This window comes from Tachyglossus aculeatus, chromosome 3 (assembly GCF_015852505.1).
Source record: "Tachyglossus aculeatus isolate mTacAcu1 chromosome 3, mTacAcu1.pri, whole genome shotgun sequence".
Lineage (NCBI taxonomy): Eukaryota > Metazoa > Chordata > Mammalia > Monotremata > Tachyglossidae > Tachyglossus > Tachyglossus aculeatus.
Genome location: NC_052068.1, coordinates 578144 through 721646, shown reverse-complemented (window position 1 = coordinate 721646; position 143503 = coordinate 578144). Strand labels below are relative to the sequence as shown.

The following is a 143503-nucleotide window of genomic DNA, read 5'->3' as shown; positions in this document are numbered from 1 at the left end:
GCCCGGGCTCTTTCCAGATCATTGAGGCCCTTCAGGCCAGGGGAGGGGCTGCCGGACAGGGCCGGCTGGCCGACAGTATTCATTTCCCTTCTGCTCCCGAACACCAAAGGAAACCAATGGAAACGTTTTACAAAGAACCAACTACTGGTTTTTTGCTCTCACAGGATCCACGGCCCGAGGAGCATCGAGCTTAAAGGACGTCTGCGACGGTCGGGACAAGGAAAGCAAAGCCGCGGCAAGCAGGGTGTCGAGCACTTGGGCGATCCAAAAGGGCCGGGGCAAGACTGTCATCCTTCCAAGCATTGCCAAGGACCCGCTTTCTAACCCCGGCTGGCCGCTTGTCTGCTGCGTGACCTTGGGCAAGTCATTTCAATTCTCTCTGCCTCAGTTCCTTCATCTGTAAAACGGAGATTAAATTCTACTCCCTCCCACTTAGACAGTGAACCCTTTGTGAGACCGGGACTGTGTCCAACCTAGTTAACTTGTATCTACCCCTGAGTCTGGACTAGTGCCTGGCAGATAGTAAATACTTAATAAATTCCATAATTATTATTTTTAAGCAGCTTTATGGCCTTTCCACGTTTAAAACAGAATCCATTACATCTGCTATCAAATTGGCCCGAATCACAGAAATTAGTCCAAGCTTTATGAAATGTCGCAAGCTGAGTGCTGTAATTTTGAAGTGAGTGAAATTCTGCGGTCAGCAGATGTTTGGGAGGAAAAAGCGAAGATGGATTTTGGAATGAAGGACTTTTTGGAAGGTGAAATAGCATATTTCCCACACATAACCTGTCAGTTTCCTTTGGTCAGAATGGATTCCTCGGGGTCTGGCCTGCTGCCTCCGGGCAGCTCTAAAATTGCTCTGACTCCCAAGCTAGTGCTCTTTCCACTATGATGTTTCTCATAGCTTAGGGTCAACCTGGGGCCGAGCACCGTACTAAGCCTTTGGGAGAGTTCAGCAGAGTTAGTAGATACGCTCCCTGCCCTCAAGGAGCTGAAAGTCTACTATATGCTGAGCACAGTATCTGGTGTTGAGGAGAGTACAACAGTTGACCTCCCTGCGTCCTGTTTTTCCCCACTCCAGTCCACGCTTCACCCTGCTGCCCGGATCATTTTTCTACAAAAACGTTCAAGAAACATCAAGGAACTCCACCGGTTCCCCATCCACCTCCATGTCAAATAAAAACTCCACTATTGGCTATAAAGCAGTCCATCCCCCTGCCCACTCCATCTCATCTAATTATTCTCCTACTACAGCTCAGCCCAGCCTCGACTTCGCTCCTCTAATACCAATCTACTCACTGTTCCTCGATCTCGTCTATCTCACCGCCGACCTCTCGCCCACATCCCACCTCTGGCCTGGAATGCCCTCCATCCCCAAATCCGACAGACAGTTACTCTCTCCCTCTTAATTATGACATACGTTAAGCGCTTACTATGCGCCAAGCACTGTTCTAAGCGCTGGGGTAGATACAAGGCAATCAGGTTGTCCCACATGGGGCTCGCGGTCTTAATCTTTTAGACTGTGAGCCCACTGTTGGGTAGGGACTGTCTTTATATGTTGCCAATTTGTACTTCCCAGGCGCTTAGTACAGTGCTCTGCACATAGTAAGCGCTCAATAAATACGATTGATTGATTGATTGATTAATCCCCATTTTACAGATGAGGGAAGCGAGGCACAGAGACTACTAATAATAATAATAATGGCATTTATTAAGCGCTTACTATGTGCAAAGCACTGTTCTAAGCGCTGGGGGGATACAAGGTGATCAGGTTGTCCCACGGGGGGCTCACAGTCAACCCCCATTTTACAGATGGGGTAACTGAGGCCCAGAGAAGTGAAGTGACTTGCCCAAGGTCACACAGCTGACAACTGGTGGAGCTGGGATTTGAACCCACAACCACTGACTCCAAAGCCCGGGCTCTTTCCACTGAGCCACGTTGCTTCTCTAGTGAAGTGACTTGCCCACGGTCACAGAGCAGACAGGTGGTGGGGCCGGGATTGGAACCCATGACCTTGACTCTCCGGCCCGTGTTCTATCCACTCGGCAACTAGGCCAGGCTGCGTCTCCTGCTGCCTCTAGACCGTAAGCTCATTGTGGGCAGGGAATGTTTCTGTTTTTTGGTCTGTTATATTCTCCCAAGCGTTTAGTACAGTGCTCTGCACACAGTAAGCGCTCAATAAATAGGACTGAATGAACGAATGAAAGTTAGTAGACTTGATCCCTGGCTTTGAGGAGCTGGCAGTCTTGGTGGGGGGAGACCCTCCTTCCTCTCCCCCTCCTCCTCCTCTCCATCCCCCCCGCCTTACCTCCTTCCCTTCCCCACAGCACCTGTATATATGTATATATGTTTGTACGGATTTATTACTCTATTTATTTATTTTACTTGTACCTATCTATTCTATTTATTTTACTTTGTTAATATGTTTTGTTTTGTTCTCTGTCTCCCCCTTCTAGACTGTGAGCCCACTGTTGGGTAGGGACCGTCTCTATATGTTGCCAACTTGGACTTCCCAAGCACTTAGTACAGTGCTCTGCACACAGTAAGTGCTCAATAAATACGATTGATTGATTGACTGATTGATTGATTGATTGAGACAGACATGGGGGGAGGGGCAGGGGGAAAAAATCAATCTGCATTGAGTAATCAGGGAATTGGGGAAGCAGTGTCGCTCAGTGGAAAGAGCATGGGCTTTGGAGTCACAGGTCATGGGTTCAAATCCCAGCTCCGCCACTTGTCAGCTGTGTGACTTTGGGCCAGCCACTCCACTACTCTGGGCCTCAGTTACCTCATCTGGAAAATGGGGATTAAGACTGTGAGCCCTCCGTGGGACAACCCGATCACCTTGTAACCTCCCCAGCGCTTAGAGCAGTGCTTTGCACAGAGTAAGTGCTTAATAAATACCATTATTATTATTATTATTAATCAGGTGGGTGGACGGGAGGTGCCCAGGTGCGGGTGGCACCCAAGGGCCAAAGGAGCTGCTGTGGGGACACGGGCTGGGGAACTCCAACAGGGCTTTTCGGAGGCCACTTGACTGCCTTCAGTCTCCTTAATGATAATAATAATAAAAATAATAATGATAATAATCATAATAATAATAATAAATGATTTTCAGTTCAAGAGATCCGGGGTAAGACAGCCTGACTTCCTTCCCTCCATGGCTCCTCCCCAACTTTCAAGTAGCTGTCTATGCAACTGCTGTGACCTTCAGCCCAACTTCCCACTGAGAAGCGCGCCTGTTTCCAGCTAAATGGGACAGGACCCGAAAGCCACCGAACATTAAAAAGTCCTCCGGAAAGTGTGGGAGTGGAATGCGGCACAAGCGGCCTCTTGTCACGGCGCCCGAGACACTAGGGGGCTCGGATAATAATCATAGCGATGGCATTTGTTAAGCGCTTACTACGTGCAAGGCACTGTTCTAAGCGCTGGGGAGGTTGCAAGGTGATCAGGTGGTCCCACGTGGGGCTCACGGTCTTAATCCCCCTTTTACAGATGAGGGAACTGAGGCACAGAGAAGTTAAGTGACTCAGAGAAGCGGCGTGGCTCAGTGGAATGAGCCCGGGCTTTGGAGTCAGAGGTCAAGGGTTCGAATCCCTGCTCCACTAATTGTCAGCTGTGCGACCTTGGGCAAGTCACTTAACTTCTCTGTGCCTCAGTTACCTCATCTGTAAAATGGGGATTGACTGTGAGCCCCACGGGGGACAACCTGATCACCTTGTAACCTCACCAGCGCTTAGAACAGTGCTTTGTATATAGTAAGCGCTTAATAAATGCCATCATTATTATTATTATTATTGCCCAAAGTCACACAGCTGAGGCGGAATTAGAACCCGTGACCACTGACTCCCAAGCCCTGGCTCTTTCCCCTGAGCCACGCTGCTTCCCCTTATCTCTACCCTTTATTCACCCCACCCTCAGCCCCACGGCACTTAAGTCCAGAGCCACAATTTCTTTTCATGCCCCTCTCCCCCTCTCGACTGTAAGCTCCTTGCAGGCAGGGAACGCGTCTCCCATCTCTGTGATTTTGGACCCTCCCAAGCACTCGGTACAGTACTCAGAGAAGCAGGGCGGCTCAGTGGGAAGAGCCCGGGCTTTGGAGTCCGAGGTCATGGGTTCACATCCCAACTCCGCCACTTGTCAGCTGTGTGACTCTGGGCAAGTCACTTCACTTCTCTGCGCCTCAGTTACCTCATCTGCAAAATGGGGATGAAGACGGTGAGCCCCACGTGGGACAACCTGATCACCTTGTAACCTCCCCGGCGCTTAGAACAGTGCTTTGCACATAGTAAGCGCTTAATAAATGCCATCATTATTATTATTATACACACAAGTGATCACAGCCCACAGTATTGCTTGAGCACTTACCGTGTGCAGACAATACAACACAACAGGGTTGGGAGTCGTATTCCCCGCCCACGATACAATCGATGATTAATCGTTTGAGCCAGGAGAGAAGCGAGCAGGGCTCCCAGCTCCCTCCCACGCCAAGGCCCCCAGGCTCCAGTCGGAGCCCATCGAAACAGTCCCACGCCCTCAATCAATCGTATTTATTGAGCGCTTACTGTGTGCAGAGCACTGTACTAAGCGCTTGGGAAGTACAAGTTGGCAACGTATAGAGACAGTCCCTACCCAACGGTGGGCTCACAGTCTAGAAGGGCCTCTACAGTGCCCTGCCACTAGAACAGCAGCAGAGGAAGCGAAGGCGACAGCAGGGGCCGAAGGGATCCGGCCAGTTCGAGGCCCGTGGTAATTCATCATCATCAATCGTATTTATTGAGCGCTTACTATGTGCAGAGCACTGTACTAAGCGCTTGGGAAGTACAAATTGGCAACATATAGAGACAGTCCCTACCCAACAGTGGGCTCACAGTCTAAAAGGGGGAGACAGAGAACAAAACCAAACACACTAACAAAATAAAATAAATAGAATAGATACGTACAAATAAAATAAATAAATAAATAGAGTAATGAATATGTACAAACAGATATACATATATACAGGTTATATACAAGGATAACGCCAAGTCTATGGGCTTTTGAGACAGGGCAGGTGGTGGTGCTGTTGACAATAATGGGAAAGTCACTGGGAGGACAGGATTTGGGTGGAAAGATAAGGAGTTCTGTTTTGGACATTTTCAGTTTGAGGTGTTAGAGGGAGGGAGAGAGATAAGGGTTAGAGAAGTAGATTAGGACATTGTCCACACAGAGATGGTAATTCAGGGGTGGCAGAAACCCTCTGCCCCACGCCGAGGTGCCGGGGCCTGTGCTGCCGGCCAACCAAAGTGGCACTGAGGAGCTATTAGCCAAAGCCCGCATCTTTGCTCTGGCGGCGCAGATAGTAATAATAATAATAATAATGGCATTTATTAAGCGCTTACTATGTGCAAAGCACTGTTCTAAGCGCTGGGGAGGTTACAAGGTGATCAGGTTGTCCCACCGGGGCTTCACAGTCTTAACCCCCATTTTACAGCTGAGGGAACTGAGGCCCAGAGAAGTGCCTTGCCCAAAGTCACACAGCTGACAATTGGCGAACCCGGGATTCGAACCCGAGCGACCACGTCCCGGGAGCGGGCAGCAGCCGCCCTCCGACACCAGGGCCACCGGCCGGGGGTCCCAGAGGAGCGGCTCTGAGGTGCCACCGTACCGATGAGCTTCCAGCCGTCACCGAGGGAACTCCACACAAAGCCGCAGACATGGGGAGCGCGGGGCGGGGGAGGGCAAGGCGGGGGGCGGGGGGCCCGAGTGGAAAGAGCATGGGCCCAAGAGTCAGAGGACATGGGCTTTAATAATAATAATAATAATCGTGCTACTTGTTAAGTGCTTACCAGGTGCCAAGCGGTGCACTAAGTTCTGGGGTAGATATATGATAATCAGGTCCAGAAGGGGCTCCCACGGGCCCGGAGGAGTAAAGCGAGCTGTCCAAGTTCACACAGCAGCTAAGTGACAAAGCTGAGATTCGAACCCAGGTCCCGTGGCTTCCGGGCCCGTGCTCTTTCCAGCAGGCCGTGCCACTTCTCTGCGGCGCTGCCGCCTTGCCCTGCCTCGCCCCGGGCTCCCCGGGCGGGGTCCCGTCCGTCAGGCAAGTGATCCCCGTTCCGCCTGCTGAGTGACCTCGGTCAAGTCACTTGACTTCCCTAGGCCTCAGTTTCCTCATCGTGAAATGGGGATTCAATACCTGTTCTCCTTCCGTCAGTGAGCCGAGCCGAATATGACACAAGCACTGATTCCAGCCTGACACCCCAGCACTTAGCACAGTGTTGGACACACGGCTAACTGCTGAACAAATCCCACCATCACTGTTTTAATATTAGCAGCACCTTCACCTCCAGGGGGATTTTTTTCCATTCCCCACACTTTTGGGTTTTCCAGTCTGCCCTAGCCAGAAAATTTCCGTCAAAAGTATTTTCAATGTTCATCTAATAAAACCTCCTCCAAAATCAACATCAGAGCTTATTTTTAGAGATTCCTCCATATCTTCGGGCTACCGATAACTACTCATCAGCAGCTGTTTGGAGAGAGAATATACGCACATTTATATTTCTGCACAGCCACGGACAGACACAGACGCGGAGTCACTTCTGCCCCAGGGGGTGCCTCCACTAGGGATTTTGGCTAGACTGTGACGGCAGAATTGGGGAGCCTCCTTCCAACAACACGTGCCAATGCAGAATCAACCGACTCAACGACGGTCCCCCAGAGCGGGGCCTCCCGCGGAAGGCAGTCACCCCCACAGCCCCTACCCTGAGTGGGCCCCCCAACTCCTTCTCTTCGTTTCCCATTCCTGCATCCTGCATCCAACGCACTGTACTAAGCCCCAGGGAGGGCCTAACCGCAGGAAACCCCGCGGTCGCTCACTGCCCTTTGGGAGTGGACAATCCCCCGTCCCCATCGCTTTCAACAACACCACCACTCTTCCGAGCCCAGAAGCCTGCTGCCATCTTTGACTCCTCTGGCATTCAACCCACTTCTAAGCCAGCTGCTTCTTTCTCAATAATATTTTGTCAATGCCATCAAACAATCACGTTTTCTGGGCATCTAAGCCCTTAGTATAACGCTCTGCACATAGTACATGCTCACTGAATACCATCAACTGACCAAGTGACCTGAAGAGCACAGAGCCCCTTTTGGGCTACCCCAGCAGCCACCATGGCACTCAGGGGCAGATCTGTTTCTTTGTTCATTGCTTTCTTGTGCTTTTACCATTCAGGTCGATTCTCCTTTTGTTGGTAGCTGTACCCGCTCGCCCGCCCTGTTATCCCAGGGGCCGGCCTTCCTCTGCTTCTCTGCCTCTTCTGCCCTCCCTTCCTCTAATGACCCGCACCAAGCTAGGAAGGAACACCTCATGTCATCCAGCTTGAAAATCCAACACACTCACCATTTTGGTAAGTGCCAAAAGTCGGCTACCCGAAATTCGGGTTTTCTAATTCTTAAGATTTGACATTTTCTTCTTGAGGGCACTTGGGGAAGAAAAGCGGCAATTTCCATCCACAGACAGACAGACACACACAAACGTGAACACACGAGCGTGACTGCAGCACCCCAAGTCTAATGAGTGGGTGGCACGGAGGGAACAGACATGGTGGCGGGGTATCCGAACAGTTGCCCCAACAGAAGGCACTGGGGGCTGGCAAGAACTCAATGAAATGAAAAGTCAGGAGATGGGAACAGGGGTCAGGGGCCACGGCAGAGACGACAGGCCGACCCAAAGCCTCGGCGACCACAGCGGCACGGGTGTAGTCCCTGTCCCCCCGGGACCTGGCGCACGCCATCACACAACAGCTCTGTGCCTCAGTTCCTTCGTCTGTAAGGTGGGGATTCAATGATTGCTTCCCCTCCACCTTAGTCTGTGAAGCCACGGCAGGACCGGGTACTGTGCCCATCCCGAAGATGGCAATTCTCCTCCTGGCACGTGGTAAGCACTGAACGAATCCCACCGTGACTATCGGTGCTCTTCCCGACCACATCCCAGGGGATGCGCAATATCTGCTTCTCCTACCACCACTTGGTGATTCCCGGGGGAGAATTACACCAATTCCCCTAGACTGTAAGCTTGCTGTGGGCAGGGAACACGTCTGCCAACTCCGTTGTATTGTCCGCGTGAGAAGCAGCGTTGCTCAGTGGAAAGAGCCCAGGCTTGGGAGTCAGAGGTCATGGGTTTGAATCCTGGCTCCGCCACTTGTCAGCTGTGTGACCTTGGGCAAGCCACTTAGCTTCTCTGGGCCTCAGTTACCTCATCTGTAAACTGCGGATTAAGACTGTAAACCCCACGTGGGACAACCTGATCACCTTGTATCCCCCAAGCGTTTAGAACAGTGCTTTGCACATAGTAAGCGCTTAACAAATACCATCATCATTATTATTATTACACTCCCAAGTGCGTAGTACACTCCTCTGCACAATGTAAGCACTCAATAAATACCACTGATAAGGCCTGACAGCCTCAAAAATGACCAAAAATCCAGGGTTAGAGTCGACAAATTTGATTTCTGTTCAACAGGGGAGTTCCCCGATTTGCCGCCGAGAGGCTATCTAGGACGGGCGGTGGCAGCTTCCATCCATTTCTCTGTTCGCCAAGTGCCAATTAGAAGCTGAGCGGGGCATCCGGCCTGGAAGTGCGGCCCACCAGCGAGCTCCAGACTTGGCACCATGTAAGGAAGGGAGAGCGCCCAGGAGTCAGCCAGCCGCTCGGTCCTGGGAGGCACCCGCCCGCTCCCCAACGCGGGACCGGTGGGCGTTGAGACCCGGGCAGCCGACGGTTCCCCGGCCCCCAAAGACGGGCGCTGACCGCAGGCGGCTGCCCGGTTCTTCCCGGGCCCCGGAGGAATGACCGGACTGGGAGCCGGGGTTCCTCGTGGCTACAGAACCAACAGAAACAAAGCCAGACTTTGGGAGCCGAACCTCGCCGAGGCCGGCGACGGGCTTGGTCACGCTGCCCGAGGCCTTTTCTTTCCTGCCCTATTTCTCCGTCGGCAAACAGAGACCATCCATTTCACTGCCCCAAGGTTGCTACCGGGCAAAAAATTTTCGTTCGCAAAAGAAACATGGGACTGGAACAAGAAAACCAAGATCATCGAGTCTTTAGGAAGATAAGGCAAGGTCATTCTAACAAAAAATGTTGGCCGACTGTCCCAGTATCATTTTCTGCTGAAGGGTCACTAATAAATGCTACCACTGCCAACCAGAAAGACGAATTTTATCAATGGATAAAATTATGGGGCTTCTGAAAGAAAAAGAACTACCTTCACCAATGAGAATCACTATATGTGCTTTAAAACAGAATCCATTTAAGATCAACGATTTTAGAAGACGCCCTTTCCCCGAGCACAAAGCCCTTCAGTTTATTTTTCCCCACTCGAGACCCAACCTCTGCGTCGGACGGAAACTCCTCACCATCAGCTTTAAAGCACGAAAGCATCCAGTCCACTCCTCTCTTATTTCCCTGCTCTCCTACAACCCAGCCCGCACACTTGGCTCCTCTATGCCAACCTACTCACTGTACCTCAGTCTTGTTTATCTCACCACCCAACCCCTCGCCCTTGTCCTGCCTCTGCCCTGGAATTCCCTCCCCCTTCATATCCAACAGATGATCACTCCTCCCACCTTCGAAGTCTTATTAAAAGCACGTCTCCTCCCAGAGGACTTCCCTGACTTAAGCCCTCATTTCCTCTTCCCCCCTCCCTTCTGCATCGCCCTTACAATTGGATTTGCACCCTTTATTCACCACCTCAGCCCCACAGCACTTATATCCATACCCATCTTTTTTTTATATTAATGTCTGGCTCCGCCTCTAGACTGTGAGCTCGCTATGGACAGGGAACATCCCGACTCCGCCAACTGTCAGCTGTGTGACTCTGGGCAAGTCACTTCTCTGTGCCTCAGTGACCTCATCTGTAAAATGGGGATTAAGACTGTGAGCCCCCCGTGGGACAACCTGATCACCCTGTAATCTCCTCAGTGCTTAGAACAGTGCTTTGCACATAGTAAGCGCTTAATAAATGCCATTAAAAAAAACAAAAAAAAATGGAGATCAACTCTGCTATAGTGTACTCCCCCAAGCTCTTTAGTATAACGTAAGCACTCAGTAAGTACAACTGATTGATTGACCGTCAAATGCTGAAGACAGGACCGAGCTGTGTGGCTATCAGATGTTTATAGTTGCTCGCCTCTCACCCTTTTTGGATGCAGAGCCCCCTTTTTCCTCTCCTCCTCCCCAGCCCCCCTGCCCTACCTCCTTCCCCTCCCCATAGCACCTGTATATATGTTTGTACAGACTTATTACTCTATTTTACTTGTATATATTTACTATTTATTTTGTTAATGATGTGCATATAGCTTTAATTCTATTTCTTCTGACGACTTTGACACCACCTGTCTCCATGTTTTGTTTTGTTGTCTGTCTCCCCCTTCTAGACTGTTAGCCCGTTGTTGGGGAGGGACCATCTCTATATGTTGCCAACTTGCACTTCCCAAGCGCTTAGTACAGTGCTCTGCACACAGTAAGCACTCAATAAATACAAATGAATGAATGAATGAATAAAATTTCCTGAGTGCCTGTGTGCAGAACACTGTACTAAGCAGTTGGGAGAGTACCACAGCAGCAGGAGAAGACAGAGGAGTTTACGATCTAGCAAATGCAAGGCTGCTGAGGGCCCCGATCTGGCCGCAGGTGGTTTCCAGAAGCATGCCCCTCCCTCGGTGAAAACGGTTCGGGAAGGATGAGGCCCAGAGTGGCAACTGTCAGCTGTATGACTTTGGGCAAGTCACTTAACTTCTCTGGGCCTCAGTTACCTCATCTGTAAAATGGGGATTAAGGCTGTGAGCACCCCGTGGGACAACCTGATCACCTTGTAACCTCCCCAGCGCTTAGAACAGTGCTTTAAAATTTTTAAGCGCTTAGTACAGTGCTCTGCACACAGTAAGCACTCAATAAATACGACTGAATGAATGAATGAATAAATGATGGCATTTGCTAAGAGTTAAGTGCCAGGCATTGAACTAAGCACTGGGGTAGATACAAGAGAATCAGGTTGGACCCAATCCACGTCCCACGAGGGGCACACAAATCTTAATCCCCGTTTTACACATGAGGTAACTAAGGCACAGAGCAGTTAAGTGACTTACCCAAGGTCATACAACAGACAAGTGGCAGAGCTGGGATTAGAACCCAAGTCCTCTGACTCTCAAGGCCCAAACTCTTTCCCCCAAGACCAGGCTGCTTCTCATAAATTCACGTACACCCACTTATTGATTGCACTATTTCATCCTAACCCATTCTCTTCTCAACTGGTCCTTTCTCCTGCTCCTGCTGTTTGTACCTCATTTTTGTCTGTCTGTCTCCCCTTCACCCCCATTCGACTGGAAGCTCCTTGAGGGCCCGGACGGGGTCTTGGAGCGGTGTGGGCTTCTCCGGGGCCCTGCTGCTGGTTCAGTGGAAAGAGATGGGCACTGGGAATCGGGAAACCTGGGTTCTCGTCCCGATTCTGTCAGGAGCTGGCCACCGTGGCTGAAGTCCCCGCGGGCCATTCACAGTGCGCGTCCCCTCCTACACCCGCCACCGGCACTACAAGCAACTCCTCTGGGCAGGTTCACCGGACTGAGGCTCCTCCTTCATTCCAAACAACCAACCAGTCAGTCAGGAGTACTTACTGAGCACCCACTATGGGCAGCGCAATGTACTAAATAAAACATTTGGCAGAATATTACAGAGTTACTAGGCAGGGTTCTCGCTTCAAAGGTCCCACAGCCTAGAGGGGGAAACAAACACCAGAAGCCGAAGCAGCGTGACTCAGTGGAAAGAGCCGGGTTTTGGAGTCAGAGGTCATGGGTTCAAATTCCGGCTCCACTAACTGTCAGCTGTGTGACTTTGGGCAAGTCACTTCACTTCTCTGGGCCTCATCTGGAGAACGGGGATTATGACTGTGAGCCCCACGTGGGACAACCTGATCACCCTGTAGCCTCCCCAGCGCTTAGAACGGTGCTTTGCACATAGTAAGCGCTTAATAAATGCCATCATTATTTATTATTATTACCAGAAGAAATCACAGACAGGAGGGAAGAGGGAAAAAGAGGGGACGGGGGACGGTGGGTACGAGACTTTCTGCTTAAGTCATGGGAGCGGACGGAGGGAGGTAGGGAGGGAGGGGTGTGTGTACCAAAGTGCTGCCAGAGGCTGAGCGCTTAGGTGGCAAGGAAGTGGGATCTAGGTAGGGAAGACGGGAATGAACTCAGGAAGGCCTCTGGAAGATGTGATTTCAGAAGGGCTTTGAAGGTGGGAAGAGCTGTGAGTCTGCAAATATGAAGAAGGAATTTGGGGAGCTGCCTTCTCTTTCACTGATCCCTTCCCCTGCAAATCTGTCCCTTCTCCCCATCAGAGGCCTCTGATATCTTGACCCCATCCAGTTTTCTGGTCATCATGCCCCGTTAAGTCTCCACACTCAAACCGCCGTCCCTTGCCGACCAAACTGACGGCCTCTACACCACCCTCTACTGAACTCCAGGCCTTCCCCGACTAAGCCCTCATTTCCCCTTCTCCCACTCCCTTCTGCACTGACCTGATTTGCTCCTTTTACTCTCCCCTCCCGCAGGTTCACGACACCTATGTCTATATCCGTCATTTATTTATTTCTATTAATGCCAGACTCCCCCTCTAGACCGTAGGTTCATCGTGGGCAGGGAACATGTCTACCGACTCTGTTCTATGTACTCTCCCAAGCGCTTAGTACAATGGTAAGAGCACAATAAATACAATCAATTGATTGAACTCTCTTGCTCCCCTATCCCTTCACCGATCCCATAAACGAACCCGCAAGCTGGGATCACCTCCACACCCCGCTTCCTTCACTCCCGTGCAGGAGCCGCAGAGCGTTGCTGGGGGAAATCCAGATTTTGGGCCGACCTCTTCCACCTCTCAATTTCAATTTCCTCTCCAGGTTCTTCTCCTATCTCTCTGGCCGCTCATTCTGTCTCTCTCACGCGGGCTCCTCTTCTGCCTCCCACCCTCTAACTGTGGGAGTCCCTCAAGGCTCAGATCTGGGTCCCCTTCTATTCTCCATCTACACCCACTCCCTTGGAGAACTCATTTGCTCCCATGGCTTCAACTACCATCCCTACGTGGATGATTTCCAAATCCACCTCTCCAGCCCTGCCTGATCTCTCTCCTTCTTTGCAGTTTTGCAGTTTCTCAAGATTTAAAGTAATCTCCACTCGGATGCCCCGACGACACCTCACATGTCCAAACCTGAACTCTTCATCTTCCCACCCAAACCCAGTCCTAAAGATGACTTTCCCATCCCTGCAGGAAGCACCACAATCCTCCCTTTCTCACAAACCTGTAACTATTTACTATCGTATTCATTAAGCGCTTACTATGTGTCAAGCACTGGGATAGACACAAGTTAATCAGGTTGGACACAGTCCTGGTCCCACTCAGGGCTCACAGTCTACGTAGGAGGGAGTAGTGGGGAATAATCCCCATTGTACAGTTGAGGAAACTGAGAGACAGAGAAGTGACTTGCCCAAGATCACAGAGCAAGGAGTTGGCAGAGCCAGGATTAGAACCCAGGCCCCCTGACTTTTTACATTACATGGTCTAATGGAGAGAGCACTGGCTTGGGAGTCAGAAGGACCTGGGTTCTAATCTCAGCTCCGTCACTTGCCTGCTGTGTGACCTTGGACAAGTCACTTCACTTCTCTGTCCCTCAGTTACCTCATCTGAAAACCAGGGATTGAGACTGTGAGCCCCACGTGGGACAGGGACTGTGTCCAACCTGATCTGCTCGCAGCCACCCCAGCGCTTAGTACGCTGCCTGGCACACAGTGAGCGCTTAACAAATACCACAACTATGCTTATTATTAGGCTACGCTGCTTCTCATTATCATAATGCTTGGCGTTATCCGACTCATCTCTCCCATTCAACCCACATACTCAGTGTCACCAAGTCCCGTGGATGCTACCTTCGCAAAAACACTTCCCTCTCCATCCAAATGCTACCGCAGGGATCCAAGCATTTATCCAATCCCGTCCTGACTACTGCATCAGCCTCCTCGCTGATCTCCCGGACTCCCGTCTCTTCCCACTCCGGTCCACGCTTCACTCTGCTGCCGGGATCATTTTACTACAACCCTGCTCGGGCCATGTTTCCCCGCTCTTCAAAAATCTCCAATGGTTGCCCATCCACTTCCACATCAGACCGTTGGTTTTTAAAGCACTCAGTCACCTTGCCCCCTCCTACCTCACCCGGCTGCTCTCCCTTAGCCCGCACACTTTGCTTCCCAGTGCCACCTCGCTTACTGTACGTCCAGCTCCCTCACCGTCGACCTCCCTCTAACCTGGAACTCCCTCCCTTTCAATATCTGACAGACGATCACTCTCCTGCCCTTCAAAGCCTTCTTAAAATCACATCCCCTCCAGAACACCTTCCCCAACTAAACCTTCTTTCCCCCTATTCCCTCTCCCTTCCGCGCTACCTATGCCCTTGGCTCTGTACCCTTTAAGCACTTGATACTCACCCCACCCTCAGGACTTGGGTTCTAATCTCAGCTCTGCCAATTTGCTTGCTGGGTAAGCTTGAGCAAGTCACAACTTCTTTCATCATCATCATCATCAATCGTATTTATTGAGTGCTTACTGTGTGCAGAGTACTGTACTAACCACTTGGGAAGTACAAGTTGGCAATATATAGAGACAGTCCTACCCAATAGTGGGCGCACAGTCTAAAAGGGGGAGACAGAGAACAAAACCAAACATACCAACAAAATAAAATAAATAGAATAGATATGTACAAGTAAAATAAATAGAGTAATAAATATGTACAAACATATGTGCTCTGTGCTTCAGTTCCCTCAATTGTAAAATGGGGGTTAAATACCCTTTCTCCCTCTAGACCGAGTGCCCCACGAGGGACAGGGACTGTATTTGACCTAATTAACACGTAACCTGCCTCATCGCTTAGAACAGTATCTGATGCACCCTAAGGACTTAAATACCATAAAAAATAAATGCCACTGATCGACTGATCTCTAGATTCTTCCTCTCCATCCAAACTGCTACCACATTGATCCAAGCACTTTATCCTAGTCCACCTTAACTACTGCATCGGCCTCCTCACTGACTTCCCTGCCTCCTGCCTCTCCTCTCTCCGGTCCTTACTTTTTTTAATGTTGTTTGCGAAGCGCTATGTGGCAAGTACTGTACTAAGCGCTGGGGTAGACACGAGATAATCAGGTTGGACCCAATCCATGTCCCACGTGGGGCTTGGAGTCTTAAGCTCCATTTTCCAGGTGACATAACTGAGGCACGGAAAAGTTGTAACTTGCCCAAGGGTAACAAAACATGTGAGTTTGGGGAAGCAGCGTGGTTCAGTGGAAAGAGCACGGGCTTTGGAGTCGGAGGTCGTGGGTTCAAATCCCGGCTCCGCCACTTGTCAGCTGTGTGACGTTGGGCAAGTCACTTCACCTCTCTGGGCCTCAGTTCCCTCATCTGTAAAATGCGGATGAAGACTGTGAGCCCCTCGTGGGACAACCTGATTACCTTGTATCTACCCCAGCGCTTAGAACAGTGCTTTGCACATAGTAAGCGCTTAACAAATACCAATAGTATTATTATTATTATGTGAGTGGCAGAGCTAAGATGAGAAACCGGGTCCGTCCGTCTCCCAGGCACAGGCTCTTTCCGGTAGGCCACGTTGCTGCCCGGATCATTTAAAAAAAAAGCGCTCTGCACATCTTCCAGCTCCTCAAGAGGTTTCCCATCTGCCTCTGCATCAAACAGAAGTTCCTTATCATAGGATTTAAAACACAAATCATCTCTCCCCCCTCCTACTTAACCTCACTCATCTCCCACCACCGCCACCACCACCACCACCCAGCCCGCGCACTTCGCTCCTCCAAAGCCAACCTGCTCACTGTGCCCTGAGCTCATCTCTCTCGCCATCGATCCCTTGTTCAAGTCCTCCCCTTTGGTCTGAGGTCTCCTCCCTTTTCGGACCCAAGAGACCACCGCTCTCCCCATCTTTAAAGCCCTATTACAATTATACCTTCTTCAGAAAGCCTCCCCTAACTAAACTCAATTCCCGACCCCATTCAACCTCCCTTCTGTGTCACCCAGGCGCTTGGGTGTGCGCTCCCAAAGTATTTTGTTAGCCCATTCCCAGCCCCCCGGCACTTATGTCCATATCCTTCTACGCTGCCATTTCCCCTATCAATCAATCGATCGTATTTATTGAGCACTTACTGTGTGCAGAGCACTGTACTAAGCGCTTGGGAAGTACAAGCTAGCAACATATAGAGACAGTCCCTACCCAACAGTGGGCATACAGTCTAGAAGGGGGAGACAGAGAACAAAACCAAACATACTAACTAAATAAAATAAATAGAATAGATAGGTACAAGTATTTATTTTAATGCCTGTCTCTCCCAATAAATTGAAAGCTCTCTCTCCCCCCAAGAGACTGAAAGCTCCTTGAGGGCAGGGATCCTCTTCTCCGACAGGTGCAACAGTGTGGCCTAGAGGAAAGAGCCTGGGCCTGAGAGTCGGAAGACATGGGTTCTAATCCTGGCTCTGCCACCTGTCTGCTGTGTGACCTCGGGCAAGTGACTTCACGTCTCTAAGCCTCAGTTCCCTCATCTGCTAAATGGCCATTCAATACCTGGTCTCCCTCCTACTTAGACTGTGAGCTCCATGTGGGACCTGATTACCTTGTAACTACCCCAGCATTCAGTAATAATAATAATGGCATTTATTAAGCACGTACTATGTGCAAAGCACTGTTCTAATAATAATCATCATCATCAATCATATTTATTGAGCGCTTACTGTGTGCAGAGCACTGTACTAAGCGCTTGGGAAATACAAGTTGGCAACATATAGAGACAGTCCCTACCCAATAGTGGGCTCACAGTCTAAAAGGGGGAGACAGAGAACAAAACCAAACATACTAACAAAATAAAATAAATAGGATAGATATGTACAAGTAAAATAAATAGAGTAATAAATATGTACAAACATATATACATATATACAGGTGCTGTGGGGAAGGGAAGGAGGTAAGATGGGGGGGATGGAGAGGGGGACGAGGGGGATGATAATAATAATAATGTTAGCATTTATTAAGCCCTTACTATGTGCAAAGCACCGTTCTAAGCGCTGGGGGAGACACAAGGTGATCAGGTTGTCCCACGTGGGGCTCACAGTCTTCATCCCCATTTTCCAGATGAGGGAACTGAGGCCCAGAGAAGTGAAGTGACTTGCCCAAAGCTGACAATTGGCGGAGCTGGGATTTAAATCCACGACCTCTAACTCCAAAGCCCGTGCTCTTTTCACTGAGCCACGCCGCTCTTTCCCCTGCGAGCACAGTGTCCGACACACGGTAAGCACTTCACAAATAACATTAATATTACCAACGCTACTGTAGTCGCCCAAGCTCTTAGTACAAGGCACCGCGCATAGTAAGCGCTCAATAAGTACGACTGATTTATTGAAGATGGAGGAGAGGGGAAGACAAGGATTTCCTCTGAAAGTCCCGATAGGCTGGATTGTGGTCAGAGCAGAGGTGGCTGGTCTAATTCCCAAGCCGGCCCGGCGACTAAAAGTGGGAGCGCAGTCTGCAGGCTGGCAGAATACACTCCAGCACCTTGGAACATCGGCCAGCTCTCGAGGATTCTCCTGAGAAATTCAACCCACCAGTACTTGAGTGCATACTGTGTGCACAGCACTGTACGAAGGGCTTGGGAGAGTACAATATCCCAAAAAACAGACACATTCCCTGCCCCCAAGCAAATAATAATGATAATAATAATAACAGCGATGATAATGACATTTGTTAAGCACTTACTCTATGCCAAGCTAAGCGCTGAGGTAGATGCAAGATAATTAGGTTGTCTCATGTGAGGCTCACAGTCTTCCTCCCTATTTTGCAGATGAGGTGACTAATAATAATGGCATTTATTAAGTGCTTACTATGTGCAAAGCACTGTTCTAAGCGCTGGAGGCCCAGCGAAGTGAGGTGACTTGCCCAAAGTCCCAAAGCGGACAAGTGGCGGAGCCGGGATTAGAACCCACGTCCTCCGACTCCCAAGCCCGGGCTCTTTCCGCTAAGCCACGCTGTTTCCCTGAGTTGGCTCTTTCCGCTCTACATTAAACCACTAACTTTCTCACCGAAACACACATCCAAAAATGGAATAGGGTGATCGCTGTTGACGTTGCAGATACTGGATTTGGGGTACATACGGTGGGCTCCAGATGTTGGGGTGGCCCACCAGTCTAACCAACCAAGCGAACTCGGCCGCTTCCCGGCGTACCCTCTTCGGCTTTAAGTACTTGTTTGGGTTTGTTTGATGCCACCTCACTCCTCTGGCCTCCCCAGCTGTGTCTGCTAATTACACAGCATTACCCACTCTTCAACCACAACCCTGATTTTTCACTCATCACTGGGAGGCTGCATGCCTCTGTCAGTCCTGCACGCACGGAACGACTTTACAAAACTCTGTTTTTCATCTCCCAAAGTGCTACTTAAAGAATGTGGACTATTTAATAATGTTTATACCTGAGCCAGGCTACAAAGCAGTTTTCGGAAAACGGGATCACCACCGGAGAACTGCCTCCAAATACACCCTGGGCGAGTGGGCCCCCGAAATCAATCAATCAATCATATTTATTGAGCGCTTACTATGTGCAGAGCACTGTACTAAGCGCTTGGGAAGTACAAATTGGCAACATATAGAGACAGTCCCTACCCAACATTGGGCTCACAGTCTAAAAGGCCCCTTTCTGATGGTTCAGCCCGGGCAGGGCAGCGGAGAGAGCAGAGGGCGGTGGGGTCTCACCGGGCCGGAGAAAGCTGCCGGAATCGTGTCCCCCTCATCGGGGCAGCGGCCCCCACAAAAATCCCATCCCTGTCCCACCCCGTCCCGTCCCTGCCGGTGCGGCCTTGGCCGTGAGGCTTCAGTGACCCCGCATGGCAGCAGCAGAGGAATAGGTTTGGGTGCCAGGGGCACGGTGCCACTCGCACCCTCTTGCTCCTGCCCGGCGTTTTCCCGCCGAGGAGACAAGAGTGTCCGGAGCGAGTCGGCAGGCGGCACCCGGGCGAGCCAGGTCCAGACGGAGCCGGCACAACCACCGGGCCTGTTCTAACCACTACTGGTCACCCAACGCCCTGTCCTCCAGCAGCAGGCCGGGCACATAAAGAGCCAGAAGAGCGTGCCAGGCCGCTAAAGAACCGCATGGACACACAAGTAAGCGCTCAATAAATACGATTGATGATGATGATGAAGATCCACAAAGCAAGAATCCCTGGCTAAGGACCCCATTGAGGCACAGCAAAAACACCATAGCTCCTTGGGAGTGGCGGCGGGGGCCAGCCCTGGCTCCTCAATTCTTCACTCTGTCAACAGCCCTGGTCTTTTAAATACACGGTAACCCCTTGACCGAGCTACCACATCACACATTTTGGCAGCTTCCCCAGCAAAGCAACGCTTACACCCTCAGTGTAGGGGAGGGGGAAAAGGGGGCCGGAGGATCTGGGTCAGGAGAGAGAACCACCCTTAAGGATGGTTACGATTCTGCCCCTCGCCCACTTCCAGAGACGAAGGTGGAGGCAAAGAAGCGGGGATAGGAGGGACTCGCACGACGCTCCGCGGAGACCCCTCCGCGAGGCCACGGCGAGCGGGCCGCCAGCAGGACCCAAAGCCTCAACGGACAAGAGGCTGCTCCGGGGAGAGGTCATCATCAATCGTATTTATTGAGCACTTACTATGTGCAGAGCACTGTACTAAGCGCTTGACTGTACTAGGTCGTAGCGACTGTACTAAGGTCGTCCAACTCCCCCTCTTTGAAAGCTCTCCGGCCTGGCCCAAAGCGGGAAAGGGCATTCTGCCTTTCCAAAGGGAAGGCGGCGACTTCTCCACCCCTCCTCAGACTTGGCAGCGGCCAGAGTGGTTTGATGACCGGACCGAGAGCAGGGAGGGCCGGGGACTTGAACTTCAGAGCTGTCCATTTCCAGTTTGAGGCTCTGCTTGCTTGAGCCCCCCCCCCCTGTTTTGATGGGGAGGAGGCCAAGGGAAGTGGGAAAGAAGGGTGTGCTCTCAGGGAGGTGAAGGGTCATCGCATTCCGCTGTGATCAAAATGAGTGACGGCCTGCACTGAGATGGGCAGCTTTCGAACTACCAGGTGGAGGCGAGGGGCTCGGCCGGGTTTCGGAAACGCAAACATCGGTCCTGTTGGGTCGGGGGGGGGGGGGGGGGGGGGGGTCCTGCGCGGCCAGGTGGCCCGCGGGGTCAGGAGGGGACACTGAGGCGGCACGGGGCGGGTGAGGGGCGGGTGGGCTGTCGGGGGGCTCCCTCACCGCCGAGGGAGGAAGGAAGGAAGCCCCCGGTCGGGCTGAGCCCCCGGCGGCTCTCTAGACCCCCGGGCCCCGCCGGCCGGCCGGCCGCCCGCCCGGCCGCAAGGTGAGGGAAGGGTTCCCTGGAAGGTGGGGCGCGGGGTCCGGGGAACCGGGGGGGTCGACCCCGGAAGCCGGGCGGAAGGACCCCCCGGCAGAGGGGGGGGCGAGGAGGAGGGGGATGGGGGGGAGGAGGGGTGTCGGGGAAAGGGAGGGCACTGGGGGGGAAAGGGGGGGACGCTGAGGGGGAAAGAGGGGGGCGCTGGGGGGAAAGAGGGGAGCGCTGGGGGGAAGAGGGGGGCGCTGGGGGGAAAGGGATGCCAGGGGAAAGGAGGTGTTGGGGGGACAGAGGAGTCGTGGAGGACAAAGAGGGGAGTGTTGGGGAAAACAGGGGAGCGCTGGGGGAAAGAGGGGAGCGCTGGGGGGAAAGGGGGGAGCGCTGGGGGGAAAGGGGGGAGCGCTGGGGGGAAAGGGGGGAGCGCTGGGGGGAAGAGGGGAGCGCTGGGGGGAAAGGGGGGAGGGCTGGGGGGAAAGGGGGGAGGGCTGGGGGAAAGGGGGGAGGGCTGGGGGGAAAGGGGGGAGGGCTGGGGGGAAAGGGGGGAGCGCTGGGGGAGAAGAGGGTAGCGCTGGGGGGCAAGGGGGGAGCGCTGGGGGGAAGGGGGGAGCGCTGGGGGAAAGGGGGGAGCGCTGGGGGAAAGGGGGGAGTGTTGGGGGAAAGAGGAGAGTGTTGGGGTGAAAGAGGGGAGTGTTGGGGGGAAAGACAGGGGCGTTGGGGGGGAAGAGGGGAGCGTTGGGGGGGAGGGGAGCGTTGGGGGGAAAGAGGGGAGCGTTGAGGGGAAAGAGGGGAGCGTTGAGGGGAAAGAGGGGAGCGCTGGGGGGAAAGGGGGGAGGGCTGGGGGGAAAGAGGGGAGCGCTGGGGGAGAAGAGGGGAGCGCTGGGGGGGAAGGGGGGAGCGCTGGGGGGAAAGAGGGGAGCGCTAGAAAGAGGGAAGTGTTGAGGAGGAAAGAGGCGGCGTTGGGGGGAAAGGGGGGCGTTGGGGGGAAATGGGGGGCGTCGAGGGGAAAGAGGAGGGTGTCGAAACAGGTGGTCCCGGAGGCTGCCGGGAGCCTCACCACGGGGGTCCGGGGGGAGGGGGGGGTCCGCTTACCTGCGGGCCGGTGGGGGGGGCGCGGGCGGCGGCGGGGGGGGTCCCTCCCTCCGGGGGCCGGGCGACGGGGGCCGCGCGGCCGCCTCAGACCCCTCAGTCAGGACATGGTCCCCGGGGCGGGGGCGACGAGGGCGGGCAGAGGCGGCGGCGGCGGGCGGAGGCGGCGATGATGGCGGCGGCGGCGGCGGCGGCGGCGGCGGCGGCGGCGGCGTCGCCCGAGGGCCCCGGCGTCCGACGGGCCCCACAGAGCGGGCGGCCAACGTCAGGGCCCCACCCGCCCGCACGGGCCCTCCCCATTGGCCGAGGCGCGCACGGACGCCCCGCCAATCGGCGCGCGCCTCTTTGGGCGCCCGAGCCGGGCGGGGGGGGGGGGGAGGGAGCGCGCGCGCGCGCACGCGCCGCCCGGGCGGGGGGGGACGCGGTCGCAGTGCGCGGGGTGACGTCATCGGCTGGCTGGTGATGCCACAGTGCGCATGCTCGCTCCCCGACGCCGGCAATCGGAGCCGGTCCGACCGCTCCGCGCCGCCCCGCCCTAAACCTTCATTCATTCATTCATTCATTCATTCATTCATTCAATCGTATTTATTGAGCGCTGACTGTGTGCAGAGCACTGCGCTAAGCGCTCGGGAAGTACAAGTTGGCAACATAGAGAGACGGTCCTTACCCGACAGAGGACTCACAGTCTAGAAGGGTCTTCTTCATTCATTCATTCATTCGTATTTATTCATTCATTCAATCGAATTTATTCATTCATTCATTTAATCGAATTTATTCATTCATTCATTCAATCGTATTTATTGAGCGCTTACTGTGTGCAGAGCACTGGACTAAGCGCTTGGGAAGTCCGAAATTGGCAACCTATAGAGACGGTCCCTACCCAACAGAGGGTTCACAGTCTAGAAGGGTCTTGTCCATTCATTCATTCATTCATTCATTCATTCAATCGTATTTATTTATTCATTCATTCAATCATATTTATTGAGCGCTTACTGTGTGCAGAGCACTGGACTAAGCGCTTGGGAAGTACAAGTTGGCAACATATAGAGACGGTCCCTACATACTTATTGAGCACTTACTGTGCATAGAGCACTGTACTATTCATTCATTCATTCAATCGTATTTATTGAGCGCTTACTGTGTGCAGAGCACTGGACTAAGCGCTTCGGAAGTACAAGTTGGCAACATATAGAGACGGTCCCTACGTATTTATTGAGCGCTCACAGTGCGCAGAGCACTGTACTACTCATTCATTCATTCATTCCATCGTATTTCTTGAGCGCTTACTGTGTGCAGAGCACTGTACTAAGCACTTGGGAAGTCCGAAATTGGCAACCTATAGAGACGGTCCCTACCGAACAGAGGGTTCACAGTCTAGAAGGGTCTTGTCCATTCATTCATTCATTCATTCATTCATTCATTCAATCGTATTTATTTATTCATTCATTCAATCATATTTATTGAGCGCTTACTGTGTGCAGAGCACTGGACTAAGCGCTTGGGAAGTACAAGTTGGCAACACATAGAGATGGTCCCTATGTATTGAGCGCTTACTGTGCGCAGAGCACTGTACCATTCATTCATTCATTCAATCGTATTTATTGAGCGCTTACTGTGTGCAGAGCACTGTACTAGGCGCTTGGGAAGTACGAGTTGGCAACATATAGAGACAGTCCCTACCCAACGTTCCTGGGGCCCAGTCCCGCGCTCGAGGACCTTACAGTCTAGCAGAAGGCACATTCTAGTCATTAATTCATTCATTCATTCATTCATTCATTAATTCATTGTATTCATTCATTCATTCATTCATTCAATCGTATTTTTTGAGCGCTTACTGTGTGCAGAGCACTGTACTAAGCGCTTGGGAAGTCCAAAATTGGCAACATCTAGAGACGGTCCCTACCCAACAGCGGGCTCACAGTCGAGAAGGGTCTTGTTCATTCATTCATTCATTCAATCATATTTATTGAGCGCTTACCGCGTGCAGAGCACTGGACTAAGCGCTTGGGAAGTCCAAGTCGGCAACGGTTGCCTTACCTCCTTCCCCTCCCCACAGCACCTTTATATATGTATATATGTTTGTATGTATTTATTACTCTATTTTATTTGTACATATTTATTCTATTTATTTTATTTTGTTAATATGTTTTGTTTTGTTCTCTGTCTCCCCCTTCTAGACTGTGAGCCCACTGTTGGGTAGGGACCGTCTCTAGATGTTGCCGACTTGCGCTTCCCAAGCGCTTAGTCCAGTGCTCTGCACACAGTAAGCGCTCAATAAATACGATTGAATGAATGAATGAACATATAGAGACGGTCCCTACCCAACAGTGGGCTCGTGTTGCCAACTTGTGCTTCCCAAGCGCTAAGTACAGTGCTCCGCACACAGTAAGCGCTCAATAAATACGATTGAATGAATGAATGAACATATGGAGACGGTCCCTACCCAACAATGGGCTCACAGTCTAGAAGGGTCTTGTTCATTCATTCATTTATTCAATCGTATTTATTGAGCGCTTACTGTGTGCAGAGCACTGGACTAAGCGCTTGGGAAGTCCAAGTTGGCAACATCTAGAGATGGTCCCTACCTAACAGCGGGCTCACAGTCTAGAAGGGGGAGACGGACAACAAAACCAAACATACTCACAAAATAAAATAAATAGAATAGATATGTACAAGTAAAATAAATAAATAAATAGAGTAATAAATCTGTACAAACATCTATAAATATATACAGGTGCGGTGGGGAGGGGAAGGAGGTAAGGTGGAGGGGATGAAGAGGGGGAGGAGGGGGAGAGGAAGGAGGGGAGCCCGGGAACCCCGTTGTTGGGTAGGGACAGTGTCTATAGGTTGCCGACTTGAACTTCCCAAGCGCTCAGTACAGTGCTCTGCATTCATTCATTCAATCGTATTTATTGAGCACTTACTGTGTGCAGGGCGGTACACAGTACTTCAGCACACAGTAAGCGCTCAATCGTATTTATTGAGCGCTTACTGTGTGCAGGGCGGCACACAGTACTTCAGCACACAGTAAGCGCTCAATAAATGCGATTGAATGAATCAATGAATCAATGAATTAAACTTCACGACAGGTAGGGAGAGCAACCGAGTTTAAAGGGGCGGACTGAATCAGTGAATGGTACAGTTATAATAATAATAATAACGGCATTTATTAAGCGCTTACTCTGTGCAAAGCACTGTTCTAAGCGCTGGGGAGGGTACAAGGTGATCAGGTTGTCCCACAGGGGGGATCACAGTCAATCCCCATTTTACAGATGAGGGAACTGAGGCCCAGAGAAGTGAAGTGACTTGCCCAGAGTCACGCAGCTGGTAATTGGTGGAGTCGGGATTTGAACCCGTGACCTCTGACTCCAAAGCTCGGGCTCTTTCCACTGAGCCACGCTGCTTCTCTAATAATAATAATAATAATGATGATAGCATTTGTTAAGCACTTACTACGTGCAAAGCCCCGTTCTAAGCGCTGGGGCGGTGGGGGGATACAAGGTGATCAGGTTGTCCCACGTGGGGCTCACGGTCTTCATCCCCATCTGACAGATGAGGTCACTGAGGCACAGAGAATAATAATAATAATGATGGCATTTCTTAAGCACTTACTATGTGCAAAGCACTGTTCTAAGTTCTGGGGAGGTAACGAGGTGATCAGGTTGTCCCATGAGGGGGTTCACAGTTTTAATCCCGACTTTAATAATAATAATAATAATAATAATAATAATGATGATGATGATGATGGTATTTGTTAAGCGCTTACTATGTGCAGAGCACTGTTCTAAGCGCTGGGGAGGTTACAAGGTGATCAGGTTGCCCCACGGGGGACTCACAGTCTTCATCCCCATTTTACAGATGAAGTAACTAAGGCCCAGAGAAGTGAAGTGACTTGCCCAAAGTCACACAGCTGACAATTGGCGGAGCAGGGATTTGAACCCACGACCACTGACTCCAAAGCCCAGGCTCTTTCCACCGAGCCACGCTGCTTGTACTTCCCGAGCGCTTAGTACAGTGCTTGACACATTCATTCACTCGTTCATTCAATCGTATTTATTGAGCGCTTACTGTGTGCAGAAGTACTGTGTACCGCTCTGCACATAGTAAGCGCTCAATAAATACGATTGAATGAATTAATTAATTAATTAAACTTCACGACAGGTAGGGAGAGCAACCGAGTTTAAAGGGGCAGACTGAATCAGTGAATGGTACAGTTATAATAACAATAACAATAATAATAATAATAATAATGGCATTTATTAAGCACTTACTACATGCAAAGCCCTGTTCTAAGCGCTGGGCGGGAATACAAGGTGATCAGGTTGTCCCACGTGGGGCTCACGGTCTTCATCCCCATCTGACAGATGAGGTCACTGAGGCGCAGAGAATAATAATAATTATGATGGCATTTGTCAAGCGCTTACTATGTGCAAAGCACTGTTCTAAGCGCTGGGGAGGTTACAGAGTGATCAGGTTGTCCCACGGGGGGCTCACAGTCTTCATCCCCATTTTACAGATGAAGTAACTGAGGCCCAGAGAAGTGAAGTGGCTTGCCCAAAGTCACATAGCTGACAACTGGCGGAGCAGGGATTTGAACCCACGACCTCTGACTCCGAAGCCAGTGCTCTTTCCACTGAGCCACGCTGCTTGTACTTCCCAAGCGCTTAGTACAGAGCTTGGCACATTCATTCATTCATTCAATTGTATTTATTGAGCGCTTACTGTGTGCAGAGCACTGGACTAAGCGCTTGGGAAGTACTCTCAAGCCCGTGCCTTTCCCACTGAGCCACGCTGCTTCCCAAGGTCACAGAGCAGATACGTGGCAGGGCTGGGATTTGAACCCATGGCCTCTGACTCCCAAGCCCGGGCTCTTTCCACTGAGCCACGAGGCTTCTCAATATTATTGCTCTACTTATTGAGCACTTACTATGTGATGATGATGATGATGGTATTTGTTAAGCGCTTACTATGTGCAAAGCACTGTTCTAAGCGCTGGGGAGGTTACAAGGTGATGAGGTGGCAGACCATTCAATCCTTCAGTTGCGTTTATTGAGCGCTTATTGTGTGCAAAGCACTGTACTAAGCACTTGGGAGAGTCAGAAGCAAGGGCTTGGGAGTCGGAGGTTGAGAGTTCAAATCCCGGCTCCGCCACTTAGCTGTGTGACTTTGGGTAAGTCACTTCACTTCTCTGGGCCTCAGTTCCCTCATCTGGTAAACGGGTATTAAAACTGTGAGCCCCACCCGGGATAACCTGATTTCCTTGAATCTCCCCCAGCGCTTAGAACAGTGCTTGGCACATAGTAAGTGCTTAGCAAATACCATCATCATCCTGTGTTGCCGACTTGTACTTTCCAAGCGCTTAGTACAGTGCTCTGCACACAGTAAGCGCTCAATAAATATGATTGATTGATTGATCATCCTCATCATCACTCGTACATATTCATTCATTCATTCGATCGTATTTATTGAGCGCTTACTGGGTGCAGAGCACTGGACTAAGCGCTTGGGAAGTCCAAGTTGGCAACATATAGAGACAGTCCCTACCCAACAGCGGGCTCGCACTTACTGTGTGCTGAGCACTGTACTAAGCGCTTGGGAAGTCCAAGTTGGCAACATAGAGAGACGGTCCCTACCCAACAGCGGGCTCGCACTTACTGGGTGCTGAGCACTGTACTAAGCACTTGGGAGAGTACGCTATAACAAATGACAGACACAACCCCTGCCCACAGTGAGCTTACAATCTAGAGGGGTCGATACAATTCAGTCAGACCAGAGAGGGTCTCTGTCCCACCAGGGGTTCACAGCCTAAAGAGAAGAGCACAATACAACAATAAACAGACCCATTCCCTGCCCACAACGAGCTTGCAGTCTAGAGGGGGAGAGGGACAGAAATATGAATAATTTATAATATATAATATAATATAATATAATATAATTAATATAATATAATATCATTAATATAATATAATATAACATAATATAATATGCTATATATTATATAATATATAATTATAATATATAAGATATGTATATCTTTTAGACTGTGAGCCCACTGTTGGGTAGGGACCGTCACTATATGTTGCCAATTTGTACTTCCCAAGCGCTTAGTACAGTGCTCCGCACACAGTAAGCGCTCAATAAATATGATTGATGATGATGATGATGATATGTATGTAAGATATATATATGTATAGATATATATATATGTAGATATATATGTAAGATATATATGTATCGAGAAGCAGCATGGCTCAGTGGAAAGAGCACGGGCTTTGGAGTCAGAAGTCATGGGTTCGAATCCCGGCTCTGTCATGTGTCTGCTGGGTGACCTTGGGCAAGTCACTTAACTTCTCGGAGCCTCAGTTCCCTCATCTGTAAAATGGGGATGATGACTGTGAGCCCCATGCGGGACAGCCTGATCACCTTGTATCCCCCCCAGCGCTTAGAACAGTGCTTTGCACATAGTAAGCACTTAACAAATGCTAGTAGTAGTAGTAGTAGTAGTAGTAGTAGTAGTAGTAGTAGTACATAAGCACAGAGAGGGTTGGGAGGAGACCTAAGCACCCAAGCGTTCCTTCTTCCTCCCTCTCCCAAAGTGGGAGTGAAACCGCTGGACATAGCTGTGTGACTTTGGGCAAGTCACTTCACTTCTCTGTGCCTCAGTTGCCTCCTCTGTAAAATGGGGATTCACTCATTCATTCGATCGTATTTATTGAGCGCTTACCGTGTGCGGAGCACTGTACTAAGCTCTTGGGAAGTCCAAGTCGGCAACATCTAGAGACGGTCCCTACCCAACAGCGGGCTCACAGCCTAGAAGGGATGAAGACTGTGAGCCCCCCGTGGGACAACCTGATCACCCTGTAACCTCCCCAGCACTTAGAACAGTGCTTTGCACATAGTAAGCGCTTAATAATAATAATAATAATAATAATGATGGCATTTATTAAGCGCTTACTATGTGCAAAGCACTGTTCTAAGCCCTGGGGAGATTACAAGGTGATCAGGTTGTCCCACGGTGGGCTCACATTCTTAATCCTCATTTTTTTTCCAGATGAGGTAACTGAGGCCCAGAGAAGTGAAGTGACTCGCCCAAAGTCACACAGCTGGCAATTGGCAGAGCCGGGATTTGAACCCGTGACCTCTGACTCCAAAGCCCGGGCTCTTCCCCCTGAGCCACGCTGCTTCCCACTTAACAAATACCATCATTATTATTATTATTATTATTATTATTATTATTATTATTATTATTATTATTATTATTATTATTACTAAGCAGCGTGAGAAGCAGCGTGGCTCAGGGGAAAGAGCCCGGGCTTTGGAGTCAGAGGCCGTGGGTTCAAATCCCGGCTCCACCACTTGTCAGCTGGGTGACTTTGGGCAAGTCACTTCGCTTCTCTGGGCCTCAGTTCCCTCATCTGGAAAATGGGGATGAAGACTGTGAGCCCCACGTGGGACAATCTGATCACCTTGTATCATCATCATCATCATCAATCGTATTTATTGAGCGCTTACTGTGTGCAGAGCACTGTACTGAGCGCTTGGGAAGTACAAGTTGGCAACATATAGAGACAGTCCCTACCCAATAGTAGGTTCACAGCCTCATTCTCCAGTGCTTAGAACAGTGATTTGCACATAGTAAGCGCTTAACAAATACCAACATTATTATTATTATTATTATCATTATTATTATCATTATTATAAGCGAGGGTAGGACAGGGAACAAGAGCACACCGTCCACCACCAGATCCTGCTGATTTTTCTTTCACAACATCTCCCAAATCCGCCCGTTCCTCTCCCTCAAATTGCTACCGCTCTGCTCCAAGCTCTGTTGTTGCCCAATCAATCAATCAATCAATCGTATTTATTGAGCGCTTACTGTGTGCAGAGCACTGTACTGCCCAAGCTAGACTGTCGATCAAATCAGTCCCATCGATGATATTTATTGAGCGTTTTCTGGGTCCAGAAGAAATGCCATTTGCCAGAGTTGGAGCGTCCAGTTGCAGCAGTCTCCTCGCCAGCTTTCCAGGCTCCAGCCTCTCACCCCCTTTTTCCAATCTCCTGATTCATCCCTTCAATCGGATTTATTGAGCGCTTGCTGTGTCGTATTTATTGAGCGCTTACTGTGCGCAGTGCTGTTGCTGCTGCCGAGTGAATCACCTTCTTGGAGAAGCGGCGTGGCTCTGTGGAAAGAGCCCGGGCTTTGGAGTCAGAGGTCGTGGGTTCAAATCCCAGCTCCGCCACTTTCATTCCTTCATTCGGTCGTATTTATTGAGCGCTTACTGTGCGCAGAGCACTGGACGAAGCGCTTGGGAAGTACAAGTTGGCAACATATACAGATGGTCCCTACCCAACAGTGGGCTCACAGTCTAGAAAGGGGAGACAGAGAACAAAACAAAACATATTAACAAAATAAAATCAATAGAATAAATATGTGCAAATAAAAGAGTAATAAAATCAATAAATAGAGTAATAAAATCAATAAATAGAGTAATGCCATTGAATATTGAATGCCACAGAGCCATGACCTCTGACTCCAAAACCCGGGCTCTTTCCATTGAGCCATGCTGCTCACCCCTTCCAAGTCCTCACCCAGACTGAGCTCCTTCCTTCCTCTCCCCCTCGTCCCCCTCTCCATCCACCCCCCATCTTATCTCCTTCCCTTCCCCACAGCACCTGTATATATGTATATATGTTTGTACAGATTTATTACTCTATTTATTTATTTTACTTGTACATACCTATTCCATTTATTTTATTTTGTTAGTATGTTTGGTTTTGTTCTCTGTCTCCCCCTTTTAGACTGGGAGCCCACTGTTGGGTAGGGACTGTCTCTATATGTTGCCAACTTGGACTTCCCAAGCACTTAGTACAGTGCTCTGCACACAGTAAGCGCTCAATAAATACGATTGATTGATTACTAAACACTTGGAAAGTACAGTTTGGCAACATATAGAGACAGTCCCTACCCAACAGCGGGCTCACAGTCTAGAAGGGAGAAACAGAAAGCAAAACAAGTAGACAGGCGTCAATACCATCGCAATAAATAGAATTCTAGACATAGTAAGCACTTAACAAATAACATCATCATTATTATCTACCCTCCCAAATGTTCCCCTCTACCTCAGTTTCCCATCTCAGTTAAAAGACTTTCTCAGTCTCTTCGGCCATCTCTTCCTAGCCGTGGAGCTCACTAACTACCTGTGAGAGTCCTGAAAGGCTCAGTTTTGGGTCCCCTTCTTTTATCCCTCCAGGAGCTCATCTTCTCCCTTCATCAATCATCGTCATCAATCGTATTTATTGAGCACTTACTGTGTGCAGAGCACTGGACTAAGCGCTTGGGAAGTACAAATTGGCAACATATAGAGACAGTCCCTACCCAACAGTGGGCTCACATGCGAGAAGCAGCGTGGCTCAGTGGAAAAAAGCCTGGACTTTGGAGTCAGAGGTCATGGGTTCAAATCCCAGCTCCGCCAATCAAATCTAGGTCCCCTTAAAATAATAATAATGGCATTTGTTAAGTGCTTACTATGTGCTGCTTATATATATATGCATATATATATATATGTGTATATATATATATACATATTTATGTGTGTATATATATGTGTGTATATACATGCACATATATATATATATATATATATGTACACAAGTGCTGCGGGGTGGGAGGAGGGTAGAGCAGAGGGAGGGAGTTGGGGCGATGGGGAGGGGAGGAGGAGCAGAGGAAAATAGGGGCTCAGTCTGGGAAGGCCTCCTGAAGTACTCAAAAAATACAAATGATCGATTAACTTTATTGGATTCTCCCGAGGGCTATAATAATGATAATGATGATGATGGTATTTATTAAGCACTTACTATGTACAAAGCACCGTTCTAAGCACTGGGGGGATACAAGGTGATCAGGTTGTCCCGTGGGGGGCTCACAGTCAATCCCCATTTTACAGACGAGGTAACTGAGGCCCAGAGAAGTGAAGTGACCTGCCCAAAGTCACACAGCTGACAAGTGGTGAAGCCGGGATTTGAACCCATGACCTCTGACTCCAAAGCCCGCGCTCTTTCCACTGAGCCACGCTGCTTTCTATCCTCCATCTGTATGCACTCCTTTGGCGAACTCATTCACTCCCGGGACTTCAACTACCAGCAACATGGCTCAGTGGAAAGAGCCCGGGCTTTGGAGTCAGAGGTCACGGGTTCAAATCCCGGCTCCGCCAATTGTCAGCTGTGTGACTTTGGGCAAGTCACTTCACGTCTCTGGGCCTCAGTTCCCTCAACTGGAAAATGGGGATGAAGACTGTGAGCCCCATGTGGGACAGTCTGATCACCTTGTAACCTCCCCAGCGCTTAGAACAGTGCTTTGCACATAGTAAGCGCTTAATAAATGCCATCATTATTATTATTATTATTCCAAACTCAAGCACGTTGTCTACACCTGAGGGAGGCCTCCACTTCCAGTCCTACAACTCTCTCCTTGGCGCCCTACAATCTGGCTTCCACCCCCTCCACTTCCACAGAAAGGGACCCCTCTAAGGTCACCGCCGGCCTCCTTCCTGGCAAGCCCCACAGCTCACACACCCTTTCCTCCTCCCAAACCTACTCGCAAAATCGACCCAGTCGATCAAGCGATCAATCAATCAATTGTATTTATTGAGTGCTTACTGTGTGCAGAGCACCGGACTAAGCACTTGGGAAGTACAAGTCAGCAACACACAGAGACGGTCCCTACCCAACAGTGGGCTCACAGTCTAGAAGCCTACAATCAATCGACTGTATTGAGTGCTTATTGCGTGCACAGCACTGTTTTAAGTGCTTGGGAGAGTACTATACGCTGGATTTGGCAAAGAGGCCCCCTCTACGTGTGCTTCCAACCCGGTCCCTTCCCACCTTAACGAAACACTGGCCCCCTTCTTTCGTTCCCCCCCGACCACCATCTTCAACCATTCACTTCCCAGTGGATCCTCCTCGACTGCTCTCAATTTCCCTTCAAGGCCCTACTGAGAGCTCACCTCCTCCAGGAGGCCTTCCCAGACTGAGCCCCTTCCTTCCTCTCCCCCTCATCCCCCTCTCCACCCCATCTTACCTCCTTCCCTTCCCCACAGCACCTGTACATATGTATATATGTTTGTACATAGTTATTACTTTATTTATTTATTTATTTATTTTACTTGTACATATCTATTCTATTTATTTTATTTTGTTAGTATGTTTGGTTTTGTCTCCCCCTTTTAGACTGTGAGCCCACTGTCGGGTAGGGACTGTCTCTATATGTTGCCAATTTGTACTTCCCAAGCGCTTAGTCCAGTGCTCTGCACACAGTAAGCGCTCAATAAATACGATTGATGATGATGATGATGTATATATGTATGTACAGATTTATTACTCTATTTATTTATTTATTTTACTTGTACATATCTATTCTATTTATTTTATTTTGTTAGTGTGTTTGGTTTTGTTCTCTGTCTCCCCCTTCTAGACTGTGAGCCCACTGTTGGGTAGGGACCGTCTCTATATGTTGCCAACTTGTGCTTCCCAAGCGCTTAGTACAGTGCTCTGCACACAGTAAGCGCTCGATTGATTGATTGATTTTCATATTTCCCCTATCCTAAAGAAATCCTCCCTTGACCCCATGACTCCCTCCGGTTAACACCCAAGCTCCCTCCCACCATTCCTTCCCAGACTCTTTGAGAGCGTCGTCTTCACCCACCGCCTCCACTTCATCTCCTCCAGTTCTCTTCTCGACTCCCTAAAATCTGGCTTTCGTCCACTTCACTCCACAGAAACCGTCCTCTGAAAGGTCACCAGTGTCTCGCCAAATCCAACGGCCTCTACTCCATCCTATTTCTCCTCGCCCTCTCAGCTGCCTTCAACGCTGCTAAGCACTCAATCAATCAACCAATCAATCAATCGTATTTATTGAGCGCTTACTGTGTGCACTCCTTTCCTCTGGAAACATTATCCAACCTTGACTTCACTGACAGTCCACTGGTTCTCCTTTCTCTGGCCACTCGCTCTCAGTCTCTTTCGCAAACTCCTCCTCTGCCTCCCACCCAACTGTGGGTGTCCTTCAAGGTTCAGTAAATAATAATAATAATTATTATTATTATGGTATTTAAGCTCTTACTGTATGTGCCAAGCACTGTTGTAAGGTGTTCAGATTGTCCCACGTGAGGCTCACAGTCTCAACCCCCCATTTTACAGATGAGGTAACTGAGGCACAGAGAAGTGAGGCGGCTTGCCCAAGGTCACACAGCAGACAAGCGGCGGAGCTGGGATTAGAACTCACGTCCTCTGACCCCCAAGCCCGGGCTCTTTCCGCTAAGCCACGCTGCTTCTGGGTCCCCTTCTATTCTCCATCTGCACGCACTCCTTTGGAGAACTCATTCACTCCCATGACTTCAACTTCCAGCAGCGTGGCTCAATGGAAAGAGCCCGGGCTTTGGAGTCAGAGGTCATGGGTTCAAATCCCGGCTCTGCCAATTGTCAGCTAGGTGACTCTGGGCAAGTCACTTCGCTTCTCTGGGCCTCAGTACCCTCATCCGTAAAAATGGGGATGAAGACTGTGAGGCCCCCGTGGGACAACCTGATCACCTTGTAACCTTGTAACAGTGCTTTGCACATAGTAAGCGCTTAATAAATGCCATTATTATTATTATTATTATTATTACCATCTCCATGCAGATGATTCCCAAACCTACATCTCCAATCCTGATCTCTTTCTTTCTCTGCAAGCTCGCATTTCCTCCTGCCTTCAAGGCATCTTGATGTGGATGGCCCGCCCACCTCTAAAACTTACCACGTCCAAAACAGGACTTGTCACCTTCCCACCCAAGCCCTGTCCTCCCCCAGACTTTCCTATCACTGTAGACGGCACCACCATCCTCCCTTCCTCACAAGCCCGAAACCTCCGCACTATCCTCGCCTCGCCTCTCCAATTCAACCCACACACTCGATCTGTCATGAAATCCGGTCAGCTCCACCTTCCCGACATCTCTAGAACCTGCCCACTTCTTCTCCGTCCAAACCGCTACCGTGCTGAGCCAAGCACTCATCCTATCCCCCTGGATGACTGCATCAGCCTCCTTGCTGTCCTTCCTCTCCCCCTCGTCCCCCTCTCCATCCCCCCATCTTACCTCCTTCCCTTCCCCACAGCACCTGTATATATGTATATATGTTTGTACAGATTTATTACTCTCTTTATTTATTTATTTTACTTGTACATATCTATTCTATTTATTTTATTTCGTTAGTATGTTTGGTTTTGTTCTCTGTCTCCCCGTTTTAGACTGTGAGCCCACTGTTGGGTAGGGACTGTCTCTATATGTTGCCAACTTGTACTTCCCAAGTGCTTAGTCCAGTGCTCTGCACACAGTAAGCGCTCAATAAATACGATTGATTGATTGATTGATCTCAGTAATAATATTTGTGCTATTCATGACACCTGTCTACATGCTTTGCTTTGTTGTTTGTCTCCCCCTTCTAGACTGTGAGCCCATTGTTGGGTAGGAACTGTCTCTATATGTTGCCGACTTGTACTTCCCAAGCGCTTAGTACAGTGCTCTGCACACAGAAAGCGCTCAATAAATACGATTGAATGAATGAATGAATGAATGAATGACCTCCCTGCCTCCTGTCTCTCCCCACTCCAGTCCACACTTCACCCTCCTCGTTTTTCTGAAAAACTGTTCGGCCCATTTTTCCCCACTCCTCAAGAATCAATCAATCAATCAATCGTATTTATTGAGCGCTTACTGTGTGCAGAGCACTGTACTAAGCGCTTGGGAAGTACAAGTTGGCAACAACAACAACACTGAATCCCCAGTGGTTGCCATCCACCTCCGCATCAATCAAGCTCCTTACTGTTGGTTTTAAGGCCCTTGATCAGCTCTTCCCCTCCTGCCTCGCCTCGCCTTTCTACCAACACTAACCTATTCAGTGTGGCAGCCCGTCTATCCCGCAACCTACCCCAGGCCCACATTCATTCATTCAATCGTATTTATTGAGCGCTTACTGTGTGCACAGCACTGAACTAAGCGCTTGGGAAGTACAAGTTGGCAACATAACATCCTCCCTTGGACCGGGAACTCCTTCCTCCGCAATAATAATAATAGTGGTATTTGTTCAGCGCTTACTACGTGCTAGACACTGTACTAAGCGCTGGGGGGGACACAAGCAAATCGCGTTGGACCCAGTCAATCAATCAATCAATCGTATTTATTGAGCGCCGACTGTGTGCAGAGCACTGGACTAAGCGCTTGGGAAGTCCAAGTTGGCAACATATAGAGACGGTCCCTACCCAACAGTGGGCTCACAGTCTAGAAGGGGGAGGCAGAGAACAAAACAAAACATATTAACAAAATAAAATAAATAGAATAGATATGTACAATCAATCCATCAATCATATTTATTGAGCGCTTACTATGTGCAGAGCACTGTACTAAGCGCTTGGGAAGTCCAAATTGGCAACATCTAGAGACAGTCCCTACCCAACAGTGGGCTCACAGTCTAAAAGGGGGAGACAGAGAACAAAACCAAACATACAAACAAAATAAAATAAATAAATAAATACATAAATAGAGTAATAAATCTGTACAAACATATATATACATATATGCAGGTGCTGTGGGGAAGGGAAGGAGGTAAGGCGGTGGGGGGTGGAGAGGGGGAGTTCCTGTCCCACATCGGGTTCACACTCTCGATCCCCATTTTACAGATGAGGTAACTGAGGCCCAGAGAAGTGACTTGCCCAAGGTCACGCAGCAGACAAGTGGCAGAGCCGGGATTAGAACCTATGTCCTTCCGATTCCCAGGTCCATGTTCCTGACAGTCCCCGACCCTCCCCACATTTCAAAACCCTCCTAAAATTCCATCTTCTCCAGGCGGCCTTCCCCGGCTAAGCCCTTTATTTCCACTCTCTGCCTTCCCTTGTGTATTTGTCACAAGGGAAGGTTGTGTATTTGTACACAGTAAGCGCTCAATAAATACGATTGATTGATTGTCTGTTTGCCCCGTAAGCACTCTGATAGTCACCCCAGCCCCACAGTGCTTATCATCATCATCATCAATCGTATTTATTGAGCGCTTACTGTGTGCAGAGCACTGTACTAAGCGCTTGGGAAGTACAAATTGGCAACATATAGAGATGGTCCCTGCCCAACAGTGGGCTCACAGTCTAAAAGGGGGAGACAGAGAACAAAACCAAACATACTAACAAAATAAAATAAATGGAATAGATATGTACAAGTAAAATAAATAAATAAATAGAGTAATAAATATGTACAAACATATATACATATATACAGGTGCTGTGGGGAAGGGAAGGAGGTAAGATGGGGGGGATGGAGAGGGGGACGAGGGGGAGAGGAGGGAAGGGGCTCAATCTGGGAAGACCTCCTGGAGGAGGTGAGCTCTCAGTAGGGCCTTGAAGGGAGGAAGAGAGCTAGCTTGGCGGATGGGCAGAGGGATTGGGGGCATTCCAGGCCCGGGGGATGACATGCTTATGTACATGTTCCTATACTCTACTATTCCCCCCATCCCTGATCTATTTCAATATCTATCTCCCCCAAAGACCGTAAGCTTATTACGGGCAGGGACCGTGTCCATCCACCCTCTTGCATCGTACTCCCCTAAGTGCTTAGTACAGTGCCCTGCACGCTGATAGCGCTACAGAAATACCAGTTTGATTGGAGGGGAAGGCTGGGAAGGAGACTGGGTGCTCGCTGATCGCCTAGTCCCCAATCCCCACCCCCTCGGCCGGCTTGCCCCTTGAGGCAGACGTCTCACTTTTTCTTTTAAATAGTGTTTGTCAAGCGCTTACTTTGTGCCAGGCACTGTACTAAGTGCTGGGATAAACACAACCTAAGCAGGTTGGACGCAGGCCCTGTCCCACCCGGGAATTCACAGTCTTAATCCCCACTTTACAGATGTGGTAACTGAGACCCGGAGAAGCAGCGTGGCTCAGTGGAAAGAGCCCGGGCTTTGGAGTCAGAGGACATGGGTTCGAATCCCGGCTCCACCGCATGTCTGCTGTCCTTGGGCAAGTCGCTTCACTTCTCTGAGCCTCCGTTCCCTGATCTGTAAAAAGGGGATTAAGACTGTGAGCCCCACGTGGGACAACTTGATCACCTTGTATGCCCCCAGCGCTTAGAACAGTGCTTTGCACATAGTAAGCGCTTAACAAATGCCATTATTATTATTATTATTATTAAAAAGTGAAGTGACTCGCCCGAGGTCATATAGTGGCAGAGCTGGGATTAGAACCCAGGTCCATCTGACGCCCGGGCCCGTCCTGGCAACACAGAACCCAGAGTGTGGGGGGCGGAGGGCTGGTGGCCTGGAACAATTATGTCCCAGGTTGGATTTCATGCACCTCTAATAATATTAATGATAATAATAATAATAATAGTGGCATTTATTAAGCGCTATGTGCAAAGCACTGTTCTAAGCGCTGAGGAGGTTACAATAATAATAATGGCATTTATTAAGCGCTTACTATATGCAAAGCACTGTTCTAAGCGCTGGGGAGGTTACAAGGTGGTCAGGTTGCCGCACGGGAGGCTCACAGTCTTCATCCCCATTTTACAGGTGAGGGAACTGAGGCCCAGAGAAGTCAAGTGACCTGCCCAAAGTCACACAGCTGACAATTGGCGGAGCTGGGATTTGAACTCGTGACCTCTGACTCCAAAGCCCGGGCTCTTTCCACTGAGCCACGCTGCTTCTCTAGAACCCAGGTCCATCTGACGCCCAGGCCCGTCCTGGCAACACAGAACCCAGAGTGTGGCTGGTGGCCCAGAACAATTATGTCCCAGGTTGGATTTCGTGCACCTCTAATAATATTAATGATAATAATAATAATAATAATAATAATGGCATTTATTAAGCGCTATGTGCAAAGCACTGTTCTAAGTGCTGGGGAGGTTACAATAATAATAATGGCATTTATTAAGCGCTTACTATATGCAAAGCACTGTTCTAAGCGCTGGGGAGGTTACAAGGTGGTCAGGTTGCCGCACGGGAGGCTCACAGTCTTCATCCCCATTTTACAGGTGAGGGAACTGAGGCCCAGAGAAGTCAAGTGACCTGCCCAAAGTCACACAGCTGACAATTGGCGGAGCTGGGATTTGAACTCGTGACCTCTGACTCCAAAGCCCGGGCTCTTTCCACTGAGCCACGCTGCTTCTCTAGAACCCAGGTCCATCTGACGCCCAGGCCCGTCCTGGCAACACAGAACCCAGAGTGTGGCTGGTGGCCCAGAACAATTATGTCCCAGGTTGGATTTCGTGCACCTCTAATAATATTAATGATAATAATAATAATAATAATAATAATAATGGCATTTATTAAGCGCTATGTGCAAAGCACTGTTCTAAGTGCTGGGGAGGTTACAATAATAATAATGGCATTTATTAAGCGCTTACTATATGCAAAGCACTGTTCTAAGCGCTGGGGAGGTTACAAGGCGGTCAGGTTGTCCCACGGGAGGCTCACAGTCTTCATCCCCATTTTACAGGTGAGGGAACTGAGGCCCAGAGAACTGAAGTGACTTGTCCAAGGTCACACAGCTGACAATTGGCGGAGCCGGGATTTGAACCCGCGACCTCTGACTCCAAAGCCCGGGCTCTTTCCACTGAGCCACGCCGCTTCTCTAGAACCCAGGTCCATCTGACGCCCAGGCCCGTCCTGGCAACACAGAACCCAGAGTGTGGCTGGTGGCCCGGAACAATTTTGTCCCAGGTTGGATTTCGTGCACCTCTAATAATAATAATAATAATAATAATAATAATAATAATAATAGCACTTACTATGTGCAATGCACTGTTCTAAGCGCTGGGGTGGTTACAATAATAATAATGTCATTTATTAAGCACTTACTACATGCAAAGCACTGTTCTAAGTGCTGGGGAGGTTACAAGGTGATCAGGTTGTCCCACGGGGGGCTCACAGTCTTCATCCCCATTTTCCAGATGAGGGAACTGAGGCCCAGAGAAGTCAAGTGACTTGCCCAAGGTCACACAGCTGACAATTGGCAGAGCTGGGATTTGAACCCGTGACCTCCGACTCCAAAGCCCGGGCTCTTTCCACTGAGCCATGCTGCTTCTCTAGAACCCAGGTCCATCTGATGCCCAGGCCCATCCTGGCAACACTGTTCTAAGCGCTGGGGGGGGGTACAAGGGGATCAGGTTGTCCCACGGGAGGCTCACAGTCTTAATCCCCATTTTACAGATGAGGTCACTGAGGCCCAGAGAAGTGAAGTGACTTGCCCAGTCACACGGCTGACAATTGGCAGAGCAGGAATTCGAACCCATGACCTTTGACTCCAAAGCCCGTGCTCTTCCCACTGAGCCACGCCGCTTCTCTTATTACTCTTTATTTTACTTGCACATACTTACTATCCTATATATTTTGTTAATGATGTGCACTTAGCTTTCATTCTCTTTGCTCTGACGATTTTGACGCCTGTTTACGTGTTTTGTTTCGTTGCCTGTCTCCCCCTTCTAGACTGTGAACCCGTTGTTGGGTAGGGACCGGCTCTAGATATCGCCAACTCGGACTTCCCAAGTGCTTAGTACAGTGCTCTGCACACAGTAAGCGCTCAATAAATACGATTGAATGAATGAACACAGAACCCAGAGTGTGGCTGGTGGCCCGGAACAATTTTGTCCCAGGTTGGATTTCGTGCACCTCTAATAATAATAGTAATAATAATAGCGCTTACTATGTGCCAAGCACTGTTCTAAGCGCTGGGGAGGTTACAATAATAATAATGGCATTTATTAAGCGCTTACTACGTGCAAAGCACTGTTCTAAGCGCTGGGGAGGTGATCAGGTTGTCCCACGGGGGGCTCACAGTCTTCATCCATGAAGACTGACCTACTTATTTTATTTTGTTGGTATGTTTGGTTCTGTTCTCTGTCTCCCCCTTTTAGACTGTGAGCCCACTGTCGGGTAGGGACTGTCTCTATGTGATGCCAATTTGTACTTCCCAAGCGCTTAGTACAGTGCTCTGCACATAGTAAGCGCTCAATAAATACGATTGATTGATTGATTGATTGATTTCTGACCCATAGCGACTCCATGAACACACTCTCTTCACAATGACCCATCTTCTATTATGAAGTCGCTCCGGCATGTGCATCCATAGAGTTTTCTTGGTAAAGATACAGAAATGGCTTACCATTGCCGCCTTCAGCGCGGTAAAAGCTTGAGTCTCTGCCATCGTCTTGGATCAATATTTTGATCCCTTAATCATCATCAATCATATCTATTGAGCACTTACTATGTGCAGAGCACTGTACTAAGCGCTTGGGAAGTACAAATTGGCAACATATAGAGACAGTCCCTACCCAACATTGGGCTCACAGTCTCAAATCATCTGCCTTCGACTCTTTCCCATGCCTGTATATTTGTTTGTACGTATTTATTACTCTATTTATTTCATTTGTACGTATTCTATTTTATTTTGTTAATAGGTTTTGTTCTCTGTCTCCCCCTTCTAGACTGTGAGCCCGCTGTCGGGTAGGGACCGTCCCTATATGCTGCCAACTTGGACTTCCCAAGCGCTTAGTCCGGTGCTCTGCACACAGTAAGCGCTCAATAAATACGATTGAATGAGTGAATGAATGAATCCCCATTTTCCAGATGAGGGAACTGAGGCCCAGAGAAGTCAAGTGACAGCGCCAGGATTTGAACCCGTGACCTCTGGCTCCAAAGCCCGGGCTCTTTCCACTGAGCCACGCTGCTTCTCTAAGGAGGCGGCCGGGCGGCTAGGGAGCAACGGGCGCATGGGCTTCCGGAGGAAAGCTGGGCAGAATCCCGCATCTCTCCGAGCGGAGCCGGGACACTCTCCCGTGGCCAGCGGGCCCCGACTGGCACGTCAGGCCCAATCCTTATTTTAGACCTGACGGATCGATTGCACTCGGGAATATTTTTGCAGCCGTCCCTCCGGAGAACCCGCAGGCTACAGAAGGAGGTTATGCTCCGGGCCTCTTGTTTGGGTGGAGAATGTGTTGCTTCTGAGACGCTCAATAAATACGACTGAATGAAAAAAAAATTCTTTTTAGACTGTAAGCCCACTGTTGGGTAGGGACCGTCTCTATACATTGCCAACTTGGACTTCCCAAGCGCTGAGTACAGTGCTCTGCACACAGTAAGCGCTCAATAAATACGATTGAGGATGATACGCTCAATAAATACGATTGAAGAAAAAGAAGTTATTTCTTTTTAGACTGTGAGCCCACTGTTGGGTAGGGACTGTCTCTATAGGTTGCCAACTTGGACTTCCCAAGCGCTGAGTACAGTGCTCTGCACACAGTAAGCGCTCAATAAATACGATTGATTGATTGATTGAGACAGTTCTCTTTGATTTTGCCAACATCTGCTAGTAGATAACGAAGAATCTAACTGAGATGAGTGAGGAACAGCACGGCCTAATAGTATCGTATTTGTTAAGCAGTCCTACGCACCATGCGCTGTACTAAGTGCCGAGGTAGATACAACAAATTGGACAAAGGCCAAATTAATTCATTCATTCATTCATTCAATCGTATTTATTGAGCGCTTACTGTGTGCAGAGCACTGGACTAAGCGCTTGGGAAGTACAAGTTGGCAACGTATAAAGACGGTCCCTACCCAACAGTGGGCTCACAGTCTAGAAAGGGGAGACAGAGAACGAAACTAAACATATTAACAAAATAAAATCAATAGAATAAATACGCACAAATAAAATAGAGTAATAAAATAAATAAATAGAGTAAAAAAATAAATAGAGTAATGCCACATGGGGCTCACAGTCTTCATCTTTTAGACTGTGAGCCCACTGTTGGGTAGGGACTGTATCTATATGTTGCCAACTTGTACTTCCCAAGCGCTTAGTACAGTGCTCTGCACACAGTAAGTGCTCAATAAATACGATTGATTGATGATCCCCATTTTACAGATGAGGCACAGAGAAGTTACAGGGCTTGCCCAACCAGACAAGCGGTAGGGCCGGGATTAGAAGCCAGGTCCTCTGTCTTTGTGACCATGCACAGGTCACGTAACTCTTCTGGGCCTCAGTTTCCTCATCTGTACAATGGAGACTCAATCCTTTTTTTCCCCTCCGACTTAGACCGGGAGCCCCAGTGGAGGGCAGGGACCGGATCCAACCCAATTATCTTGTATCTAAACCGGCACTTAGAAACAGCGTGGCTCAGTGGAAAAAGCCCGGGCTTTGGAGTCAGAGGCCATGGGTTCAAATCCTGGCTCGCCAATTGTCAGCCGGGCGACTTTGGGCAAGTCACTTCACTTCTCTGGGCCTCAGTTCCCTCATCTGTAAAATGGGGATGAAGACTGTGAGCCCCCCGTGGGACAACCTGATCACCTTGTAACCTCCCCAGTGCTTAGAACAGTGCTTTTGCATATAGTAAGCGCTTAATAAATGCCATCATTATTATTACTATTATTATTATTATTATTATTATTATTATTATTATTATTATTATTATTTAGATCAGGCTTGGAAGGGCGGTACAGATCTCCCCGGTTCTACCAGGAAAGTCTGTCGAAAGGTCCGTTCTCGGCAAGACTGCTCCCCACTGCTATTCTGCAAGCATATTCATAGATGGATTCATTGTTTTCTGCATTGGATTCTTCCTGGACTCATCCCAGATTTACAGATAATCATACTAATAATATTAAGTGCTTACCACGTGTCCGGCAATGCACTAAACATTCAATCAGTGGTTTTTATTGAGCACTTACCGTGGGCAGAGCACTGTACTAAGCACTTGGGAGAGTATAAGAAGAGTCGGCAGACCCGGTCCCTGCTCACAACCAGCTTACAGTCTAGAGGCAGCGACAGATAATATAAATAAATTACAGATATAGACCTAAGTGCTGTGGGGCTGAGGGTGGGTTGAATAAAAGAGGCAAATCCAAGTGCACTTCCCAAGCACTTAGTACAGTGCTCTGCATCATCATCATCATCATCAATCGTATTTATTGAGCGCTTACTATGTGCAGAGCACTGTACTAAGCGCTTGGGAAGTACAAATTGGCAACATATAGAGACAGTCCCTACCCAACAGTGGGCTCACAGTCTAAAAGGGGGAGACAGAGAACAAAACCAAACATACTAACAAAATAAAATAAATAGAATAGATATGCACACAGTAAGCGCTCAATAAATACGATTGATGATGATGATGAAGTGCAGAAGGGAGTGGGAGACGAGGAAATGGAGTTGGGGAAAGCCTCTTGGAGGGAATGTGCTTTTAATAAGATTATGGAGGGGGGGAAAGCGATCGTTTCTCGGATATGAAGAGGGCGGGCGTTCCGGGCCAGAGGTAAGATAATAATGACGGTGTTTGTTAAGCGCTTACGACTTGCCAAGTACTGTTCTAAGCGCCAAGCGCTGGATGTGGGCGAGAGGTCGGTGGCCAGGTGGATGATATCGAGGTACCGTGTGCGGAGTGGGTTGTAGCGAGAAATTAGGGAGGCAAGGTAGGAGGGGGCCAGATGATTGAGTGCTTTAAAGCTGATAGAATCATCATCAATCGTATTTACTGAGCGCTTACGGTGTGCAGAGCACTGTACTAAGCGCTTGAATGGAACGGAATCTGCGCGCGATAAACCGGATCGGACAGAGTCCCCATCCCATATGGGGCTCGCCGTCTAAGAGGGAGGGACAATAGGTATTTTATCCCCACTTTACGGAGGAGGAGATTGAGGCACGAGGAAGTTAAATCATCAAGCAGACGGGTAGTGGAGCCGGGTTTAGAACCCGGGGTCTTCTGCCTTCCGGTCCCGTGCCCTTGCTGTCAAGAAGGCTCCTAAAACAGAAAGTATCTACAAGTCGGCAGGCGATGAATAAGTGCTATCCATCAACTGACTGAACGACGAGAGTCCGAACGTCGGGGCAAACAAGAGCACACGGAGGCCGCATGTCCATCTGGGCCTCAATCCACGGCTGCAACCTGAGGAGCCAGCAATTCCGCCCCTCTACCCTGGCAGCAGACACAGAGGCAGGGATCATCATCAATTGTATTTATTGAGCACTTACAGAGCACTGTACTAAGCGCTTAAGGATCCAGGGACACCCTTCATTCCGGGGAAGGCGTCAGCCCCGTGCCCTCTTGGAAGTTCGGGAAATTATCCCGTGCGGAGACCTGAGGGAGGCAGAATTATCTCCCAGTAGAGGAGACAACTGAGGGAAACTGTGTTGTTTCATTGTCTGTCTCCCCCTTCTAGACTGTGAACACACTGTCGGGTAAGGACCGTCTCTATATGTTGCCAATTTGTACTTCCCAAGCGCTTAGTACAGTGCTCTGCACACAGTAAGCGCTCGATAAATATGATTGAATAGCACATAGAAAGTGCTTAACAAATACCATAAATATTATCTTCTAGACTGTGAGCCCACTGTTGGGTAGGGACCGTCTCTATATGTTGCCAACTTGGACTTCCCAAGCGCTTAGTACAGTGATCTGCACACAGTAAGCGCTCGATAAATATGATTGAATGAATAGCACATAGTGAGTGCTTAACAAATACCATAAATATTATCTTCTAGACTGTGAGCCCACTGTCGGGTAGGGACCGTCTCTATATGTTGCCAACTTGGACTTCCCAAGCACTTAGTACAGTGCTCTGCACACAGTAAGCGCTCGATAAATATGATTGAATGAATAGCACATAGTGAGTGCTTAACAAATACCATAAATATTATCTTCTAGACTGTGAGCCCACTGTCGGGTAGGGACCGTCTCTATGTGTTGCCAACTTGGACTTCCCAAGCGCTTAGTACAGTGCTCTGCACACAGTAAGCGCTCGATAAATATGATTGAATGAATAGCACATAGTGAGTGCTTAACAAATACCATAAATATTATCTTCTAGACTGTGAGCCCACTGTTGGGTAGGGACCGTCTCTATGTGTTGCCAACTTGGACTTCCCAAGCGCTTAGTACAGTGCTCTGCACACAGTAAGCGCTCGATAAATATGATTGAATGAATAGCACATAGTGAGTGCTTAACAAATACCATAAATATTATCTTCTAGACTGTGAGCCCACTGTTGGGTAGGGACTGTCTCTATAGGTTGCCAACTTGGACTTCCCAAGCGCTTAGTACAGTGCTCTGCACACAGTAAGCGCTCAATAAATACGATTGAATGAGTGAATGAATGAACCCCGAGGTTTCAATTACGAGAGGGTGGGAGCGTTCGGTTCTAAAATTCTCAAACTTAGGCAGGAGCGAGAGTCTCTGACGAGGGCACTCTCTCCGGTTCAGACTAGAGAAATAATAATATTTCATTCATTCAATCGTATTTGATTGAATACTCAATACTCCCTCACTTGTAAAATGGGGATTAATACTGTGAGTCATGTGTGGGATAGGCTCAGTGGAAAGAGCCCGGGCTTTGGAGTCAGAGGTCATGGGTTCAAATCCCAGCTCCGCCACTTGTCAGCTGGGTGACTTTGGGCAGGTCGCTTAACTTCTCTGTGCCTCAGTGACCTCATCTGTCAAATGGGGATTAAGACTGAGCGCCACCCCCGTGGGACAACCTGATCACCTTGTGTGGCTCAGTGAGAAGAACCCGGGCTTTGGAGGCAGAGATCACGGGTTCAAATCCCGGCTCCACCAACTGTCAGCTGGGTGACTTTGGGCAAGTCACTTAATTTCTCTGTGCCTCAGTTACCTCATCTGTAAAATGGGGATTAAGACTGTGAGCCCCCCGTGGGACAACCTGATCACCTTGTAACCTCCCCAGAGCTTAGAACAGTGCTTTGCACATAGTAAGTGCTTAATAAATGCCATCATTATTATTATTGTAACCTTCCCAGCACTTAGAACAGTGCTTTGCACATAGTAAGTGCCTAATAAATGCCATCATTAATAATAATAATAATAATAATAATGGCATTTATTAAGCGCTTACTATGTGCAAAGTACTTGTATATATTTGTACAGAGTTACTACTCTATTTCACTTGTACATATTTACTATTCTATTTATTTTGTTAATGATGTGCATCTAGCTATAATTCTATTTGTTCTGACGATTTTGACACCTGTCTACATGTTTTGTTCCGTTGCCTGTCTCCCCCCTCTAGACTGTGAGCCCGTTGTGGGGTAGGAACCGCCTTTATATGTTGCCGACGTGTACTTCCCAAGCGCTTAGTCCAGTGCTCCGCACACAGTAAGCGCTCAATAAATACGATTGAATGAATAATGGTATTTATTAAGCGCTTACTATGTGCAAAGCGCCGAGCACTGTTCTAAGCGCGGAAAGGGAAGGAAAGCAGAGAGGAGACAGAACCAAAAACGCTTTCGTGAGTTTCTCAAACCTCGGAGGACTCTGAGAAATTGAGGTGATGGGTTTGACTACCGCCAACTGAAGGGATGACCGTTTTAGCTGAAAACCGTCTTCCAATCGACCGAGTGAGAAAACGGGAAGCTCGAACAGGAGGACGCCTTCTCTGTTACAGTTGGCTCTTCTGACCGGAATTCCTTGCAGCGGGGCGAGGTCAGGGATGTGCGTGGGAGAGACTGGAGCCTTCGGAAAGGGAACTGGAGGGTTCCAAAACCCCGTCAGACTCAACCGATAAAAAAGCTCCCGCCACGGGGGTGGCCCTCAGAAACCAACCTCTTCCACCCGGAACGGTGGGCGGGAGAGTCATCATCATCATCAATCATTTATTGAGCGCTTACTATGTGCAGAGCACTGTACTAAGCGCTTGGGAAGTACAAATTGGCAACATATAGAGACAGTCGCTACCCAACAGTGGGCTCACAGTCTAAAAGTGTGAGAGTCGGGAGAGAGCGGGAGAGCGGGAGAGTCGCCCGGCCACGTAGGCCGGTCGCCGGCCTGGCGCCCGGCCTTCCCACTCTCCAACGCTGACTCTCCCGCGGCGATGCAGCGAATCCCCAGCAGAAACGACGCCTCGACAACCTAGGAGACGTCCTGTTTCACAGCCTCCTTCTCTGAGGCGATCCGGTGATCACATCAGGAGCACTTCCAGGCTTGCCCCCTCTTCTCTTTCTTCCAGAAAGCCGGACTGACGCTTTGGAAAACTACGCAGGACAGCGCTGACGATGACTGTGAGCCCACTGTTGGGTAGGGACTGTCTCTAGATGTTGCCAACTTGTACTTCCCAAGCGCTTAGTACAGTGCTCTGCACACAGTAAGCGCTCAATAAATACGATTGATTGATTGACAAGCTCCACCATATTCTCCCAGGCGCCGAGTACCATGCTCTGCACCGAGCTGGAGGCATTTGCTCGATAAATACCGTCGACCGTCAGGCCCGCTGGTGGGCCGCGGTGGGTTTGGGAGGTCCGACCTCCCCGTGGCAGAATCCTTCGAGTCGCAGGTTTCCGACGCCGGGCGGCACTTTGGCTCCACGTTTAGCCGAAGGGCTGTCGTCGGCCCGAAGGCGGGGTGTTCTCGGCTTTCTAGATTGTCCCACACTAAGAACCCGTTCTCTTTTAGACTGTGAGCCCACTGTTGGGTAGGGACTGTCTCTATATGTTGCCAATTTGTACTTCCCAAGCGCTTAGTACAGTGCTCTGCACACAGTAAGCACTCAATAAATAAGATTGATTGATTCCCAGCAGATCACCACCGGTCAGACTCCAACGGAGGCTGGACATTCCTGAACCTCATCAGGGAGGGAGGGAGGGGGCGGGGAAGGTGGGGAAATGGGCATTTTCCACTAAACACTCCCTGTGAAGGGAAGACAATTATGTATATATGTTTGTACATATTTATTACTCTATTTATTTATTTGTACATATCTATTTATTTTATTTTGTTAGTATGTTTGGTTTTGTTCTCTGTCTCCCCCTTTTAGACTGTGAGCCCACTGTTGGGTAGGGACTGTCTCTAGATGTTGCCAATTTGTACTTCCCAAGCGCTTAGTACAGTGCTTTGCACATAGTAAGCGCTCAATAAATACGATTGATGATGATGATGATGATGTCGGCCCCCGCCCAGAGATTAATAACCAGGGATCCTCCCCAGACCTCCCTGGGCCCAGGGAGGTGAGGAGGGATCCTGGCAGGTTGATGATGATGATGGCATTTATTAAGCGCTTACTATGGGCAATGTTCTTGTAGACAAAAGCCCTTCACCCCCATGGCGTCTCGGGGCGGTGACCACCCTACCCCACTCCCTCCAGCCAGAAATAAGCCCCCAGGGCTGACATCCCGTCTGCTCACGAGCCCCCCAAGCTGAGCACGCCAAGCATCATCATCATCATCATCAATCGTATTTATTGAGCGCTTACTATGTGCAGAGCACTGTACTAAGCCTGTATATATGTATATATGGTTGTACATATTTATTACTCTATTTATCTATCTATTTATTTATTTATTTTACTTGTACATTTCTATCCTATTTATTTTATTTTGTTGGTATGTTTGGTTCTGTTCTCTGTCTCCCCCTTTTAGACTATGAGCCCACTGTTGGGTAGGGACTGTCTCTATGTGTTGCCAATTTGTACTTCCCAAGCGCTTAGTACAGTGCTCTGCACATAGTAAGCGCTCAATAAATACGATTGATTGATTGATTGATTGATTGATACTAAGCGCTTCATCTCTCCCTCTCTGAATGCCGGGAGGGGCAGCCGACAGATTCCCCCGGCTGCCCGTAACCCCAGGCTGCCCAGAACACACGTCAGAACGAGGCAGCGGGCGGGATGAAATACGACGTTTTTATTGTCACACCTAACCGCTCTGTCCGGTGTACAGTGCAGATTCTTTGTGCAGCATAAAAATAAAAAAATCTCTTCCTGCCCACGAGAAAATGAAGAGCAGGCGACGGCCTCTTTCTCTCTCTGTCGCCCCAAGGGCGAAGCCACCGGTCGAAAGCCGTCACCCAGAAGGCCGGAATAAGCCCGAGACGGAACAGGGCGGCTTCCCTCCCGGGCTTCCCAGAGCCCAGCCGACCGGCAGCGCGCCGACCGGGACGGGATCGCGGGCGCACGGGGAGCCGGTTCGAGACCTTCCCTCGGCCAGCCGGCCTGCCTGGCGGAGGGCGGGACGAGACCCCCGGGTGCCCGCTGCCACGCGCGCTCCCCTCGAGTTGGGGCAGCTGGCTGCTCTTAAGGCGCTCCAACCCCACGGGGGTCGGCCCCAAAGAGCCCGGCGCTCTTGGGGCGCGGGCTCGCCGGGGAAGGGCCATTTCCCCACCTTCTGGGCCCCATTGGCATCTGAGCGGGAATGAAACCAAAACGGAAGTTGCTTCCCAACAGACACCGCCCTTCATCTCTCTAAAATGGCAACGTTTTCCTTTCGGACCCGATTCCCACCAGATCTTGATTCAACCGACGCGGACCGGTGGGATTTTCTAAGCGTTCCCGCCCTGGCCGCCCCTCTCCCCGGCTTCCCCTCCCCCGCACCCGCCCGCCCCCCGGCCCCCACCCCGCCAATCCCGACACGGACTTCCTTCTCGTCCGGAAGGCCTCCCTCCGAATATCCCCCGCGCGGTCTCCGGCCGATCGCCCGCGGAGGGGGTCTGCGGCGGCCGAGGGTGCTCTCGGGGCTGGGCGACCGAAACCCGCTCCCCAACGGCCCGCCTCGAGCTCGGTGGCAGCTGGGCATCTGCGAGGATGACGACGGACCGGAAACGAGGACTGCTGCGGAAAAAGGCGACCGTTTGAAGCGATACACGTGTTACGCGAGGACAGAGGTCGAGACGAGGCCCTTCGCTCTCGGTGTCCGAAGGTCATGCGGTGGTCGGGAGGAGCGGGCAGGATTCGTTCCAGTCGGCGTCCCTTGGAATGACCCCGACTCTTTTCTAGCAGAGGTGACTTTGGCTTCACCGCAGAACGTTTCTTTCGAGGCTGTCGCTAACCCGCCTCTCTTCCGGAAATGAAACTTCAAGGCATGATAGTGCAAGAGGTAAAGTTTTGATCTCGGAGAACGTTTACAGACTAATTGTGCTTTAGTCTCGGGATTCCAATTTGTCTTAAACAGGGTGGAAAAACCATCATCAGGTTCTTTCTACGCTTCATCTGGACTTCATCTCCCCGTCCACCCGTGAACTTCTTCAGGATGAGTGAGTATAACTTGATTATCCGAAGGATCCCACCGTGAGGCCTGCGAAGCGCGTCTCTGAGTGGGAACGGGCCGTCCGGCGCCAGCCCTCTCCGGTGTCCGTGCACGACGACCGTCCTCTCGGAGTCTCTCTGGGAAACACCCGTCCAGGTCCGCGCCTCAAGGACACCGTCGCCGTCCCGGCGCCGGGTCCGGGCTGAGAGTCCCGCGGGCGGCCCTAAACCTGGGTTCTCGACGGGCCCCCGGGGTCCCTGTCGGAACGCGATCCCGCCCGGGGCTCCTTGGCCCGGGAGGACTCGCCGCCGGAGGACTCCGGGCGCCGGAGCGAGGTCTCAGAGTCACTGTCTTGGCATTCGGCCGTCGGCGGGGCGGGCGCGTCTCCGGCGGGCCGGGTGCCCGCTCCCGTCGAGCCGTAGTTGGAGGAGCCCACGGCCTGGGGGCGAGGCATAAACACGTTGCTCTCCAGGAGGGAAGCGCTCAGCAGGCCCTCCGGACCGGTCAGGTGGAAATCTGGATACGGTGGTGGCGGCGGCGGAGGAGGAGGAAGAGGAGGCGGAGGAGGAGGAGGCCCGGGAGCGTCGGCGTCGCCCCTGGCGCCGCCGTCCCCCGCGAACCCGGAAAACGGGGCCGCCGGGCGCCTGAAGGTGGGCCCCGGGCTGTCCGCCGTCGGACAACGCCTGAAGGCGGGCCCCGGGGGCTCCGCCGCCGCCGCCAGGCGGGTGAGCGTGGCTCGCTGCAATCCTAGGTAGAGAGGGGAGCCAGGTTAGAGCGCCGTGGGGCCCGGGAGTCCCCGCAGCCCCCCGAGGCCGAGCGCTCCCCGAGGTCGGCCCGCAGCCGGCGGTGGGGCTGGACAAGGTGGCCGTTTACCGGCTGACGGTTCGCCCCTCGGGACTGAGTTTGGGATTTGAGGGCCAGATCAATGGTACTTGTGATTTTTCCTCAAAAATCTCCAATCAACCTACACATCAGGCAGAAACTCCTCACCCTGGGCTTCCAGGCTGTCCATCCCCTCGCCCCCTCCTACCTCACCTCCCTTCTCTCCCTCTACAGCCCAGCCCGCACCCTCCGCTCCTCCACCGCTGATCTCCTCCCCGTACCTCGCTCTCGCCTGTCCCGCCATCGACCCCCGGCCCACGTCCTCCCCCGGGCCCGGAATGGCCTCCCTCCGCACATCCGCCAAGTTAGCTCTCTTCCTCCCTTCAAAGCCCTACTGAGAGCTCACCTCCTCCAGGCGGCCTTCCCACACTCAGCCCCCTCCTTACCCGCCCCACAGCACCTGTACATATGTATATATGTTTGTACGTATTTATTACTCTATATTACTTGTACATATTCATTCTATTTATTTCATTTTGTTAATGTTTTGTTTTGTTGTCTGTCTCCCCCTTCTAGACTCTGAGCTCGCTGCTGGGTAGGGACCGTCTCTATATGTTGCCAACTTGGACTTCCCAAGTGCTTAGTGCAGTGCTCTGCACACAGTAAGCGCTCAATAAATACAGCAATGAATGAATGAATGCTTATGGAGTACCGTGGACTCTAGTAAGCGCTTGGGAGGATCCAATGTGACAGAGGTGGTTAAACACGTCCCGTCATTTATTCATTCAATCGTATTTATTGAGCGCTTACTGTGTGCAGAGCACTGTACTAAGCCCTTGGGAAGTACAAGTTGGCAACGTATAGAGACGGTCCCTACCCAACAGTGGGCTCACAGGGAGCTTCCAGTGCAATGCACAAAATCCCGGGATGGCCTGCTGTCCCGAGGCTCAAAGAAAGGACAGAGGGGGCAAGCAGGGCTGTCCTGGGTAGGAGGGGAAGTGACGGGATTTGGGGGGGGCAGGGAGCTGTCAGCCTCGGGAAGCCTGGGGAAGGAAAACAAGGAGGGCCAGGGGGAGACCAGTTGAGAGAAAGGGAGAGAAGGGGGATGAGAGAGAAAAAGGAGGTGGCGGGGGTGCTGGGAGTGGGACCGGGAGAATAGGGTGGAGGGCCAGAGGGGGGACAAAATGGGGACGAGAGACTAAGGGGAGTGAGAGTGAGGGGCAAGAGAGAGGTGGGGGGCAAAGAGGGGAGAGAGAGAGATTCAGCCGGCCTCTCCCGGCCCCACCTGCTGTTCTTCCCCAAGGCTTCTCCGGCCCGGCTCTCTCCCCGACCAGGCGTCAATCAATCAATCAATCAATCATATTTATTGAGCGCTTACTGTGTGCACAGCACCATACTAAGTGCTTGGGAAGTACAAGTTGGCAACATATAGAGACAGTCCCTACCCAACAGCGGGCTCACAGTCTAAAAGGGGAGACAGAGAACAAAACCAAACATACTAACAAAATAAAATAGAATAGATATGTACACGTAAAATAAATAACTAGAGTAATAGATATGTACAAACATATATACATACACACAGGTGCTGTGGGGAAGGGAAGGTGGTAAGATGGGGGGATGGAGAGGGGGACGAGGGGGAGAGGAAGGAAGGGGCTCAGTCTGGGAAGGCCTCCTGGAGGTGGTGAGCTCTCAGCAGGGCCTTGAAGGGAGGAAGAGAGCTAGCTTGGCGGATGGGCAGAGGGAGGCCATTCCGGGCCCGGGGGAGAACGTGGGCCGGGGGTCAACGGTGGGACAGGCGAGAGCGAGGTACGGTGAGGAGATTAGCGGCAGAGGAGCGGAGGGTGCGGGCTGGGCTGGAGAAGGAGAGAAGGGAGGTGAGGTAGGAGGGGGCGAGGGGATGGAAAGCCTGGAAGCCCAGGGGGAGGAGTTTCCGCCTGATGCGCAGATTGATTGGTTGATTGATTGATTGATGGATTGATGCACCCCCCCACCCCACCCCCACCCCACCTCCCCCTCCAGTCCGGCTCACTCTCTGGCCTCCCTGGGGTTCCTCGGTGAGTGGGACAGAACGGCTGGCTTTTCATTGTTTGGCGACTGCTGCCTCCCACTCAGGAATTTCTAGTCCTTAATCATCAGCCCGGCTCGGCTCGTACGATCACACACAACTCCCACCCAGGAGCATGTACAAGATAATAATAATAATAATAATGGCATTTGTTAAGCGCTTACTACGTGCAAAGCACTGTTCAAAGTGCTGGGGGGATACAAGGTGATCGGGTTGTCCCACGTGGGGCTCACAGTCAATCCCCATTTTACAGATGAGGGAACCGAGGCTCAGAGAAGTTAAGTGACTTGCCCAAGGTCACACAGCAGACACGTGGCAGAGCCGGGATTCGAACCCATGATCTTCACCAATCACTAGAGAGGCAGCGTGGCTCAGTAGAAAGAGCCCGGGCTTGGGAGTCGGAGGTCATGGGTTTTAATCCCGGCTCTGCCACGTGTCTGCTGTGGGACCTTGGGCAAGTCACTTCACTTCTCTGAGTCTCAGTTCCCTCATCTGTAAAATGGGGATGAAGACTGTGAGCCCCACGTGGAACAACCTGATCACCTTGTATCCCCCCCAGCACTTAGAACAGTGCTTTGCACATAGTAAGCGCTTGTTTTGTTGTCTGTCTCCCCCTTCTAGACTGTAAGCCCACTGTTGGGTAGGGACCGTCTCTATCTGTTGCCAATTTGGACTTCCCAAGCGCTTAGTACAGTGCTCTGCACACAGTAAGCGCTCAATAAATATGATTGAATGAATGAATGAATTTTGTTAATATGTTTTGTTTTGTTGTCTGTCTCCCCCTTCTAGACTGTGAGCCCGCTGTTGGGTAGGGACTGTCTCTATATGTTGCCAACTTTTACTCCCAAGTGCTTAGTACAGTGCTCGGCACACGGTAAGCGCTCAATAAATACGATTGATTGATTAACAAATGCCATCACTATTATTATATTAATCACAAGCAGAAAGACCCCCGGCCAATTAAAAGCCACCAGCCTAACAAAAGTCAGGAATCCCAAAGGAAGAAGGACTGTGACTAGACTGTGAGCCCACTGTTGGGTAGGGACCGCCTCTATATGTTGCCAACTTGTATTTCCCAAGCGCTTAGTACAGTGCTCTGCACACAGTAAGCGCTCAATAAAAACGATTATGAATGAATGAATGAATGAAAAACTGGCGACCTGGTCAGGGGTCAGAGACCACAAGTGGTCGGCCTCTTCTTCGACTCCCTTCTGCGTCGCCCTGACGTGCTCCCTTTAGTCAGCCCCCAAGGCACTTACGTCCATAGCTGTAATTTTATTTATTTATATTAAAATCTGCCCCTCCCTCTAGACTATAAGGTCATTGTGAGCGGGGAACGTATCTGTTATAGTTATATAACAAGGCTTTAAGGCCCTACTGAGAGCTCACCTCCTCCTGGAGGCCTTCCCTGACTGAGCCCCCTCCTTCCTCTCCCCCTCGCTCCCCTCTCCATCCCCCCGTCTTACCTCCTTCCCTTCCCCACAGCACCTGTATATATGTTTGTACATATTTATTACTCCATTTATTTATTTTACTTGTACATATCTATTCTATTTATTTTATTTTGTTAATATGTTTGGTTTTGTTCTCTGTCTCCCCCTTCTAGACTGTGAGCCCACTGTTGGGTAGGGACCGTCTCTATATGCTGCCAACTTGGACTTCCCAAGCGCTTAGTCCAGTGCTCTGCACACAGTAAGCGCTCAATAAATACAATTGATTGATTGATTGATTATATGGTACTCCCCCTCCAGCACTGAGTCCAGTGCTCTGCACACAGTAAGCGCTCAATAAATTCATTCATTCATTCAATCGTATTTATTGAGCGCTTACTGTGTGCAGAGCACTGGACTAAGCACTTGGGAAGTATAAGTCGGCAACATACGGAGGCGGTCCCGACCCAACAGCGGGCTCGAGGTCTAGAAGGGGGAGACAGACAGCAAAACAAAACATATTAACGAAATAAAATAAACAGAATAGTAAATACGATCTACTGACTGACTCTTCTGCATTGGTTGGTAGGCGTCTCCCTCAGTTCCACAACCTCAGTCGTTCACAGTGAGGCTCGCCTCCTGCCAGGGCTAATGGCAGCCCACCTTGCCTTCCTCCGGCACAGACAGAACCGGGCCCCTCGTTCACCCATTCATTCAATCGTATTTATTGAGTGCTTACTGTGTGCAGAGCACTGGACTAAGCGCTTGGGAAGTCCAAGTTGGCAGCATCTAGAGACGGTCCCTACCCAACAGCGGGCTCACAGTCTAGAAGGGGGAGACAGACGACAAAGCAAAACGTATTAACAAAATCAAATAAATAGAATATGTCCAAATAAAATAGAGTAATAAATACGTACAAACATCTATACAGGTGCTGCGGGGAGGGGAAGGAGGTAAGGCAGGGGGCGTAGGGAGGGGGAGAGGAAGGAGGGGGCTCAGTCTGGGATAATGAAGGCGTTTATTAAGCGCTTACTATGTGCAAAGCACCGTACTAAGCGCCGGGGAGGTTACAAGGTGATCAGGTTTTTAGACTGTGAGCCCACTGTTGGGTAGGTACCGTCTCTATACGTTGCCAACTTGTACTTCCCAAGTGCTTAGTCCAGTGCTCTGCACACAGTAAGCGCTCAATAAATACGATTGATTGATTGATTGATCAGGTTGTCCCATGGCAGGGGACTCACAGTCTCAATCCCCATTTTCCAGAGGCGGTAACTGAGGCCCAGAGAAGTGAAGCGACTTGCCCAAAGTCACCCAGCTGACAATGGGTGGAGCCGGAATTTGAACCCACGACCTCTGACTCCAAAGCCCGGGCTCTTTCCACCGCGCCAGCCGCGCAGCCTGGGTCCACCACTTCCCCGCCTCCGGACCGCTGGTGCCCGGGCTCGGTGCCAACGGCCTTCCCTCGGGCCGCCAGGCCTCAGCTCGGGATTTCGCTCCCCCGGGCCCCCGCGGGGCCCACCCCCTCGTCTCCTTCAAGCCTGCCCCCATCAAAGCCTCCGCACCACCTCAGGCGGGGAGAACTCACCCCCCTCTGTCCCGCTGTTTATCCTCCCACATCATCATCAATCGCATTTATTGAGCGCTTACTGTGTGCAGATCACTGTACTATGCGCTTGGGAAGTACAAGTTGGCAACATAGAGAGACAGTCCCTACCCAATAGTCTAAAAGGGGGAGACAGAGAACAAAACCAAACATACTAACAAAATAAAATAAAATAAAATAACCCCCTTCACGCTCCCCGCCTTCTGCCCTCTCGGGCTCGTTATGGTCAGAGAACTTGTCCGCTCATTCCGTTGTGTTGTACTCTCCCAACGGTGCTCGACACATAGCAAGTGCTCAATAAATACCACCGATTGACTGGGCTCCTCCCCGCCGCAAGCAGAGCAGAAGGTGGCGGCCTGGGCCTGCCGCTTGACTGGAAGCCTCCTGAGTGCGGTGACCGTATCATCATCCTCATCATCATCAATCGTATTTATTGAGCGCTTACTGTGTGCAGAGCACTGTACTAAGCGCTTGGGAAGTACAAATTGGCAACATATAGAGACAGTCCCTACCCAACAGTGGGCTCACAGTCTAAAAGGGGGAGACAGAGAACAAAACCAAACATACTAACAAAATAAAATAAATAGAATAGATATGTACAAATAAAATAAATAAATAAATAGAGTAATAAATATGTACAAACATATATACATATATCCCCCTTTTAGACTGTGAGCCCACTGTTGGGTAGGGACTGTCTCTATATGTTGCCAACTTGTACTTCCCAAGCGCTTAGTACAGTGCTCTGCACACAGTAAGCGCTCAATAAATACGATTGATTGATTGATTCAAGGCCCTACTGAGAGCTCACTTCCTCCAGGAGGCCTTCCCTGACTGAGCCCCCTCCTTCCTCTCCCCCTTGTCTCCCTCTCCATCCCCCCCATCTTACCTCCTTCCCTTCCCCACAGCACCTGTATATATGTAATATGTTTGTACATATTTATTACTCTATTTATTTATTCATTTTACTTGCACATATCTATTCTACTTATTTTATTTTGTTAATATGTTTTGTTTTGTTCTCTGTCTCCCCCTTCTAGGCTGTGAGCCCGCTGTTGGGTAGGGACCGTCTCTATATCAATCAATCAATCGTATTTATTGAGCGCTTACTGTGTGCAGAGCACTGTACTAAGCGCTTGGGAAGTACAAGTCGGCTTCCCAAGCGCTCAGTACAGTGCTCTGCACACAGCAAGCGCTCAATAAATATGACTGAATGAATGAATAAATCGTCAGAACGTGAGTCTCCTTGGGGTGGGGGGGAAGGAGGATGGGGTCACCGGGAGCACTCTGACCTCAAGCCGAGGCCCCCCCTCCACCCGAGACACACACACACTCACAAAGTACTGTCCTATAGGGGGCTTGCGCTTAGTACAGTGCTCTGCACACCGTAAGCGCTCAATAAATACAATTGAATGATGAATGAATGCACGGAAGGGCAGCCAACCCTGTGCACAATATGCCAGGAGATGCAAGTCCCCCAGCAGACCAGCAAAGAAGCTCCTCTGGTCCGGCCCCTTGAGGTTCCTCGCCCGCCGGGCTGGGGCACATGCCTGGCACACACGTGTACCAGCCCACCGGGGTGGGGCCAAAGACCCCACGCCCCCGCTCTCCCCTACTCCGACCCTCTCTGGTGGTGGTCACCGCCCTAAGCGCTCTTCCCCGCCCCCAAAATGGAGCAAAGTGGCGACCCAACACGGCATCAGAGTCCGCCCTAGCCAAACGGGTGGGGAGGGGACGGGGCTTATGGCCCTGGCCCCTCTGATCAATCAATCAATCAATCAATCGTATTTATTGAGCGCTTACTGTGTGCAGAGCACTGGACTAAGCGCTTGGGAAGTACAAGTCGGCAACACATAGAGACGGCCCATACCCAACAGTGGGCTCACAGTCTAGAGGGGGGAGACAGACAACAAAACATATTAATAAAATAAAATGAACAGAATAGATATGTAAAAGTAAAATAAATAAATGGAGTAATAAATCCGTACAAACATATATACATATGTACAGGTGCTGTGGGGAAGGGAAGAAGGTAAGGCGGGGGGGATAGAGGGGGGAGGAGGGAGCCCCACGGCGGCTGTGCGGGCCGCCCCGCTCCACCCATTCAGTATCAATCGTATTTATTGAGTGCTTACTGTGTGCAGAGCACTGTACTAAGCGCTTGGGAAGTCCAAGTTGGCAACATATAGAGACGGTCCCTACCCAACAGTGGGCTCACAGTCTAGAAACAGCCTAGTACCAAACCAAGCGCAGCGTCGACGGCGCCGTGTGCGCACTCCTTTCCCGGATGAGCGACGACAAAGACAGTGGTCCCCTTCCCCTTGGTTATGGAAAACTGATCCCGCTCCGCTTCTGCTCCCACCAGCCAGAGGCTTCCACGGATGGCTCCAGTCTGTCCGCCCCACCCGATGGACTGGAAGCTCTTTGAGGGCCGGGCCCATCTCCGGGGCATTCGCCCGCGCACTGGCCAGCGGGTGCTTGGTGAGTAGCACCAAGCGATCGATAGGAAATCAACCCGCCCGCCAACGTCCGGCTCCTCGAAGGCCCCATGAGCATCTCACCCATGCCAGGACCACCCACATCAACCCAACTAGAGGCCAGCGACCCTTTACCGGCAGACGTTTCCATTTTGCCTTCCGCTTTTCCAGTCTGTTTTGCTGCTTTCATTACCGGCCGGTGGCCAGATGGAAGTGAGGGGCGTGGGGGGCGGAGAGGGGACGCGGGGAGACGAGCCCTCGCTCGACCCATCACGTTCGTCAGCGAAGCTCGTGCCACCAACACCCCGTGAAATGCGCGACCCGACCGTGTTCCCGTGGAAGTTGAAGCGGAGAAGAAAGACTTACTCATTTCTTGCTCCTTCTCGCTTTTCCTCTGAACGATTCGCCTTTTTAATTTGTTTACGTCTGACTGAAAGGATTCCACGACCCGCTCGCTTTTTTCTACCTCTACACAGACCGCCTGGGGACAAAAAGCATCGTGCGTGAAATAAGTCAGCCCGGGGGGAGTCAGAGGGCAAACATCGAAAGGTCTCCTTCCAGACACAAACGCAGACACGTGCAAAGTACAGAAAGCAACCCCTGGGACCTTCCAAGAGAATCCCAGCATCATTTATACAGGGGGAGCAGCGTTTCTGGAAAAATGGAGAACGAGGCACCCTTCCCCAAATAAGAAGCGTTCGAAACCGAGAAACGAGCCGAGAAAAAAGACCCAAGGGATGGATGGAGGGCTCCTGGAGGTGTACTTCCCAAGCGCTTAGTCCAGTGCTCTGCACACAGTAAGTGCTCAATAAATACAATTGAACGAATGAATGAATGAAACCCGGTGGTGACTGTCTGAGTTTGGGAGGATATTCAAACTCAAACCCCTCAAATTCAAACCCCTCTCCATCCCCCCATCTTACCTCCTTCTCTTCCCCACAGCACCTGCATATATGTATATATGTTTGTACATATTTATTACTCTATTTATTTATTTATTTTACTTGTACATACCTATTCTACTTATTTTATTTTGTTAGTATGTTTGGTTTTGTTCTCTGTCTCCCCCTTCTAGACTGTGAGCCCACTGTTGGGTAGGGACTGTCTCTATATGTGGCCAACTTGTACTTCCCAAGCGCTTAGTACAGTGCTCTGCACACAGTAAACGCTCAATAAATATGATTGATTGATTGATTCAGGTGATGAGCTCTTGAAAAGTACAAGTGAGCCTGTTGGGTTTCCTCAATTGACCATTTAGATTCTGACAACCAATTCTTCAGAAAAAGCGGCGTGGGGATTTTTCAAAATCAGGGCAGGGGACGACGGGAAGAACGTGGGGGTAAAGGTGCGCCGATCTCTAGAGTAAATAAGAACCCGGCCCCAGGCTTTGCTCCTCGCGGTCCGAGAGCGCCCAGGCTGATTCTCGCAGGGATGGCTTACAACCAGTCGGTGTAGACCGGGCCGGGGGAGCCGAATGGGGATTCCGGGCAGGGGGTGGCTACGACTCATCCCATAATCATCAATCAATCAATCAATTGTATTTATTGAGCGCTTACCATGTGCAGAGCACCGTACTAAGCGCTTGGGAAGTACAAATTGGCATCACATAGAGACAGTCCCTACCCAACAGTGGGCTCACAGTCTAAAAGGGGGAGACAGAGAACAGAACCAAACATACCAACAAAATAAAATAAGTAGGATAGAAATGTACAAGTAAAATAAATAAATAAATAAATAAATAGAGTAATAAATATGTACAACCATATATACATATATACAGGTGCTGTGGGGAAGGGAAGGAGGTAAGACGGGGGGATGGAGAGGGGGACGAGGGGGAGAGGAAAGAAGGGGCTCAGTCTGGGAAGGCCTCCTGGAGGAGGTGAGCTCTCAGCAGGGCCTTGAAGGGAGGAAGAGAGCTAGCTTGGCGGATGGGCAGAGGGAGGGCATTCCAGGCCCGGGGGATGACGTGGGCCGGGGGTCGATGGCGGGACAGGCAAGAGCGAGGTACAGTGAGGAGATTAGTGGTGGACGAGCGGAGGGTGCGGGCTGGGCTGGAGAAGGAGAGAAGGGAGGTGAGGTAGGAGGGGGCGAGGTGATGGAGAGCCTTGAAGCCCAGGGTGAGGAGTTTCTGCCTGATGCGCAGATTGATCGGTAGCCATTGGAGGTTTTTGAGGAGGGGAGTAATATGTCCAGAGCATTTCTGGACAAAGATAATCCGGGCAGCAGCCTGAAGTATGGATTGAAGTGGAGAGAGACACGAGGATGGGAGATCAGAGAGAAGGCTAGTGCAGTAGTCCAGACGGGATAGGATCAGAGCTTGAATTAGCAGGGTAGCGGTTTGGATGGAGAGGAAAGGGCGGATCTTGGCAATGTTGCGGAGCTGAGACCGGCAGGTTTTGGTGACGGCTTGGATGTGAGGGGTGAATGAGAGAGCGGAGTCGAGGATGACACCGAGGTTGCGGGCTTGTGAGACGGGAAGGATGGTAGTGCCGTCAACAGAGATGGGAAAGTCAGGGAGAGGACAAGGTTTGGGAGGGAAGACAAGGAGCTCAGTCTTCGACATGAGCTTTAGGTGGCGGGCGGACATCCAGATGGAGATGTCCTGAAGGCAGGAGGAGATGCGAGCCTGGAGGGAGGGGGAGAGAGCATAAGCCCTCCGACTAGGAGCCCTCACCCCGCAGCCCTGTGGCCCTGTTCCTCGTGGCCTGCATCTGGTAGGGGGCATTCATTCATTCAATCGTATTTATTGAGCACTTACTGTGTGCAGAGCACTGGACTAAGCGCTTGGGAAGTCCAAGTTGGCAACATATAGAGACGGTCCCTACCCAACAGTGGGCTCACAGTCTAGAAGAGGCAGAGATGCCTCCTTTTGCCAGCCTCCCGGCAGGGCGGCCCTCACCCCGAACCGGAGGCCACGTACTCCCTGCTTTCGACAGCGTCTCTCCTCCGAGCCGTTTACTCACTGGGCTCCTCGGGCTCCGATGACAGCACCCGTCCCCCTTCCCTTCCATAGCTCCTGGGCAGGAGCAGGGAGGCCTGGTGCAGAGAGCACGGCCCTGGGGCCGGGGGACCCGAGTACCAGCCCAGAGACACCACGCCTCTGCTGTCCCTCATCTGCAAAATGGGGATTAAGACTGTGAGCCCCCCGTGGGACCACCTGATCACCTTGTAACCTCCCCAGCGCTTAGAACAGTGCTTTGCACATAGTAAGCGCTTAATAAATGCCATTATTATTATTGTTATTTCCGGGCCTCGGTTTCCTCACCTGCAGGATAGGGATTCAACACTCGTTCTCCCTCCTACTTAGACTAGGAGCCCCGGGCGTGTAGCTTGTATCCATCCCAGTGCTTAGAACGGCCTCGGCTCTCAGCAAGTGCTTTTAAGACAAAATGATCTTTGTTAAGCGCTTACTACGTGCCCGGCACTGTTCCAAGGAGGGGGGCAGATACAAGGTAATGAGGTTGGACACAGTCCGTGTCCCATATGGGGCTCACGGTCTTAATCCCCATTTTATAGATGAGGGAACTGAGGCACAGAGAATTGAAGTGACTTGCCCAAAGTCACACAGTAAATCAGTGGTGGAGCTGGGATTAGAACGCAGGTTCTTCTTACCCTCAGGCCTGCGCTCCTAACAAATCCCGAAACAGGGCCGGTCCCGGGACCCGGAAGCCTCTCCGGCTCCCGTGGTATCGCCCGCTCAGGGATTCAAGAGGAATCCCTGCCACATCCCCCGGCCCCCCTCAAAGGGGCTCTGCTCAAATCACTCCGGATCAATTCCGAGGAAGCTAGGGCAGGGTCGTTTTCTCGGTCCTTTGCCACGAGCGGTGTGACTTCAGCCCGGGCAAGAACTCCTGATGCTTCAAATCCCACAATGGAAGTGAAAGGAGCCGGGTGTTAACGGGAATATTAGTCAAGGTTAAAGAAAGCTGGTTACCTGAACTTTCTCCTGAAGTGCATTATAAACCTGATAAATAGCCCTGATGTCCTTCATCACTCCATCTTTATCAAAAAAATCAGTACTAGAAAACAGATGCAAAAATAACGTTAGACAATAACCCTATCAAAGCATCCTTTAACCTTTACGATCTGAATTTCCACGCTTACCCGATAACTCATCTCCCTTCCTACGCTGTCTATCCACTGGTGATATTTATTGAGCGCTTGCTTTAGGCAGAGCGTTTGTACTAAGCACTTGGGAGAGTACGATGCAACTGAGTTTGGAGATACGTTCTCTGCCCACCGGGAGCTTATAGTCTAGAAGGGGAAGCTAAACTGTGGATAGGGAGCAATGTTTCCTGAAAAACGCACCGCCTTCGGGCCAGACCAATTTTCTCCGGGGGACCGACCCTGTGATAAATGGGGGGGAATGGCTCCCGAACAAACAATGACCTGCTTTTGGGCCCCCGGGCCGCAAAGGTGGAGGTTTTAGAAAGTCGAAGCCAATGAGCTGGCAAGGCGACATGGGGCGTAATTTAGAAAGGCTCCACTGCAGAACTTGAAACGCCACCTGTTTCAGGCCAAGTTTCTCCTGAATTTACACAGCACGTATTTGACATTTTTACCACCGAATAAGAGGACGTCGGATCCCCCCGTTTTAGCCAAAGGAGCCTGGATAGTGAGGCCCGCCACAGGTGAGTAATAAACCTCTCATTCTGGGCCCGGAGCCAGTTGACGAGGTTCCCCGAGAGGGCGGGTGGTTTCTGCTACCTGGCACACGAGAAATGGACGCGACTCTGCGAGGTGCTGAGGTAAGTCACCCTTCCCTCTTTTTTTTTTTAATCACATTTATTGAGCGCTTACTATGTGCAGAGCACTGTACTAAGCGCTTGGGAAGTACAAATTGGCAACGTATAGAGACAGTCCCTACCCAACAGTGGGCTCACAGTCTAAAAGGGGACTTCCCTCCCCACCCTCCCCGCCGCCTCTCAGCAGGCAGGGTCTCCAGGGGCGCTCAGGACCCCCAACTTACCTGTGGCCGAACCCCGTGCCGCGAAGGAGGAGGTTTTAGAAAGTCAAAGCCAACGGGCTGGCACGGTGAGAAGGGGCGTAATTTAGAGAGGCCCCGAGGGCCACGCTCCGGAACTTGAAATGCCGCCCGTTTCTCCCGAATATCCACGGCACGTATTCGACGCTTTCACCACCGAACGAGACCACGCAGCCATTCGACTTACCCGTGCTCTTTAATGACTTTGGCATAGCTTTGAGAAGTGTTTGGCACTGAGGAAGCTTTGTACTCCTGCTGACTAGTGTTGCCTAGATTGGGGATAGCAAGCGACACCCTTTGATTATACCTGTAGGAAAATTTGGGAGAGAGGGTTGAAAAGCATGTCCCATTCTCCGGAGGCTCCTGGGGGGATTTAGCCGCGGGGGCGGGATGCAACCGGGCAGGCGACCAGTGGCCCCTAAGTCTTTACTGTTTCTTATTCGACGAACCTGAGCTATTTTGCTGGCTACGTTCCCCGTGAAGACTAACCGATCCACCCATCGATGGTATTTATCGAGTGCTGGCTGGGTGCAGAGCCCTACGCGAAGCGCTTGGGAAAGTACCGTACAACCCGGCCCAGCCCTCGAGGGGCTTATGGTCTAGAGCGGGAGAAGGACATTAAAATATTCTACTTGATGATGATGGTACTTGTTAAGCGCTTACTATGTGCAAAGCACTGTTCCAAGCGCCAGGGAGGTTACAGGGTGATAAGGTTGTCCCACGGGGGGCTCACAGTTTTGTTCTGACTTGACACCTGTCCACATGTTGTGTTGTCTGTCTCCCCCCACTTCTAGACTGTGAGCCCGTTGTCGGGTAGGGACCGTCTCTATACGTTCCCACCATGTGCTTCCCAAGCGCTTAGTACAGTGCCCTGCACACAGTAAGCGCTCAATAACTACGATTGAATGGATGAATGAATGAAAATAAATTACCGAATAGGGGAACCAGTGGTATTTGTTAAGTGCGTCACTGATGCCAAGCACTGTATTGGACGCTGGGATAGACATGAGATCATCAAGTGGGACCCATCCGTGGACAGAAGGAGCTAGAGCGGTGGCGGGCCAGGGGTTGGGGGGCACGGGCTGACCGATTCTCCCCCTGCCGCCCTGGGGCCCCAGCCCCATGAAGCGTTCCATGGGCAGGGTGACGTGTGCGCAACGCTGCGTAAGCCCTGAGAACCAAGCGCTTAGTACAGTGCTCTGCACACAGTAAGTGCTCAATAAATACGACTGAATGAATGAATGAACCTTTACAGTTCCGTATTTTCCGTTTCTCTGCTCCTTCTGCATCTGTCACCAGCCCGCTATTAAGACTCCGGCTCGGTACAATGGATAGATTGCCAACTTGTACTTCCCAAGCGCTTAGTACAGTGCTCTGCACACAGTGAGCGCTCAATAAATACGATTGATTGATTGATTGATTGATTGATTGATTACGGGCCAGAGAACCAGAGCACCTGGGTCCTGATCCTGGCTAAGCCACTCGTCTGACCTTGAGCAAATCACTTCGCTTCTTGGTTCCCTCATCTGTAAAACGTAGCTCAAGACTGTGAGCCCCACGTGGGACGTGGGCAGTGTCCAACTTCATCAATCGTATTTATTGAGCGCTTACTGTGTGCAGAGCACTGTACTAAGCGCTTGACTGATTAGCTTGTATGCACCCTGGTGCTTAGGATAGTGCCTGGCACATAGTAAGCACTAAAAAAACCCTCCAAAAACCCGCAAGCCCCTTGAGGGCCAGGGCCTGTGTCAAAACTCCAGCTGCGTACTTTTTCCCAGAGTTTAGTACAGAGCTCTGCCCGCGGGAAGTGCTTAGCAAATACTCTTACTACAAAGGAGTAAGCAGCATGGCTCAGTGGAAAGAGCCCGGGCTTTGGAGTCCGAGGTCACGGGTTCAAATCCCGGCTCTGCCAATTGTCAGCTGTGTGACTTTGGGCAAGGCACTTCGCTTCTCTGGGCCTCAGTGACCTCATGTGTAGAATGGGGGTGAAGACTGTGAGCCCCCCGTGGGACAACCTGATCACCTTGTAACCTCCCCAGCGCTTAGAACAGGGCTTTGAACATAGTAAGCGCTTAATAAATGCCATTATAAAGGAGCACGAAGCCCCGGCTGTGGCTTTTGTCCCACAGGATAGGTGCCAATGGGCTCAACTGCCCTTTGAAAAGTGAGGAGGGGTCCCACCGTCCACTGCCTGACCTGCTTGCTACCAACCTATCACCCCCACCACTCACTGCCAGTCACTCTGCCCACAAGCACTGCCAGCCCTGTTTGCCCCAAGATCCTTCCAGTAGGAAAGGGAGCAACCAGGGGAGCCTCCGGGGAGGCTGCGGGTGGAAAAAAGAAGGAAAAAGAAGACTGGGCTTTGGAACGATTCATCCCGGAAGGCCCCGGTGGCCCCTGGCTCGACCATCAACAAGTTGTTGATGTTGAACAAGTTGTTGCCAACTTGTACTTCCCAATCGCTTAGTACAGTGCTCTGCACACAGTAAGTGCTCAATAAATACGATTGATGATGATGATGATGATGATGACCATCGTGTCGCTCCAGAGGGGCCTGGCTGAGCTTCACGCCTGCCTGGGCCGCCCGCCCGGGTCTCCCTCCCGCCCAGAGCCCGCTCTCAAGGGTCACCCAAGCACCGGCGCTAGTACCCCCGAAATTCAGAATTGTTTTAAAAAAAAAACAACCAAAAAAACAAAACCCACTGCGCTTTTAGTCAATCCGGCCTGGACCGGAGACAACGGCCAAGGGGAAAACGCTCCTTTCGGAGACCCCGAGTGACCCGGTCTAGCCGGGGGGGAATCGGAAGAGCTTTGCTTTTCCGGCACTCGGTCGGACGCGCTGCGGCTTTCCCGCGGGGCAGGGCTGTGTCCCCATACCGTTCCCCGGGAGGGAGGACGGGCCCCTTCTTTACCTGCGGTTGGGCCTGAAGAGCACGTGCTCCAGGGCGTGGGTGGAGTTGTTGACTGTGGAGATGAAGCTGAAGAGCAGGAAGACCAGGTCGGGCACGCCCAGAAGGTGGGTCAGCTGGCGATGCACGATCTGTTCTCGATAGGACATCTGCTGCTGGGTGTTTCGCCTAAATCGGTACCAGCCGATCACGCTCTGAGAGACACAGAGACAGAGAAAGAGAGAGACAGAGAGAGAGAGGAGGGAGAGACAGAGAGACAAAGAGAGCAAGACCCCAGCCTTAAGCAAGACGGCAGGGACCGCGGCCGCCCTGGGCTCCGGCCCCTGGGCCGTGGCGGACGGTTACCTCAGGAGGTGGACCCCCGCCCATTCATTCATTCGCTCATTCATTCGTTCAGTCGGATTTATTGACCGCTTATCCATTCATTCAGTCGGATTTCAGGGGACAGACGCCCCCGCCCATTCATTCATTCGCTCATTCATTCGCTCAATCGGATTTATTGACTGCTTATTCATTCATTCGGTCTATTTGATGATGATGGCATTTGTTAAGCCCTCACTATGTGCAAAGCACTGTTCTAAGCGCTGGGGAGGTTACAAGGGGATGAGTCGTATTTGTTGAGCGCTTGCTGGGCGCAGAGCCCCGTGCTGGGCCCTTGGGAGGTGCGAGTTGGCAACACGTGGGGACGGGCCCTGCCCAACGGCGGGCTCACGGTCTGGAGGGGGGAGACAGACAGCAAAACAAAGCGTATTAGCAAAGTAAAATAAATAGAATAAATAGGCACAAGAGCACCGTTCGAAGCGCTTGGGGGGTGCCCAGGTGATGATAATAATAATAAGAAGATATGTATATATGTTTGTACATATTTATTACTCTATTTATTTATCTTGTACATATCTATTCTATTTTGTTAGTATGTTTGGTTTTGTTCTCTGTCTCCCCCTTTTAGACTGCGAGCCCACTGTTGGGTAGGGACTGTCTCTGTACGTTGCCAACTTGTACTTCCCAAGCGCTTAGTCCAGTGCTCTGCACACAGTTAAGCGCTCAATAAATACGATTGATTGATTGATTTTTCCACTAAACTGAATACGCGCCTTCCGGAGGAAAGGTCTCTCGTGATGTGAAACAGACAGAATGACCGGGGCCGACCCTGCCGCATCCCCGGATTGAATCCCCGCCAGGGCTTCGCGGCTTCTTTCCGCCTTTTGATGAGGGAGGCGGCTTCTGGGTGGGGGGCAAGGGGGACGCGGGCGATGCCGGCCTGGGCTACGGCTACGGAGCTTCGGCTCGGGAGGGCCACACGGTCGCTCGCCGCAGCCCCCGTGGCTCTCGGCCTCGCCCTACCCGGAGGGGACCGGTTGCCGCTTGGATCGAGAGTCCGTTCGAGCGGCAGCGTGGCGTCCTGGCGGAAAGAGGTCATGGTTGGAATCCCAACTCTGCCAACTGTCAGCTGTGTGACTTGGGGCGCGTCATTTAACTTCTCTGGGCCTCAGTTCCCTCATCTGTAAAATGGGGATGAAGACCGTGAGCCCCCCGTGGGACAACCTGATCACCCTGTAACCTCCCCAGTGCTTAGAACAGTGCTTTGTACATAGTAAGCACTTAACAAATGCCATTAGTATTATTATTATCATATTTGTTAAGTGCTTACTATGTGCTAAGCAGTATACTAGTGCTGGGGAGGATACAAGTTAATCTGGCCAGACAAAGTCCCTTTCCCTCATGGAGCTGCAGATCACCTTGTAACCTCCCCAGCACTTAGAACAGTACTTTGCACATAGTAAGCGCTTAATAAATGCCATCATTATTATTATTATTAAAGATCCCGGGCATCACGGGACCTGGGTTCTCATTCCGGCTCCGCCGCTTGCCTACTGTGCGATCTCGGGCAGATCCCCTCGCCTCTCTGAGCCTCAGTTTCTTCATCTGTAAAACAGGTTCCGCTATCTGTTCTCCCTACTTATCCTGCGCCCAACAGGTGGGACAGGGACTGTGCCTATCATGATCACCCTGTATCATCATCAATCGTATTTATTGAGCGCTTACTGTGTGCAGAGCACTGTACTAAGCGCTTGGGAAGTACAAATTGTATCTACCCTGGTGTATAATAAGTGCTCCCCAAATCAATCAATCAATCGTATTTATTGAGCGCTTACTTTGTGCAGAGCACTGTACCAAATCCCACGGTTACTGTTCCCATCAGGATGTAACCGCAGGCGCCAGGGTCGCCCCTCTTCCGGGCCGCACGTCTGGACAGACCGGCGGGACGAACGCTTTTCTCTCAAGCGCAGACCCTTAGAGGACGTCGTCACCCTTACCTTTCTTCGATCTTTGAGGATCCTGTCCAGACTCTCTTCATTAACCTTGCCCGCATAGTCGTAGAAGCTGAAAGAACAGGCGAGGCCAAACGGAGGAGAGGTCTCACACTTCGGCGCAAGTGCCGGCCGGACGCTGGCCCGAGTCCCCAGGGTGAGGCGGGAGGGAGGGAGGGAGAGGAGGAGGGAGGATGAAGGGAGGAAGGGTAAGCCAACAAAGGGGTCCCGAGCCTCTGTCTGGCTCCAGTGGGCTGGACCACTGAGGTCACCACAGCACTGTAGTGTTGGGAGGATATTCAAACTCAAACCCCTCAAATTCAAACCCCTCTCCATCCCCCCATCTTACCTCCTTCTCTTTCCCACAGCACCTGTATATATGCATATATGGTTCTACATATTTATTACTCTATTTATTTATTTATTTATTTTACTTGTACATATCTATCCTATTTATTTTATTTTGTTAGCATGTTTGGTTTTGTTCTCTGTCTCCCCCTTTTAGACTGTGAGCCCACTGTTGGGTAGGGACTGTCTCTATATGTTGCCAATTTGTACTTCCCAAGCGCTTAGTACAGTGCTCTGCACATAGTAAGCGCTCAATAAATACGATTGATGATGATGATGATGTAGGCTCAGGTCCTCGGCAGCGAGGGAAGGAATGCCAAGGATTTGAGCGGGGGTTCGGAGAGCCCCGGATGACCCCGCGAGCCCGTTCTGGTCTCGGACCCCAGTGAGGCGTGCCAACCCATCCTATGCCCTCCCCTCCCCGCCCCCAGGACCGGCACCCCATCTCTCTGCCCCCGAGGCCCAGAGCACCACCCTCGGAGCTCCCCGGGGACATTCCCGACCCCGCTCCGGTGGCGGCACTGGCCGGAGCCTCGCCCGGGGCCCAAATCCGTTCGCTCACCGGTCGGTCAGCAGCAGGGCAAAACGGAGCACGCTATCGGCTTACCTGAAGAGTCTCGAACAGGGCTCGTGGTTGTGGATTTCTGCGAGGACGAAAGGGAGAAGCCCTCTCAGTTAATCACTTCAGACCAGCCGGGGAGCCGGAAAAGGGCCCGGGGCCCAAGTCTCGGACGGGGGACAGGCGATCTTCTCGGCTCCCAGCGTTTAGCGCAGAGTAAGCGCTTAATGTGGCCATGACCGTCATCGGTATTATTAGTAGCATTACTATTCGAAATAAGAAGCTAGACCTTGCTCTTAACCACTTCCTGAATGTCAACACAACTTGGTATATGAGGAAATGGGGAAATCCCTCCCTAAACAATTCACAGTGACTTCAAAACACCTTCCTTTTGCCCAGGTTAGGAAGGTGTCTTACATTTATTCATGGCCCAGGGTTTGGCCCACGCTAAGCACTTGACCAGCTGCGTGGCAACGTAGGTGGTAACAGTGAAGAAGGGGAAATATGCTCCTAAGAAACCCATGAAATGACAGTGGACGCGTCACTGGCCCGTCCAGCTGAGCGCAGGACAGGAGGAAAGCAGAGGGGAGGTGGCCGCGCTCTTCCCGCCCTCAGCCTTTCGCGTGGCCTCCGAGAGCCACGGCATTTGAGGGGAGGCGAACTGCGGCCGGGGAAAGGGAACCGATCCCTCCTTTGTGACAGACAATGAGTTCTCTCGTGGGCCTCTTGGGCTAGCAAAGCCATGTCCTAAGCGGTGACACGCGTCCCCGTGGCTCGGGGCCAGGGCCACTGGCCACTCAATATGTCCAAGACTGAACTCCTTATCTTCCCTCCCAAACCCTGCCCTCTCCCTGACTGTCCCATCACTGTTGACGGCACTACCATCCTTCCCGTCTCACAAGCCCGCAACTTCAGTGTCATCCTCGACTCGTTCACCCCTCACATCCAAGCTGTCACCAAGACCTGCCGGTCTCACCTCCGCAACATCGCCAAGATCCGTCCTTTCCTCTCCATCCAAACCGCTACGCTGCTCGTTCAAGCTCTCATCCTATCCCGACTGGACTACTGCATCGGCCACCTCTCTGACCTCCCATCCTCCTGTCTCTCCCCACTTCAATCCATATTTCACGCCGCTGCCCAGATCATCTTTGTGCAGAAACACTCTGGGCCTGTTACTCCCCTCCTCAAAAATCTCCAGGGGCTACCAATCAACCTACGCATCAGGCAGAAACTCCTCCCCCTGGGCTTCCAGGCTGTCCATCCCCTCGCCCCCTCCTACCTCACCTCCCTTCTGTCCTTCTCCAGCCCAGCCCGCACCCTCCGCTCCTCTGCCACTAATCTCCTCACCGTGCCTTGTTCTCGCCTGTCCCGCCGCCGACCCCCGGCCCACGTCCTCCCCGTCCCGGAATGCCCTCCCTCCGCACATCTACCAAGCTAGCTCTCTTCCTCCCTTCAAAGCCCTACTGAGAGCTCACCTCCTCCAGGAGGCCTTCCCACACTGAACCCCCTCATTACTCTCCCCCTCCCCATCCCCCCGCCCTACCTCTTTCCCCTCCCCACAGCACCTGTATATATGTCTGTACAGATTTATTACTCTATTTTACTTGTACACATTTACGATTCTATTTATTTTATTTTGTTAATATGTGTTGTTTTGTTGTCTGTCTCCCCCTTCTAGACTGTCAGCCTGCTACAGGGTAGGGACCATCTCTATATGTTATCAACTTGTACTTCCCAAGCGCTTAGTACAGTGCTCTGCACACAGTAAGCACTCAATAAATATGATTGAATGAATGAATGAATGGCTAATGACGCCGGGGCCGGAATCGTCGCTCGGCTCCCATCTCTCCTCTCCCCAAAACCCACCGTTGCCTGCCCGGGCCCCTCTGCGTCCAGTAAAGGCTCCTCAGAGTCGGCTTCTGGGCTCTCCCCCATCTAATCCTGACCCTTCTCTCTGCTCTCTTCTCCTGCCACCCCCCGACGACGTCTTCTTCACTCCTTCACTCGTCCCTCGCCGTCCGCCCTCCCGCCTTCGCCCCCTCATACTCACTGTGCCCCCGGCCTGGAATTCCCTCCTTCTACCACCCCATAAGAGACCCCAGCCCTGCCCGCCTCCAAATCAATCAATCGTATTTATTGAGCGCTTACTGTGTGCAGAGCACTGTACTAAGCGCTTGGGAAGTACAAGTTGGCAACGTATAGAGACAGTCCCTACCCAACAGTGGGCTCAGTCTAGAAGAAGATCCTTCCTCCAATCCCACCACCTCCAAGAAGGCTTCCCCGGTGACTCCGTGGCCCCCCGAGCCATACCGGCCCTTCTGCCGCCTGACGGACACCATCCGGGCAGATTCACGCTGACCACTCGAGTTGGAAATCTGTTTCTGTGTGGCTTCCCTATTGGAATGGAAGCTCCTTGTGGGAAAGGACTGCATCGCTTTCTTATTCTGTACACACCAAATGCCTCAAATATCACAGGCCCATCTCCTCCAAGAGGCCCTCCCTAGGCTCTTATTTCCTCTTCTCCCCCTCCCTTCTGAATCACCGTTGCGCTTCGATTTGCTCTCCTTATTCATCCCTCCCTCATCCCCACAATGGTCGGGGAACACGTCTAACCAACTCGATTATACTGTCCTCTCCCAAGCACTTTGGACGGTGCCCTGCCCACGGTAAGCGCTCGGTAAATACGGTTGATGGATCGATTAGGGTTAGCGAGGCAGGTGGCCTAAGCCGACCGGGGCGGGCCACCCCTCAACCAGGGCAGGAGCCCCATCCGGGCGCTCCCGTGGGTTTGGGGAGCCCCAGCCGAGGCCCGGCCCGGCCCCAGGCCCTTCCTGATGAGCAGCACGAGAGCGGCACACGTCTGAACAACGAAGAGGAAGGGGCTGCATGTGCAGGAAAGTGAGAAGTAGTGTGGCCTAGACGAAGGAGCCCAGGCCTCCAAGTCAGAGGATCAATCAATCAATCAATCGTATTTATTGAGCGCTTACTGTGTGCAGAGCACCGTACTAAGTGCTTGGGAAGTCCAAGTTGGCAACATATAGAGACGGTCCCTACCCAACAGTGGGCTCACAGTCTAGAAGGGGGAGACAGAGAAAGAAACCGAACATATTAACAAAATAAAATAAATAGAATAGATATGTACAATTGGGTTCTAATCCCGGCTCTGCCAATTGTCAGCTGTGTGACTTTGGGCGAGCCACTTCACTTCTCTGGGCCTCAGTTCCCTCATCTGTAAAATGGGGATTAAGACTGTGAGCCCCCTGTGGGACCACCTGATCACCTTGTAACCGCCCCAGCGCTTAGAACAGTGCTTTGCACACAATAAGCGCTTAATAAAAGCCATCATTATTATTATTAATCCCCGCTCCACCGCTTGCCCCGCCACGTGACCTTGGACAAGTCACTTTACTTCTCTAGGCCTCCATTTCCTCACTGGCAAACAGGGAGATTCGATACCCGTTCTTCCTTCCCCAAGACTGTGAGCTCCCCGTGGGGCTTGATGATCTTGTATCTATCTACCCTCGGGCTTGGGACGTAGTGAGCGCTTAACAGACACCGTGACGATGACGACGACGCGGCTCCGGTGATGAAGCTGTGAAAACGACCTTATCAAACGTGCCCAGAATGTCCCCGCCCAAACCGTGTGGATGTTGTCGGCGGGGAGGGCCCAAGTCGGGGTTAGAGGGCCATTCGGAGGCTCGAGTCTGGTCTCCCCTGAGGCTCTGCCCCTCACAGTAGCCCCGGACCCATCCCCGTGGAGGGAGCGGTGGGAGCCCTGAGGACTAGGTGGGAAGAGCCGACAAGCTCTCCCACGTGGCTACCTGCTCACCGTCCACCTGCGGCCCCCTCGAACCCGAAGCCTGGGAGCCCGGAGAGCACAGGCCACTCGCCGGGCTTCCACCGTTCATCACCACACAAGTGACACTAGCTGAGCCCCCCGACTGAGCCCCCCTTTCCTCTCCCCCGCCCTACCTCCTTCCCCTCCCCGCAGCACCTGCATATCTAATAATAATAATAAAGGCATGTTAAGTGCTTACTATGCGCAAAGCACTGTTCTAAGCACTGGGGGGATACAAGGTGATCGGGTTGTCCCGCGTGCGGCTCACAGTCATCATCCCCATTTCACAGATGAGGTAACAGCCTCCGAGAAGTTAAGTGACTTGCCCAAGGTCACGCAGCAGACATGGGGCGGAGCCGGGATTCGAACCCACGACCTCTGACTCCAAAGCCCGGGCTCTGTCCACTGAGCCACGCTGCTTCTCATACGCTGTATACGTTTGTACGGATTTATTACTCTATTTGAGTAATAAATGAGAAGCCGCGTGGCTCAGTGGAAAGAGCCCGGGCTTTGGAGTCAGAGGTCGTGGGTTCAAATCCCGGCTCCACCAACTGTTCAGCTGTGTGACTTTGGGCAAGCCACTTCACTTCTCTGTGCCTCAGTTCCCTCATCTGGAAAATGGGGATTGAAACTGTGAGCTCCCCCATGGGACAACTTGATCACCTTGTAACCTCCCCAGCGCTAGAACAGTGCTTTGCACATAGTAAGCGCTTAACAAATACCATCATTATTATTATTATTTATTTTACTTGCACATATTTCCTAGTCTATTTATTTTACTTGTACGTATTTACTATTCTATTTTGTTTAGGATGTGCATCTAGCTTTACTTCTATTTATTCTGATGACTTGACACCTGTCCACAGGTTTGGTTTTGTTGTCTGTCTCCCCCTTCTAGACTGTGAGCCCGTTGTTGGGTAGGGACCGTCTCTCCATGTCGCCGACTCAGACTTCCCAAGCGCTTAGTACGGTGCTCTGCACACAGTAAGCGCTCAATAAATACTACTGATTGAATGAATGAACTAGCAGAAGAAGCTGGGGATGGGCGTGGGGGGAATGCCATGGGCTCTGGGGTTCAAATTCCACCTTCTCTTCGGTTAAGAGGAAACTGACCCAAAAAGCATCCTACAGATCGCATCCCGAAACACACTGCGTGAATGATGATGGCATTTATTAAGCGCTTACTATGTGCAAAGCACTCTTCCGTGAATCTGCCCCGGGGGGAACTGAGCACCTGGAGAATTTCTCTGCTGCTAACTACTACACACTGAAAAGGTTGTGCTTCATGGTGGATGGAAATTATAACCCGCACTCAAGTCCCCGCCTACTGTTATCAATCAATCAGACCGACTGTTCTGGTGGGACGGTCCGCTTGCCGAACTCCCCGAGAGCAGAGTCTTTAAACTCGATCCAAGGGGGCGTGTACTGGGCATCCCCTGGGCACAGAGCACTCGGGCAAGTACAACGGCATTAGTACGTACAAACTCCTGACTTCAAGGAGTTTCTGGGCAAGCTGGGGAGACGAATTCTAAATAAAGAAAACTACAGATAGGAGGAAGAAGGAAAGGGAACGTGGCGTATGGAAGGTGTCTACAATATATACTCTTTCTGCTGGTGTTCCCCTCTCCTGTCATAGTGAGTGCCCCCGTACACTCACCCTCTCTTCTTTCTCTCTCTCCCCCTTTTCCTACTTCTTGCTGCCCAATCCCCCATGCCCGGCTCTTCCCGCCCTAATTCCGATCATCTATTTGGCCTGCACGGTTCTACCGCTCCCCTCTCTCTACCTGTGATTCATTCATTCATTCAATCGTATTTATTGAGCGCTTACTGTGTGCAGAGCACTGTACTAAGCGCTTGGGAAGTCCAACTTGGCAACAGATAGAGATGGTAACTACCCAACAGCGGGCTCACAGTCTGGAAAGGGGGGGAGCCAGACGACAAAAACAAAACATATTAACGAAGTAAACAGAATAAATATGTACAAGTAAGATAAATAAATAAATAGTAAAATCACTAAATCAATAAATTTAGTAGGGAGCGCTCAATAAATAGGATGGAGTGACTGAATGGATGAAATGCGACTGACTGACTGGGTGAATGGAGTGAGTGAGGGTCGCTAGGCTACGCTGCTTCATGGTGCTTATGTCTTTGGCCCCTTTCCTGTTGAATTACCTATGGCCCCCTCTGCCCCAAGGAGGTAAGTGTCCCTCCTCCTCCTCCCTCAATCAATCAATCGCATTTATTGAGCGCTTACTGTGTGCAGAGCACTGTACTAAGCGCTTGGGAAGTACAAGCTGGCAACATAGAGAGACGGTCCCTACCCAACAGTGGGCTCACAGTCTAGAAGGGAGAGACAGAGAACGAAACCAAACATACTAACAAAATAAAATAAATTGAATAGATAGGTACAAGTAAAATAAATAAATAGAGTAATAAATACGTACAAACATATATACATATTCCTCCCAGCACGCTTGCTGCCTCCCCCACTGCGATGCTCCCTTCTGCTGCCTCCACCTGTGATGTGGAGCAAGAGCTGACAGTTCAACTGGATTTTATTCATTCATTCATTCAATCATATTTACTGAGCGCTGTGTGCACAGCACTGTACTAAGCGCTTGGGAAGTACAAGTTGGCAACATATATGATTTACAAACGTGCCAACTTGGGAAAGCCGGCTTCGCTTTCAACGTACTGATGTCTCCGAGGGGTCTGAACACCTGGAATAAAAAACGAGGCGAAAGACTAGCCTGCCTTCACTGTACGCACACTGTAAGGACGTGAGTGGTTTGGAAATAATCCCACTGGGACACAGTGGCCCAGTAAACTTCTTCGTTTCTGCTCCGAACGGAGCTAACTGCCGGTCGGCATTGAGCTCCATGAGCCCGTAACGTCGCCCGGCATCAGCAGTGCCGCAGATGGTGACGGCCTCAATATTGACAGTTTGGGATCTTTCGGCTCGCTTTGATTTTACTCGGAAGATAATTCGGAACCTAAGAGATTCAGGGCGCCATCGTTGAGCAACGGCAGCCAGGCCGTGTCTGCGAGGGATAGGCAGCGAAGCCAAACCAGTGAGGATTCCAGAAGTTAACATTCTCAAAGACTTTCGGGGCCTCGTAAATGACAAGACCACTGAATATCCCAATTTCCCTTTCCCTAAAGGTTAAACTGAAAACAACGTAATGATGGCAAGAGATGATACATCAATCGAATCTGTATATATGTATATATGTTTGTACATATTTATTACTCCTTGAACGAGTTATCTACATGCGCTGCCTCGAATTCCTTAACACCAACTCTCTCCTCAACCCCCTCCAGTCTGGCTTCCGTCCCCTACATTCCACAGAAACTGCCTTCTCAAAGGTCACCGATGACCGCCTGCTTGCCAAATCTAATGGCTCATACTTCGTCCTAATCCTCCTCGACCTCTCAGCTGCCTTCGACGCTGTGGCCCACCCCCTTCCCCTCAACACGCTATCTGACCTTGGCTTCACAGACTCCGTCCTCTCCTGGTTCTCCTCTTATCTCTCTGGTCGTTCATTCTCAGTGTCTTTTGCAGGCTCCTTCTCCCCCTCCCATCCCCTTACTGTGGGGGTTCCCCGAGGTTCAGTGCTTGGTCCCCTTCTGTTCTCGATCTACACGCACTCCCTTGGTGACCTCATTGGCTCCCACAGCTTCAACTATCGTCTCTACGCTGATGACACCCAGATCTCCATCTCTGCCCCTGCTCTCTCCCCCTCCCTCCAGGCTCGCATCTCCTCCTGCCTTCAGGACATCTCCATCTGGATGTCTGCCCGCCACCTAAAGCTCAACATGTCCAAGACTGAACTCCTTGTCTTCCCTCCCAAACCCTGCCCTCTCCGACTTTCCCATCTCTGTTGACGGCACTACCATCCTTCCTGTCTCACAAGCCCGCAACCTTGGTGTCATCCTGGACTCGGCTCTCTCATTCACGCCTCACGTTCAAGCCGTCACCAAAACCTGCCGGTCTCAGCTCCGCAACATTGCCAAGATCCGCCCTTTCCCCTCCATCCAAACCGCTACACTGCTCGTTTAAGCTCTCATCCTATCCCGTCTGGACAACTGCATTAGCCTTCTCTGATCTTCCATCCTCGTCTCTCTCCCCACTTCAATCCATACTTCATGCCGCTGCCCGGATTGTCTTTGTCCAGAAACACTCTGGGAATGTTACTCCCCTCCTCAAAAATCTCCAGTGGCTACCAATGAATCTGCGCATCAGGCAGAAACTCCTCCCCCTGGGCTTCCAGCCTGTCCATCCATCCCCTCGCCCCCTCCTACCTCACTTCCCTTCTGTCCTTCTCCAGCCCAGCCCGCACCCTCCGCTCCTCCACCGCTAATCTCCTCACTGTGGCTCGTTCTGGCCCGTCCCGCCATCGACCCCTGGCCCACGTCATCCCCAGGGCCCGGAATGCCCCCAATCCCTCTGCCCATCCGCCAAGCTCGCTCTCTTCCTCCCTTCAAGGCCCTACTGAGAGCTCACCTCCTCCAGGAGGCCTTCCCACACTGAGCCCCTTCCTTCCTCTCCCCCTTATCCCCCCTCCATCCCCCCATCTTACCTCCTTCCCTTCCCCACAGCACCTGTATATATGTTTGTACTTATTTATTACTCTATTTATTTATTTATTTATTTTACCTGTACATATCTATTCTATTTATTTTATTTTGTTAGTATGTTTGGTTTTGTTCTCTGTCTCCCCCTTTTAGACTGTGAGCCCACTGTTGGGTAGGGACTGTCTTTATATATCACCAACCTGTACTTCCCAAGCGCTTAGTACAGTGCTCTGCACACAGTAAGCGCTCAATAAATACTACTGATTGATTGATTGATTGATTACTCTATTTATTTATTTTACTTGTACATATCTATTCTATTTATTTTATTTTGTTAGCATGTTTGGTTTTGTTCTCTGTCTCCCCCTTTTAGACTGTGAGCCCACTGTTGGGTAGGGATTGTCTCTATAGGTTGCCAACTTGTACTTCCCAAGCGCTTAGTACAGTGCTCTGCACACAGAAAGCACTCAAAAAATACGATTGATTGATTGATTGAATCTTTAGATTCAAATGTTAGGTTAAAATAACAATAATAATGATGGCATTTATTAAGCGCTTACTATGTGCAAAGCACTGTGCTAATAATAATAATGATGGCATTTGTTAAGCGCTTACTATGTGCAAAGCACTGTTCTAAGAATAATAATAATAATGATGGCATTTGTTAAGCGCTTACTAAGTGCAAAGCACTGTGCTAATAATAATAATGATGGCATTTGTTAAGCGCTTACTATGTGCAAAGCACTGTTCTAATAATAATAGTAATAATGATGGCATTTGTTAAGCGCTTACTATGTGCAAAGCACTGTTCTAAGAATAATAATGATGGCATTTGTTAAGCGCTTACTATGTGCAAAGCACTGTTCTAAGAATAATAACGATGGCATTTGTTAAGCGCTTACTATGTGCAAAGCACTGTTGTAAGCGCTGGGGGGTGATACAGGGTGATCAGGTTGTCCCACGTGGGGCTCACAGCCGCAATCCCCACGTTACAGATGAGGTAACTGAGGCTCCGAGAAGTTAAGTGACTCGCCCAAGGTCACACAGCAGACATGTGGCGGAGCCGGGATTTGAACCCATGACCTCTGACTCCAAAGCCCGGGCTCTTTCCTCTGAGCCCACGCTGCTTCTAAGCACCAGGGAGGTTACAAGGTTCAGGTTATCCCACGGGAGAGGGCCTCACAGTCTTAATCCCCACTTTACAGATGAGGTAACTGAGGCTCCGAGAAGTTAAGTGACTTGCTCAAGGTCACACAGCAGACATGTGGCAGAGCTGGGATTTGAACCCATGACCTCTGACTCCAAAGCCCGGGCTCTTTCCACTGAGCCACGCAGCTTCTAAGCACCGGGAAGGTTTCAAGGTTCAGGTTATCCCACGGGAGAGGGCCTCACAGTCTCAATCCCCATTTTACAGACGAGGTAACTGAGGCCCAGAGAAGTGAAGCGACTTGCCCAAAGTCCCACAGGTGATGATTGGCGGAGCCGGAATTTGAACCCATGACCTCTGACTCTTTCCACCGAGCCACGCTGCTTCTCGTGTTCCGTGCAAACCACGGACTAAACGAACCCGCAAGAACGCTCCCAGAGGTCCCGTTTTTCCCAACTTACCTATTACTTGCAGAAATTCTGTGTTGCTGATTTGTGAATCGCTAATGCTGAACGTCTCCTCTTGCCTCACCTCTCCCAGCAAGAATCCTTCCTGTGGTGAACGAAAGAAAACCAGCTGCACGCTCGCGATCGATGATGAAACTCAGACTGTGAGCCCACTGTTGGGTAGGGACCGTCTCTATAGGTTGCCAATTTGTACTTCCCAAGCGCTTAGTACAGCGCTCTGCACATAGTAAGCGCTCAATAATTACGATTGATGATGATGATGAAAACTCATCTTATCGCCAGCACATTCGAGGACCAAATTCCACAGAAGTCCCAAATCCCCGCCTGAAGATCGGTCCCGACGCGTCTAGTTGACGGCACTTGTATCTACTTACACAGATTGATGACTCTATTTATTTTGCTTGCACATATTTACTATCCTATTTATTTTGTTAACGATGTGCATCTAGCTTTCAATCAATCAATCAATCGTATTTATTGAGCGCTTACTGTGCGCAGAGCACTGGACTAAGCGCTTGGGAAGTCCAAGTTGGCAACACAGAGATACGGCCCCTACCCGACAACGGGCTCACAGTCGAGAAGGGGGAGACAGAGAACAGAACAAAACATATTAACAAAATAAAATAAATAGAATACATATGTACAAGTAAAATAGAGTAATAAATACGTACAAACATATATACATATATACAGGTGCTGTGGGGAAGGGAGGGAGCCGAAACAGGAAGTTCTCCTGGTAAAGGCTACAGCTTTTAAACCAAACAACAAAACCAACCATTTGCACATTTAGGGAAAAAAAATAAAATAAAATAAAATGCATCAAATGCAAGATTCCTACTTGGGTGGCGGGACAATTTCTGCAGCTCGACAGTTTTCTAGACTGTGAGCCCGTTGGTGGGTAGGGATGGTCTCCACCTGTTGCCTAACTGTCCTTCCCAAGCGCTTAGTCCAGTGCTCTGCACACGGTAAGCGCTCAATAGATACGACTGAATGAAAACGAATGAACTCCAAAACGCCCCATCACTTGTGCAAAAAGTGGTTCCTTTTACTGTTCATTCAGTCGTATTTACTGAGCGTGAGCCCACTGTTGGGTAGGGACCGTCTCTATATGTTGCCAACTTGGAATTCCCAAGTGCTTGGTACAGTGCTGTGCACACAGTAAGCGCTCAAATAATACTATTGGATGAATGAATGAGTGCTTACTGTGTGCAGAGCACTGTACTAAGCGCTTGGGAAGGACAAGTTACTGTTGGCAACGCCTTTCCCACAGAGAGTGTTGTTTCGGACGGGAGGGGTGATGGACTGAAAAATTTGCCCCCGCCTTCCCCTCCCCACAGCACCTGTATATATGTATAGATGTTTGTATGGATTTATCACTCTATTTATTTATTTTACTTGTACATATTTATTTTATTTCATTTTGTTTATATGTTTGTTTTGTTGTCTGTCTCCCCCTTCTAGACTGTGAGCCCGCTGTTGGATAGGGACTTTCTCTAGATGCTGCCAACTTGGACTTCCCAAGCGCTTAGCTCAGCACACAGTAAGTGCTCAATAAATACGACTGACTGACTGACTGAATGAATGTCTTCCCCTTCTAGACTGTGAGCCCGCTGTTGGGTGGGGACCGTCTCTAGATGTTGCCAACTTGGACTTCCCAAGCGCTTAGTACAGTGCTCTGCACACAGTAAGCGCTCAATAAATACGACTGAATGAATGAATGAGGAGGTCAGGGCCTAAATCCCGGGACCCTTGACACCTGTCCACGTGTTTGGTTTTGTTGTCCGTTTCCCCCTTCTAGACTGTGAGCCCGTTGTTGGGGGAGGGACCGTCTCTCTATGACACCGAATTGGACTTTCCAAGCGCTTAGTCCAGTGCTCTGCACACAGTAAGCGCTCAATAAATACGATTGAATTAATTAATCAATGGTAGGGTATTGACACCTGTCTCCATGTTTTGTTTTGTTGTCTGTCTCCCCCTTCTAGACTGTGAGCCCATCGTTGGGTAGGGACCATCTCTCTATTTTGCCGACATCCTTCCCAAGCACTTAGTACAGTGCTCCGCACACAGTAAGCGCTCAATAAATACGATTGAATGAATTAATCAAAGGTAGGGTATTGACACCTGTCTCCATGTTTTGTTTTGTTGTCTGTCTCCCCCTTCTAGACCGTGAGCCCGTCGTTGGGGAGGGACCGTCTCTCTCTATGTTGCCAACTTGGACTTCCCAAGCGCTTAGTCCAGTGCTCCGCACACAGTAAGCGCTCAACAAATACGGCTGAATGAACTAATCAACGGTATGGTATTGACACCTGTCTCCATGTTTTGTTTTTATTATCCGTCTCCCCCTTCTAGACTGTGAGCCCGTTGTTGGGGAGGGCCCGGCTCTACCTGTTGCCCAACTGGACTGTCCTGAGCGCTTAGTCCAGTGCTCTGCACACAGTAAGCGCTCAAGAAACACGATTGAAAGAATTAATGACCCCCACTCCCCCACACCCCGGCTCCCCGGACGCCCTGGGCCCCGTAGCCCCCCAACCCCCGGCTCTCCGGGCCCCCGCCCACCAGACTCCCTGGGCTCCCAGGCCCCCCTAGACTCCTGAACCCCGGGGCCCCTAGACCCCCTGGACCCCCAAGCGCTTAGTACATTGCTCTGCACACAGTAAGCGCTCAATAAATACGACTGATTGATTGATTGGCCCCCTGACCTCAGCCCCCCTGAAACCCCCGGACCCCCAAACCTCCGCCCCCCTGGACCCCCAGTCTGCCGCCCACCAGCCCCCTTGGACCCCAGCTCCCCTGGCCCTCCGCCCCCCTGGACAATGTACAAGTACTTTACTTGTACCTATCTATTCTATTTATTTTATTTTGTTAGTATGTTTGGCTTTGTTCTCTGTCTCCCCCTTCTAGACTGTGAGCCCACTGTCGGGTAGGGACTGTCTCTAGATGTTGCCAACTTGGACTTCCCAAGCGCTTAGTACAGTGCTCTGCACACAATAAGCGCTCAATAAATACGATTGATTGACCTCCGCCCCCCGGCTTCATTCCTGGGAAGCAGCGTGGCTCAGTGGAAAGAGCCCGGGCTTTGGAGTCAGAGGTCATGGGTTCAAATCCCGGCACCGCCACTTGTCGGCTGGGTGACATTGGGCAAGTCACTTCACTTCTCCGGGCCTCGGTTCCCTCATCTGTAAAATGGGGATGAAGACTGTGAGCCCCTCGTGGGACAACCTGATCACCTTGTACCTACCCCAGCGCTTAGAACAGTGCTTTGCACATAGGAAGCGCTCAACAAATACCAACATTATTATTATTCATTCAATCGTATTTATTGAGCGCTTCCTGTGTGCAGAGCACTGGACTAAGCGCTTGGGAAGGACAAGTTGGCAACATCTAGAGACGGTCCCTACCCAACAGCGGGCTCACAGTCTAAAAGGGGGAGACGGACAACAAACCAAAACATATTAACAGAATAAAATAGATAGAATATGTACAAGTAAAATAAATAGAGTAATAAATGCGTACAAACATGTATACATCTATACAGGTGCTGTGGGGAGGGGAAGGAGGTAAGGCGGGGGGATGGAGAGGGGGTGGAGGGGGCTCAGTGTGGGAAGGCCTCCTGGAGGAGGTGAGCTGTCGGGATCCCCTGCCCCCCCCGGCCTGCCGCCCCCCAGATCCTCCGGCCCCCCCGGGGGCTCCCGTACGTGGTCGGCGTCGCTGTTGGCGCTGTGGTAGCAGACGGCGCTGAAGGTGTAGCCCGAAATAGAGGCCGCCATCATGGGGCTCCTCCGCCCGGCCCCCGCCACCCACCGGGACAGCAGGGGGCGCCCTCACCGCGCCGCCCGGGCCCGCGCTTCCGGTCCCGCCGCGCGGAACCCTGGGAAACGGAGTCCCGCGCTTCCGGGCCCGCCGCGCGGCACCCTGGGAAACGGAATCCCGCTCTTCCGGGCCCGCTGCGCGGCACCTTGGGAAATGTAGTCCCGCACTTCCTGGCCCGCCGAGCGGCACCCTGGGACTTCCGGACCCGCCGCGCGGCACCCTGGGAAATGGAGTCCCGCAGGCCGCGCTGACTCATCGTCGTCGTCATCATCATCATTCATTCATTCATTCAATCAATCAATCAATCAATCAATCGTATTTATTGAGCGCTTACTGTGTGCAGAGCACTGGACTAAGCATTCAATCGTATTTGTTCATTCATTCACTCGGTCGTATTTATTGAGCGCTTACTGTGTGCAGAGCACTGGACTAATCAATCAATCAATCAATCGTATTTATTGAGCGCTTACTGTGTGCAGAGCACTGGACTAATCAGTCAATCAATCATATTTATTGAGCGCTTACTGTGTGCAGAGCACTGGCCTAAGCATTCAATCGTATTTATTGATTCATTCACTCAATCGTATTTATTGAGCACTTACTGTGTGCAGAGCACTGGACTAATCAATCAATCAATCATATTTATTGAGCGCTTACTGTGTGCAGAGCACTGGACTAAGCATTCAATCGTATTTATTCATTCATTCGCTCAATCGTATTTATTGAGCACTTACTGTGTGCAGAGCACTGGGCTAATCAATCAATCGTATTTATCGAGCACCTGCTGTGTGCAGAGCATTGGACTAAGCATTCAATCGTATTCATTCATTCAATCAATCGTATTTATTGAGCGCTTACTGTGTGCAGAGCACTGGACTAATCAATCAATCGTATTGAGTGCTTAGTGTGGGCAGAGCACTGTACTAAGCTCTTGGGAAGTACAAATTGGCAACATATAGAGGCAGTCCCTACCCAACAGTGGGCTCACAGTCTAAAAGGGGGAGACAGAGAACAAGACCAAACATACTAACAAAATAAAATAAATAGAATAGATATGTACAAGTAAAATAAATAAATCAATCAATAAATAAATAGAGTGATAGATATGTACAAACATATATACATATATTCAGGTGCTGTGGGGAAGGGAAGGAGGTAAGATGGGGGGATGGAGAGGGGGAGAGGAAGGAAGGGGCTCAGTCTGGGAAGGCCTCCTGGAGGAGGTGAGCTCTCAGCAGGGCCTTGAAGGGAGGAAGAGAGCTAGCTTGGCGGATGTTGGGAGGGAGGGCATTTCAGGCCCGGGGGAGGACGTGGGCCGGGGGTCGATCGCGGGACAGGCTAGAGCGAGGTACGGTGAGGAGGTGAGCGGCGGAGGAGCGGAGGGTGCGGGCTGGGCTGGAGAAGGACAGGAGGGAGGTGAGGTAGGAGGGGGCCAGGGGAGGGACAGCCTGGAAGCCCAGGGTGAGGAGTTTCTGCCTGATGCGCAGATTGATTGGGAGCCACCGGAGATTTTTGAGGAGGGGAGTAATATGCCCAGAGCGTTTCTGGACAAAGATAATCCAGGCAGCAGCATGAAGTATGGATTGAAGTGGAGAGAGACATGAGGATGGGAGATCAGAGAGAAGGCTGATGCAGTAGTCCAGACGGGATAGGATGAGACTGTGAGCCCGTTGTTGGGTAGGGATTGACACTATATGTTGCCTACTTGTACTTCCCAAGCGCTTAGTACAGTGATCTGCACACAGTAAGCACTCACTAATGATGTTGATGATGATGATAATGGCATTTGCTAAGTTCTATGTGCCGAGCACTGTTCTAAGCACTGGGGAGGATACAAGGTAATCAGGTTGTCCACCGTGGGGCTCACAGTCTTCATTCCCTTTTTACAGATGAGGTCACTGAGGCCCAGAGGAGTGTAGTGACTTGCCCAAAGTCACACAGCTGACAAGTGGCGGAGCCAGGATTAGAACCCACGACCTCTGACTCCCAAGCCCGGGGTCTTGCCACTGAGCCACATTCCTTCTCAATTCTGCTTCTTGGGAAGCAGCATGGCTCAGTGGAAAGAGCCCAGGTTTGGGAGTCAGAGGTCACGGGTTCAAATCACCACTCTGCCACTTGTCAGCTGTGTGACTTTGAGTAAGTGACTTCACTTCTCTGGGCCTCAGTGACCTCATCTGAAAAATGGGGATGAAGACTGTGAGCCCCCCGAGGGACAACCTGATCACCCTGTAACCTCCCCAGTGCTTCGAACAGTGCTTTGCACATGGTAAGCGCTTAATAAATGCCATCAACATAACGCCAAGGACACGACTGGCAGCTTGGCCGATGGGGTGCGGCGGGCCGGGCGTGGGGAAGGAAGACAGACTGACTGACAAACTGACTGACTGACAGACTGACAAACTGACTGACTGGAAGACTGACAGACCGACAGACATTCAGACTGACTGACTGACAGACTGACTGACTGACAGACTGACTGACAGATTGACTGACTGACAGACTGACTGACAGATGGAAAATGGCGGCAGGCTGGGGCCCCACCACTCGAGCGCCCACCGACAGGGACGTGGGAGGAGCGCCCTCTGGCGGACGAGCCCTCGGGGACCCGGCGGGGGCCACAGAGACGGACTTCCGGCGGGCTAGACGGCCTGCGGGAGGGCGCCGCTCTGTCCCGGCGGGCTCTATGGCAGTCCTCCAGCAGGGCAGCAGAGGGCGGGGGTGTGGGAGAGAGCTCCGGCAGGCTAGACGGCCTGCGGGAGGGCGCCGGTCTGTCCCGGCGGGCTCTATGGCAGTCTTCCGACAGGGCAGAGGAGAGCCCGGTGTCATGGGTTCTAATCATTCATTCAATCGTACTTATTGAGCGCTTACTGTGTGCAGAGCACTGGACTAAGTGCTTGGGAAGCACAAGTTGGCAACTATTAGAGTCGGTCCTTTCCCAACAGCGGGCTCACAGTCTAGACTTTGGGCAAGTCATTTAAATTCTCTGGGCCTCAGTTCCCTCATCCGTAAAATGGGGATTAAGACTGTGAGCCCCACGTGGGACAACCTGATCACCTTGTAACCTCCCCAGCGCCTAGAACAGTGCTTTGCACATAGTAAGCTCTTAATCGTATTGAGCGCTTACTGTGTGCAGAGCACTGTACTTAGCACTTGGGAAGTATAAGTTGGCAACATATAGAGACAGTCCCTACCCGACAGTGGGCTCACAGTCTAGAAGGGGGGGACAGAGAACAAAACCAAACATATTAACAAAACAAAATAGAATAGATATGTACAATTAAAATAGAGTAATAAATACGTACAAGCATATACATATATACAGGTGCTGTGGGGAAGGGAAGGAGGTAAGGCGGGGGGGATGGAGAGGAGGAGGAGGGGGAGAGGAAGGAAGGGGATCAGTCTGGGAAGGCCTCCTGGAAGAGGTGAGCTCTCAGTAGGGCCTTGAAGGGAGGAAGAGAGCTAGCTTGGAGGATGGGCAGAGGGAGGGCATTCCGGGCCAGGGGGATGACTTGGGCCAGGCGAGAACGAGGCCCGGTGAGGAGATTAGCGGCAGGGGAGCGGAGGGTGCGGGCTGGGCTGGAGAAGGACAGAAGGGAGGGGAGGTAACAGGGGGCGAGGGGATGGACAGCCTGGAAGCCCAGGGGGAGGAGTTTCTGCCTGATGCTCAGATTGATTGGGAGCCACTGGAGATTTTTGAGAAGGGGCGTGACATGCCCAGAGCGTTTCTGGACAAAGACAATCCAGGCAGCGGCGTGAAGTATGGATTGCAGTGGGGAGAGACAGGAGGATGGGAGATCAGAGAGGAGGCTGATGCAGTCTTAATAAATGGTTTAAATGGTATCATTATTATCATTATTAGAAGGGGGAGACGTACAACAAAGCAATACATTAACAAAATAAAATGAACAGTAAGTATGTCCAAGTGAAACAGAGAAATGAATCTGTACGAACATGTACACAGGTGCTGTGCGGAGGGGAAGGAGGTAAGGCGAGGGGGAGGAGGAGCTGACCAATTATCAGCTGTGTGACTTTGGGAAAGTCATTTCACTGGGCCTCAGTTCCCTCATCTGTCAAATGGGGATTAAGACTGTGAGCTCCCCGGAGGACAACCTGATCACCTTGTAATCTTTCCAGCGCTTACAGCAGTGTTTAGCACATAGTAAGTGCTTAATAAATGCCATCATCATTATCATTATTATGGACCCTTGTACTCCTCATCCTCAGTGCCTAGTCTCCCTAACATCATGGTCTGGCAGATTTGAAGACGAAGGGAGTTCCAAGCAGCAGGAAGGGTGTGAGCAGACATAGGAGGTGGATGAGTCAAGAACAGTGCTTTGCAAATAGTAAGGGCTTAATACATGCCATCGTTGTTGTTATTGTTGTTGCTGCAGAGGAGTGAGAGGGACTTCGGGCGGGCACCACTCTGCCCCGGCGGGATCAATCAATCAGTCGTATTTATTGAGTGCTTACTGTGTGCAGAGCACTGGACTAAGCGCTTGGGAAGTACAAGTTGGCAACATGTAGAGATGGTCCCTACCCAGCAGTGGGCTCACAGTCTAGAAGGGAGAGACCGGCAACAAAACAAAACATATTAACATAAAATAAATATATGTTTGTACATATTACTCTATTTTATTTGTACATATCTATTCTATTTATTTTATTTTGTTAGTATGTTTGGTTTTGTTCTCCGTCTCCCCCTTTTAGACTCACTGTGAGCCCACTGTTGGGTAGGGACTGTCTCTATATGTTGCCAATTTGTACTTCCCAAGCGCTTAGTACAGTGCTCTGCACATAGTGAGCGCTCAATAAATACGATTGATGATGATGAAATAGAATAAATATGTACAGATAAGATAGAGTAATAAATATGTACAATGATATATCCATATATACAGGTGCTGTGGGGAAGGGAAGGAGGTAAGGCGGGGGGGATGGAGAGGGGGACGAGGGGGAGAGGAAGGAAGGGGCTCAGTGTGGGAAGGCCTCCTGGAGGAGGTGAGCTCTCAGTAGGGCCTTGACTGCTCTATGGGAGTCCTCCAGCCGGGCAGCGGAGCGCTGGGTGGGGAAGCATGGTGGCTCAGTGGAAAGAGCCCGGACTTTGGAGTCAGAGGTCATGGGTTCAAATCCCGGCTCCGCCACCTGTCAGCTCTGTGACTTTAGGCAAGTCACTTATCTTTCCTGGGCCTCAGTGACATCTGTAAAATGGACTGTGGGACTGTGAGCCCCACGTGGGACAACCTGATTACCTTGTATCTACTCCAGCGCTTACAGCATAGTAAACGCTTAACAGATACCAACATTATTATTATTAGTATTAGATGAGAAGAATTTCCGACGGGCTAGAGAGTCCTCGGGCGGATGCCGCTCTGCCCCGGCGGGCTCTATGGCAGTCTTCCAGCCGGAGGGTGTGAGCGGGATTTCCGGCAGGCTAGAGGGTTCACGGGCGGCTGCCGCTCTGTCCCGGCGGGCTCTATGGCAGCCTTCCAGTTGGAGGGTGTGAGAGGAGCTTCTGGCGGGTGCCGCTCTGTCCCGGCGGGCTCTGTGGCAGTCTTCCAGCCGGGCAGAGGAGGACTGGGAGGAGATGAGAGGGACTTCTGGCGGGTCCGCTCTGCCCCGGCGGGCTCTATGGCAGTTTTCGAGCCAGGCAGAGGAGGGCTGGGCGGAGACGAGAGGGGCTTCCGGCGGGCTAGAAGGTCCTCGGGAGGGTGCCGCTCTGCCCCTGTGGGCTCTATGGCATTCTTCGAGCCGGAGGAGATAAGCGAGACTTCCGGCGGGCTAGAAGATCCTCGGGCGGTTGACGCTCTGCCCCGGCGGGCTCTATGGCAGTCTTGTAGCCGGAGGAGATGAGAGGGACTTCCGGCGGGCTAGAGGGTCCTCGGGCGCGTGCCGCTCTGTCCCAGCGGGCTCTATGGCCGTCTTCCAGCCGGAGGCGAGGAGAGGGACTTCCGGCGGGCTAGAGAGTCCACAGGCGGGTGCCGCTCTGTCCTAGCGGGCTCTATGTCAGTCTTCCAGGCAGAGGCGATGAGAGGGACTTCCGGCGGGCTAGAGGGTCCTCGGGCTGGCGGTTGGTGTGCCTGGCGGTCCTCCACCGGGGCAGCGGAGGGATGAGCGGTGGGGTCGGGGGTGGCGGCCGTGGGGCGGAGGACCAGCCCGGTTCCCACCCGTTCGCCCCTTCGGCCTTGGGGACCCGACAGCAGTGAGTTGGGGCCGGGGGGGAGGAGGAGGAGGAGAAGAGGAAGAAGAAGAATGGTGTTTGTTAAGCGCTTAATACTACTGCTACTAATAATAATGGCATTTGTTAAGAGCTTACTATGTGTAGAGCACTGTTCTAAGCGCTGGGGGGGATACAAGGTGATCAAGTTGACCCTCGTGGGGCTCACAGTCTTCATCCCCATTTTACAGATGAGGTCACTGAGGCTCAGAGAATAATAATAATAATAATGATGGTATTTGTTAAGCACTTACTATGCGCAAAGCACTGTTCTAAGAGCTGGGGAGGTTACAAGGTGATCAAGTTGGCCCACGGGGGGCTCACAGTTTTTCATCCCCATTTTTCAGATGAGGGAACTGAGGCACAGAGAAGTAAATTAATCAATCGTATTTATTGAGCGCTTACTGTGTGCAGAGGACCGGACTAAGCGCTTGGGAAGTCCAAGTTGGCAACATATAGAGACGGTCCCTACCCAACAGTGGGCTCGCAGTCTAGAAGGGGGAGACGGAGAACAAAACAAAACATATTAACAGAATAAAATAAATAGAATAAATATGTACAAAAGTAAAATAAATGAATAGAGTAATAAATCCATACAAACATATCTACATCTGTACAGGTGCTGTGGGGAAGGGAAGGAGGTAAGATGTGGGGGGATGGAGAGGGGGACGAGGGGGAGAGGAAGGAGGAGGCTCAGTCTGGGAAGGCCTCCACACAGCCGACAATTGGCGGATCCGGGATTTGAACCCATGACCTCGGACTCCAAAGCCCGGGCTCTTTCCACTGAGCCACGCTGCTTCTGTGTGCCAAGCACTGTTCTAAGCGCCGAGGGAGATTCAGGGTGATGAGGTTGTCCCACGCGGGGCTCCCAGTCTTCATCCCCATTTTACAGAGGAGGGAACTGAGGCATGGAGAAGCGAAGTAACTTTCATTCATTCAATCGTATTTATTGAGCGCTTACTGTGTGCAGAGCACTGGACTAAATGCTTGGGAAGTCCAAGTTGGCAACATCTAGAGACGGTCCCTACCCAACAGCGGGCTCACAGTCTAGAAGGGGGAGACAGACAACAAAACTAAACATGTGGACAGGTGTCAATACTATCAGAATAAGTATTAATAACAATGACATCCATTAAGCGCTTACTATGTGCAAAGCACTGTTCTAAGCGCTGGGGAGGTTGCAAGGTGATCAGGTTGTCCCACTGGGGGCTCACAGTTTTCATCCCCATTTTCCAGATGAGGGAACTGAGGCCCAGAGAAGTGAAGTGACGTGCCCAAAGTCACCCAGCTGACAAGTGGCGGAGCTGGGATTTGAATCCATGACCTCTGACTCCAAAGCCCGGGCTCTTTCCACATAAATGCCATGGGGCTGGGAAGATGAGGGAAGAGCAAAGGGAGGAAGTCAGGGCGACGCGGAAGGGATTGGGAGATGGGGGAAAAGTGGGGCTTAGTCTGGGAAGGCTTCTTGGAGGAGATGGGCCTTCGATAAGGCTTTGAAGGGGGGCGGGCGGGCAGAGTCATTGTATGGCGGATTTGAGGAGGGAGGGCGTTCTGGCCCGAGGAACGGATGTGAGACAGGTCGGCAGCAGCCTGGTTCGGTGGAAAGAGCCCGGGCTTTGGAGTCAGAGGTCACGGGTTCAAATCCCGACTCTGCCAATTATCAGCTGGGTGACTTTGGGCAAGTCACTTCAATTCTCTGGGCCTCAGTTACCTCATCTGGAAAATGGGGATTAAGACTATGAGCCCCCCGTGGAACAACCTGATCACCTTGTAACCTCCCCAGTGCTTTTGCACATAGTAAACACTTAATAAATGCCATCATTATTATTATCATCTATCTATACTAGCACTTAACAAAAGGCTGGCCATCACCTCGCCCCTTCCTACCTCACCTCCCTTCTCTCCTTCTCATTCATTCATTCAGTTGTATTTATTGAGCGCTTACTATGTGCAGAGCACTGTACTAAGCGCTTGGGAAGTACAAGTCGGCAATATGTAGAGATGGTCCCTACCCAACAACGGGCTCGCAGTCTAGAAGGGGGAGACAACAAAACAAAATGTGGACAGGTGTCAAAGTTGTCAGAACAAATAGAATTATGGCTAAATGCACATCATTAACAAAATAAATAGAATAGTAAATATGTGCTTGGCTCAGTGGAAAGAGCCCGGGCTTTGGAGTCGGAGGTGGTGGGTTCGAATTCTGGCCCCGCCATGTGTCTGCTGTGTGACCTTGAGCAGGTCACTTCACTTCTCTGAGCCTGTTACCCCGTCTGTAAAATGGGGATTAAGACTGTGAGCCCCACGTGGGACAACCTGATCACGTTGTAACCTCTTCAGCGCTTAGAACAGTGCTTTGCACATAGTAAGCACTTAACAAATGCTATTATTATTATATTATTATTATTATTATTTACTCTGTCACCAAATCCTCTTGATTCTACCTCCACAAAATCCCCAGCATCCATCCCTTCCTGTCTACCCAAACTGCCCAGATCATCTTTGTAAAATGTCATTGTGCACATCTCCTATGTATGTACCTGTATATATGTCTGTACATATTTGTTACTCTATTTACTTATTTTACTTGTACGTATCTATTCTATTTATTTTATTTTGTGAGTATGTTTGGTTTTGTTCGCCGTCTCCCCCTTTTAGACTGTGAGCCCACTGTTGGGTAGGGACCGTCTGTATATGTTGCCAACTTGTACTTCCCAAGCGCTTAGTCCAGTGCTCTGCACACAGTAAGCGCTCAATAAATACGATTGATTGATTCTCAACACACACTTGCACAACACCGAAACCCTTGGATGCCCACACCTTAGCATAGCATTTATGTCCCCGTGTTTTTAAACTCCACTCTGCTTCTTACTACCAGGAGTTGATTTTGGGGTCTGTTTCCCCTGCTAGAGCGTAGATCAATCCGTGGTGTTTGTTGAGAACTTTTCTGTGCAGAGCACCGTACTTCGCTCTTGAGTGAGTCCAGTAGAGTAAATAAGACACAATCCCTGTTCTCAGGAAGCTTACAATCTAGCCAGAGAGACAGACTTTAAAATGAAATACAGGTAAAGGAAACACCTGAGTGTAAAGCTGTGGACATAAGCGCTGAGGAGGTGGAGTGGAAGGAAGGACCCAAGAAGTGGGGATCATGTCTATTAATCAATCAATCATATTTATTGAGCACTTACTGTGTGCAGAGCACTGTACTATTAACTATTGTCGATTCCCACAGGCCTCTTAGAGTGAATGTTCTGTATGCAATAAATGCTCAGTACATAGTATTGACTGATTGGAGAAGCGGCGTGGCTTAGCGGAAAGAGGCCGGGCTTGGGCGTCGGAGGTGGTGGGTTCTAATCCCGGCCCTGCCACTGTGTGACTTTGGGCAAGTCGCTTAACTTCTCTGGGCCTCCGTTACCTCATCTGGAAAATGGGGGTGAAGACTGTGAGCCCCACGTGGGACAACCCGTTTACCTTGTATCTATCCCAGAGCTTCGAACAACGCTTGGCATGTAGTAAGTGCTTAACAAATTACCATCGTTATTATTATTATGAGTAGAGGAGGCGTCGGGGAGGGTAGTACAGTGCTCTGCACTTAGTAAGTGCTCAATAAATACGATTGAATGAATGATAGATGGGAAAAGATGGAGGGGGAGGGAAGAGGATACAGGGAGATGGGGGGGATAGAGGAAGGGGGAAGGGACGTGAGAGGAGGAAGGAGAAGGACGAGAAGAGGAGGAAAGGTACTAGAGAGGAGGAGGCAGCGAGACCGGGTCCCTACTGAGAGCTCACCTCCTCCAGGAGGCCTTCCCAGACTGAGCCCCTTCCTTCCTCTCCCCCTCGTCCCCCTCTCCGTCCCCCCCCATCTTACCTCCTTCCCTTCCCCACAGCACCTGTATATATGCATATATGTTTGTACCTATTTATTACTCTATTTGTACATATCTATTCTATTTATTATATGTTGTTAGTATGTTTGGTTCTGTTCTCTGTCTCCCCCTTTTAGACTGTGAGCCCACTGTTGGGTAGGGACCGTCTCTATATGTTGCCAACTTGTACTTCCCAAGTGCTTAGTACAGTGCTCTGCACACAGTAAATGCTCAATAAATACGATTAATTGATTGATTGAAGAGTATGGAGCCAGGACTGAGAGACCCAGGTTCTAGGGTTTCTCTGTGACCGGGGGCGGGCCATTTGGCCTCTCTGGACCTCGGTTTTCTCATCTATAGATTGGAGAGAAAGTAGCAACACTCCCCTGCTCCTAGACCAGAAACCCTGCGTGAAGTAGGGACTACGTACAATCTCATGGCTCAGTGGAAAGAGCCTGGGCTTGGGAGTCAGAGGTCGTGGGTTCTAATCCCGGCTCCGCCACTTGTCAGCTGTGTGACTTTGGACAAGTCACTTCACTTCTCTGGGCCTCAGCTACCTCATCTGTCAAATGGGGATGAAGATTGTGAGCCCCACATTGGGACCACCTGATCACCTCGTACCCTCCCCAGCGCTTAGAACAGTGCTTTGCACATAGTAAGCGCCTAACAAATACCATCATTATTATTATCATCCGTCGAAGTGTTTGTCAGAGAGTAAATGCAATAATTAGGAAAAGACCAAGATAGAGGCGGGGAGGAAGAGGACGACAAGGATAGGGAGCTTCCGACTCTGAATGGCCATCCGCCCCTTCTCTTACTGCTTGTCTTTCAATCAATCAATCAATCAATCAATCATATTTATTGAGCGCTTACTGTGTGCACAGCACTGTACTAAGCGCTTGGGAAGTCCAAGTTGGCAACATATAGAGACAGTCCCTACCCAACAGTGGGCTCACAGTCTAAAAGGGGGAGACAGAGAACAAAACCAAACATACTAACAAAATAAAATAGAATAGATATGTACAAGTAAAATAAATAAATAGAGTAATAAATATGTACAGGCATATATACAGGTGCTGTGGGGAAGGAAAGGAGGTAAGATGAGGGGGATGGAGAGGGGGAGAGGAAGGAAGGGGCTGAGTGTGGGAAGGCCTCCTGGAGGAGGTGAGCTCTCAGTAGGGCCCTGAAGGGAGGAAGAGAGTGAGCTTGGCGGATGGGCAGAGGGAGGGCATTCCAGGCCCATAGCAAGCTTTCCTCTGGGGATGGGCCGGGAGGGAGGCAGGTGGTCCTCGCACCTTGGCCCGGGCATGCAGGAGGCCCACCTACGGTTCCCGCTCTTAGGATGAGCACCTTCCCCCGGGTCCCTGGCCCGCTGTCATCATCATCATCATCAATCGTATTTATTGAGCGCTTACTATGTGCAGAGCACTGTACTAAGCACTTGGGAAGTACAAATTATGCTGTCCCCCAGCCTCCTCAAACCTGGGACCTCCCGTGTCCGGTGCTTGGGGCTGCAGCCCTGGGGAGAGAGCGGCTCGAGAGCGGGCCGAGTGGAGCCGTGGGGCAGCCGTCCAGCCCCAGCAGCCCCCTCGAGACGGCTAGAAACGCCCCTGGCCCCGCCGAGCGCCTCTTCCCGCAACTCGGAACTTGGGTCTCCAACGGGCCCCGCCCTGTGGAATCCGAATCGCCGTCCCAGATGCCGTCCGCTCACTGGGGTGACCGTCCTTGGGGCTCCGGGTTGGGGCCGGACTTCGGTGGCCAGAACGGTAGCATCCGACAGACGGTGACTCTTCTCCCTTTTCAAAACCTAATTCCGGGCACATCATCATCATCATCAATCGTATTTATTGAGCACTTACTGTGTGCAGAGCACTGTACTAAGCTCTTGGGAAGTACAAGTTGGCAAGGGCACATCTCCTCCAAGAGGCCTTCCTTGACTAAGCCCTCCTTTCCTCTTCTCCCACCCGCTTCTGCCTCACCCTGACTTGCTCCCTTTGCTCATCCCCCCTCCCACCCCGCAGCACTTACATCCATATCCATAATTTATTCATTTATATTAATATCTGTTTCCCCCTCTAGATTGTAAGCTCATTGCAGGCAGGGAATGTGTCTGTTTTATCATTATATTAGACTCTCCCAAGTGCTTATTACAGTGTTCTGAACATAGCAAGTGTTCAGTAATAATAATAATCAATCAATCATATTTATTGAGCGCTTACTGTGTGCAGAGCACTGTACTAAGCGCTTGGGAAGTACAAGCTGGCAACATATAATAATGTTGGCATTTGTTAAGCGCTTACTATGTGCGAAGCACTGTTCTAAGCGCTGGGGTAGATACAAGGTAATCAAATTGTCCCACATGGGGCTTACAGTCTTCACCCCCATTTTACAGATGAGGGAACTGAGGCCCAGAGCAGTGAAGTGACTTGTCCAAGGTCACACGGCAGACATGTGGTGGAGCCGGGATTCGAACCCATGACCTCTGACTCCAAAGCCCGTGCTCTTTCCACTGAGCCACGCTGCTTCCCTAAATACAGTAAATACAGCGTAAATAAATGTTCAGTAAATACAATCGACTGACTGACTAGTAGCGATTGCATTTATTAAGAGCTTATTCTGTGCAGAACGCCATACTCTGCTGGGAAAGAATAGACGAGTGGGAATTAGACACGGCCTCTGACCCTCAGGGGGCTCAGAGTGTAAGTGGGGAGAAGGGATTGGAGACAGACAATAATAACAACAATAATAATAGTAGCAATGATGGCATTCATTAAGCGCTTACTATGTGCAAAGCACTGTTCTAAGTGCTGGGGTGGTTACAAGGTGATCAGGTTGTCCCCCAAGGGGCTCACAGTCTTAATCCCCATTTTCCAGATGAGGGAACTGAGGCCCAGAGAAGTGAAGTGATTTGCCCAAAGTCACACAGCTGACAATCGGTGGAGCTGGGATTTGAACCCAAGACCTCTGACTCCAAAGCCCGGGCTCTTTCCACTGAGCCACGCTGCTTCTCTTTTGGGAATCAAAAACAAACATACAAAATAGGCTTGGCGGGTTCGGAGAGGTCTGGGCGGGCAAGGGAGCGGCTGTTCTCCCTGGCTCGGTGGGCCCAGGACCTGCTGGGAGCGGGGACCGTCGCTGAGGGAGGAAGGCGGTGATTATACAGTCTTTTCTCGGCCCAGATGGATGGGTATGAGAGCGTGAGGGCGCAGCTTTTATCATGGCCCTGCGAGCTTGAAGAACAGACCCCGGAGACGGGCGGGAGGGAAGGTGGCAGTTACAGGGCACCTTTCCTTCCTGGCCCGGAGGACGGCTCGCATCTCCTCCTGCCTTCAGGACATCTCCATCTGGATGTCCACCAGCCACCTAAAGCTCAACATGTCCAAGACTGAACTTGTCTTCCTTCCCAAACCCTGCCCTCTCCCTGACTTTCCCATCTCCGTTGACGGCACTACCATCCTTCCCGTCTCACAAGCCCGCAACCTTGGTGTCATCCTCGACTCCGCTCTCTCATTCACCCCTCACATCCAAGCCGTCACCAAAACCTGCTGGTCTCAGCTCCACAACATTGCCAAGATCCGCCCTTTCCTCTCCATCCAAACCGCTACCCTGCTCGTTCAAGCTCTCATCCTATCCCGTCTGGACTACTGCATCAACCTTCTCTCTGATCTCCCATCCTCGTGTCTCTCCCCACTTCAATCCATACTTCATGCTGCTGCCCGGATTGTCTTTGTCCAGAAATGCTCTGAGCATGTTATTCCCCTCCTCAAAAATCTCCAGTGGCTACCAGTCAATCTGCGCATCAGGCAGAAACTCCTCACCCTGGGCTTCCAGGCTGTCCATCCCCTCGCCCCCTCCTACCTCCCCTCCCTTCTCTCCTTCTACTGCCCAGCCCGCAACCTCCACTCCTCCGCCGCTGGTCTCCTCACCGGGCCTCGTTCTCGCCCGTCCCACCATCGACCCCAAGCCCACGTCCTCCCCTGGGCCTGGAGTGCCCTCCCTCTGCCCATCCGCCAAGCTAGCTCTCTTCCTCCCTTCAAGGCCCTACTGAGAGCTCACCTCCTCCAGGAGGCCTTCCCAGACTGAGCCCCTTCCTTCCTCTCTCCCTCGTCCCCCTCTCCTTCCCCCCCATCTTACCTCCTTCCCTTCCCCACAGTACCTGTATATATGTTTGTACATATTTATTACTCTATTTATTTTACTTGTAAATATCTATTCTATTTATTTTATTTTGTTAATATGTTTGGTTTTGTTCTCTGTCTCCCCCTTCTAGACTGTGAGCCCACTGTTGGGTAGGGACTGTCTCTATATGTTGCCAACTTGTACTTCCCAAGCACTTAGTACAGTGCTCTACACACAGTAAGCACTCAATAAATATGATTGATTAATTGACGTGAAACATACCGGGGAAGTGGGAATCCGGGGGGGACCCTCAGTGGCGGTTATCACAGTACTTTTCCCAGCCGGAATGAAGGGGTCCGAGAATGCGGCCGAGAACCCGGCCTGCCGGGCACGGAGCATGCTGGGAGCGGGAATCCTCCGTGGCAGGAGGGAAGGTGGTATTCCCTCCCTCCGCACAGCCGCCAAGCTAGCTCTCTTCCTCCCTTCAAAGCCCTACTGAGAGCTCACCTCCTCCAGGAAGCCTTCCCACACTCAGCCCCCTTTTTCCTCTCCTCCTCCCCATCCCCCCCACTCTACCTCCTTCCCCTTCCCACAGCACTTGTATATATTTGTACAGATTTATCACTCTATTTTACTTGTACATATTTACTATTCTATTTATTTTGTTAATGATGTGCATCTAGCTTTACTTCTATTTATTCTGATGACTTGACACCCGTCCACATGTTTTGTTTTGTTGTCCGTCTCCCCCTTCTAGACTGTGAGCCCGCTGTTGGGTAGGGACCGTCTCTATATGCTATATACTGAGAAGCAGCATGGTTCAGTGGAAAGAACATGGGCTTTGGAGCCAGAGGTCATGGGTTCAAATCCTGACTCTGCCAAATATCAGCTGTGTGACTTTGGGCAAGTCACTTCACTTCTCTGTGCCTCAGTTACCTCATCTGTAAAATGGGGATTAAAACTGTGAGTCCCCCATGGGACAACCTGATCACCTTGTAACCTCCCCAGGGCTTAGAACAGTGCTTTGCACATAGTAAGCGCTTAACAGATATCATCATCATCATCACCATATGCGGCTGACTTGTCCTTCCCAAGCGCTTAGCACAGTGCTCCTCATTCACTCATTCATTCATTCAATTGTATTTATTGAGCGCTCACTGTGTGCAGAGCACTGTACTAAGCGCTTGGGAAGTATAGTGGAAAGTGCTTTGCACTTGCACTTAGTTTGCACTTAGAACAGTGCTTTGCACATAGTAAGCGCTTAACAAATACCATCATTATTATTATTATTATTATAGGTTGGCAACATAGACGGTCCCTACCCAACAGCGGGCTCACAGTCTAGAAGGGGGAGACAGACAAGAAAACAAAACATATTAACAAAATAAAATAAATAGAATAAATACGTACAAATAAAATAAATAGAGTAATAAATACGTACAAACATGTATACATATATACAGGTAAGCAGTAAGCTCTCAAGAAATGCAATTGAATGAATGAATGAATGGTAGTTACATGGTCGGGTCATTTCTCGGTGGAAATGGAAGGGTCTGAGAGCACACGGGAGGAGCTTTAATCCCCGGCTTAGCCAGGCCTGGAGCATGCTTGGACTTCCCAAGCGCTTAGTACAGTGTTCTGCACACAGTAAGAGCTCAATAAATATGATTGAATGAATAAATGAATGCTGGAAGCAGAGATCTCTGGGGGTGAGAGAAGGCGGCAGTTACACGGTGCTTTTTTGGGAGGCAATAGAATCAATCAATCAATCGTATTTATTGAGCGCTTACTGTGTGCAGAGCACTGGACTAAGCGAAGAGTCCTCTAATAGAAGAGTCCTCTAGTACGAGAAAACGGCTTTTATCCCCGCTCTTAGGGATACGAAGCGTGTCGGCAGCGGGGGCCCTCCCCAATATGCACCCCCTGCATTAGTGCCCAAGAATATACCACCGGAGCACTGATAGGAGGTAACATTTTGTGATGGTGATCGGAGCACTTGAGAGCCCATTTTTTCTCTCTCTGTTCCAGTTGGGATACTACCTATGAAAGAGAACTGCAAGCTTTTCAAGAATATGGAGATACTGGGGAGATCTGGTAAGTAAATTCGGAAAGTGGATGTTTTTTTTTTTCTTAATGCCGTTAAAGATAGCCAGAGGATGAAGAGGAGGAGAAGGATGAGACAATCCCCAGCACATAACACTTCTAGACTGTGAGCCCACTGTTGGGTAGGGACCGTCTCTATATGTTGCCAGTTTGTACTTCCCAAGCACTTAGTACAGTGCTCTGCACACAGTAAGCGCTCAATAAATACGATTGATTGATTGATAACACTGTGCTATGACCCCCCTCAGGGAATGGCCCGTGCGCATCCCCACCTGTCGTGGTGTGGCCGCAGCTGGCCTCTTGAATCCCAATCAATCAATCAATCGTATTTATTGAGCGCTTACTGTGTGCAGAGCACTGTACTAAGTGCTTGGGAAGTACAAGTTGGCAACATATAAAGATGGTCCTTACCCAACAGTGGGCTCACAGTCTAAAAGAGGGGGCTCACAGTCTCCCGAGAGGTTCAGGGCCGGGGATGGCCTCCGTCAGATTGACCCTTCTCGGAGTCCCCTCCCCGGCGCTTAGTACAGCCCCCTCTCACGCAACATCCACTCAAATGAATGAATAAATAAACGAGAGGGCAGTCAGCGATTTCCCATGCCACGTTAGTTGCCGTGGCGGGTTCCACGGATGAAGGGTGGAGGCGAAGCGCTCAATAAATACGATTGATTGATTGATTGATACTGGCTCACTGGGAAGAACGTGGGCTTTGGAGTCAGAGTTCATGGGTTCAAATCCTGGCTCCGCCAGTTGTCAGCTGTGTGGCTTCGGGCAAGTCACTTCACTTCTCTGGGCCTCAGGTACCTCATCTAGAAAATGGGAATTAATAATAATAATGATGGTATTTGTTAAGCGCTTACTATGTGCAAAGCACTGTTCTGAGTGCTGGGGGGGGGATACAAGGTGATCAGGTTGTCCCACGGGGGGCTCACAGGCTCAATCCCCATTTTACAGATGAGGGAACTGAGGCTCAGAGAAGTTAAGTGACTTGCCCAAGGTCACACAGCAGACATGAGGTGGAGCCGGGATTCAAACCCGTGACCTCTGACTCCAAAGCCCGTGCTTTTTCCACTGAGCCACGCTGCTTCTCTAATTAAGATTGTGAGCCCCCCGTGGGACAACCTGATCACCTTGTAACCTCCCCAGCGCTTAGAACAGTGCTTTGCACATAGTAAGCGCTTAATAAATGCCATTATTATTATTATTATTATTATAAATGGAAAGAACCCAGAACTAGGAGTTGGAAAACTTGGGTTTTACTCCCAGCTCTGCCACACTGCTGCATGACCGTGGGCAAGTCACTTAACATGCAAATCTCTACTCTGCCGCTTACCTGCTATGAGAGCTTGGGCAAGTCACGTAGGTCTGAGAGTCTGAAGGTCCCAAGTTGTCATTCCAGCTATGCCATTTGTGTGTTGTGTGACCTTGGTCCAGTCACTTAACTTTTCTGTGCCTGTTACCTCATTGGGGAAGTAGCGTGGCTCAGTGGGAAAGAGCACGAGCGTTGGAGTCAGAGGTCATGGGTTCAAATCCCGGCTCCGCCAACTGTCAGCTGGGTGACTTTTGGTAAGTCACTTAATTTCTCTGTGCCTCAGTTACCTCACCTGTAAAACGGGGATTAAAACTGTGAGCCCCCTGTGGGACAACCTGATGACCTTGTAACCACCCCAGCGCTTAGAACAGTGCTTTGCACATAGTAAGCGCTTAACAACTACCATTATTATTATTATTACTATTATCATCTGTAAAATGGGGATTAAAACCATGAGTTCCACGTGGGACATGGAATGTGTCCAACCTGATTATCGTGCTCTACCCCAGCACTTAATACAGTGCCTGGCACATAGCAAGCACTTAACAAATACCATAAAAAAAACTCAAAAATAATAATAATAATAATAATAATAATAATGATGGCATTTATTAAGCGCTTACTATGTGCAAAGCACTGTTCTAAGCACTGGGGAGGTTACAGGGTGAACAGGTTGTCCCACGGGGGGCTCACAGTCTTAATCCCCATTTTACAGATGAGGTCACCGAGGCCCAGAGAAGTGAAGTGACTTGCCCAAAGTCACCCAGCTGACAATTGACAGAGCCGGGATTTGAACCTATGACCTCTGACTCCAAAGCCCGGGCTCTTTCCTACTGAGCCACGCTGAGAGAATGACTTCTGTGTACATCAGTTCCCTCATCTGCAAAATGAAGATTCAATCAATACTTGTTCTCTCTCCCACTTAAGCTGTGAGCCCCAAGTGGGACCTGATCATCTTGGAGCTGCCCTAGCACTTAGTACAGTGCTTTACACATAGTAAACACGTAACAAATACCACAGTTATTACTTCTGCACCTGAGTTTCCTCAGCTGTAAAATGGGGATTAAATAACTGTTCTCCCTCCAAAGTTTTTTGAATGCCAAAATGATAGATAGTACCAGAATTGCCTTTAATCTATGAAATAATTACAGGATCTGTTAAGTGGTATTTGTTAAAAATGATAGATAGTACCAGAATTACCTTTAATCTATGAAATAATTACAGGATTTGTTAAGCAGTCAATCAGTGGTATTTGTTAATCACTTAGTATGTGCCACGCACTGTACTTAGCACTGGGGTAGTGATGTCAGGTTGGAATTCATTCATTCAATGGTATTTATTGAGCGCTTACTGTGTGCAGAGCACTGTACTAAGCACTTGGAAAGTACAAGTCGGCAACAAATAGAGACAATCCCCACCCAACGGGCTCACAGTCTAGAAGCGGGGAGACAGACAATAAAACAAAGCAAGTGGACAGGCATCAATAGCATCAATGTGAATAAGTAGAATTATAGGTATATACTCATCGTTAATAAAGTAAATAGAATAATAAATATGTACATATATACACAAGTGCTGTAGGGTGGGGAAAGGGGTAGAGCAGAAGGAGGGAGTAGGGGTGATGGGAGGGGAGAAGGAGCAGAGGAAAAGGGGGGCTCAGTCTGGGAAGGCCTCCTGGAGGAAGTGGGCTTTGAAGGGGGGAAGAGAGCTGGTTTGGCAGATGTGAGGAGGGAGGGCGTTCCAGGCCAAAGGTTGGATGTGGGCCATTCATTCAATCGTATTTATTGAGCTTACTGTGTGCAGAGCACTGTACTAAGCACTTGGGAAGTACAAGTTGGCAACATATAGAGATGATCCCTACCCAACAGTGGGCTCACAGTCTAGAAGCGGGGGACAGATAACGAAACAAAACATATTAACAAAATAAAATAAATTGAATAGTAAACATGTCCAAGTAAAATAGAGTCATAAATCTGTACAAACATATATACAGGTGCTGTGGGGAAGGGAAGGAGGTAGGGCAGGGGGATGGGGAGGGGGAGAGGAAGGAGGGGGCTCAGTGTGGGAAGGCCTCCTGGAGGAGGTGAGCTCTCGGTAGGGCTTAGAAGGGAGGAAGAGAGCTAGCTTGGCAGATAGGCAGAGGGAGGGCATTCCAGGCTCGGGGGATGACGTGGGCCGGGGGTCGATGGTGGGACAGGCGAGAACGAGGCCTAATGGTGAGGAGATTAGCGGCAGAGGAGCGGAGGGTGCGGGCTGGGCTGGAGAAGGACAGAAGGGAGGTGAGGGAGGAGGGGGCCAGGGGATGGACAGCCTGGAAGCCCAGGGGGAGGAGTTTTTGCCTGATGCGTAGGTTGATTGGTAGCCACTGAAGATTTTTGAAGAAGGGAGTAACATGCCCAGAGCGTTTCTGCACAAAGATGATCCGGGCAGCAGTGTCAAGTGTAAATTGAAGTGGGGAGAGACAGGAGGGTGGGAGATCAGAGAGGAGGCTGATGCAGTAATCCGGTCGGGATAGGATGAGAGATTGAACCAGCAGGGTAGTGGTGTGGATGGGGAGGAAAGGGCGGATCTTGGCGATGTTGCAGAGGTGAGACCGGCAGGTTTTGGCGACGGATCGGAAGTGAGGGGTGAACGAGAGAGCAGAGTCGAGGATGACACCAAGGTTGCGGGCTTGTGAGACGGAAAGGATGGTAGTGCCGTCCACAGTGACGGGAAAGTCAGGGAGAGGACAGGATTTGGGAGGGAAGTTAAGGAGCTCCGTCTTGGACATGATGAGTTTTAGGTGGCGGGTGGACATCCGTATGGAGATGTCCTGAAGACAGGAGGAGATGTGAGTCTGGACGGAGGGAGAGAGAACAGGAGAGGAGATGAAGATTTGGGTATCATCCACGTAGAGGTGCTTGTTGAAGCCGTGGAAGCGAATGAATTCTCCAAGGGAGTTATTATAGATGGAGAACAGAAGGGGGTCAAGAACTGACCCTTGAGGAGCCCCTACAGTTAGGGGATGGGAGGGGGAGGAGGAACCCGGGAGGGGGAGGAGGAACCCGCGAAGGAGAGTGAGAACGAACTGCCGGAGAGATAAGAGGAGAACCAGGAGAGGATGGAGTCCGTGAATATATGTGGCCAACTTGTATATGTGGCCAACTTGTACTTCCCAAGCGCTTAGTACAGTGCTCTGCACACAGTAAGCGCTCAATAAATACGATTGAATGAATGAATGACAGGAGGGAGGGAAGTCAGCAAGGAGGCTGACGCAGTAATCACGGCAGGAGAGGATAAGTGCTGGTAGTAACGTGGTAGCAGTCTGGATGGAGAGGAGGGGGCGGATTTTAGAGATGTTGTGAAGGTAGAACTGGTGAGATTTAGTGATGGCTTGAATATGTAGCTTGAATGACAGAGGAATTCATTCATTTAATTGTATTTATTGAACGCTTACTGTGTGCAGAGCACTGTACTAAGCACTTGGGAAACAAACTGGCAACATACAGAGTTGGTCCCTACCCAACAATGGGCTCACAGTCTAGAAGGGGGACACAGACAACAAAACAAAACAAGTAGACCCGTGTCAATACCTCACCATTGATTAATTCATTCAATTGTATTTATTGAGTGCTTACTGTGTGCGGAGCACTGTACTAAGCGCTTGGAAAGTACAAGTCGGCAACCTATAGAGATGGTCCCTACCCAACAACGGGCTCACAGTCTAGAATTGGGAGACAGACAACAAAACGAAACATGTGGACAGGTGTCAAGTCATCAGAACAAATAGAATTAAAGCTAAATGCACATCATTAACAAAATGAATAGAATAGTAAACATGTACAAGTAAAATAGAGTAATAAATCTGTACAAACGTATATACAGGAATCAAGGATAATGCCAAGATTATGGGCTTGTGAGACAGGAAGGATGGTGGTGCTGTCTACAGTGATGGGAAAGTCAGCGGGAACAGGGTTTGAGTGGGAAGATGACAAGTTCAATTTTAGCCATATTAAGTTTGCGGTGACAGGAGGACATCCAAGTGGAGATGTCCTGAAGGCAGGGGGAAATGCTAGAATGCAGAGAGGAAGAGAGTTCAGGACTGGAGAGGGAGATTTGGGTGTCATCCGCATAGAGACGGTAGTTGAAGCCATGGGAGCGAATGAGTTCTCCAAGGGAGTGGGTGTAGATGGAGAATAGAAGGGGACCGAGAACTGACCCTCGGGGAACCCCCCCAGTGAGGGGGTGGGAGGCAGAGGAGGAGCCCGCAAAAGAGACTGAGAAGGAGCGGCCAGAGAGATAGGAGGAGAACCAGGAGAGGACAGTGCCAGTGAAGCCGAGGTTGGACAATGTTTCCAGGAGAAAGGGGGAGGGCCACAGGGTCCAAGACAGCTGAGAGGTCGAGGAGGATTCGGCTGGAGTCGAGGCCATTGGATTTGGCAAGGAGGAGATTGTTGGTGACTTCTACGAGGGCGGTACCAATCTATCTGCGCATCAGGCAGAAACTCCTCCCCCTGGGCTTCCAGGCTGTCCATCCCCTCGCCCCCTCCTACCTCACCTCCCTTCTGTCCTTCTCCAGCCCAACCCGCACCCTCCACTCCTCCGCTGCTAATCTCCTCACCGGGCCTTGTTCTCGCCCGTCCCGCCATCGACCCCCGGCCCGTGTCATCCCCCGGGCCTGGAATGCCCCCAATCCCTCTGCCCATCCGCCAAGCTAGCTCTCTTCCTCCCTTCAAGGCCCTACTGAGAGCTCACCTCCTCCAGGAGGCCTTCCCAGACTGAGCCCCTTCCTACCTCTCCCCCTCGGCCCCCTCTCCATCCCCCTGTCTTACCTCCTTCCCTTCCCCACAGCACCTGTATATATGTTTGTACGTATTTATTACTCTATTTTACTTGTACATATCTATTCTATTTATTTTATTTTGTTAATATGTTTGGTTTTGTTCTCCATCTCCCCCTTCTAGACTGTGAGCCCACTGTTGGGTAGGGACTGTCTCTATATGTTGCCAGCTTGTACTTCCCAAGCGCTTAGTACAGGGCTCTGCACACAGTAAGTGCTCAATAAATACGATTGATTGATTGATTGTGGAGTGAAGGGGATGGAAGCCAGATCGGAGGGGATCGAGAAGAGAATTGGAGGTGAAGAAATTGAGGCAGTTGTGGCAAGAGCACTGTTCTAAGTACTTGGGCGAGTACAGTGGATTTAGTAGGCATTATCCCTCCCCTTCAGGAGTTTACTGTCTACTGAATACACAGCACTGTACTGAGTGCATGGAAGAGGACAATAGAGTTAATAGACATAATCCCTTCATTCAATCAATCATTCATTTGTATTTATTGAGCGCTTACTGTGTGCAGAGCACTGTACTAAGTGCTGGGGAAGTACAAATCGGCAACAGATAGAGACGGTCCCTACCCAACAACGGGCTCACAGTCTAGAAGGGGGAGACAGACAACAAAACAAGTGGAAAGGTGTCAATACCATCAGAATAAATAGAATTATAGCTATACACTGAACTAAGCGCTGAGGTGAATACAAGATAATCGGCGTGAACATAGTCCCTTTCCCACATGGGGCTCAGTCTTAATCCCCATACCGCATCAGCCTCTTTTCTGATCTCCTGTCTTCCTGTCTCTCCCTGCTTCAGTCTATATTTCAGTCTGCTGCCCGGATTATCTTTCTACAGAAACGCTTTGGGTATGTCACCCCCCTCTTCAAAAATCTCCAGTGGCTGCCTGTCAACCTACGAATCAAGCAAAAACTCCTCACTCTCGGCTTCAAGGCTGTCCATCCCCTCGCCCCCTCCTACCTTATCTCCCTTCTTTCCTTCTCCAGCCCAGCCCGCACCCTCCGCTCCTCTGCCGCCGCTCACCTCCTCACTGGGCCTCGTTCTCGCCCATCCCACCGTCGACCCCCGGCCCACGTCCTCCCCCTGGCCCGGAATGCCGTCCCTCCACACATCTGCCAAACTAGCTCTCTTCCCCCCTCAAAGCCCTACTGAGAGCTCACCTCCTCCAGGAGGCCTTCCCACACTGAACCCCCTCCTTCCTCTCCTCCTCCTCCCTCTCCCCATCCCCCCCGCCTTACCTCCTTCCCCCCCCACAGCACCTGTATATATGTATATTTGTTTGTACATATTCATTACTCTACTTTTTTATTTGTACATATTTATTCTATTTATTTTATTTTGTTAATATGTTTTGTTTTGCTCTCTGTCTCCCCCTTCTAGATTGTGAGCCCACAGTTGGGTAGGGACCGCCTCTGTATGTTGCCAACTTGTACTTCCCAAGCACTTAGTACAGTGCTCTGCACACAGTAAGTGCTCAATAAATGCGATTGATTGATTGATTGTTGGGTAGGGACCGTCTCTCTATGTTGCCAACTTGTACTTCCCAAGTGCTTGGTACAGTGCTCTGCACACAGTAAGCGCTCAATAAATACGATTGAATGAATGAATGAATGAATGAATGAATGAATATTATTCTATTTATTTTATTAATGATGTATATATATCTATAATTCTGTTTATTTTGATGCTATTGATGCCTGTCTACTAGTTTTGTTTTGTTGTCTGCCTCCCCCTTCTAGACTGTGAGCCTGTTGTTGGGTAGGGATTGTCTCGACCTGTTGCCGAAGTGGGCTTTCCAAACACTTAGTACAGTGCTCTGCACACAGTAAGCGCTCAATAAATACGAATGAGTGAGTGAATTTTACAGATGAGGGAACTGAGGCGCAGAGAAGTGAAGTGACTTGTCCAAGGATACACAGCAGACAAGTGGCGGAGTTGGGATTTGAACCCAGGTCCTTCTTACTCCCAGTCGCAGTCCTTTTCCATTAGGCCACACTGCTTCTCCTTGGCACACTGCTTAGCATACAGAAGGAGCTTAACTAATTATAATAATAATAATGGCATTTATTAAGTGCTTACTGTGTGCAAAGCACTGTAGTAGTTGTAATATTAACTGTTGACATTGATTTTTTGAGTCTTCGTTTCTGACAGGTTTGGAGAAGAGAGTATGACTCGATTAATCAGGTGGCTGGAGAAACAGAGGGTGCCCCTGGATGCCTCTGTGCTTGACATCGGGACTGGAAATGGCGTTTTTCTGGTTGAGCTGGTTAGTCACTTGGCGTGAATGGGGCAAATCTGAGTGAAATTGGAACTTGAATGGACGTTCGAAGAGTCCAGAGCAATAGCAGTGGTAGCATGTTGGTTAGAAGAAAACAGACTCCCTCAGTCCTGGGGTCCAGGCCATTAGGAGGAGAGTGGGGTCAGGGTGGTGGCAGGCTTGGGAAGAGAAGAGAAGTGAAGTGACTTGCCCAAAGTCACACAGCTGACAATTGGCGGAGCGGGATTTGAACCCATGACCTCGGACTCCAAAGCCCGGGCTCTTTCCACTGAGCCACGCTGCTTCCCATTTCCCCTGCTCCCTCTCCCTTCCCCGTCACCTCTGCGCTCAGATCCGTACCCTTTAAGCACTGGATAGTCACCTCTCCCTCTGCCCCGCGGCACTTAGGTACGTCTAATTTATCTTCACGTCTAGACTGTAAACTCCTTGTGGGCAGGGAACTTGTCTAATAATAATAATAATGATGGCATTTATTAAGCGCCTACTATGTGCAAAGCAGTGTTCTAAGAGCGGAGCACTGGTCTACCAGTTACACGTCTCCATGTTCTGTTCTGTTTTCTGACTCCCCCTTCTAGACTGTGAGCCCGTTGTCGGGTAGGGACCGTCTCTATATGTTGCCGACTTGGACTTCCCAAGCGCTTAGTACAGTGCCGTGCACACAGTAAGCGCTCAATAAATACGAATGAATGAATGAATGAATAAAGGAGGTTCCCCCTTGAGTCTGGGTCTCGGTCTTCTCCCCTTTCAGGGCTCATGGCTTCCTGGGAATTGTCCCATTCTTTAAGAGATTATTAATAATAATAAGGTATTTGTTAAGCACTTACCATGTGCCAAGCACTATTCTAGGCGCTGGGGCAGATACAAAGTTGTCAGGTTGTCCCACGTGGGGCTCACAGTCTTAATCCCCATTTTACAGATGAGGGAACTGAGGCACGGAGAAGTGAAGCAGCTTGCCCAAGATCCCAGAGCAGACAGGCGGCGGATCTGGGATTAGAACCCACGCCCTCCGACTCCCAAGCCCAAGCTCTTGGCACTAAGCCACGCTGCTTCATTCATTCATTCATTCAGTTGTATTTTTTGAGCGCCTACTGTGTGCGGAGCACTGTACTAAGCGCTTGGGAAGTCCAAGTCGACCACATCTAGAGACGGTCCCTACCCAACAGCGGGCTCACAGTCTAGAAGGGGGAGGCAGACAACAAAACGAAACATATTAACAAAATGAAATAAATATAATAGTAAATATGTACTAGACCGGAACGGGCCAGACCGAGCTGGGTCTCCCGGCCAGGCTTTTGTGCTCCATCGAGGGGACGGGGACGGAAAGTTCAGCTCCCACCTGCCGTTTCCTCACTCCCTCATGGCTATAGAGAAGCAGCGTGGCTCAGTGGAAAAGAGCCCGGGCTTTGGAGTCAGAGGTCATGGGTTCAAATCCCGGCTCCGCCACTTGTCAGCTGTGTGACTTTGGGCAAGTCACTTCACTTCTCTGGGCCTCAGTTCCCTCATCTGTAAAATGGGGATGAAGACTGGGAGCCCCATGTGGGACAACCTCATGACCTTGTATCCCCCCGGCGCTTAGAACAGTGTTTTTAGAGAAACAGCGTGGCTTAGTGGAAAGAGCCCGGGCTTTGGAGTCAGAGGTCATGGGTTCAAATCCCTGCTCTGCCAATTGTTAGCTGTGTGACTTTGGGCAAGTAACTTCTCTGGGCCTCAGTTACCTCATCTGTAAAATGGGGATTAAGACTGTGAGCCCCACTTGGGACAACCTGATCACCTTGTATCCTCCCCAGTGCTTAGAACAGTGCTCTGCACATAGTAAGCGCTTAACAAATGCCATTATTATTATTATTATTATTATTATTATTATTATTATTATTATTATTATTATTATTATTATTATTATTCCTGGGTCCCCCAGAGGATGAGGCCCTGAGGTCACCGAGGCAGGTCAGCAGGGAAGCAGCACGGCCCAGAGGGTAGAGCCCCGGCCTGGGATTCAGAAGGACCTGGTTTTAATCGCTTGTCTGCTGTGTGACCTTGGGCCAATCACCTCACTTCTCTGGGCCTCAGTTCCCTCACCTGTAAAGTGGGGATTAAGACTGTGACCCCACCGTGGGACAACCTGACAAGCTTGTATCTACCCCAGTGCTTAGTAAGCGCTTAACAAATGCCATCATTATTAAATAATAATGATGGCATTTATTAAGCGCTTACTGTGTGCAAAGCACTGTTCTAAGCGCTGGGGGGGATACAAGGTCATGAGGTTGTCCCACGGGGGGCTCACAGTCTTCATCCCCATTTTACAGATGAGGGAACTGAGGCCCAGAGGAGTGAAGTGACTCGCCCAAAGTCACACAGCTGACAAGTGGTGGAGCCGGGCTTTGAACCCATGACCTCTGACTCCAAAGCCCGGACTCTTTTCTGCTGAGCCACGCTGCTTCTCCTATTATTATTATTAATTATAATAATAACGATGATAATTAATTATCATTATTAAATACCACAATTATGATCAACAGACGAGATTGAAAAGAGATTCTGTCACCCCAAGCCGGGGACTGGGCGGTGGGGGGTCTCCCGGGGCTGCGACTCCGTCACCCCGGATTGGGGTTTTCCCCGGGACCGAGGTCGGGATCGCCCCGTGATGGGAGGGTGGTGATCCCCGAGTCTTTCCCCATTGCCAGGATACGTGTCCCGGGCGGGCATCCAATAGCAGCTCCACTTCCAAATCTTCTCCGCCCGAGCGCCGTGTGGATTTGCCTCTCGACCTCTCCCGGCGTTGGGAGCGGGAAAATCTGCGTCTCCTAAAGCCGGGCTGTGTCGGGCCTTGCTGAAATCTGCCTTTTCTGTGCCTCCAGGCCAAGTCCGGCTTCTCAAATATCACTGGAATCGATTACTCGCCAGCAGCAATTCAACTTTCTCGAAGCATAATCGAGAAGGAAGGCTTAGCGAACGTTAAATTGCAGGTGACTATTTTTTATTGGATTTTCATGATTTATATAATAACAATGATGGCATTTATGAAGCACTTACTATGTGCAAAGCACTGTTGTAAGCGCTGGGGAGGTTACAAGGTGATCAGGTTGTCCCACGGGGGGGGCGCTCGCAGTCTTCATCCCCATGTGACAGATGAGGGAACTGAGGCCCAGAGAAGTGAAGTGACTTGCCCAAAGTCACACAGCTGGCATTTGGCGGAGCTGGGATTTGAACCCGTGACCTCCGACTCCAAAGCCCGGGCTCTTTTCCACTGAGCCATTTATATTAGCTCGCTAGATCAGGAAGTGTAGTGTACTGCCCTACTGAGAGCTCACCTCCTCCAGGAGGCCTTCCCAGACTGAGCCCTCTCCTTCCTCTCCCCCTCCTCCCCGCCTTACCTCCTTCCCCTCCCCACAGCACCTGTATATATGTATATATGTTTGTACGCATTTATTACTCGATTGATTGATTTTACTTGTACATATTTATTCTATTTATTTTATTTTGTTAATATGTTTTGTTTTGTTCTCTGTCTCCCCCTTCTAGACTGTGAGCCCGCTGTTGGGTAAGGACTGTCTCTGTGTGTTGCCAACTTGTACTTCCCAAGTGCTTAGTACAGTGCTCTGCACACAGTAAGCCCTCAATAAATACAATTGAATGAATGAATGAATGCCATGCTTTGGGTCTGGGTTTGGTGTATTTGTGCAAGCCCCAGGAAGTCACTTAACTTCTCTATGCCTCAGTTCCCTCATCTGTAAAATGGAGATGAAGACTGTGAGCCCCACATGGGACAATCTGATCGCCTTGTAACCTCCCCAGCGCTTTGATCAGTGCTTTGCACATAGTAAGCCCTTAACAAATACCATTATTATTATTACTATTATCAGCAGGGGTTTGCAGTGGCCGGGGAGCACGGGGAGGGGTGTGGCGGAGGGGTCCGAAGACTTGCCCAGCTCATTTAATCAATTAATCAATCAATCAATCAATCATATTTATTGAGTGTTTACTGTGTGCAGAGCACTGTACTAAGCTCTTGGGAAGTACAAGTTGGCAACACAATATTTGTATTAATATTATTGTATTATTAATATTGTATTGTATTTAATATTTGTATTAATATTAAACACATTTAGTACACCTCTAGCCCCACACTCCCGATTGACTTAGAGATCGCCCCACGTATAAAGAGGAGAATTCTTCTTCTTGATAGACCAACCACCCCTTTAAAAATTCATTTTAAACCTTTGACGCAACAGAAAACTCCAATCTGGATGTTTTACTCTCTGCAACCTGGCAGGGTAGCTCTGACCAATTAATCCATCAATCAGTGGTATTTCTGGAGCATTCACTGGGTGCAGAGCCCCGGACTAAACGTTTACCGAGACCTGAGCATTTGCCCTCCGCCAGATCTGTGGCAAGGCAATGCTGCCTCTATAATGATGGCATTTATTAAGCGCTTACTATGTGCAAAGCGCTGTTTTAAGCGCTGAACAGCCTCTGCTGGAGAGCTGAATGTGGCTCAGGGTGTTAATGGTTTAAACTTTGGAACCTGCATTTCTCAAATGGCAATGTTAGTGTGTGTCGAATAAGTAATTTCACTGAGGCAACCTGTATATATGTATATATGTTTATACATATTTATTACTCTATTTATTTATTTATTTTATTTGTACATATCTAGTCTATTTATTTTGTTTTGTTAGTATGTTTGGTTTTGTTCTCTGTCTCCCCCTTTTAGACTGTGAGCCCACTGTTGGGTAGGGACTGTCTCTATATGTTGCCAATTTGTACTTCCCAAGTGCTTAGTACAGTGCTCTGCACATAGTAAGCGCTCAATAAATACGATTGATGATGATGATGATGAAGTGGGGCTCATCTGTCATCGGGAAGATTCGACACTCTCCTCCTCCTGGTTTTGCTTAAATTCCAGCTGCCTTTATCAACCATTTGTCAATCAAGAGTGTTTTTTTTTGAGTGACTAGTCAAAAAGTGGTATTTATTGAGCACTTAGTGTGTTCAGCACTGTACTAAGCACTTAGGGGAACTCAGTATGGTCTGTGCAAGGTGTTGTATTAAGGTCTGGGGAAAATTCAACAGCTAGTAGGCATGACCCCTGTTGTCAGAGAGCTTAGGATATGGTGGGAGAGCCAGACACTGCAGTAAATTCCAGGAGACAATAGAGTGTGAAGATTCATTCATTTATTCATTTATTTATTCATTCATTCAATCAATCATATTTATTGAGTGCTTACTGTGTGCAGAGCACTGGACTATCTGTACCTAAGGGCTCTGCGGTGGGTTGGGCCCAAGCACTTTAAAAAGTGACTCCCAAACCCGTGCTCTTTCCACCATTTAACTTCTCTGTGCCTCAGTTACTTCACCCTGTCAGCTGTGTGACTTCGGGCGAGTCACTTCACTTCTCTGTGCCTCAGCTACCTCGTCTGTAAAATGGGGATTAAGACTGTGAGCACCCCCATGGGACAATCTGATCACCTTGTAACCTCCCCAGCGCTTAGAACAGTGCTTTGCACATAGTAAGCGCTTAATACAATGCCATTATCATCACCAAGCCACACTGCTTCTCTAGCACAGTGCTCTGCACATAGGAAGTGCTCAGTAAATAAATTAGATTGACTGATTTCTAGGTAAAAGTTGAAAAATAAGTTTCATAAAACTCATGCGAAAAGTAGATGGGCAGCTTTCATTTGAACGCTGAGAAACGAGTATGTGGGCTGTGTTTTCACGACGATTTACTTTGAATTTAGGTGGAAGACTTTTTGAATCCCACGAGCGAGCTCTCAAAGTTTGGCATTTGCGTCGACAAGGGAACTTTTGATGCTATAAGCCTTCATCCGGACAATGCCACCGAGAAAAGGAAGCAGTATGTAAAATCTCTCTCCCGAGTCCTGGAAACTGGAGGGTTTTTCCTAATTACCTCTTGCAACTGGACTAAGGATGAGTTGCTCAGAGAATTCAGTGAAGGTAAATGCATACATTTGAAATGCTTGCGTAGTTAAAACTGAATTGGTATTAGGTTAAATCGGTTGCTTTTTGTTTTGCAATCAATCAGTGGTATTTGAGTACTTTGTGCAGAGCACTGTACTAAATTCTTGGGAGAGTACGATGCAGCTTTCCCTGCCCACAATGAGCTTGCAGTCTAGAGGATATGAGAATGATTATGGAATATTATTCATCTCCAATTTTGGGGAAGTTGAGGTTGAATTGTTACTAGAATGGTTTCACATTTTGCTTCATTAATTGTGAGTTTTTCCTCTCTAAATCATCATCATCATCATCAATCGTATTTATTGAGTGCTTACTATGTGCAGAGCACTGTAGTAAGCGCTTGGGAAGTACAAATTGGCAACATATAGAGACAGTCCCTACCCAACAGTGGGCTCACAGTCTAAAAGGGGGAGACAGAACAAAACCAAACATACTAACAAAGTAAAATAAATAGAATAGATATGTACAAGTAAAATAAATAGAGTAATAAATATGTACAAACATATATTCATATATACAGGTACTGTGGGGAAGGGAAGGAGGTAAGGGGGGAGAATTCTAAATGAGAATTCGAGATTCTTGCTCTTGGCAAATTATGTGTTTTTGTCTTTTTTATGGTATTTGTTATGCGTTTATTATGTGTCAAGCACTGTACGGAGCACGAGATAATCAGATCGGACACAGTCCCTGTTCCACATGGGGCTCACCATCATCATCAATCGTATTGAGCGCTTACTGTGTGCAGAGCACTGTACTAAGCGCTTGGGAAGTACAAGTTTGCAACATATAGTGACAGTCCCTACCCAACAGTGGGCTCACAGTGGGCTCACGAACCTCATCTGTAAAATGGGAATTCAGTACTCAGTCGTGACTGGCAAATGGAAGTTCTTCAAAAAGATGAAAGGTAGGAGGAGGATGGGGTGAGAAGGAGAGTGTGGATCCCCAATCAGCTCTTTGTGGGCAGGGAACCAACTATGTGGCATGGGACTCTCCCAAGCTCTGCACACAATAAATCCTCACTAAATACCTTTGATTGATACCCGTAATTTATTTTAATGTCTATCCCCCCCCTAGATTCTAAGCTCATTGTAGGCAGGGAAAGCGTTTACAAACTCTGTTGTATTGTACTCTCCCTAGTGCCTAGTTCAGTGCTCTGCCCAAAATAAGAGCTCAGTAAGTACCATTGGGTAAGTACCAAAAGTACCATTTTTAGACTGTGAGCCCACTGTTGGGTAGGGACTGTCTCTATATGTTGCCAACTTGTACTTCCCAAGCGCTTAGTACAGTGCTCTGCACACAGTAAGCGCTCAATAAATACGATTGATGATGATGATGATAATGAGAGAGGAGAGACTACCTAAAAAATGGTGAAGTAGAAGTTGGGAAGAATTACAAAGTTCATTCACAAACATCTGATCGGCAACTCCCTTTTTTTAGAAACATGGTTTTTTTTAAGCGCTTACTAGGTGCCAGGCACTGTACTAAGTGCTGAGGTAGATACAAGCTAATTAGGTTAGACACAATCCGTGTCCCACATGGGGCACACAGTCTCCATCAGCGTGGCTCAGTGGAAAGAGCCCGGGCTTTGGAGTCAGAGGTCATGGGTTCAAATCCCGGCCCCGCCAATTGTCAGCTGTGTAACTTTGGGCAAGTCACTTAACTTCTCTGTGCCTCAGTGACCTACCTGTAAAATGGGGATTTTTTTTTAAATGGCATTTATTAAGCGCTTACTATGTGCGCAGCACTGTTCTAATTATTATGGGGATTAAAACTGTGAGCCCCCTGTGGGACAACCTGCCCACCTTGTAACCTCCCCAGCGCTTAGAACAGTGCTTTGCACGTAGTAAGCGCTTAATACATGCCATCATATCAACCACCATCTTACAGATGAGGTAACTGAGACACAGAACAGTTAAGCGACTTGCCCAAGGTCACACAGCAGACAAATGGTGGAGTCGGGATTAGAACCCAGCTCCTCTGACTCCCAGTCTTGTGTTTTTTTCCACTAGGCCATGCTGCTTCACCTTGCGGGCAGGGAACGTGTCTACCAACTGTTGTACTCTCCCAACTGCTCAGTACAGTGTTCTGCACACAGTGTGCACTCAGTAAATTCCACCTGTATATATGTATATATGTTTTTACACATTTATTACTCTATTTATTTTACTTGTACATATCTATTCTATTTATTTCATTTTGTTAGTGTGTTTGGTTTTGATTTCTGTCTCCCCCTTTTAGACTGTGAGCCCACTGTTGGGTAGGGACTGTCTCTATATGTTGCCAACTTGTGCTTCCCAAGCGCTTAGTCCAGTGCTCTGCACACAGTAAGCGCTCAATAAATACGATTGATTGATTGATTGAATGATTGATTTGATTGAGAATGGATTCACAGTTTTTCATACCAAAAAACGGATGCACAGGCATCAGATTTCTATCCCAGCGCTCAGTGTGGTGCTTGGCACATAAATGCCGCAGTCGCTAATAAGATTATCACTGTTAGCCGAGGGCTAGCACCAATTGCCCATTTTGCTGGAATCCTCTTCCCAATTTAAATTCTCTCTAGCAGGATTCGAAGTTCTGGAAGAGCTGCCGACCCCCACGTTCCTCTTTGGAGGGAGCTCTGGAAACAGCGTCACGGCCTTGGTTTTCCAAAGAAAGGGAGAAGCCTCCCCAGACCGACTCGGGTAACTGCGGAGGAAAAGCCGCATGGGAAAGCGGCTCCGTTCCCGGTCGATCCGGGTGTCCACGGGGAGCAGGGTGGTGGCCCCGGGCACGGTCTGGATCGTAAAAACACAAGCCTCTCCGAGCTCAACCCGGAGCAAGCCACGCTCTAGAACGATCCGCTGTCCTGATTGGATCTGAACTGGAATTATTTTCCTCCTTGATTTTTTCAGCCGTGTAATTCGTGAATAATTTCACTGACATTTTCCAGCAGCCAGTGAATTAGTTCTGTGTGATGGCGTCAACGTAGGCTCATTAAGCGGAAGGGGATAAAAGAGGTTGTGAGTCTTGAACGATCGTGGGACCGTGCTTTTCGTGGGACTGTTTCGGGCAGGTCAGAACTGATCGGGAATCCCCGTAGTTGGTGATTATTTGGGAAGGGTAATTAAACCCAAAAACTGAAAGGGGAGAAGCAAGTAGGGAGGGCAGAAGCCGACTACAAATCGCTTCCTTTGCCTCTGGCCAGCCAGGAGTCCCTCTCCCCCCACCCACTAGAGACTGGTGGACAAGAGAAGGGGATTTTTCCTGGGGCTCAGCTCCTCCAGCCTGAGGGACGACCCCGGGACAGCGATGCGCCCCAAAGTGAGGGACGACCCCGGGACAGCGATGCGCCCCAAAGTGAGGCGGGGAGGGGACGAGATCCACACGGCGACGGAGCGTTCAGACTCGCCCGAAGACCAGTAAGGGGACAAGGAAACAACACAGCGCCTAAATCAGCCCAAACTTACCTCTTGCCCATAGGCACATTTCCAGCGTGAAATAATAATAATATTAATCGTGGTATTTGTTAAGCTCTTACTATGTGTCAGGCACTGTACTAAGCCCTGGGGTGGAAACAAACAAATGGGGTTGGACACTGTCCCTGCCCCACATGGGGCTCACAGTCTCAGATGCTACAGATAATAATAACGATGGTATTTGTTAAGCGCCTACTATGTGCAAAGCACTGTTCTAAGCACTGGGGGGATACAAGGTGATCAGGTTGTCCCACTTGGGGCTCACAGTCTTAATCCCCATTTTACAGATGAGGGAACTGAGGCCCAGAGAAGTGAAGTGACTTGCCCAAAGTCACACAGCTGACAATCGGCGGAGCTGGGATTTGAACCCATGACCTCTGACTCCAAAGCCCGGGCTCTTTCCACTGAGCCATGCTGCTTCTCATCACAATAATGAATATTTGTGGTATTTTAGTGGAAAGATTCTGGGCTTGGGAGTCGGAGGACGTGGGGTCCAATCCCGGCTGCGCCCACCTTCTGGATTGGCAGCTCCCTGAGGCCAGGGAGTGTGGCTACATAATAATAATAATAATAATGATGGTATTTGTTAAGCGCTTACTATGTGCAAAGCACTGTTCTAAGCGCTGGGGGGATACAAGGTGGTCAGGTTGTCCCATGTGGGGCTCACAGTCTTAATCCCCATTTTACAGATGAGGTAACTGAGGCCCAGAGAAGTGAAGTGACTTGCCCAAAGTCACACAGCTGACAATTGGCGGAGCCAGGATTTGAACCCATGACCTCTGACTCCAAAGCCCGGGCTCTTTCCACTGAGCCACGCTGCTTCTCGGAGGAGAACTGAGGTCCAGAGAAGTGAAGTGACTCGGCCAAAGTCACACAGCTGACAATTGGCGGAGCTGGGATTCGAACCCACGACCTCTGACTCCAAAGCCCGGGCTCTTTCCACTGAGCCACGCTGCTTCTCGGAGGAGAACTGAGGTCCAGAGAAGTGAAGTGACTTGCTCAAGGTCACACAGATGTTCCAGATCACAAATGCACTCAGGTGTCCCACCAGAGAGCAGAGGACCAGGAAGAGGAAGAAAGGGTCAGAGACGGGGAAAGCCAGGTAAGTTGAGGAGGTTCAGTCTACATCCCTTTTGGGACAAATTGGCAGTTACCCAACCCTCAATGACATACGCGATATAAAAGCTTTTGCTTCACAAGACTGGGGCAGCTTAGCTGAATAGCGTCCAACAAGAACCCAAGTTTGCCATCTTGTATTTAGAGCAACCCAAGGAAGAGGCCCAATGAGAAACGCTAATCCCGGCCCCGTCACTTGACTGTTGTGTGAACTTGGGCAAGAACCCTTCACTTCTCTGTGCCTCAGTTACCTCATCTGTTACATGGGGATTAAGGCCGTGAGCCGCATGTGGGACCGGGATCGTGTCCAACCTGATTTGCTTATATCCATCCCGGCGCTTAGTGCAGTGCCTGGCACGTAGTAAGCTCCTAACAAATATCGCAATTATTATTATTAATTATTACCCAAGGGATAGCCCCGCCGAACTAGATTCCTAAAGCTGATATATAATTGATATTACGTATTGGAAGTTATAGCGACAGAAAAATCAAAGAGCTGAGTTTGACAGAATGACCTTAAAAGACACTGAAGTTTCAAGCTGCGAATGGCAAACTTGATGGCCTGGTTACCGCGTGCCTTCATGGCCACCTGAAGGCTTTGCTTGGGGAAAGCGGCTTGGAAAGGATTAATTAATTCATTCATTCATTCATTCACTCAATCGTATTTATTGAGCGCTTACTGTGTGCAGAGCACTGGACTAAGCGCTTGGGAAGTACAAGTTGGCAACACATAGAGACGGTCCCTACCCAACAGCGGGATCATAGTCTAGAAGGGGGAGACGGACAAAAAAACCAAAACGTATTAACAAAATAAAATAAATAGAATAAAATGTACAAATAAAATAGAGTAATAAATACGCACAAACATATATAGAGGTGCTGTGGGGAGGGGAAGGAGGTAAGGCGGGGGGAATGGGGAGGGGGAGGAGAGGGAGAGGAAGGAGGGGGCTCAGTCTGGGAAGGCCTCCTGGAGGAGGTGAGCTCTCAGTAGGGCTAAAAGTTACCAAATGAGCTCACCTTGGCATGCCTTTCACCCCAGCTGGAGCTTAAGCACAGAGAAATAGATTACCACAAGGGACCCTTCTGCTGATCGGTCCCACCAAGAAGCTGATCAGGCCTTCCCTGACTAAGCCCCCCTTTCCTCTTCCTTTCCTCTCCACCCTAAAGCACTCGTGTATATATGTACAATCTTTATTATTCTATTTATTTTTCTAATGATGTGACTCTCTCTTTAATTCTATTTATTCATATTGATGCAATTGATGTCTGTTTACCTGTATTGACGTCTGTCTCGCCCCTTCTAGACTGTGAGCCCATTGTGGGCGGGGATCGTCTCTCTTTATTGCTGTATGGTACTTTCCAAGCGCTTAGTGCAGTGCTGTGCACACAGTAAGCGCTCAATAAATACAAATGAATGAATGAATGAGCAGACGCACACAGCACAGGAAGCTAAAAACTGAACTTCCTCTCCAAGCTGTCCCCGAGGAGACCTTGCCCTGCCCCATCATCATCATCAATCGTATTTATTGAGCGCTTACTGTGTGCAGAGCACTGTACTAAGCGCTTGGGAAGTACACCAGGGGTGGGGACCACCCTCTATCGGCTAAGTAACCAGCAACCGGTCTCCTCCCAGAATGTCCCAGTAGCTTCTGAGAAGCGTAGGCAAAACCAGCCCCTCTAAACTACGCGTTTCGTAGTTTTGGGCGCCTATGTCCGACCCTGCTGTTCTCTGGCCGGGCCTGTTTTCAAAGACTGTGGAAGCAATCGGTCATTTACTGAGTGCTCAGTGTGTGCAGAGCACTGTACTAAGTGCTTGGGAGAGTACAGTATAACCAACACATTCCCTGCCCACAATGAGCAGCAGTCTAGAGGGGGAGACAAGACATTAACATAAATAAATTATGGCTCGACACGTAAGTGCTGTGGGGCTGGGAGGAGGGATGCATGAAGGGAACAAGTCAGAGCGACTCTGAAGTAAGTGGAAGATAAGGAAAAGAAAGCTTAGGAAAGGCCTCTTGAAGGAGATGTGTTTTCAATAAGTCTTTGAAGGCAGGGAGAGTTATTGTCTGTTGGATACGAAGAGGTAATCAATCAATCAATCAATCTGTGTGCAGAGCACTGTACTAAGCGCTTGGGAAGTACAAGTTGGCAACATATAGAGACAGTCCCTACCCAACAGTGGGCTCACAGTCTAGAAGGGGGAGACAGAGAACAAAACCAAACATATTAACAAAATAAAATCAATAGAATAGATATGTACAAGTAAAATAAATAAATAAATAGGGTAATAAATATGTACAAACATATATACATAGATACAGGTGCTGTGGGGAAGGGAAGGAAGTAAGACAGGGGGATGGAGAGGGGGATGAGGGGGAGAGGAGGGAGGGGGCTCAGTGTGGGAAGGCCTCCTGGAGGAGGTGAGCTCTCAGTAGGGCCTTGAAGGGAGGAAGAGAGCGAGCTTGGCAGACGGGCAGAGGGAGGGCATTCCGGGCCCGGGGGAGGACGTGGGCCGGGGTCGACGGCGGGACGGGTGAGAACGAGGCCTAACGGTGAGGAGATCAGCGGCAGAGGAGCGGAGGGTGCGGGCTGGGCTGGAGAAGGACAGAAGGGAGGGGAGGTAGCAGGGGGCCAGGGGATGGACAGCCTGGAAGCCCAGGGGGAGGAGTTTCTGCCTGATGCGCAGATTGATTGGTAGCCACTGGAGATTTTTGAGGAGGGGAGTAACATGCCCAGAGCGTTTCTGGACAAAGACAATCCGGGCAGCGGCATGAAGTATGGATTGAAGTGGGGAGAGACACGAGGATGGGAGATCGGAGAGAAGGCTGATGCAGTAGTCCAGACGGGATAGGATGAGAGCTTGAACGAGAAGGGTAGCGGTTGGGATGGAGAGGAAAGGGCGGATCTTGGTGATGTTGCGGAGGTGAGACCTGCAGGCTTTGGCGACGGATTGGATGTGAGGGGTGAACGAGAGAGCGGAGTTGAGGATGACACCGAGGTTGCGGGCTTGGGAGACGGGAAGGATGGTAGTGCCGTCAACAGTGATGGGAAAGTCAGGGAGAGGGCAGGGTTTGGGAGGGAAGACAAGGAGTTCAGTCTTGGACATGTTGAGTTTTAGGTGGCGGGCAGACATCCAGATGGAGATGTCCTGAAGGCAGGAGGAGATGCGAGCCTGGAGGGAGGGGGAGAGAGCAGGGGCAGAGATGGAGATCTGGGTGTCATCAGCGTAGAGATGATAGTTGAAGCCGTGGGAGCGAATGAGGTCACCAAGGGAGTGAGTGTAGATCGAGAACAGAAGGGGACCGAGAACTAAACCTTGGGGAAAATCCACAGTAAGGGGATGGGAGGGAGTGGAGGAGCCCGCAAAAGAGACTGAGAATGAACGACCGGAGAGATAAGAGGAGAACCAGGAGAGGACGGAGTCTGTGAAGCCAAGGTTGGATAGCGTGTTGAGGAGAAGCGGGTGGTCCACAGTGTCGAAGGCAGCTGAGAGGTCGAGGAGGATTAGGATAGAGTAGGAGCCATTGGATTTGGCAAGCAGGAGGTCATTGGTGACCTTTGAGAGGGCAGTTTCCATGGAATGTAGGGGACGGAAGCCAGACTGGAGGGGGTCGAGGAGAGAGTTGGTGTTGAGGAATTTGAGGCAGCGTGTGTAGACGACTTGTTCAAGGAGTTTGGAAAGGAATGGTAGGAGGGAGATGGGGCGATAACTAGAAGGTGAGGTGGGGTCAAGAGAGGGTTTTTTTAGGATGGGAGAGATGTGGGCATGTTTGAAGGCAGAGGGGAAGGAACCAGTGGAGAGTGAGCGGTTGAAGATGGAAGTTAAGGAGGGGAGAAGGGACAGAGCGAGAGATTTCATGAGATGAGAGGGAATGGGGTCAGAAGCACAGGTGGCCAGAGTAGCACATGAGAGGAGGGAGGAGAGCTCCTCTGAGGAGACTGCTGGGAAGGATGGGAGAGTAGCAGAGAGGGTCGAGAGCCGGGGGGTTGGAGAAGGGGGAGAAGTGACTTTGGGGAGGTCGGACCTGATGGATTTTGTCAATGAAGTAGAAGGCCAGATCGTTGGGGGTGAGGGAAGGAGGAGGGGGAGGAACCGGGGGCCTGAGAAGGGAGTTGAATGTACGGAAGAGCTGGCGGGGGTGATGGGTATGGGTGTCAATAAGGGAGGAGAAATAGTTTTGTCTGGCAGAGGAGAGGGCTGAGTTAAGGCAGGAAAGGATAAACTTGAAGGTAAGACATTCCCGGAGGCATTGCCTAATGATAATAATGATGATGGTATTTGTTAAGCGCTTACTTGGTACCAAGCACTGTTCTAAGCACTGAAGGAGATACAGGGTAATCAGGTTGGCCCAGATGGGGCTCACAGTCTTCATCCCCATTTTCCAGATGAGGGAACTGAGGCACAGAGAAGTGCTGTGCACTCATCAGTTCCCTCATCTGTCAAATGGGGATGAAGACTGTGAGCCCCATCTGGGCCAACCTGATCGCCTTGTAAAGTCCCCAGCGCTTAGAACAGTGCTTTGCACATAGTAAGTGCTTAATTCATTCATTCAATTGTATTTATTGAGTGCTTACTGTGTGCAGAGCACTGTACTAAGCACTGGGGAAGTACAAGTCAGCAACATATAGAGACGGTCCCTACCCAACAGTGGGTGCACAGTCTAGAAGGGGAAGACAGACAACAAAACAAAACATGTGGACAGGTGTCAAAGTCGTCAGAACAAGTAGAATTAAAGCTGGGTGCACATCATTAACAAAATAAATAGAATAGTAATTATGTACAATTAAAATAGAGTAATAAATCTGTACAAACATGTATATTCATTCCCTCCTCCCCCTCCCCATCCCACCCGCCTTACCTCCTTCACCTCCCCACAGCACTTGTGTATGTATATATGTATATGTTTGTACATATTTATTACTCTATTTTACTTGCCCTATTTACTATTCTATTTATTTTGTTAATATGTGTTGTTTTGCTGTCTGTCTCCCCATTCTAGACTGTGAACCCGCTTTTGTTAGGGACCGTCTCTAGATGTTGCCAACTTCCTCCTCCTTCCTCTCCCCCTCATCCCCCTCTACATCCCCCCCGCCTTACCTCCTTCCCTTCCCCACAGCACCTATATATATGTATATATGTCTGTACGGATTTAATACTCTATTTATTTATTTTACTTGTACATATCTATTCTATTTATTTTATTTTGTTAATATGTTTGGTTTTGTTCTCTGTCTCCCCCTTCCAGACTGTGAGCCCACTGTTGGGTAGGGACCGTCTCTCTATGTTGCCAACTTGTATTTCCCAAGCGCTTAGTACAGTGCTCTGCACACGGTAAGCGCTCAATAAATACGATTGATTGATTGCTTAGTACAGTGCTCTGCACGCAGTAAGCGCTCAATAAATACGATTGATTGATTGATTGCTTAGTACAGTGCTCTGCACGCAGTAAGCGCTCAGTAAATACGACTGATTGCTTAGTCCAGTGCTCTGCACGCAGTAAGTGCTCAATAAATACGATTGATTGATTGATTCCATAGTACAGTGCTCTGCACGCAGTAAGCGCTCAATACATACGATTGATTGCTTAGTAGTGCTCTGCACAGTAAGCGCTCAATAAATAACGATTGATTGATTGCTTAGTACAGTGCTCTGCACACAGTAAGCGCTCAATAAATAACGATTGATTGATTGCTTAGCACAGTGCTCTGCACGCAGTAAGCGCTCAATAAATACGATTGCTCTGCACGCTGTAAGCGCTCAATAAATAACGATTGATTGATTGCTTAGCCCAGTGCTCTGCACGCAGTAGGCGCTCAATAAATCCGATTGATTGAGAGGCAGAGGGGGCTCAGCCTGGGAAGGCCTCCTGGAGGAGGAGAATTCAGCAACAAAGACAGACCGTCCCTGCTCACAGGCTACACGGAAAGGGGCGGGGAGAAGCACCCCAGGACGCACGCACGCGCGCCGGCACGCACGCACGCGCGCCGGCACGCACGCACGCGCGCCGGCACGCACGCACGCGCGCCGGCACGCACGCACGCGCGCCGGCACGCACGCACGCGCGCGCGCCAGGCCCCGCCCCACCCCCCCCCCCCCCCCACGTGTGTCCGTGTTGCGGAGCCTCCCGGCGGGCCGGCGGCGGGTGAGCGGCCCGGGCCCGGCGGGGTGGGATGGGACCGGACCGGACCGGATCACACCGGATCACAGCAGAGTGGGCCCGGGCAGGCGCCCTCAGACCGTCCCGTAGGTCCGGCCGGTCTCCGCTGGCCCCCCTGTCTCTGTCCGGGGCGGTTTCTGGGCGCCCCCCCCGTCTCCCTCCGAATCAGTGTCTAGGACTCCTCTGTCTCTGTCCGGGGCGGTTTCTGGTCCCCCCCCCCTCCCCCCCCCATCTCTCTGCGAGTCAGTGTCTAGGGCTTCTCTGTCCGGGGCGGTTTCTGGGCGCCCCCCCATTTCCCTCCGGGTCAGTGTCTAGGGCTCCTCTGTCTCTGTCCGGGGCGGTTTCTAGGCGCCCCCCCCGTCTCCCTCCGGGTCAGTGTCTCGGGCTCCTCTGTCTCTGTCCGGGGCGGTTTCTGGTGTTCTCCCCCCCCCCCCCGCCCATCTCTCTGCGAGTCAGTGTCTAGGGCTCCTCTGTCCGGGGCGGTTTCTAGGCGCCCCCCCGTCTCCCTCCGGGTCAGTGTCTCGGGCTCTTCTGTCTCTGTCCGGGGCGGTTTCTGGTCCCCCCCCCGTCCCCCCCCCCCATCTCTCTGCGAGTCAGTGTCTAGGGCTCCTCTGTCTGGGGCGGTTTCTAGGCGCCCCCCCGTCTCCCTCCGGGTCAGTGTCTCGGGCTCCTCTGTCTCTGTCCGGGGCGGTTTCTGGTGTTCTCCCCCCCCCCCCCATCTCTCTGCGAGTCAGTGTCTAGGGCTCCTCTGTCCGGGGCGGTTTCTGGGCGCCCCCCCGTCTCCCTCCGGGTCAGTGTCTCGGGCTCCTCTGTCTCCGTCCGGGGCGGTTTCTGGTCCCCCCCCCCCCCATCTCTCTGCGAGTCAGTGTCTAGGGCTCCTCTGTCCGGGGCGGTTTCTGGGCGCCCCCCCCCGTCTCCCTCCGGGTCAGTGTCTAGGGCTCCTCTGTCTCCGTCCGGGGCGGTTTCTGGGCGCCCCCCCGTCTCCCTCCGAATCAGTGTCTAGGACTCCTCTGTCTCTGTCCGGGGCGGTTTCTGGTTCCCCCCCCGCCCCCATTTCCCTCCGGGTCAGTGTCTAGGGCTCCTCTGTCCGGGGCGGTTTCTGGGCGCCCCCCCGTCTCCCTCCGAATTAGTGTCTAGGACTCCTCTGTCTCTGTCCAGGGCGGTTTCTGGTCGTCCCCCCCCCCCCCCGTCTCCCTCCGGGTCAGTGTCTAGGGCTCCTCCGTCTCTGTCCGGGGCGGTTTCTGGGCGCCCCCCCTGTCTCCCTCCGGGTCAGTGTCTAGGACTCCTCTGTCTCTGTCCGGAGCGGTTTCTGGTCCCCCCCCCCCCCCCCCCCCCCCAATCTCTCTGCGAGTCAGTGTCTAAGGCTCCTCTGTCCGGGGCGGTTTCTGGGCGCCCCCCCATTTCCCTCCGGGTCAGTGTCTAGGGCTCCTCTGTCTCTGTCCGGGGCGGTTTCTGGGCGCCCCCCCGTCTCCCTCCGAATCACTGTCTAGGGCTCCTCTGTCTCTGTCCGGGGCGGTTTCTGGTTCCCCCCCCCGCCCCCATTTCCCTCCGGGTCAGTGTCTAGGGCTCCTCTGTCCGGGGCGGTTTCTGGGCGCCCCCCCGTCTCCCTCCGAATCAGTGTCTAGGACTCCTCTGTCTCTGTCCGGGGCGGTTTCTGGTTCCCCCCCCCGCCCCCATTTCCCTCCGGGTCAGTGTCTAGGGCTCCTCTGTCCGGGGCGGTTTCTGGGCGCCCCCCCGTCTCCCTCCGAATCAGTGTGTAGGACTCCTCTGTCTCTGTCCGGAGCGGTTTCTGGTCCCCCCCCCCCCCCCCCATCTCTCTGCGAGTCAGTGTCTAAGGCTCCTCTGTCCGGGGCGGTTTCTGGGCGCCCCCCCGTCTCCCTCCGGGTCAGTGTCTAGGGCTCCTCTGTCTCCGTCCGGGGCGGTTTCTGGTCCCCCCCCGACTCCCGTCTCCCTCCGGATCAGTGTCTCGGGCTCCTCTGTCTCTGTCCGAGGCGGTTTCTGGTCCCCCCACCCCGCCCCCCCCGAGTCATTTTTTTACTCTATTTATTTATTTATTTTATTTGTACATATCTGTTCTATTTACTTTATTTTGTTTGTTTGGTTTTGTTCTCTGTCTCCCCCTTTTAGACTGTGAGCCCACTGTTGGGTAGGGACCGTCTCTAGATGTTGCCAATTTGCACTTCCCAAGGGCTTAGTCCAGTGCTCTGCACATAGTAAGCGCTCAATAAATACGATTGACGAAGATGAGTCAGTGTCTCGAACTCTGTCTCTGTCCGGGGCGGTTTCTGGCCCCCCGCCGCCCCCCCCCCCCTCGTCTCCCCCCCGTCTCCCTCCGAGTCAGTGTCTATCAATCAATCAATCAATCGTATTGAGCGCTTACTGTGTGCAGAGCACTGTACTAAGCGCTTGGGAAGTCCAAGTTGGCAACATAGAGAGACGGTCCCTACCCAACGGTGGGCTCACAGTCTAAAAGGGGGAGACAGACAACAAAACCAAACATACTAACAAAGTAAAATAAATAGAATAGATAGGTACAAGTAAAATAAATAAATAGAGTAATAAATACGTACAAACATATATACATATATACAGGTGCTGTGTCTAGGGCTCCTCTGTTTCTGTCCGGGGCGGTTTCTGGTCTCCCCCCATCCCAACCCCGTGTCTCTTCGGGTCAGTTTCCTCTGTCCCTGTCCTGAGCGGCCCCTGCTGTAATAATAATAATAATAATATTTATTGATTTATTTTACTTGTACATATTCTATTTATTGTACTTTGTTAATATGTGTTGTTTTGTTGCCTGTCTCCCCCTTCTAGACTGTGAGCCCGCTGTTAGGTAGGGATCGTCCCTAGATGTTGCCGACTTGGACTTCCCAAGCGCTTAGTCCAGTGCTCTGCACGCAGTAAGTGCTCAATAAATACGATTGAATGAATGAATAATGGCACTTATTAAGTGCTTACTATGTGCAAAGCACTGTTCTAAGCACTGGGGAGGTTACAAGGTGATCAGGTTGTCCCACGGGTGGCTCACAGTCTTCATCCCCATTTGACAGATGAGGGAACTGAGGCCCAGAGAAGTGAAGTGACTTGCCCCAAGTCACACAGCTGACAGTTGGCGGAGCCGGGGTTTGAACCCATGACCTCCGACTCCAATGCCCGGACTCTTTCCACTGAGCCACGCTGCTGTCCCCCTGTCTCTCTCTGCGGCAGTCTCTGGTGTCTCCCTGTCTCTGTCCGGGGAAGTCTCTAGTGTCCCTCTGTCTCTGTCCGGGGCGGTCTCTGCTGTCTCCCCGCCTCTCTCTGGGGCGGTCTCTGGTGTCTCCCTGACTGTGTCCGGAGAATTCTCTGGTGTCCCTCTGTCTCTGTCCGGGGCGGTTTCTGGTACTCTCTGTCTCCGTCCTGGGCTCTTTCTGGGGCCCCTCTATCTCTCTCTAGGGTGGTCTCTGGTGCCCCCCTGTCCCTGTCGGGAGAAGTCTCTGGTGTCTCTCTGTCTCTGTCCGGGGTGGTTTCTGGGCCCCCCATGTCTCTCCGGGTCAGTTTCTAGGGCCCCACTGTCTCTGTCCGGGGTGGTCTCTCTCTGCGGCAGTCTCTGGTGTCTCCCTGTCTCTGTCTGGGAAAGTCACTGGTGTCCCTCTGTCTGTCCGGGGCGGTTTCTGGTACTCCCTGTCTCCATCCAGAACGGTTTCTGGGGCCCTTCTATCTCTCTCTGAGGCGGTCTCTGGTGTCGCCCTGTCTCTGTCCGGGGCGGTTTCTGGTCCCCCCTGTGTCTCTCTGGTTCAGTTTCTAGGGCCCTTCTGTCTCTGTCTGGGGCGGTCTCTGCTGTCTCCGTCTCTCTCTGGGGCGGTCTCTGGTGTCTCCCTGTCTCTCTCTGGGGCAGTCTCTGGTGTCTCCCTGTCTCTCTCCGGGGTGGTCTCTGCTGTCTCCCTGTCTCTGTCCGGTAAAGTCTCTGGTGTCCCCTATCTCTGTCCGGGGCGGTTTCTGGTTCCCCCTGTCCGTCCTGGGCGGTTTCTGCCCCCCCACCCCCACCCCCGGTGTGTGTCCAGGGCAGTGCCTGGGGTCCGGGTGTCTCTGTCCAGGCCAGTCTCTGGTGTCTCTGTGTCTCTGGCCGATTGTTTGTCCCCGTCCCGTCCCTCCGCACCCCAGCGGCCGAGCGCAGGGCCTTAGGCCCGCCCTGCCCCTGCCCCTGCCCCCAGGGCTCCCCAACCGAGGGCCGATCCGGGCACCACGGCGGGCGGCCGGCCGGCCGGGGGAGAGTCCGGCCTCTCGGTTTCCCCAAGGGGGCCGCCCCCTGGGCCCACATCTGCCCGGGTACCTACGGGGCCGCCCGCGCGCGGGAGCCCGAGCCTCCCTAGCAGGGCCTCCGTACCCCTGCCCGCTGAGTGTGTGGGTGCCCGGGTGCCAGCCAATGCCGCCTGAACCGGCAGGTCCTGCCAGAGCGAGCAGGAGCCCCTCCTCTGTGCCCAGGGACGGGCATCTTATTGCCCAGCCATCCCATCCCTTCGTGTTTCCCCTCAGGCCCCCCCAAACTCCACTTGGACCACGGGCGAGCGGAGGAGCGACTCCCGCGCCCCTGTTCCCCGTTGCCCACGGAACGGGAAAAGGCCCCGCTCCCGGCACCCTGGGAGCCGCCGAGCGCCCGCGGGCCCAAATTCAGTCTTCGCCACGCCTCGTGGGTGTGTGGGCGGAAGCCGGGCCCCGGCATCTGCGTCGGAGGAGTCAGAGCGGAACGGTGCCAAGCTTGCCAGCGCCGGCAGCTGCCCGCTCTGCCAGGGTCTCGGTGCGGTCTCTAGCCCGGGAAAGAAACCCCCCCGGGCTGCCGGAGCCGTAACCTTTTCACAAGGCGAGCCCCCGTCGGTAGCCAGAGTTGCCCGAGACGATGCCACGTCAGGTCGACGGAAGGGATAGAGTTTTCGGCCTCCTTACCCGGTAGGTGCCCGCGTCCAGCCCCGGACACGACCACCCGACGCGGTTCCGTTTCGATCGACGCTGCGCTTTTATAAGTCGTGACGGTGACTGGTGGAGCGGGCCGTACGACTCCTTTTCTAGGCCGCGGGTACCTTTAAGGCAGAGAAAACTGAGGCCTCCCAGAGGTGGCCTTGGTGCCAGGCCCCAAGTTGGCGGCGGTGGTGGTGGTCGGGGTAGGTGGTTTGTTTTCCCGATGGATCGGGCTTCGGGGAGGCATCCCGTCAGGACGGGACGACATTCTCAACTTGGCCATTCTGCTTAGCGTCCCCCTCACGGTCGTCTTCAGAGAAGATGAAGTAGATTGGCGAATGACGGTTGTAGATATTTTCCTCCAGGCTCGTGTGATTGTGGCATCGTTCAGATGACTGTGCTTCTGCTTTTATTTATGAAAATAATTTTGGCTATAGCAGCTGGTAACCGCGATGAGAGAAACTTGAGTTGAATTTTTCCAGCTTTGTCCATTCATCTTTAAGATAAGCTGATTCGATTGGTCTCATCTTCCCTCCCCAATCCTCTCTTTCTAACTTGCTCACAACCACCGTCTTCCCTGTCCCTTAGGCCCGCGACCCCCCAGCCCGTCTGTCTTTAACTTCTCTGTGCCTCAGCTACCTCATCCGTAAAATGGGGATTGAAACTGTGAGCCCCCCGCGGGACAACCTGATCACCTTGTAACCTCCCCAATCAATCAATCAGTCGTATTTATTGAGCGCTTACTGTGTGCAGAGCACGGTACTAAGCGCTTGGGAAGTACAAGTTGGCAACATATAGAGACAGTCCCTACCCAACAGTGGGCTCGCAGTCTAAAAGGGGGAGACAGAGAACAAAACCATACTAACAAAATAAAATAAATAGAGCATTGTACTAAACGCTTAGAATGGTGCTCTGCACATAGTAAGCGCTTAACAAATACCATTATTATTATTATTATTATTTTCTCCCTCCCTCTCTTTCTCTCCTCCCCTCCATTCACCATATCCTGCCAGTTCTTTCTTCGTAACATCTCCAGACCGTCCTCTCCATCCAAACTGCCACCTCGTTAGTCCAAGTAGCCTTGACTACTGCATCAGACTCTTCGGTGGCCACCAGCCTCTCCCTTCCCTAATACTTCATTCTGCTTCCCGAATCATTGCCCCAAAATATAGATCTGCGCACATCTCCCCACTCCTCAGAATCCTCCAGTGGTTGCCTCACCGTTGGCTTTAGTGCCTTCAATCAATGGGTACTCGTGCTCTCTGTCTGTCTGTCTCTCTCCCCTAACTACTTACAGCTCTTCCAGGAGGCCCTCCCTGATTACTGTCTCTCATCGCCTCCCGCTCTTCTCCACCTCCTCCCCACTGGCTCTTCAGCACCCCTGCCCTTGGGTTCTCATTCTTCTTCTCAATCAATCAATCGTATTTATTGAGCACTTATACATCCCCAACTGTGCTTATGTCCGTATCTTTACGCTCCCTTACCTGTCGTTAATTTAAGTGTCTGCCTCTCCTGCTAGATCATAAGTTCCCCAAGGGCACGGATCATGTACGTATGTACTTGTACATATCTACTCTATTTATTTTATTTTGTTAGTATACTTATATGTATCTATTCTGTTTATTTTATTTTGTTAGTATGTTTGGTTTTGGTTTTGTTCTCTGTCTCCCCCGTTTAGACTGTGAGCCCACTGTTGGGTAGGGACCGTCTCTATATGTTACCAACTTGTACTTCCCTAGCGCTTAGTACAGTGCTCGGCACACAGTAAGCGCTCAATAAATACGATTGATTGATTGATCATGTCCGCTTGCTCTGTCAGTTCTTTCTCAAGCACTTAGTACCGTGCTGGGCACTCAGTAAGAGCTCGGTAAATGCAGTTGTTTGACCGGAATGATTTTCATCGTCAGGCTAATGGCGGTGCCGACTGATCCCTGGCTCATCTTCTCTTCATTCATTCATTCATTCAATCGTATTTATTGAGCGCTTACTATGTGCAAAGCACTGTTCTAAGCGCTGGGGGGATACAAGGTGATCAGGTTGTCCCACGTGGGGCTCACGGTCTTCATCCCCATTTTACAGATGAGGTCACTGAGGCTCAGAGAAGTGAAGTGACTGCCCAAGTTCACACAGCAGGCATGTGGCGGAGCCGGGTCATCAGAGAGTGAACGTGTACCAGATTTTGGAGTTGACTCCGCCGGGAGCCAGTCCTGGATAAATGAATCCGCGGCGTCTCCCTGTGGCGTCTGTGCCAGTCGGATGTTTCCGTTTTCCTAGGTGTTAATTGGAAGTTCCCCGGGAACCCCGTCGACGAGGGTCCCTTGGGGGGATCCGGCTGGAGGGGGTTGCGGAGAGCAGTTGGCGATATTCCTTCCGCGCCCCCCCCGGCAGCAGTTGGCTGGGAAAAACACGGAGCTGCTTAGCTCCCGACTCTTCCGCTCGGAGTTCACACGGAAGTAGAATTCCCCCAGCGCCGCGCCGGGACGAGGCGGAGGCCGTGAAATGGTGGACGGCTGCGTCGGGGTGTCGATCCGTCCGCGGGAGGTGCCCAGGGCGCCCCGAGGAGAGGCCAGAAGGCGTGGGAGTTGTAGGAACCAGAGTCCAGGGTGGAAGAGGAATTGCGGCGGCGGCGGGAGAAGCCGGGAGCATCCGGGTCTGCTGGACCAGGCCCAGCCCGGGCCCCTTTCTGCTCCCTCGGTCCAGGGTGGCCCTTGGAAGAGGCTGCCTTTGGACCTTCACCTTTGCTCCCGGGGCTTGACCCCGGGCCCATCATCATCATCAATCGTTTTTATTGAGCGCTTACTGCGTGCAGAGCACTGTACTAAGCGCTTGGGAAGTCCAAGTTGGCAACATATAGAGACGGTCCCTACCCAACAGTGGGCTCACAGTCTAAAAGGGGCAGGGATTCCCAGCCGCTCCGGGAAGCTGGGAAGAGTCACTCCTGCCCGCGGGTAGCCCCTCAGGCAGGACAGAAAAAGCTGATGACGACAGCTGGGGGCCGGGCCCTGTACAATCAATCAATCAATCGTATTTATTGAGCGCTTACTGTGTGCGGAGCACTGCACTAAGCGCTTGGGAAGTACAAGTTGGCAACATATAGAGACAGGCTCTTGGGAAGTAGAGCTTAAGGAAGTGACGCCTTTCCCGCCTACAAGGAGCTTCCACTCCAGCGGGGCACAGGCGGAAGCCTATTGGCCGTTAGAGGGGTCAGAAGTAGCGTTGAGAAAAAGTAAATGCTGAGGATAATAATAATATTATAATGATGATGGCGTTTATTAAGCGCTTACTGTGTGCAAAGCACCGTTCTGAGCTCCGGGGAGGTTTCAGAGTGATCAGGTTGTCCCACGGGGGGCTCACAGTCTTAATCCCCATTTTCCAGATGAGGGAACTGAGGCCCAGAGAAGTGAAGTGACTTGCCCCAAGTCACCCAGCTGACAGTTGGGGGAGCCAGGATTTGAACCCATGACCTCTGACTCCAAAGCCCGGGCTCTTTCCACTGAGCCACGCTGCTTCTCAGTGGGTATGGGATGGGTATCAAAAAGTCATCAAGGGCTAGAGGTGACTGATGGGAGGCTGGGAATGAGAAGCAGCGTGGCTCAGTGGAAAGAGCCCGGGCTTTGGAGTCAGAGGTCATGGGTTCAAATCCCGGCTCCGCCAATTGTCAGCTGTGTGACTTGGGCAAGTCACTTCACTTCTCTGGGCCTCAGTTCCGTCATCTGTAAAATGGGGATTAAGACTGTGAGCCCCCCGTGGGACAACCTGATCACCTTGTAACCTCCCCAGCACTTAGAACAGTGCCTTGCAATCAATCAATCAATCAATCGTATTTATTGAGCACTTACTGTGTGTAGAGCACTGTACTAAGCGCTTGGGAAGTACAAGTTGGCAACATATAGAGACAGTCCCCACCCAACAGTTGGCTCACAGTCTTGCACATAGTAAGCGCTTAATAAATGCCGTCATCATTATTATTATTAATGAATTAGGAAAAGCTTACTGGAAGATGTGGGATTTCCGGAGGGCTGTGGTTGCGGGGAGAGCTGGGGGTCTGTCGGAGGTGTGGGGAGGAAGGAGTTCGAAGCCGGGGCAACCAACCGGAGAGTCCGGGGTGAGGGACGGCTCTGGAGAAGCGAAGACAGCAGGTGTTGGGGGGGAAGAGAGGAGAGAGCTGCTGGCTCAGGTGGGGCTAGATAATAATAATAATAATAATAATAATAATAATAATAATATAATAATAATGGCATTTATTAAGCGCTTACTATGTGCAAAGCACCTTTCTAAGCGCTGGGGAGGTTACGAGGGGATCAGGTTGTCCCACGGGGGGCTCACAGTCTTCATCCCCATTTGACAGATGAGGGAACCGAGGCCCAGAGAAGTGAAGTGACTTGCCCCAAATCACCCAGCTGACAATTGGCGGAGCCGAGATTTGAACCCGTGACCTCTGACTCCAAAAGCCCGGGCTCTTTCCACTGAGCCACGCTGCTTTCTAGATGGCGGACAGACCTGAGGGGCCGGGAGGTTTTTTCATTCATTCATTCATTCAATCGTATTTATTGAGCGCTTACTGTGTGCAGAGCACTGTACTAAGCGCTTGGGAAGTCCGGAGGACTCCGGGGACCAGTCCAAACCACCCCCACCAACGCCATCCCTGCCCGGGGCTCCAAGGGCTCCAGCCGGGCGGAAAGAGTGTGGGCCGGGGTAGCGGGTTCTAGACCCAACTCTATAATAGTAATGGCATTTATTAAGCACTTACTATGTGCAAAGCACTGTTCTCTAGTGGTAGTAGCATTTATTGAGCCTCCCCCCAGACACAGCACGCCACATGAACTCATTCATTCATTGTCGTATTTATTGAGCACTTACTGTGTGCAGAGCACTGTACTAAGCGCTTGGGAAGGACAAGTTGGCAATCAATCAGTCATATTTATTGAGTGCTTACGGTGTGCAGAGCACTGTACTAAGCGCTTGGGAAGTACAAGTTGGCAACATCTAGAGACGGTCCCTACCCAACAGCGGGCTCACAGTCTAGAAGGGAGAGACAGAGAACAAAACCAAACATATTAACAGACTAAAATAAATAGAATAAATATGTACAAGTCAAATAAATCAATAAATAGAGTAATAAATCCATACAAACATATATACAGGTGCAACATATAGAGACAGTCCCTACCCAACAGTGGGCTCACAGTCTAGAAGCGGGAGACAGAGAACAAAACAACACATATTAACAGGCTAAAATAAATAGGATAAATATGTACAAGTCAAATCAATAAATAGAGTAATAAATCCATACAAACATATATACAGGTGCAACAAAGAGAGATGGTCCCTACCCAACAGCGGGCTCACAGTCTAGAAGGGGGAGACAGAGAACAAAACAACACATATTAACAGACTAAAATAAATAGAATAAATATGTACAAGTCAAATAAATCAATAAATGGAGTAATAAATCCGTACAAACATATATACAGGTGCTGTGGGGAAGGGAAGGAGGTAAGGCAGGGGGGATGGAGGGGGGGAGGAGGGGGAGAGGAAGGAGGGGGCTGAGTGTGGGAAGGCCTCCTGAAGGAGGTGAGCTCTCAGCAGGGCCTTGAAGGGAGGAAGAGAGCGAGCTTGGCAGATGGGCAGAGGGATTGGGGGCATTCCGGGCCCGGGGGATGACGTGGGCCGGGGGTCGATGGCGGGACAGGCGAGAGCGAGGCCCGGTGAGGAGGTGAGCGGCGGAGGAGCGGAGGGTGCGGGATGGGCTGGAGAAGGACAGAAGGGAGGTGAGGGAGGAGGGGGCGAGGGGATGGAGAAACTTGAAGCCCAGGGTGAGGAGTTTCTGCCTGATGCGCAGATTGATCGGTAGCCATTGGAGGTTTTTGAGGAGGGGAGTGACATGCCCACAGCGTTTCTGGACAAAGATAATCCGGGCAGCAGCGTGAAGTAACGTGGCCAGTAACGTAGGGGAAGCAGCGTGGCTCAGTGGAAAGAGCCCGGGCTTTGGAGTCAGAGGTCATGGGTTCAAATCCCGGCTCTGCGACTTGTCAGCTGGGTGACTTTGGGCAAGTCACTTCACTTCTCTGGGCCTCAGTTCCCTCCCCTGTAAAACGGGGATGAAGACTGTGAGCCCCCCGTGGGACAACCTGGTCACCTTGTAAACTCCCCAGCGCTTAGAACAGTGCTTTGCACATAGTAAGCACTTAATAAATGCCATTATTATTATTATTATTATTATTAAGTATGGATTGAAGTGGGGAGAGACAGATGAGGTAACTGAGGCCCAGAGAAGTTAAGTGACTTGCCCAAAGTCACACAGCTGATGGCAGAGCCAGGATTTGGCCCCATGACCTCTGACTCCAAAGCCCAGGCTCTTTCTACTGAGCCACGCTGCTTCCACACCGTAATGTCCTCTCCCAAGTGCTTGGCACAGCACTCTGCACACAGTAAGCACCAAATAAACTCCAGTGATTAATTGGAAACCCGGATCAGACTTGCTTGATCTGACCCCTGAGGAGTTCTCAGAGGGGTCCTCCCGAGCACATGGGGCATTGGGATGGGAAGGGAAAGGATGCAGATGAGATAACTGAGGCCCAGAAAATAATAATCATAATGATGGCATTTATTAGGCGTTTACTCTGTGCAGAGCACTGTTCTAAGCGCTGGGGAGGTTACAAGGTGATCAGGTTGACCCATGTGGGGCTCACAGTCTTAATTCCCATTTTCCTCCCCCTCCCACCCCCCCTTACCTCCTTCCCCTCCCCACAGTGCCTGTATATAATAATAATAATAATAGTAATAATAGCATTTGTTAAGCACTTACTATGTGCAAAGCACTGTTCTAAGCGCTGGGGGGATACAGGGTGATCAGGTTGTCCCGCGTGGGGCTCACAGTCATCATCCCCATTTTACGGATGAGGTAACTGAGGCTCCGAGAAGTTAAGCAACTTGCCCAAGATCACACAGCAGACATGTGGCAGAGCCGGGCTTCGAACCCACGACCTCTGACTCCAAAGCCCGTGCTCTTTCCACTGAGCCACGCTACTTCTTATATATATATATATATATATATATATATATATATATATATATATATATATGTTTGTATGTATTTATTACTCTATTTTATTTGTACATATTTACTCTATTTTATTTGGTTAATATGTTTGGTTTTGTTCTCTGTCTCCCCCTTCTAGACTGTGGGCCCGCTGTTGGGTAGGAACCGTCTCTAGATGTTGCCAACTTGTACTTCCCAAGCGCTTAGTCCAGTGCTCTGCACACAGTAAGCACTCAATAAATACGATTGAATGAATGAATGAATGAATCCCGGCTCCACTAATTGTCCTCTGTGTGACTGTGGGCAAGCCACTTAACTTCTCTGTGCCTCAGTTACCTCATCTGTAAAATGGGGATTAAGATTGTGAGCCCCCCATGGGCCAACTTGATCACCTTGTAAACTCCCCAGCGCTTAGAACAGTGCTTTGCATATAGTAAGTGCTTAATAAATGCCATCATCATTATTATTATTAGTGGATAGCGGAGGCAGGCCACTCCCATCGCTCTCCCATGGCTCAGTCGCCTCATTCATTCATTCAGTCGTATTTATTGAGCGCTTACTGTGTGCAGAGCACTGTACTAAGCGCTTGGAAGGGGCTCTTCTAGACTGTGAGCCCACTGTTGGGTAGGGACTGTCTCTATATGTTGCCAATTTGTACTTCCCAAGTGCTTAGTACAGTGCTGTGCACATAGTAAGCGTTCAATAAATACGATTGATGATGATGATGATATACGTTGCCAACTTGGACTTCCCAAGCGCTTAGTACAGTGCTCTGCACACAGTAAGCGCTCAATAAATACGATTGATTGATTGATTGATTGGAAAGTACAAACCGGCAACATATAGAGACTGTCCCCACCCAACGACGGGCTCAAAGTCTAAAAGGGGGAGACGGACAACAAAACAAGGAGATAGGTGTCAATACCATCAGAATAAACAGAATTATAGCTGTATACACGTATTCATAAAGTAAATATGCACAAATAATAGAGTAATAAATATGTATAAGTATATCCAAGTGCTGTGGGGAGGGGAAGGGGGTAGGGCAGAGGGAGGGAGGGGACGCCTCGGGGCTTCCGCAGGGGAAGTTGGCAGCAGGGCTCTGCACATAGTAAGCGCTCAATAAATACGATTGATTGATTGATTGGAGGTTCCGGCTTTCAATGGGAGGCCAACGATCCTCAGACAGGGTGCTCCGGGCTCGAATCCCAGCTCCGCCACATGTCTGCTGTGTGACTTAGGGCAAGTCACTTCGCTTCTCTGCGCCCCAGCTCCTTCATCCGTAAAATGGGGATGAAGACTGTGAGCCCCCCGTGAGACGGGGACTGTGTCCAACCCGATGCTCTAGTATCTACTGCGATACTCAGTACGGTGCCTAGCACAAAGTAAGCGCTTAACAAATACCGTAAAAAAAAAAAAGGTGTCACTGTCCTTTAATCAATCAATCAATCGTATTTATTGAGCGCTTACTGTGTGCAGAGCACTGTACTAAGTGCTTGGGAAGTGCAAGTTGGCAACATCTAGAGACAGTCCCTACCCAACAGTGGGCTCACAGTCTAAAAGGGGGAGACAGAGAACAAAACCAAACATACTAACAAAATAAAATAAATAGAATAGATATGTACATAAATAAATAAAGTAATAAATCTGTACAAACATCTATACATATATACAGGTGCTGTGGGGAAGGGAAGGAGGTAAGATGGGGGGATGGAAAGGGGGACAAGGGGGAGAGGAAGGAAGGGGCTCAGTCTGGGATTATGTGATTGATAATAAATAAATAATAACAATAAATAATAAATAAATAATAAATGTGATTGAATGAATGGATGAGTGAATTGACTGTGAGGTTTTCTGGCATCTGCCCGGTGCCCGCGTCCTCTGAATCGGTCTCCGTGGCCGTGCCGGATCTGGCTCTTGGCCACCCATCGCATCCACTGGACCAGATAGGCCGAGTGTTGAGGTGGCCAAGTTTCCGGGGTCGTTTTTCAAACGAGGAAATAATAATAATGATGGCATTTGGTAAGCGTTTACTGTGTGCAAAGCACTGTTCTAAGCGCTGGGGGGGATACAAGGTGATCAGGTTGTCCCGCGTGGGGCTCACAGTCTTAATCCCCATTTTACAGAAGAGGTCACTGAGGCTCAGAGAAGTTGCCCAAGGGTCGCCAGGGTCGCTTCCAAAACGAGGAAAACATGCTCGGCCCGGGAGGGTGGCCATCCTGGGGCTCCGCTACGCTTTTAGAGAAGCAGCGTGGCTCAGTGGAAAGAGCCCAGGCTTTGGTGTCAGAGGTCATGGGTTCGAATCCCGCTCTGCCACATGTCTGCTGTGTGATCTTGGGCAAGTCACTTCACTTCTCTGGGCCTCAGTTACCTCATTTGTAAAATGGGGATTAAGACTGTGAGCCCCACGTGGGACAACCTGATCACCCTGTATCCTCCCCAGCGCTTAGAACAGTGCTTTGCACATAGTAAGCGCTTAACAAATGCCAATTATTAGTATTATTATAGCCGTGGGGAGCCCCCGCCCAGCTCCCACCGACTCCCGCATGGAGCCTCTCTGAGGCGTGGAAGGTGAGCGGATCCGTGCCACCCCACCAGGCTGTCGGGGAGCGTCCCCAGGAGCTAGGAGACACGGTGCCCGCCCTCGAGGACCTTCCACTCTGGCTGTGGGAATTCCCAATCAATCAATCAATCGTATTTATTGAGCGCTTACTGGGTGCAGAGCACTGGACTAAGCGCTTGGGAAGTCCAAGTTGGCAACATATAGAGACGGTCCCTACCCAACAGCGGGCTCACAGTCTAGAAGGGGGGGGGGCGGACAGAGAACAAAACCAAACATATTAACCAAATAAAATAAATAGAATAGATATGTACAAGTAAAATAAATAATAAATAGAGTAATAAATATGTAAATTCCCAGCAGGAGGGGGGCCCCCGGGGCTGGCTAGGTGGGCTAGTGCCGAAGGGGGCCGGAGCGGCAATTGGGGGCAGGGATCCCCCAAGTTGTTATGTTGCCAGCTTGTCCTTCCCAAGCGCTTAGTCCAGTGCTCTGCACACGGTAAGCGCTCAATAAATACGATAGAATGAATGAATGAATCCCCTAGGCCGCTCCTCCAGGCCCCCAGCCCGGGGTTGGGCTCCTGTGGATCGCGTTGACTTGCCGGCCCAAGGGAGCCGAGCTGGGCTGGGCCAGGCGTGGGCTCCAGTGGATCGGGTCGGCTTGGTGGCCCTCAATCAATCGTATTTATTGAGCACTTACTGTGTGCAGAGCACTGTACTAAGCGCTTGGGAAGTCCAAGTTGGCAACATATAGAGACGGTCCCTACCCAACAACGGGCTCACAGTCTAAAAGACCCTCGGGGGCCGGGCCAGACCGAGAGGACACTCCCAAACGCATCCCCTTGGGTGCCATCTGCGGAGGCCGTCGGTGGTCCACACGCATCCAGGGTGGCCCGACGGGCCCAGGAGCGCCCCGGGCCTCATCGTCTCCAACCGACAAGGCCCCGCCACCCTCTGACTTCCACCAAAGCCGCGTAGGCTGGTGGAATGGGCCCGGGAATCGGGGGACCTGGGTTCGAATCCCAGTTCCGCCACTGGTTCTGCTGGGTGATCTCGGGCAAGTCACTTCCCTGCTCTGGGCCTCAGTTTCCCCATCTGCAAAAAGACAGTTGATTCAGTACCCATTCTCCCTCCTACTTAGACTGTGAACCTCATGTGGGATAGGGGCTGGATCCAGTGTGCCGGCGTCGTACCTAGTGCTTAGCAAATAGTAATAGCAAATGCCACTGTTATTATGGACTAATATTATTACTGTTACTATTATCATTATTAGGACTCGGTCTGCTCTCTAGCTTATCATCACCAACATCATCATCAATCGTATTTAGTGAGCGCTTACTGTGTGCAGAGCACTGTACTAAGCGCTTGGGAAGTACAAGTTGTCTAAAAGACTGGCTTATCTGGGCTCTGTCTGGCACAAAGCTTGTGGCGGTTCCCCCTGAGCTCGTGACCAGCGTGTCCCTGTCCATCAGCGTTGGCAGCTTCCCAATATTAATGTATCGTTTTTATCTTTCAGAGGGTGAATTAACAAGCAAGCCGCCGCCAAGCACCCTGGCCCTGAATAACGAAGAGGAGGAGGAGGAGGAGGACGAGGACGACGACACCCCTCTCATTCTGGTCCGTTCCCTCTTTCACCTTTTCTCTGTGGGGCAATCTTTCCCGTTCCTCCCCTCCCCAGGAGCCAGAGGACAATAAATGGAGACCCTTTTTAAACAGAATTTGGCCGAATTGGATTCCTTCCCAAACTCATTTCCTCTGCATTGTTTCTGTGCGTCTGACAGCCTATGATGCCTCTTCTCTATTTTCTGTTTGCCCACGTAAATATAGGTGAATGAGAGAGAGAGAGTGAGAGTGTGTGTGTGTGTGTGTGTGTGTGAGATTTTTCAGTCCTGTTGCTGCCAGTGTGAGCCCCCTTCCAGACTGTGAGCCCACCGTTGGGTAGGGACCGTCTCTATATGTTGCCAACTTGGACTTCCCAAGCGCTTAGTCCAGTGCTCTGCACACAGTAAGCGCTCAATAAATACGGTTGATTGAATGAATGAACGAATGCCAGTGACCCGCCATTTTGGGATGCTCTAACTCCCATCCACACCGTTGCGGGATCACCGTTACGGAACGCACTGTTCCCCTTCCACCTTTTCAGGATGCCCAGTTTCAGGATGCATTCTCTGCCCTGCCAGTTGTCAGCTGTGTGACTTCGGGCAAGTCACTTCACTTCTCTGGGCCTCAGTTACCTCATCTGTAAAATGGGGATTGGGATTGTGAGCCCCCCGTGGGACAACCTGATCACCTTGTAACCTCCTCAGCACTTAGAACAGTGCTTTGCACATAGTAAGCGCTGAACAAATGCCATTATTATTATTATTGTAACCTCCCGAGTGCTTAGAACAGTTCTTGGCACATAGTGAGCGCTTAATAAATGCCATTATTATTATTATTGTAACCTCCCGAGTGCTTAGAACAGTGCTTGGCACATAGTAAGCGCTTAATAAATGCCATTATTATTATTATTGTAACCTGGAAGCAGCGTGGCTCAGTGGAAAGAGCATGGGCTTTGGAGTCAGGGGACATGGGTTCGAATCCCGGCTCCGCCAGTTGTCAGCTGGGTGACTTTGGGCAAGTCGCTTCAGTTTTCTGGGCCTCAGTGACCTCATCTGTAAAATGAGGATTAAGACTGTGAGCCCCCCGTGGGACAACCCGATCACCTTGTTAACCTCCCCAGCGCTTAGAACAGTGCTTTCCATATAGTAAGTGCTTAGTAAATGCCATTATTATCATTATTATTATTGTCACCTCCCCAGCACTTAGAACAGTGCTTTGCACATAGTAAGCGCTTAATAAATGCCATTATTATTATTATTCCCCCGAACACCTTAGGCCCAGTGGACCCGGTTTCACCGGGCTTCCCCTTTTGGCAGTTCTAGGAGTTGGGTGCCTCAGGTGCCCCGGGTGCTCTTGAGCCGTGTCACAAGACGGAGAGAAGGGTTGTGGGGCGGCCCGAGGCCGGGCTGCTGGCGGATCCAGGGCCGTCTGTTCCGACTGGGCCCTTGGAGCCGAGATCATCATCATCATCATCAATCGTATTTATTGAGCGCTTACTATGTGCAGAGCACTGTACTAAGCACTTGGGAAGTACAAATCGGCAACATATAGAGACAGTCCCTGCCCAACAGTGGGCTCACAGTCTAAAAGGGGGAGACAGAGAACAAAACCAAACATACTAACAAAATAAAATAAATGGGATAGATATGTACAAGTAAAATAAATAAATAAATAAATAGAGTAATGAATATGTACAACCATATATACATATATACAGGTGCTGTGGGGAAGGGAAGGAGGTAAGATGGGGGGATGGAGAGGGGGACGAGGGGGAGAGGAAGGAAGGGGCTCAGTCTGGGAAGGCCTCCTGGAGGAGGTGAGCTCTCAGCAGGGCCTTGAAGGGAGGAAGAGAGCGAGCTTGGCGGGTGGGCAGAGGGAGGGCATTCCGGGCCCGGGGGATGACGTGGGCCGGGGGTCGATGGCGGGACAGGCGAGAACGAGGCCTAACGGTGAGGAGGTGAGCGGCGGAGGAGCGGAGGGTGCGGGCTGGGCTGGACAAGGACAGAAGGGAGGGGAGGTAGGAGGGGGCCAGGGGAT

The 143503-nt window shown here is 50.7% G+C and overlaps 2 protein-coding genes across 8 annotated transcripts; one reads left to right on the top strand and one right to left on the bottom strand.

Annotated features, from left to right (window-relative positions):
- Positions 1-49930: 49930 nt before the first annotated feature.
- On the bottom strand, positions 49931-83878 carry ABRAXAS2 (abraxas 2, BRISC complex subunit). 2 transcript variants are annotated; one of them, XM_038743722.1, is made up of 9 exons: positions 83788-83878; positions 80087-80177; positions 70114-70150; positions 69165-69231; positions 66850-67040; positions 64125-64244; positions 62888-62972; positions 59320-59434; positions 49931-51300 (listed from the first exon to the last, which is right to left on the bottom strand). In XM_038743722.1, exons 1-9 carry the CDS (start codon positions 83860-83862, stop codon positions 50777-50779), a joined length of 1305 nt encoding a protein of 434 aa, XP_038599650.1. In that variant the 5' UTR covers positions 83863-83878; the 3' UTR covers positions 49931-50776. The 2 variants fall into 2 exon arrangements, with proteins under 2 accessions (XP_038599650.1, XP_038599651.1); XM_038743723.1 differs by lacking the exon at positions 83788-83878 and having other exon boundaries at positions 66850-67014; positions 80087-80142.
- A 6122-nt stretch (positions 83879-90000) lies between these two features.
- On the top strand, positions 90001-141582 carry EEF1AKMT2 (EEF1A lysine methyltransferase 2). Of its 6 annotated transcripts, none has more exons than XM_038744282.1 (7): positions 90001-90101; positions 100127-100192; positions 108494-108608; positions 111476-111583; positions 114359-114575; positions 117166-117283; positions 141381-141454. In XM_038744282.1, the coding sequence occupies exons 1-7, from the start codon at positions 90010-90012 to the stop codon at positions 141385-141387; spliced, it is 723 nt and encodes a 240-aa protein (XP_038600210.1). In that variant the 5' UTR covers positions 90001-90009; the 3' UTR covers positions 141388-141454. The 6 variants fall into 6 exon arrangements, with proteins under 6 accessions (XP_038600210.1, XP_038600208.1, XP_038600207.1 ...); XM_038744280.1 differs by having other exon boundaries at positions 117163-117283; XM_038744279.1 differs by lacking the exon at positions 117166-117283 and having other exon boundaries at positions 141381-141582.
- The last annotated feature ends 1921 nt before the right edge of the window (positions 141583-143503 follow it).

Bases quoted from the DNA above. Each gene is read 5' to 3' on its own strand.
- ABRAXAS2 (XM_038743722.1), bottom strand. From the start codon at position 83,862: ATGATGGCGGCCTCTATTTCGGGCTACACCTTCAGCGCCGTCTGCTAC. The intron at 69,232-70,113 runs GTAAGCCGATAG...CTGTTCTTTCAG, and splicing joins CCCTGTTCGAGACTCTTCAG to CTTCTACGACTATGCGGGCA. The intron at 51,301-59,319 runs GTAAGTCTTTCT...CTCTCTACCTAG, and splicing joins CGAGAAGGAGCAAGAAATGA to GATTGCAGCGAGCCACGCTC.
- EEF1AKMT2 (XM_038744279.1), top strand. From the start codon at position 90,010: ATGAGCGGTGGGGTCGGGGGTGGCGGCCGTGGGGCGGAGGACCAGCCC. The intron at 108,609-111,475 runs GTTAGTCACTTG...CTGTGCCTCCAG, and splicing joins GCGTTTTTCTGGTTGAGCTG to GCCAAGTCCGGCTTCTCAAA. The intron at 111,584-114,358 runs GTGACTATTTTT...CTTTGAATTTAG, and splicing joins TAGCGAACGTTAAATTGCAG to GTGGAAGACTTTTTGAATCC.